At 28.8% G+C, this 129,620-nt stretch overlaps 3 protein-coding genes and 1 long non-coding RNA gene across 5 annotated transcripts; 1 reads left to right on the top strand and 3 right to left on the bottom strand.

Moving 5' to 3' along the window:
- Positions 1-68,980: 68,980 nt before the first annotated feature.
- Positions 68,981-95,989, bottom strand: LOC142320315 (uncharacterized). 2 transcript variants are annotated; one of them, XR_012755343.1, is made up of 4 exons: positions 95,623-95,989; positions 93,607-93,768; positions 91,229-91,284; positions 68,981-69,330 (listed from the first exon to the last, which is right to left on the bottom strand). It is a non-coding gene; the product is annotated as an uncharacterized LOC142320315 (long non-coding RNA). The 2 variants fall into 2 exon arrangements; XR_012755342.1 differs by lacking the exon at positions 68,981-69,330 and having other exon boundaries at positions 90,948-91,284.
- Positions 95,990-96,671: 682 nt separating this feature from the next.
- On the bottom strand, positions 96,672-101,012 carry LOC142320314 (dTTP/UTP pyrophosphatase). The gene is made up of 4 exons (XM_075358022.1): positions 100,737-101,012; positions 100,377-100,618; positions 99,189-99,335; positions 96,672-97,026 (listed from the first exon to the last, which is right to left on the bottom strand). The coding sequence occupies exons 1-4, from the start codon at positions 100,824-100,826 to the stop codon at positions 96,867-96,869; spliced, it is 639 nt and encodes a 212-aa protein (XP_075214137.1). The 5' UTR covers positions 100,827-101,012; the 3' UTR covers positions 96,672-96,866.
- A 240-nt stretch (positions 101,013-101,252) lies between these two features.
- LOC142320313 (oligosaccharyltransferase complex subunit ostc) lies at positions 101,253-106,660 on the top strand. Its single transcript, XM_075358021.1, has 4 exons — positions 101,253-101,471; positions 102,389-102,462; positions 104,173-104,390; positions 106,454-106,660. Exons 1-4 carry the CDS (start codon positions 101,333-101,335, stop codon positions 106,479-106,481), a joined length of 459 nt encoding a protein of 152 aa, XP_075214136.1. The 5' UTR covers positions 101,253-101,332; the 3' UTR covers positions 106,482-106,660.
- A 3,644-nt stretch (positions 106,661-110,304) lies between these two features.
- LOC142319417 (calcium and integrin-binding protein 1-like) lies at positions 110,305-127,307 on the bottom strand. The gene is made up of 5 exons (XM_075356679.1): positions 126,858-127,307; positions 124,229-124,263; positions 118,064-118,311; positions 117,024-117,222; positions 110,305-116,698 (listed from the first exon to the last, which is right to left on the bottom strand). Exons 1-5 carry the CDS (start codon positions 126,906-126,908, stop codon positions 116,677-116,679), a joined length of 555 nt encoding a protein of 184 aa, XP_075212794.1. The 5' UTR covers positions 126,909-127,307; the 3' UTR covers positions 110,305-116,676.
- Between the last annotated feature and the right edge of the window lie 2,313 nt (positions 127,308-129,620).

Raw genomic sequence — 129,620 nt, 5'->3', positions numbered from 1 at the left:
TCACGTACACTCATACATCTCATCCTCATTCATCCTCTTAAGTAATACTTGGCGGTGATTGCCGGAGGTTAAATAGGAAAAAAGTTATCTCCCTTTCTGTCACGTTTATTTACTTTAAATTTTCTTATTTATTCTAAAACTAATTTCTCTCCAAACAATAAATTTATGCCACTCATTTTTTTCTTATTATTCATTACTGATTTCTGCCAAAAAAAAATTAAGAACTGTATTTTTTTTCCTTTGATTGTTTCTTCGTTCTCAAATTTGTGGATTCCTGAATTTCTTCTTGAATATATAATGGGAAAAGACTGTAAATTCCCGTTTTACTTCTTTCGGAATTAAAGTTTACCTTCATCTTGTACTCTTACCGTAGCTACTTGATTGTCGTACTAATGATAAATTATTTTTATAGTTGTTCTTTCTTTACATTTCATTCAGATTTTTGTTACGATTTATGTAGATTTATTCCATTCTAAATACTGAATGGCTTCTCTAAATTTTCAAATACCAAGTAGACAACTTTTTATTTCAGGTTAATTTGAGAACTAAAATAACTGCCATTGTACACTGACAGTGTCTTAATGAAACTTCAGTTGTCTTATCAATTTCGATCTTTATGAAACTGAAGTTGTCTTCCTTTAGTACTCTGTTCAGCTGTATACTATCCTAGTAATCGACGCCACGAAAATAACAGCTTGTTATTGAAGAGTTGTATCTTACAAACTAACCACTCGGTGATAAATATAGAGATTTATACAATAAATGTTCTTCGTTATTTTTGATAATTCAATTTATTTAAAGAAAATATGTAAGAATCAGGAAAACTTATTTATAAAATTATCCCGTTTTAGCCTGTTTAAAAACGATTGTCACTGATGATGTATTAATTCATCACAAAAGCTTACAAAGAAGTTTGAACGCCGGATTGTGAAAATTAAAACTTGTAGCTATGAAAAATGTTATGCCTGATCGGGATTCGAACCCCGGACTTCCTAATGAAAGGCCGCGACGCTACCACTCCCTCACAGAGATCGGTTGTTTAATAATTATAATTCCATTATTTCGCTAGTAGATTACGTAAAAGTTCGTGTTTCAGTATATTTAAAAACAGATATTACTTGTCGTTTAGGAATTTTTAAAGATGGTCGGTTTTTCAATGTGGTAGTCGTATTAAAAAAAAAATTAAATAAAGATAGGATTTATTTTTCTCTTTGAACTATGTGTTTACTGAGCGACAATACATTACATATATTAGAAAAATTCAGTCGAGAATGTAGTGGAAAAACATTTATTGAGGATGGAAAAATAGTTGTGAAGGAAAGAAAAATTTATTTTAGTAAATACGTATATGCAGGTGTTCGGAAAGCCTGGAAACGGCTTAATTATAAAAAAAAAAACAGAGTACCACGCTACCAGAATAAATTTTGGTGATTATTATATAAAATAAATTATTCTGAGTTGCGTTAGAGATTATCGTCGGCCATTTTGGATCCGCCATATTGAATTCTATTTTTTTTTTTAAATGGCATATACTATATTTTTTAAATGGTCATATTGCATATGATTTCAATGTAGATTTGAACGGGAGAATCTTTAGTGAAAACCCCGCATAGATAGCTTCATCCATGCTTTATTTTAGATATTAACCGTTAACGTATCCAGATCGGGATAAAACGACCATCTACAAACTCCATTCAGAAATTAGATAACGAAATTTCTAATAAAATTAGGAACAGCTGATTCATCGTTATCGAATATCGCAATGATAAATTTCGAATAATTAAGTAACAAGAAGAGATTCTGGAAAAGGGTTCGCTGAATCGCAAAGTTACATGATGTTTGATTTACCTCCCTTTCTACCGAAAATATTTATTTTGAATGGTAGTTGGGGACGGCCGTTTTACTCCGACTTGAACACTTTAACGGCCAATATCTAAAACACGGATGAAGCTGTCGATAAGGGGTTTTCACTAACGTTTTTCCCGTTTAAATCTATATTGAGATAATGTACAATATAACCATCATACCGTTTAAAAATATAAAGTTGAATTCAATATGGCGAGTTCAAAATGTACAACAATAATTTTGAAAACAACTCAGAGTGATTTCTTTTATACGGTAATCAACTATATTTAATCTGATAGCGTAGTCACACTCAGTTTTCTATAATCAAGAAATTTCGAGATTTTCCGGACACTCGGTGTATAATTTTTGCATTACCCTTAGATTAATTTTACAGTAATTAATTAATTTTGCAATAATACATTACAATATTAGAAAAACTTTGTTGAAAGTTGCATAACTTTCACCACTTTAATACTATTTTTTGAAAATTGTTTTCGGTTGATTGTGAATGTGATTGACTAGTGCCAAAAATACGTCAAAGAAAGCTTTTTTTTTTGCTAAACTTTACGCACTGCGAGATACAACCCCCACCCACTCTTATCGCCTTCTTACAAAACAAATCATTAAATGAACAACAACAATTTTTTTTTATACGAAGGTCATAATGTTAAACTTAGAGCTTAAAGATTAATAAAGAAATTAAGTATGTATTAATTTTGTTATTCTTTTTCGATTTTATATTTAATTTCCATTGGAAAACGTTTATATATTATTTAATATAACTTAGCGATCGTTACACGTAATACAAAAGTAACATTCGAGATTTTTTATTTATTTTTAACCTAAAGCTCAGTATTATTACTTCCATAAAAAAATTTCATTACTTTCGTGCTTCGTCACATTTGGCATGCGGAGAGGTGACTGTCCCGGTGTGTACTTCGATGGTGTTTTGATCCCGCAAACGGAGACTGCGGTATCTGAAGCTTTTTATGAAAGCTGCTACGGAAGAACTCAGGCCTCACGTTATCAAACAAGATCTTAATTTACAAGACTATCCTGCGCCCAATCTGGAAGTACGTAGTGGAATTGTGGGGAACGGTTAGTACTAGTAATGTGGAAATTATACAACGATTTCAGAACAAAGTAGCGAGGGTAATTGCCGAAGCTCTGTTTTTACGCAAAATGACGAGATTCAGGATTATCTGGACCTCCCAACGGTTCGTGAGATTGCACGACAGCGCAATGTCAAATACCAGCAGAGGCTTGAGAATCATGTAAACCACTTTGCAATTAATCTACTCGATAACATCAGAGACGTCTGACGGTTGAAACGAACCCATGTACTCGACTTAGGGTCTGCGTAACAATTTGGAATCTAACACCGTCAAATTTAGTGGTGTCGTATATAATTTCTTGTTACTTCTCTTTCTTTTTATTTTTTGTTATTAATGTTTGTTTTGTGGACTATATGGTGCTGAAATTATTGGTTTGTGATTTATTACTGAGCTTGAAATTTCATATTTGACTTTAAGTTTGCTTACAACTGTTTATTGTGTATTATTTATTTTGGGGGTTCCTTAACAACCTTCTTATCACGTGCTTTTGTCAGGAAACTTACTTATGGCTCCACAGGAGAGCCGATTGTAATTATAATTGTTATTGAGCAAAAAAGAAAACTTTCGTGCTTATATTCTATTGGAAAATATGTTCCTATTGAACTGATCAATTTCAGTTAAACGATCATCATGATTTTTTCTCAATATAAATTTACTCATATTATATGTTTTAAATAAAAACAGCAAAACAAAGAAAAGAAATATATTATTTATTTTGCGGGTGCGGTTGGTTTTTTCTTAGGAAAACGTTTTTGATTAATTATGAATATTTTTATTAGAATAAAAAGTGTCTGCTCGCCGCTTCTCACCACGCATCCCATATAACAAGATATAACCTCATCCCACCCCGAAATAACAACTCTCCCGTTAAAATCATCATAAAATTTTAAGAGCAATTATGCCCAGAATATATAGAAGGCATCCTTTAATATTTTACTTTGCGATTAAGCTATTAGAGGGTGATGCAAATAAATATTTACATACGGGCATGCGGAATATGTTACTAAAAATTTTAAGCATGTCCTTGTTTTGAGGATACTCGAGCTCAAACATGCAAAAATATTTTGACCAAAATAAATACTTTTCTTCTATTATACTCGTAAATAGCATTCAAAAATGTAAAGGTAATATTTTTTTTATTTTCAATATGCCCAGGCTATTCAGCGATTTACTAGTGGAAGTTTATTGTACAAACTTTAAAATTTGTGAGAAATTGTAAGTAATCAAATGACCTTATATAGGCAAAAAATTGTTGAACATTATGCATAGTTTTTAATTGCGATAATCAAGCTGAATTTTATCATTAAATTTAATGAAGAAAGATTAAATTTTTGCTTTGAACAGTTACAATTTATTAATTCTAATGATAACCAAACATGACTTATAAGCTATTTTTTTCTTATGAAAATTATCAATAATTTAATCAGTAGATGTGAAGAAACAAGTATATTTATTTTATTTTTATCTTAAAATAATTATTATTGAACTAATTATAAAGTTATAGGGGGATAAATCTGAAAAATGCATTTACGTTACGCCATCTGTCTATTAATGTCTTTCCGGTTGATATTTTGTTGATTACGAATAGAATGAAAGAAGTTTTTTCATAAAGAATAATTTAGTTTTATGATTAAGAGAAAGACCTTATAATTAATTCATAGAAATATTGTGATATATAATAATCTATTTTATTAAAAGAGATGTCATTAAAATGTTCGAATTATGAAGAGTTTAATTTGACAGTATACATGCACGTGTGTACACACACACACACACACACACACACACACACACATTCACACTTGGATTCATATCTTCAGTATGTGATCATATTTAAATTCCAATGTTTCAATAGGTAATTTTTATTATTACGTATAATTTTTTTAAAAATATTGTACTTTATATAAATATATATAATGCAGATATTTATCTGCATTTAACCAAGAATAATCATCAAACAAAAAAAAAATGTATATATATATATATAGGTTGAATTAAGCCATTATCTAATTTCCTCAACTTCCGAACGGGTCCACAAATAACTTCCACAAGGTCGCATCAAACGTATAGCGACTTAATAGACTCCCGTCTCTTGGTCATGGATCTAGCGCAGTCTTGGCAACATCACACAACCTAAGATTGGGAAAAATGAATAAAAAATAAGGAATAAGGTTTGATAATGAAAAACTAGATCTACTTTTAATGGAATCTTAAAACAAGACATTCACACAACAGCTTTATGCTGACAACGGGACATCGGTTCTGCACATTAATTCGAAGGTATTTTATCTACGATGAATATCATGAATCTAAAAAAATTCTTTCAATTTTTCTTTAAGATTTATGGATATTTTAAACTAAATTTTAATAATTTACCTTAAAACAAGGCTGAATTTCGGGAATTTTTAAAACTATTTACTAAATAATTTTAATTAGTGTGGGAAAACGATTTTTTTTCTTTATATAAGGAAATAGTAAGTTCATATCTTAGATGAAAGTACAGTAACTTTAGAGTTCGTCACTGATTAATTTAAATGTTAAGCTCTATGGAAATACCGATAAAATTCAGCAGATTCGATGCCAGCTTTTTTTAAACGTATTGATTGATTCGTATCAAAAGGATTAAACGTCCTTTAATTGATTGATTCGTTCAAATTCTGAATACCTTAAATACTTAGCGTAGCTTTCTTGATTAGTGTCCAATTAGTAGCTGCGTCTCTTGTTTTTGTAACGAGTATACAAGTATGACTTATATATCCCCAGGCCAGCATGTGTTATTAATTAAAACCGACTACGGAATGGTTACCGGGAGAAAACATCGAGGATCAGTTAGCGTTAAGATATAAGTAGTACGGCTGAACCTTGAACTATCTACTTCCCTCACAGAAGGAGAAACCATAACCTTCTGCGCTATTCCAATACAAATTTATTTGCCCTTATCATTGAATAAAATTTTTCTTATTAAAAAAAAAAATTGTTTATATTTTGACTGAAAAATATTCCTGTTGCATTATTTGAAATTATTTGAGTACGTTACACTTATAAAACTAGTACATTCCCTGTACGTGCCAAATTACACCGTTATGTAATGGAGTTAATGATCATCAGTAAACAAAACATAATTAACATTCGTTGAAAACATAATTAACATACGTTGAAAACATAATTAAGAACTGTTAATAGCCATACTTAGGTTCATAAGGGTTAACATATATAATTTCGATAATTGTATATAAATTTAGCAAGTAAATCAACTTTTTGAATCCAGTTAAACAAAAAATTCAATTCACTGTTGTTATTGTCCAGCGATGCGTATTTTAATTAAAAATATGGGACTGTACATCAGAGTTCGTAGCAGAAATGTAATAAATATTTTTCACAATGATTGTACGATTTAAAAAACGATTAACGTTTTTTATATAAGCACATAAAGTTGCAGAATTTTCATTAAAAATAAAAAAAATCCATTGAAGCACAACCATTTTATTTGTTAATTATTAAAATACAATATTAACTGAAAATAAAATATTAACTTAAAATGAAAATATTAACTTAAAATGAAAATATTAACTGAAAGACCGGTTTGAATTTCAAAAATCTTATTAACATTAAACTAACGAAAGAATTGAAATAAAGTATGAATTAGATAAAAACTACAACAACAAGCTAAAAACTGGCAACGACATTCTTGTACTCTCCCATCATTTGAATATAACTTAAAATTTAACATTTTCTTTTATGATTAAATTAAAAATGATGTTATCTTACGACCTTATTTATTCAATGATTTATTTATTAATTTATGTAATTTTATTATAAGAAGGAAAAGTAATCAAATCGTTCTAGAATAATCAATCTTGTTTCTTAACTTATTAAATACTTAAAATATTCTAAGATATCTAACATATTTAATAATCAATCTTATTTTTCTTAATGTTTGATAAAACGAAGTTAAAACCATCTCAAATGACAATATTTTGGACTATTTCAGGGAAAAATTACCCTATAGTCTACGATTGCGATAAAAGTTGAAAATATAACAATCACATTTAGTAAAAATATCTTGATTTTACCTCATTTAGGTCTACAAAAATAGGTCTATTAAAAATTTAACAAAATTTTCAAGACGTTAGAAGATTCAAGTTATTAAAAGTTAGAAAAATTACTCCTTTTTAAGGATGGGGATTAATTATATTCGAGTAATAAGGAGTGAAAATGGTCCATTTCTAATACTTCTTCATTTAAAGTTATTAATAAAAAAATAATAATTCAAGTCAATAGATTTCTGTAGTAATTCAGTATATAAATATTTTTCGTTAAATATGTTATTACCCACATAGTCTTTTCATAAAGGTATAAAAAAGTGCTTCCGTTAAAAAGTGCTTTCGTTAAATTGATTTAACGCCTTATTTAGAGAAAACTAATAAAAAAATTCAAATCTGGCTGAAAGAGAAAAAAATTTAGAAAAAGTTAATAAAAATAAATCGTATGTTTCGCAGTCGGGGCACTTAATAAGAATTATTTTAAAGGCTAGTATTAATTTCGAAAGTATTTTTGGTAGTTAATTGTATTCTATTTCTTACATAAAGAAACAAATAAGTATGTATAAGACAAAACATAAAATTGAACCCCATCAAAAATCAATCTCCAAAATTCAAAATAAAATTTCATGACTAGTTAAAACATATTGAAATATATAAATCTCTCTCTCTCATCCCCTTTCTCACACGTTCACACTCACACCCACACGCGCGCAAGCGCGTAAAAATTTGTATCAAGAATTTCATATTTTTGAACTCAGGAAAACTAAAAAATGTCAGAAATAAAAATTATATTGGGGCCCTTTCTTGACTGATAGAAATATTTTGTCCTCTCTTACATACTATAACAGAAGGAACAAGAATAATTACTTTGCCGCTTGTTATCTATTAATGCTTCACATCTCAATTGATCAATTAAATATTTCCTTTTTTCCTAATTTATGGGTAAGTTTTTATTTACAGTTAAATGAGGAAGAAAACTTGAGGGAAAAAACGTGGTGGAAAGATACTATAACCAAATCTACAATCGTCTACTTAAGAATTAACCTGCTTTATGCCGCACATCTGATCTATCATGTTTCTAGGTACCAGGTTTTCCAGATATTCGAACCTTGTACATACCTATAAAATAGTAATAGTTAAACATAATCATTTTAATTATTTAATTTCTTTTTGAATCGAACTGAAACCTATTTAAGTGTTTGTAGGCAGCGAATTTTTCTCTTCATTTCTTTAAACCTTTAGGTTTTAAAATAATTGAAGCACTTAATGCCAGATTATTATTTTCAAAATGTTTTTCTCAAATTTCAATTTTGTTTATTTTTGATAAATAGCCTCTTTTACGGACATTTTCACGTGTGTTAATTTGCAGTTTATTTTACGTTAGTATATTGTTTGAAAGTAGAAATTTGTCATTTCATTAAAAATATGGCATCGTTTCAAATAAAATTGTATCAGACTGTATAATTTTTAAAAAAAATTATTTAAATGTTTTGTAATTTAAATAAATGCAAATCAATTTTAATGAAATTTCTATAATTTATACGTGTAATTATTACACAGGAACATATCAAATATTTCAAATAGTAATGTATTAATCTTCAAAAATAAATAAAATAGAATAATTAACTTTTTACTATCGATTTAAAATTTTCCTGTCTAAGCGAATTTTTAAAATGCATCATCTATATACATTATTTTAATAAAGTTTTATTTACATTAACAAAAAAAAATCCTTAGGATAGACTGTAGAAAAAAAAAAACATTGGTTTGTGTAATTACGTTTCGCACGAGATTTGAGCGTGACAACGTATTGCAAAGACCGACAACGTAAATCGACCCCAAAGAGCTGAAGGCATACTAGACGATTATCAATAAACTTCATCATAAACAGAACCTTATAGCAAACTTAAGGAGTTCGACAAAATACACAATAGCGAAATCATAAATTTATAATTTTTATTTACAAAAAATGTTCATTTATTATGTTTTTTAAATCATTCTTTTTAATAGTTTAATTTAAAATCTGTCAGCGCGTTAGTTTTAGAAATAATAATAGCTTTGATTGTTTACCATTTGATTTGACTCACGTGTTTTGCCTATATGTATGTTTAGTTGTAATTACAAGGCCGAAAAAAAATCATGTTTTCGATTCTAAATGAAAGCAAGAAGTCCTCATTATTTTTTTTTATTTCAAGTAATTGAATAATAATAAGTATAAATTATGAGGATTTTAAACCCTCATTATTTATACTTTTGTTATTTTCTATTGTGTTTTAATTATTATTATTATTATTAGGATATTAGTGAATCCATAGTATTTTTAGTATCGATTTATTTGTATCGAGAATAGTTGTTTTAAGATCTGCTACGATATTGAATGAATGAATTACGATAGTAAAATTTATTAATTTATTTTGCAATTATTATTACTGTTGTTATTTATTGTTTATAAATATTTAAGAAAAACTTTTGTGATTTTTTGACAGGCAGTATGTTCAACCATGTAAAAATGTTCTTTATTTTTTTCTCTTATTTGCTGGTGTTGCTTCTTCTTACTTATTGTTTATAAACATTTTAAAAAAACATGATTTTTTGACGGGCAGTATGTTTGATAATGAAAGCATGTTCTCAGCTTAAGAGGAACGCATACACAGACAGATACACATACAAGTGCCTTTAGTAGGGTAGGACTTAAATGCGATTTTAAGTAAAACTCAGTTTTTTTTATATTGTCCATTGTCCTTATGACAGATTACATGTGAAATTTTTAAAGAAAGTTAATAAATAATTAAAAAAGATATTCGTTGACTTTTGATTGTAATGTCGCAAAAAAAACTTGTTATCCTTATGAAGTAAACACTTGTTTTTTGAGAAACTGGCGTTGGGCCAGATGAAAATACCAATTAATTAAATATATCCGTGATTTGGATGTTTTAAAAAATTACTTGTTTAAACAAACAAATTGAATCGAAGTGATTGTTTAATTAGCTAATGCAACACTTTAATATTCCATTTTTCATTTCATTTAATAATAATAATAATAATAATTAATATTAATAATTTTTGCAAGTTTAAATTGAATGATTTGTTCAAAAATAATTATGAACAATTTGTTATAGAAATAAACTTTAATCAAATCAATGTTGATAAAGTGTCAATTTAAAATGATGAAATTGAAATCATAAATCAAATTCATGAAATTGCTGTTTTTGAAAAGCCCGCCAAAACCTGCTTGACATGATAGTATATTCCATTGGACGACGGTTCGGCTCGGCTCGGCTCGGCGGAACGGGACAATTTTTCGTGCGTGCTCCCGGCATTCATCGATTTATAAGACGTTGTCACGTCAAAAATTTGTAATTTTATAAGCTATAACAAACAAATTTCAGTAATTTTTGTATGAACCTTTGTTTTAATTGTTAACCAGGTCTTCGATTTATAGAAAAATGATGTATTCCTATGTCTATAGTTCAAAATTCACTTCAAAAAAGAAAAAATCGAAGATACAATTTAAAAAACATTTCTTAGAAAATTTTAATGAAATTTTAACTATAACTTTCCCCTTTGCCTCGGTAAGAATTTTTCTCACTTTACATACATTTTTAAGTTCAGAAGGTTAATATTATAATCTTTTTTTTATCATCAATTACTTTGATGATATTTTAACTTCAACATATTTATTACATTCTACTCTTTACTTATTTGATTTACGTATTCTAATTTTTATCCTTCATGATATTTTTTACCTTCTGCACTTCTATCAGTTAATAAATTAATCAATCCCTGTGGGTCGTGATATTATCTACCAATCTTCTACTAGAAAGAAGTTTTTACAGATTTAATTTTTTTCCGATTATGAGTAGATAGGTTTCATTCATTTAAAAAATCATCACCCATTTAACTTTCGACATTAAAAATAATAATAATAATAAAATCATACCTCAAAAGCCTTTATTGTTTGATTTTATGTCTTTTTATTCAACATATTGCAAAAATAATTTCGCTACCTTTACAAATATAAAAACATTTAGAAATAGATCGTCTTATATATATAATCCTTTGTTTGATAGTAGTAAATAAAAAATCATGTTTACATAAAAGTTAGTAATCTCTGTAGTTAATCTGCTTTAAATGTATTCCTTGAATCTTTCAACTTCAATAATAAATGGCTGCCTAAATAAAATAAATTCTTCGGCTTCTAATGTATAATATTTACATATCTCAATATTAAATATATCATTATGCTCTTTTGTCGTTATATTTTATTACCTTTGTTTTACTGTTACTTTATTTTAAGATTAAATAACTGTATTATAATCAATGAATTCTTATCATTCAGTTATTCTTTCAGCTCATTTTGTAGTGTCAGCTAAAAGAAAAATATCAAAGTAAACCTTAAAAATTTTTTTCCTTACGTTGGATTTTCCTTCGCCTCAAATTTTTCTTTTGATCTTTTACTGCTTCTTCTACTTATTACATAAGTTAAATGGCAACAGATAAATTATATATTTGTCTCATGCGTTTATATCCTTTTTACATAAGAAACTTTCTTATGTAAAACTTTTCTGGCTTTTCTTGATTTTTTTATTCTAATAAAAGCTGTTAGCTTTTGCAATTATTATAAATATAATATAATTCTTTCACTTCATCGCAACGCAATATTCCTTAAACAAAAAAAAAAGTTATTATATTTTACCTTAAGCGTGGAAAATATTCAGGTGAATTGTAAAAACTTCTAACAAATCCCTTACCATAGGAAAATATGTAATAAAATATTAAGTAAGTAAATAAAGTTTTAATATAAAATGATTTTGGGATGACTCGGAAATAAACTGTGAAAAATGATAATTTGTGATAAAAGTAGAGGTAGATCAGATATAAATAACCAGGAATATATAATTTAGTATCGGTAGAAAATGTAGTAGGTATAAAATGTAAGAAGATTAGAATACATTAAGTAAGTAAATTGGAATGTTGGATGTAAAACCTGGCTGAGATTCAAAAGATTAATGTAGACTAAAAAGGTACAGAAAAGTGCATTGAACCAATTGAGCAACTTATGAGTCGAAAAAACTATATACACTTACCTCTGTATATAATTATGTGTATATCATTACGGTATATATGTATACGAATACATACATATCTTACTGATCTTACTGAATCAAGACATTAATAATGCCCCCATTTGCCGGAGTATCTAGAGATCTACAAATTTAGTTTATTTATTTCTAAATAAAAAAGGTAAAAGGTAAAAAGATCTTTAGGTAAAGAAAATTATTTTGATTAACGACCTCTAAAGGATTAAATTAAAATTCATTGCCGAGGCTGAAATTTGAACTTTATGTCAGAGATAATCCCTTACGTAATAATATATCGAACACTAATATTTTTCCCTCATTTGCACGTAAGAAATAAAAAATATCGATATTTTAAATTCAGCACATCTCACTCCAGTTGAGATGCAACACAGAAATTTATCTTGAAAATTTACTTCAATAACAAGAATAATATTTATTCCAGGTTAAGGAATTTCCCTAAAAAATCATCAATAACTGGCTTAAACGGAATTTAAATTACATTCCCTAATATTCGTAATTATATATACCCTTACAAATATTTTAACCTGTTTCGGTAGAATTTTATAATTAATAGACGAAAAATTTCGACTACTATTAAGAACTCATCTAGAATATTTTCTGTAAATCTCTTTTGAAATGTGAAATTTTCTAATCAAATTAAAAAGCTGGAGTATAGTCTCAAAAGCTTATTTTTTTGTTTTTTAACACAAACTAGCATAGTTTTAATTATTAATAATTAAAAATAATAATATTTAACAATTAATCTAGTTGTGTTTAATTAACTAGCTTTTTTAATTTTTATGAATTCTCTAAATATATTTCCAATAACATCAAGAAAAAATTGGGATTTTTAACCTTTTAACTACCATTAACTGAATAAAATAAGAAAAGAACGGATTTTCTAAATCCTACCAATATTTACATTTTGAAGAGAAACTAAAGGTTTCTAATTATGAAATTCCCAAGAAAACATATTACGTGATTTCCGATTAAATTATCCTTAAGAGGGTTAAACTGGAAAAACGGGTTTTGTATTTCAAATTTATATCACTGGGAACATTTAAAAAAGTTATCATTTGAAGGACAAAATATCAGAGAGCAATTTTTAAATTTTTAGAACAGATTGAATTCGAAATTTGATCTATTTTTCTGAAATTAGACAAGAGGAAAACATACATAAGGAAAAGCTTAACAAATTAAAATATTAATATTTTATATTTTAAATATTAAATTTAATTCTCCGAGAACGAAGTGTAGTACTTAGTCGTTAACGTAATAATTGATTTAATAATTGATTTGAATAGAAGTAAAAAATGTATTGAGAGTTTTAACAAGAACATCTAGATATCGTAAATTAATACTATTTAGTCATTAAGCCTTAAAAGAAATAACATAGTTATACAATAAAAATCGGGTCAATAGTTTCAAAATAATTAACTCGTTACTAAATTTACTAATAATCTACATTTTAATAAATAAACTGTTGACCTATGAAATTATTTCTTCACACAAATCTACTTTTATCTGTGTTAAATTTTATTATGGGTATATTCCCCGACGTCTACTTTGTTACTTTCTACCTTTGTTTTAAATATAATTAGTTTTACTAATAAAGATAATTAAAAAAATAATAAGACATATCTCACAGAAAGAAGAAAGCGGTTGTAATAGTAACTATGCATTATAATGATACCACGATAACTTTGATTGAAAAAGGGTCGTGAGAGACACTGTTTAAGTATTCTTATGAGAAATGACATGATGCAAATTCAACAACAACGAACAAGAAGTTGTACGCTGATGATGTCGTGATGTAAAGGAAGGGGACAAGGGACTATTGTTTTACTATTTCTCAGGGAAGCTGAGATAAGGGCTTTCTGCAATACTCTCACTTCAAATTTTAACATATGAATATTTTTGAAACAAAAAGAGGATAAGAATAATGATATTTATATATATATATATATATATATATATATATATTTCATAAATTTAGAAAAACCTTTCAAAATCTGTTTTTTAATAAAGTGGAACGTTGTAAAAACGGAAAAAACATCTCAAGTCCCGATCCCTTCAAAACGTATAAAGAAGATCATTAAACTCTTCCTAACGTCGAAGCGTAAAACTTTTTTTCCCATATTTTTAATACGTAGCATAATATTACTGCTATTTAGTTTATGAAACTTTAATTTGGTGATTAATAATTTTTTTTATTTTATTAATAAATTTTTATTTTTTTATTTAATCAAAAATTTGAAATTTAATCTAAATTTCAAATTTAGTGCAAATTTTTTATTAAAAATGTTTAAATTAGGTTTTAATATTTTAAAAACGGTTTTGATTCCAACGGTCAGTAAATAAATAAAATACTTAATAATCTTTAGTTATTATATAATTATCTTAACATATAATTACATTATAATTATTTAAATCTTAATTCAATAAATTAAAAAAAAATTGTTAAAAAACCCGGCCAGTGAGTAGTATAATAATTAGGTTTTATTTTCTTTTCTATAAACACTTTAGTAAAGTAGTATTTATAAACAAATTTACAACTATATATATACTTTCTAATTTTGCAGAAAACGCTCTTGTTTTCAAAAACAAAATGAAAATTTTTCGACAACCTTGAACTTGGAAACCAAATTTTTTGATAAAATAAAAGAACAAAACGATAACGAAATTCTAAGGAAAAACAAAACAACTGATAAGGCATTATCCGATAAAAAATACTTCTTGAAAAAAATTTTTTCCAGAAAGAAAGAAAGAATAAAGATAAAAAAAAAAACATCCTTTACATGGATATGTCTTGGCAGGAGCCAAGATACACTTATATTAATACCATTGAAGATACGAAAAATAAAAAAAAAAACAGAAATGACTTTATTTAATCGAATGCTACAGGAATATAACTACAAAATAGAAAATAAAACGAATAATGATGATTTACTCAAACTAATGACAAAAACTGTAGCAGATCTACATAAAAAAAATAATAATGATAATGACAATGAAAATGAAAATGAAAATTTCTCATTTTTTAATGAAAACTTTTCTTTTTCACCCCCTGATTTTTAAAAAAAGCCAGACGTTTAAAAAATTTGGAAAGAAAAAAAGAAAAAAAAGCCCAATCCCCAATCCATTCCATTCCAGCTCAGATATGGCGAGTACTGTACAGTCCATTCCAATCCAATCCCATTTAATCCAGAAAAAACAAACTCAGTTCTATGTTCCAGATCGAGTCGGGTTAGGTTAGGTCAACGTTTAGGGTGTCCACTCCAGTCCAGTCCAGTACATGCGCAGGTCAGTCCATTATATTCCACCTCATTTCAGTCAACTCGATTCCATTCCAGTCTATTCCATTCCACCTCAGTTCAGACGTGTCCAGTTAAGGTGACTACAGTCCACACAAAAACAAACCAGTCATTCCAGTCCTGTACAGTACAATCCAATTTAGTCCAGTAAAGACAAACCCAGTTCTCTGTATTTAAGTCCAGTTCAACCCCCCTTCCAGAAGGAATGCTTCGTTAGTGGTTCCAGGAAGGGTGGAAGCCAGGGGTGGCGGTGTAGTCGGTAGTGCGCAGGTTTACATACGCATATTAATAACATCTTGCGGCACCTTTTAGCGAGCCCGACACTGCTTAGGCGTCCGTAAATGGGATTTCCCACCTCTTTAACAAAAAAAAAAAATAAATTAAATAAAGGGTTGGGTTAGGTTAAGTCAATTCTAATAAAGTTCATCCCAATCTTGTCCAGTCCTGTCCAACTCAGTTCAGTTTAGTGAATAAAGTCAAGTCCAATCCAGTCCACTCTTGTCTTGTTCAATCCAGTCTGTCGAAACGAGACCAGTCTAGTCCGAATCAGGTGGTTTTTGGGTAGATTCAGTTAAAGTAAAGAGAATTCGGTTGTTATTGACGTGAGTCAATAACAGTTCAGGCGAGTCCAGTCCATTCCAGTTCCAATCAAACAATTCTAATCTCCCACAAATTTAACCTGGGTACTGTCTGACCAATATCCCAAGGCTTGTACGTACCAGTAAGGGCTTCGATACTCTTAGCCATATTTATTTATTATTATTATTGTTTTATATGGCATTTTCACATTCCCTACCAAGAATAATTTGCCTTTTAAAACTTAATTCTCAGATGTAGATTACTTCTGACATTATCATCAATGCCTTTAACCAGTATATTTCCAGTCATACTACTCTTGATCTTCTACTATTACTTATGTCAATACATTTTGCACAAGTTTCATTTAGATTATTTCTACATTAATATCCATTTTCTTAAAATTAATTTTTTTATTTTATTAATTCTTAAACCACCTTACTAATGTTTATATTAGCTTCTTGACTTTTGAAGATATATTGTATACCCATCAAATGCATCGTAATTCTTAATTGTTCAATCAGTATTATTCTTAGAGTAACTTCTTAGTTCTCAGGGTATCAATTTAGAAAGCAATTTATCAATATTACAGATTTAAATTTAATATTCATTACTCATATTTACTGTAAATAGTATTAAATAATTTAATAAATGGCTTTATGTATTACTTTGTCTTGATAATATTTAATTATTAATATATTTACTAACTATTAGGTTAAAAAAATTATGTGTATTATCAGAAGATGTAAAATTGAATACATTGAAAGGGTAGTCTAAATCTTACAATTAATAGAAAACAATATTTCTTATTTTTTGCATCCTTTACGTTTAAATGTTGAATCGATTCCCCTGCAACCTTTCTGATTGATTTGTATTTCTCTATTTTGGATGTAAGCATTATTTTTGAGATACTTGGAATTTAAAAATATTTTTAAAAAATTGGAAAATAACAAGAATTTATATAAACAAAATCAATTTTGTTATTATTTTGTATTTATTAATCAAATAATATACAATTAATAACATATTAAAAATTTTAACAATTAGATACACATTTTATGAGTAAAATTTTATGTAAAATTTTTGTTTTATTATATTTTGATTTTTTTTCCTATTCATATTTTATAAAGATCTAAAGTAAAATACACTTTATTTGAATCACTTTTTTTTCATTGGTTTCAATAATGAAAAAATTTGCCAACAACAGATGACATCAGACCACAATGAATTATTATTTGTTAAATATTCTAAAACATTATGAATAAACATTTTTTGCTTGTATAATAGTAACTACAGTAGCTAACAGCTTAAACAGCTTACACCTTTGTGTTTTTGCTATAGTTTCATACAAGTAACAGTGTTCATTAGCAGTATCTTTTAAGTATAAAAGTTAGTCTTTTATATCTAGTAGTTACTGTTTAAAAAAAAAAAAACAAGATTACACACTTATATAGAGAATTTTTTAGTTGTAAATATATTTTTTTTAAAAGTCACTATGAATAGTTTATATTTTACATTAAACTAAAATAATATTTGTATGAATATATAATGTTTAATTAACAATTTCAATTTAGTTATGCATTCCATTACTTTTCTGTTTGATTTTATTCTGTACTTCACTTATTATCAGTCTTTTGATATATTGACAACAGATGAAATCTTCTATAGACTTCTACTCTTCATTAATATATATTTTCAAACACAACTTTTACCCAAAATCTGCTTTATATGTTCTTTAGTCTTCATTTCTGTTTCTTTACATCTTCTGTAATCCCAGTATCCACCCTATCCTTTCATTCCATCGGTTTCTGCCCTTTCTTGCAAAAACATAATCACTTGTAATAATGTTATCCACTCAGTGGACCTTAACATATTATAACAATTCAAAATAAACAAATTAGATTGAAAATCTATATTAAGAAAATTTTATGAAAATATAGTGAATTGAAAAAAAAAACAATAATGTAATATGTTTTAAATTCCAGTGATGGGAAAAGAAAACTGAATTATTACTGCGTTTTATTAGTAAAGAATATTTTAAGGAGATTAAAATGTGATATTTATAAATATATATTTCCTCCCTCTTTCCTTGTTAACAAATCATTAAATAAAAAGGAGTTGTCATTACAATTCTATAACCCTCTTTCAGATTTTCCATACCAGAATATAATTTAAATATTATGTATCACTGAAAAGAACAATATAAAATACAAGGACTTAAAAACAATTCACATTTCACATCAGAAATTCTTTTTTTAAACAATTACTTTAAAATTATAATTAACTCTTAATTGAAGTATTAAGAGATTGTACTTAATACCATAAATAAAAAATAAATAAATGAAATTTTTATTAATATCATTTTGATCTTTCCAAAAGCTACTTTGTGAACAATAAGTAATATTTTTAAATTTTTCAGGAAGGAGAACTGAAAAGTTCTGAAAAAAGTTAAATCAGATCAGCAAACCATATTTGTTCCTATTTATACTATATATAAGTAAAGTTTTTATTTAAGCTTAGAATGAAAATGTAATAATTGACTTCTTAGTGCATGTTTCCAGTTTGTTGTAAAATAAATTTCAATATCCAGAAATAAATTTAGTACCGTATTGAAGGAGGTAATTTGAGAATTCTTTGAAATGTAATACTTTTTTGAAAATGTATATTTATGTTAAATGTATACAAATATGTAGTAAAATGATTTTCATTATTATTTCAAAATTTTTATTTATTTATTTATTTTTTTTTAGTTATTTGTTTATCTTCTATTTTCTTGAATTTTATATTACATATTCATTATTTTTATATATTGATATGAAATTTAAGCATTTTTATTTTTTTTTATGATAATTAATTTTTACGTTAATTTTGTACTGTTACAATGTTACAACAATTTGATCAATGGTTTTACCATCATCTTTTTGGCAAATGTATTACGCAGCTCCTTTTTAATCCATAAAGTGGCATAACAACCCATTCAAAATGCGATGCAGTTTTAATAAAGAACCGGTTTTTTTTTTCAAATTGTATGTAAAATTCAACAAAAATTATTATAATTATAAATTTTGTTCGAATAGATTACATAACGTATGATGGTTGCTGAATTTCATAATTAATAATGTATGAAATTTCAGTTTCGTTCATATCAGGACACATGTAAGCTGTTTTTTAATTTGACAGATATCACTAACTGTTGTTTAAAGTTTTTGTTTTTTTTTTAACAATTATTTATTAAAATCATATGTTAAAATTTTGATTCCATTAAAAATGTATCATGGTAAATTTATTTCAAATATACCATGGTTTGAGGTATGTTGTCAATATCCCTCAAACCATCAAAATTTTGCAATTATGTAAATAGTCGATATTCTGTTTAATTTTATTTTCAGACTTATATTTTACTTCTATTACGGTAAGAATAGAAATAGATTTTCTATTAAAAATAGTATTTACGAAAAAGGGGAAGTTCCATCAGACTTCAAAAATTGTTATAGTCATGATACTAAAGAAAGCAGGAGCAGATAAATGTGAAGAATACAGAACAATTAGTTTAACTAGTCATGCATCAAAAATCTTAACTAGAATTCTATACAGAAGAATTGAGAGGAGAGTGGAAGAAGTGGTAGGAGAAGACCAATTTGGTTTCAGGAAAAGTATAGGGACAAGGGAAGCAATTTTAGGCCTCAAATTAATAGAAGAAGGAAGATTAAAGAAAAACAAACCAACATACTTGGCATTTATAGACCCAGAGAAGGCATTCGATAACGTAGACTGGAATAAAATGTTCAGCATTTTAAAATACTTAGGGTCCAAGTATAGAGATAGAAGAACAATTGCTAACATTTACAGGAACCAAACAGCAACAGTAATAATTGAAGAACATAAGAAAGAAGCCGTAATAAGAAAGGGAGTCCGACAAGGATGCTCCCTATCCCCGTTACGTTTTAATCTTTACATGGAACTAGCAGTTAATGATGTTAAAGAACAATTTAGATTCGGAGTACCAGTACAAGGTGAAAAGATAAAGATGCTACCTACGATTTGCTGATGATATAGTAATTCTAGCTGAGAGTAAAAAGGATTTAGAAGAAACAATGAATGGCATGGATGAAGTCCTACCAAGAATTATCACATGAAAATAAACAAGAAGAAAACAAAAGTAATGAAATGTAGTAAAAATAACAAAGATGGACCACTGAATGCGAAAATAGGAAGAGAAAAGATTATGGAGGTAGAAGAATTTTGTTATTTGGGAAGTAGAATTACTAAAGATGGACGAAGCAGGAGCGATATAAAATGCCGAATAGCACAGGCGAAACGAACCTTCAGTCAGAAATATAATTTGTTTACATCAAAAATTAATTTAAATGTCAGGAAAAGATTTTTGAAAGTATATGTTTTGAGTGTCGCTTTATATGGAAGTGAAACTAGGACAATCGGAGTATCTGAGAAGAAAAGATTAGAAGCTTTTGAAATGTAGTGCTATAGGAGAATTTTAAAAATCAGATGGGTGGATAAAGTGACAAGTGAAGAGGTGTTGCGGCAAATAGATGAAGAAAGAAGCATTTGGAAAAATATAGCTAAAAGAAGAGACAAACTTATAGGCCACATATTAAGGCATCTTGGAATAGTCGCTTTAATATTGGAAGAACAGGTAGAAGGAAAAAATTGTGTAGGCAGACCACGTTTGGAATATGTAGAACAAATTGTTAGGGATGTAGGATGTAGGGGTATACCGAAATGAAACGACTAGCACTAGATAGGACTAGACAGCTCTTGGAGAGCTGTATCAAACCAGTCAAATGACTGAAGACAAACAAAAAAAAAAATAAAAATAGATCTTCTATTGGCAATGACATTAAATTTAGTAAATAACATAACAACTGTATGAAGAAGTCGAAATTGACATATACAATGATCGATATAGATAATTACAATCTATATTTAAAGACAATATCTATCGATATTAACAAAGACATTAAATTTAGTAAAATAAGTTGTAGGTTATCCACGATGCTAGATCGTGGATACCAATGTTGTTTGGTGGTTGGGTTTCAATTAACTACACATCTCTCAGAAATGGTCCACGTTAATAGGATGGTAGACGGAAGGTTCCCCAAGGAAATAATGCACTTTCGATCGAAGGGCAGAATAAGTGTGGGTCGGCCAAGGAAGCGCTGGCAAACATTTGAAACCGGAACAGGTGAATCGCCTATACCGTGATGGAAGAGGAAGAAGGTCTCAGAAATGTTCGACCTTCGATCATTATAAATATCAAATAAATAGTACCTGGTACAAGACTACACTTCTCTTACACTCATACGTATTACCCTTATTCATCCTCTGAAGTAATAGCTGACGGCGATTCCCGGAGGCAAAACAAGAAAAAGAAGGTTATTTGTTTATACTTTTTTTTATTTATGATTTATATAGCAGTGAGATTGGTGTGGTTTAAATCTTGGGAAACGTTCTGGGGTTGATAATAAAGCAACATTTAAAGTTTTGTAACGTTTCGTTCAGTAGTTTTCGCTGTTTTCGGGCACAAACCAAAAGTATGTTTTGAGATCAATAAAAATTAAATCATTAATAGCAGTTTACAGAATAATTATGTTAAGTTAAAATCTACCTCTATTATATATATGTACGTACATATAACACATACATAGTTTCATATAACGTTAAGGCATATTAAACTTTATAAACAGATTAGAACGAACCCATACTAATATGACTTATCTACCCTATGCAGGTAGATAAAAAAATCCAGCCTAACTTGCTATTATCGTGTCACTGAACTCTATTCAAAAAATAATAATAATAAAAACTGTTAATATTCTTTGTAACTTTCACTTTTCATTTTCTCATAAAGATAAAAATTTAAAAAAAGTCCTGACATAAATTATCTTTTACTGGTATACATTTTTCCTATAAACACTAATAAGAGTCTTATTACTACAATGTTCTTATAACGTTGTAATTCACTTTCACTATAATTAATATTCATATAAGGAACGCTATATTCATTTAAGAATAATCTATGTATGCGAATAGAATATATGTATCGAAAAATATTTTACCGAACTATACCGGAGGGAAATATGTTTAAACCTAATTTTGAAACTAATTCACCGATTTTCATGAAAAAGGTACGGAAATATTCGCCTTTATCACACGAGTGACACTATTTTATTTTTTTTTTTGTAATAATTTGATTATGGATGAAAAATATTCGTAAAAGTTAAATAAATAAAAAACTTAATTATAAAATTTATTAAAAATAATCATTAATGTATTAACAAAAATACAGAAATAAAATAAATTTAAATGTGAATTAATATAGTGCCCAAAAGATCCTATATCAAATTTGAGATTTGAGATACAAATTCAAATTTGAGATTTTAAAAGTATTTAATGAATATAAAACTTAATTTTCTAAACTAAATTGTATTCTAATATAACCTTAAAAAGTCTAATTGTTGTTGAAATTTAAGCTTTTGATAAAGAACAGCGATTTACAAATACAGTATTTAATATATTGACAATTCCTTTAAAAAATATAAATCAGTCAGCATAACCTTTCATCTAATTTAAAGTTAATTACAATATTTCGTTAAAATATTACTTTCATTTTATTTTGGGATTTTAAATATTTGTGAAATATCAATTAAAAATATTTGTTCATTTATTTGGCTAGGAATTCGCAAAAAAAGATAAACATAATAATTTACGTAAAGGTTACTACTTATTACAATCGATCATTTAATTCTACGTAATAAAAATTGGCTAGGTATTGACAATACCAGTATAAGGAAATTATAATATAACTCGTAGTATTTAATCACCAAACTTTCCAGCAATCTTGCTTCGGAAAAAAATTAAATAAAGAAAAAAGGAAGGAATAAATGGAAAAGAAAATAAATAAATTTGGATAAGTTGCATTATTAGGACATTTTGATCGGTCACCGATCAAAATTAAGTTAAGGGTAAGTAAGGGTTAAGGGTAAGATAGCAGCAACCTCTAATTTTTAAATTTAAATTTTATTAAATAAGGACTTTAAAACGACACATTACTAATTATGGCTTTTAAAAATATATGTGCTGCCCTCTAAAAAACATTATATCCGAAGATATTTTACATTAGTAAACAGTTACAAAATCTTAATTTTCTGTCTTTAAAATGACTTAACTGTTCTGGAAATTTTTAAGACATTGTATGAAACATCTACATGGTCATGGAGTTAAAAGTAAATTTTATCGATACATAAAAATTTAAAAAAAATCCTTTGAAACGGTTCTGAAAAAAAGGTAAAACATAAAAGATTTTATTCTAAATGATATTATGAAAATCTAAAACAAAACGGGAGAGTAAAATTTTATTTAATTCCCTTCCAGATTGAAACTACACCTATTTAATATCACCCACCCACCTCATCAACGATTTAAAAAAATATAATGGAATAAATTTCTCTTATACGCATGTTCTAAGACAAAAATGTCATAAAAGTCAAAATAGAGAGCAAAATCCTTACACGCATAATTTTGAAACTTATTTTATTGTATTTTCAACTCGAGGACAAAGAAAAATCGATACACAAACAAAAGATCCGGGAGTTATTGTTTAAACGATAATAATACTTTCCCTTATAATATACTATTACAGTCTAGAAATTAAAATCAATATTAGGCGAGACGGAAACCGGATGTAGAAAATGTCGTTTGTTGAAAAACAAAAGGGATCGGACAAATATTGACACGCGCATTATTCAGGATGGTTTAAGACAGAGAGCGATTCGTTACGATCGTAGGAAATTTTTTTGTAACGGTACGATAGCTATGAAGGAAAAATATTTTTTTTAAATTAATAAGATATAAACTAATAAAATTATCATCAATCATACATTTTACGTCCATTCTAAGATGAATCGAGTATATTATAATTTTTAAAAAGAAATGACTCGTATTTATCTGAAGTAAATTAAAATCATAGAATTTAATTAAAAATTATCAAAAGATTTTTATAATTTACAGTACGCCTTATTTTACGATTAAATGTATAAAAATATACACCGGTAGCCTCTCAGCCCTTCATTCAGAGTTCCGGGTTTGAATTCCGGTCAGAAATAGCATTTTTCATACGCAACAAAATTCCATTTCCATGTTCCATGTACAAGATTCAAACTTATGTGGCGATAAGTAGTGTATAAATAGGGGAGCGGCGTCAGTTTTTCCCTCCGCTTCCGCGGGGAGCGCTAGTGTCGCCATCCGCCATGTTGGTTTTCCCTTTTTTCCTGTGGAAATTTCCCTTTTGCCTGAGCGGGATGTTTGAAATTCTGCAGGGGGTGCCAACTTTGGTAATATGTGTTCGCTTTGAATATTATTTATAATAATTAATTCAAAGGTTGGTACCGCTTTGGAGGAGCACAGCTGTTGTGCACAGCGGTCGGTTTGAATTAAATAAATAAATAATATTTAAAGTGAAAAAAAAAAAACAGGTTGGCTAGGCATCGAACCGAGTCACGGCGTGACGCGACTGACTGCGAAAATAAGTTGCATATAAGTCGTCGTCGACGACGGAGGCGGGCAGTCCAGCCGCCATCTTGTGACATCACACCTAACATATTATATATATCTGAATGTATTTGTGTTAAACAATTTTTTTTAAACGATAACGGCTTTCATTTCGATTTGTATTTGTTTTGTAATCTTAGATGATAGATAGTAGTAAGTAGCAAAAAAAAAATAAATAAAATATTAGTTAAAAAAAAAAATAATTATCATATTATTGCTGCATTTCCACACCACCCAAGAGGTAGCAACCGCGGCGCTTAGAGAGTTTTTTTTGATAGAGTGAAATCTCTTCCCGATAGGCCTACAAAACACTCGTACAAAAAAAAGCAAATGATTTAAAATATAAGCTAAAAATTAAGTTGGATACTATAAAAATTACTCCGAATAAAAATAAAGAGAGACTTGTATTCTGTGTATAAAAAAAATGGTCGCATTTCCACACCACCCAGGAGGTAGCAACCGCGGCGCATTGAGATTTTTTTTAGAGTGATATCTTTATTTAATATTTTTTAATATTTAAACACTCTCCTCACCATTTGCAACATAATCCGATAGTAGATAAATCTATTACCAGATCATTTCGCGGGCCTTGGAACCACTGCATTCAATAAACGTAAATAAATATCGTTTTCTTTCTTGTTTTCTTTAAAAGAAAACATTTAAAAAAAACAATAGTTAATTACAGTTTTTATTGAATGGGGGTTTAAAGTGTTTTTTGTTTTGTGTTTGAGTGTAATTTTTTTTATGTTCGTGTAATGTGTTGTAGTTCTTAAAAGGACTTTTTTTTAAAAATCGGTTAAATTAAAAAATTCGTTTTGATGAATGACGGTTTTCTTCTTCGTCGTCTTTTTCTTTGCGTTTCGTAGTCTTGAATAAAATAAAATAATGAGAAGCGATATGACGTCCTCTCATATATCAATTGGTTTTAACGTAATCGAATTCTGAATTTTCATCCGTGTCGTACGCGACCATCAGGGGATGGGTATCATCATCACCACCACGCCCGTCACAACGACCGTCAGAACAATCTACCTCATCGTGCGTCCTGAAGAAAAGTCCTCCGTCCGACGCCACATGAGCGGCTACTCTTCGTTTTTCGTTCGCGACAAAAATGTTTACAGCGAGTACGTTGTTTTTGCGATGCGACGTATTGAAATCTTTTAACACCGACGCGGCCACTGCAGCCGATGGGTTTAAGGCGTCAGTCAGTCGCGTCCCGCTGTGACTCGGTTCGATCCCTACCCGACCTGGTTTTTTTTCACTTTAAATATTATTTATTTATTTAATTCAAATCGACCGCCGTGCACAACAGCTGTGCTCCTCCAAAGCGGTACCAACCTTTGAATTAATTATAAATAATATTCAAAGCGAACACATATTACCAAAGTTGGCACCCCCTGCAGAATTTCAAACATCCCGCTCAGGCAAAAGGGAAATTCCCTCAGGGAAAAACCAACATGGCGGACGGCGACACTAGCGCTCCCCGCGGAAGCGGAGGGCAAAACTGACGCCGCTTCCCTATTTATACACTACTGCGATATAAAAAAGAATAAATTAAAAAAAATGATTTCCAGTAAGAAAAACAAAAAAAAAAAAATGTATATACTGATTAGCACCAGATGGTTGGCTCCATGTGCTGAATAGTCCATTACCCTAGTAAGTTTTAGTTCACACAGGTGGTCACGCTTCTGTAAACTGTTGGAATTCATTCATTATCTATATAAGTATAACGACGATGAACTAAAGGAAATGAATAGATGCCGCCAATTGGCAGAAAAGTGTCTATTAGTGGGAGAACTTTGCGTTAATTAATTAGATTAATTTTATTCACATTTACGTAATACATCGTAAATTCATTTTAAAATAACAAAGTTTATAGATATGTCAAAAACATACAAAAATCTTTTAGTAATCCGAAATATCTTTTATTTCTCAAATCAATTTTAATAAATTACAAAAAAAAAAAACAAAAATTAGAATTTTGATATTGTGTCGAATAGAAATAATACACTCTAATAATAAGATAGTAACAGTTAAAATATAGTATCGTATCTAAAATAAATAAATTAAAAGTTTAATGAATTCCAGCTTTTTAATATTTAACCACCAAAGAAAACCACCATTTTAATATTTCTTACTTAATTACACTAGCACGTATAAAAAAAAAATCTGATTTGGACACCACATGACTTCGTTGAACGCCTATTAAATTACATAGACACATTTTTTTTAAATGAAAAGAATGAATGAATAATAATTCATTCATTCTTTTATACAAAAATGTGTATAAAAGAATTAAATATACAAAAAATGTGTATATTTAATTTAATAGGCGTTCAACGAAGTCATGTGGTGTCCAATATTTCATTAATAATTTCATATATTTTTTATTTTTTTAAATTTTTATTATCGAATTATTATTTATCGTAAAACCTTTTTTTACAATCAGAGGTTAATAATTATTAATAAATCAATTATTTAAATAAAACAATGTTAAAAAAAAAATAGATGAAGTCTGATTTGAACCGATGTGCCTTCCCTTTAGTAAGATCCAAATATTTCCTTTTGCAAAATCCAAACTTTTTGGATTTTGGGCTTTTTGGACACTTTTACTCCAGTCGATTGCAATGAAATGGGCAGATGCACAACTAGATGTTACAGCAGTCCTAAATCCAAAATTTTAACATCCTACAGCTAATCGTTTTTGAGTTATACGAAATACATACGTATGTGCGTACGTACAGAAGTCACGCCTAAACTAGTCAAAGTGGATATTTCCGTTGAAATCTGGAAACCGAAATTTTTCGCGATCATATTACTTTACGTTGTACAAGGATGTAAAAATATGAAAAAATATCAGAAATTATTAATGAAATAACATTTTATGTACTTTTCATTTTTTTTTAAATGTATATATTTAATTTAATAGGCGTTCAACGAAGTCATGTGGTGTCCATATCAGATTTTTTTTCTATAATTGGTAGTATAATTTAGTTTTTATATTTTTTATATTTTACAGCTACTTATTTCGAAGATAAATTAAATGCGGTTAAATTAAAAAAATTCTCCAAAAAACTTAGCTACTTTTGTTGCTTTAACGGCTTATAACTTGTAAATAAAAAAAATCTTATTACGTAAAAAAAATTCTAAAATATATTGAGTTTGGAATCTTTAAATTCAAACATTAAAACTTAATTTTTGCCAAACCATCAGTTACTAAAAACTTCATAAATCTTTAAAGGTGCGCTTTCCGCTACCATTTTTCTCTCCTACTAAAAATAAAATAAAGATAATTTATATTTTCATCAACATAAATGTAATAAACCATTTGAAAATGCATAATCACATAAGCACTTTTGTTACCTCATTTCTAAGCAAAGATATCGCTTATATCGTAATAAAAATAAAGTTAAACGTTTTAGAAAAAAATATTTTTTTATATATGTAAAATTACCAACATTAAAGGGTAATTAAAAAAAATAATTATTTTATTTCGTGCGTCTTGTTGTTTTCCAGTTCAGATAACCGATATAAAAGTATCAGATCGTTTACTTACATTCTTTTGAAAAAAACAGCTGCTCCCAGATGTAATTTCATAATGATACATGAAATTTTGTACTTAAGAAAGATGCCAAGCCTAACCAGGATTTGAGCGTAGAACCTTCTGAATGAAAGACTTCTGGGCTGCGATGGAGATAGGCGAAATATAAAAATTATAATTATAAAAATAATTAAAAAATTTTACATTGTATAAGTTAATGAAACAATATAGAGTAATTAAAAAAATAATTTTCACAATCCATTATGTGACTTACCTTAATAAATTATATTGAGGTTTAAAGTTTAAAACCTGATTTCTTTTTCTTTTATTAATTTAAAGTGATTAAAAGTTCTATGTAGTATTTTTGATTGATTTCGTAAGAAAGCTACTTATTGTTAATAGGTACCATGATTCGACTTCTGGAAAATTTCGACGTATCTTCGCGTTTCACATCCTCCAGACACTGAAACCAAACCTCATACCAAATCATACCTCCCTTAATGGGCACAGTATCGAATCGATTTAAGGTGATCGTCAGCTTAACATTTTTGTATATAAATTTATATATATATATATTTCACTTTATTATGGACACGATAACTGCCGTAATTTTGCGCTAATCACTTTCAAATTGTTCCTTAAAAATAACTCTTTCCAAAATCTTGGTCGAGTTCATTAATGGTCAAAATCGGACCATGGGGGTGGAAATGGTTTTTTCGAAAAAAAAAATATCGCTATAACTTTCTTATTAAGTAAAATATCGAATTCGTTAAAGTTCTTACTATTCTTTGGATTAGGACGTAAAACTTATATACGTAAATTTTTTGTATATCATCAACCATTGGCCCGTGGAAAAAATGGGCTTTCGAAGACAAAAAAAATTATACCTCCCTTAATAGACACAGTATCGAATCGACCTAAAGTGATCGTTGGTCCTCTAAATAATACTTTTGTCTGAAACAATTTTTGTTATGACCAACCCTTATGGCAAGGGATGACCAAAATATTGCTGGAATTGTAAGTTGGGGCAACCATTATCGTATTGATTAAATTTGAAATTTTTCTTAACTTTAAGGTGGAAATATTTTTTATCCTCTACTCTTTTTTTTTTTTACCGTTACGTATTGCTTCAGAGGATGAGATGAATGACGGCAATTTTTGTAGCATGTGAAAATGGCATTCCTGACCGGGATTCAAACCCCGGTGACCTCCGGATGAAAGGCCGAGACGCTATCACTCGCGCCACGGAGGCCGGATTTTATCCCCTACTTAGCACCGGTGAAATCTACCTCCGCCTTCCGGCGTGCCAAAAGAGATTTTTTAAATGTTTATGTGCAATTCATTTCACGTGAAACTCATGTAAATGAACTGTTCCAACAAAAAGATTGGTCAAAAAACCATAGCCAGACTTCTGAATGTATTATCTACTTCTTGATATAACCAGGAGTTGTCAACAATAAGATAAAGAGTATCCAATTTATAAAATAAAATAATAACATTAATTAATAAAATATAATCCTTCTAGGCAATGAGGATGACCTTAAGAAAAAACGGCTACACGTTCTGGACCTAAGCAATTCTATAGTGTCTTAAGTATAACTGTAGCTGTGAGTGGCAGTGCATTATCTCTTCGATTTTTGTTTTCTAATTTATTGCATATTCTTTTTCTTATTCTTTCTCATTGATTCATCGTTTTTCTTACTGTTTATGACTTTTTTTTATTTTGCTTTCTCTTTTTCTAATGTTAATCATTACAATACATAATCATTACAATTACAATACATAGGTATTCATAATTACTTGTATGCACGTGTATGCGCTGCTTGCCACAAAAGTTCTTTGTAATTTTTTACGAGTTTCGCCGGGAACTTCTCATTATGTTATTGCGAATGCGATCCAATTAACTCAAGGTTTATATAAATGTAACCGATTGAAATAAATTTTGAAACTAAAAAAAAAAATAAAAAATAAAAAATATATAAATTACAAAAAAATCATGTTTTTATAGTTAATATTATAATATGAAAATATCAAAAACACATCAGTTTTGTTTTTTTTTTTCTTTTGTAAAGTCCTGTTAAAAGTACTTAATATCTAAGAAACTAACACCTGCTAATTTTTACGGAAAAATATACTGTTCCGTAAAAAGGAAAGGATTGTGTTTTATGTTTGCAATTCACTTGTAATATTCCAAGAAATGTCATGAATAGTCGTAATAACATTCAATGCAACTTTAATAATTTAGACAATAAATTTTAAGATAATTTTACTTTCATTATAGCAAATCATTAGTCTAATCCAAATATACTGTATTTTCTTACATTTATCGTAGATTTATTTTATTACTGTTGTATTTAATATATTTTCATTTTCATTGCAATGATAATCAATTTTTTTATAGTTTACTTCAAAAAAATGCAAAATTTTTAATTTTGGCTACTTGAAAACAAATTTATTTACAAAATGTTAAAAATATATATTATATGATAAAGATTAAAAACAATTCTATCTTGACGCCATGCCTCCCTTTAAAGTTATATTAAGTAAAAAGAAATATGTCGAAACAATAGAGGACTATACAAAAATTAATACAACTCCTACTTTTAGGGGTAAGTTGCTTATTGCCCATACTCTAAATATCTTCTTTTTTTCTGAATAAGGCTAATGCATTGAAATATTAAAGTGTTTTTACAATTCTAAATTTATACTTCTGATAACTATTACTATAAAATCATCTGAGTTCTATAAACGTTATAAAAAACAATTTTTATATATTTATTTCAATCTTATTACTTAAGATTAATTGCACTTCACGTTATCGGATGCTTTTTCAAGCATTACAAATTCATTATAGGTAGCCTATAATGCCTGCCTTCTAAAATTAATTTGAGAGTTAGAGTAGGTTTCCATGTTTACAATTATTTTCTGCTAAAACTAAAAATGGTTTTCAACTAATACACCATTAAATTCATGTTCTATTAATCTATAAATTTTAGTTCATCAGTTTGGACTCAAGGAATGTCAAATTAATAACAAATTGTTCTCGATTATTTGACAGGGGAATTTATGCAATTGTTATATTTTTATTAAAATTTTATATTACTTTCGATTATTTTTAATTATTTTTTTTACATTCAATTGTTTAGCTTACTAAGCTAGATTGTTTATAAATTGTGATGATATTTAATCTATCTCTATCAGATTAAATTAATTTTAATTATTTTAGAGTCTTTGTTAAAATCCTTTCTGAAATCATCATTAATTATTTTTTCTTTCTGTAAAATCCAATAATAAATTTTCCCCTTTAAAAGCTAAAAAGGTGGAAAAGTATTTATTTATCAAAACGGACATTTTCTAGTACACGCTTAATAATACCATAGGCTATACGGAAAAATTAGACGTGCTGCTAGGTAAGTCATGCACATTACATGATGTACAATCCGATCAAATCTAAAAGAGGATTTCTCCGGAATAACCTTACTCTCAAGTTGTACTAATATCGATCAACTATTAATAAGCACTTTAAACTGAACTACTGAGAACATGAGCAGTTACTGATGACAAGAAATACCTATCCCCTAAAAATCCATATCCTTAGGGGATAGGTTCCTGGCACCTAGTTAATGCCTGAAATATCTGTTAAATACCTATTAATACCTGTTAAATACCTATTAGGAGTACTCCTTTTTTTATGGCTGGCAAAATACTTATCCCTCTAGAATTCTTAAATTTATAATTATAACATTTTAGGGCTGGGTGTCAGGTACGATAATTATCAACTTTTTCCTTTATACAGGGTCATTCACGGACACCGGATGTTTTTAAAATAATCATAAAAAATTGAATATTTACTTTAAAAAAGTTTTATTAGTACTGAAACACTTATTAAATTAAAGCATTTGTTACTTACTTATGAACGAAAAATTATGTCCGGCAAGTGATGTCCATTTGGGCAATATATTGTTGTAGCCTTTCACGGTAACTGGCCTCAATTCTTTGCAGCATGTCTACATCAATCTGGGAGACGTGATGACGAATTGCGATCTTTAGGCCCTCCAATGTACGCGGTTTATTATCGTACATACGCGATTTCAGAAACCCCCACAGAAAAAAATCACAACTACTCAAGTCGGGGGACCGAGGGGGCCAAGGAATGTCGCCGAATCTGGAAACGATCCGTCTCGGAAACAAGTTACGGAGAACAGCCATCGTTGCCCTCGCTGTGTGCGCTGTAGCTCCATCCTGCTGGAATAACACATTTTGAAAATCGATTCCTCGGTTTCGTAACTCAGGGATGAAAAACGTATTCAACATCGCAATGTAACGATCAGCTGTTACAGTTACGGCAGCGTCATTTTCTTCAAAAAAATAACACCGACCTTTCCTTTGCACACCAGATAGTGGTGGGTTTCTTTCTGCCCAATACCGGCAATTCTGTTTGTTGACGAAGCCGTTCAGATGAAAATGGGCTTCGTCACTCATTAACAATAACAAATTTTCATTTCCTTCAAAAACGGTAAGCATTTGTCGACAAAATTGTAATCGCTGCGTGAAATCTTGCTCGTTTAACTGCTGCACGACGGCTATCTTGTAAGGATGGAAATGCAGGTCTGTATGCAGAATTCGTCTTACCGTACTTGTGCTCATTTGAAGCGCTGCTGAATGCCGCTGAATAGAGCGGCGTGGGCTTCTGACAATGGCTTCCCTTACTCGTTCGATGTTTTCCGGAGTGCTAGCAGTTCGTCGGGGACCCGGTGGTTTTTTCTTCAATATTGAACCACTTGTTCGAAGGTTGTTTACCCATCGCAATATTGTGTTACGAGAAGGGACACTTGCATTACGATGGATATTAAACTGACGGCGGAAATCTCGCTGGACAGCAGTTACGGATTCGTCATTTCGCACAAAACTGTCATACGCGTACAGGCGTTGGTCTAGCGTCCACGGCTCCATCTCAACGACTAAAATGTAAATGCTAAGAACAAAGGAAACGTCAGACACCAGGCACGTGCCCCTCCCAACACGAACGCCCGAGTACAACCCACTTCAAAAACATCCGGTTTCCGTGAATGACCCTGCAGTGGTGTTATTTCTGATGAATGATTTTCTAAGCTAAAATATAATCACGAATGGAATTTTCATAATTTTCAATCCTACTTTGAAATAAAACACTCCTAAATATCTCAATCCCTGATCCGATGTTTTAAAAAAATTCAGTAGAATCAGTTTTTCTTACAAGTACATACAACTGCAAAAATTTTATAACTATGTTTTTATAAAACCGTTCTTTAGATGTAAAAAATGAAATAAAATTAAAGAAGACGCCGCTTCTTACTTATACGAGATGTTACCTACTCGTACATATAGATGTTTTTTAATCCAGGAGTTATGTATTTTTGAACTCGGGGAATTTTAAAATGTCAAATACTTTAAAATCCGGGTTGGGACGACGTTTACCGATAGCTAGACGGCGTTATATTGCAGCGGCTTGGAAGTAAAATTACATTGACTAGAAATTAATAACTATTTAAATTATTAAGAAAAAACAATTATAGAAAGATATTCAAAAAATTACATTTTTTATTTTGAAGGTTACATTATACATACAGTTAAGAACGTTATAAACAAACATATTCATTAAAAGGAAGTGAAAGTAAATTGTAGTTTGGAATTGTCTTTTTATTTTTATAATACCTTCAATAATATTATTATAATATAAAATATTGTACAAATAAATTTATATATAAATTGCAATATTGTAATTATATATAAGTAATTTGTCACAATAAATAGAACTACACTTAATACGACTAGATATAAAAGTAGATAAACAAACTTTGGCACACTGTTTTTAATACCATATAATAAACATTAATATAATTTAATCAGTATTGAAATGTTTTGTGTAAATGCAGGTTAAATGATCATTTCGAAGGCTATTTTGTAAATTTACAATAAATATTAACTCATGTTTACAAATTTAAAAAGCTTTTTAAAGTATTTTTAATTTTCTACTTTTCTGGCTATTAAGAATGTAACATTAAGATGAATTATTATCTAAGAAATAACACCATCCCGCTTTTTATACTTATGTTTTGAAATCTCATGGGTTTAAAATACTAAAATTAAGGTGACAAAATTCTGTATTTATACATATGTATGTCCTGTGTTTCGGTTAATACCTGCTATAGGTGTAACCTAAATCCTGAAATTTTGTGCGGTAGCTTTCGCAGTCGGTGCTTGGTTCTGTAAAATTTTCTAAAAACAAAAAAAAACAATATTGGAGGAGGAAACAGGTTGGATTTCATGAAAATTTTACTTTTTTAGTAATCAAATATAATTATTTAATAATAAAAAAACAATATCATTACAGTTAATAAAATTGAATTGTTTCATATACAACGGTAAAAATCTATTTTCTATAAATTTTTCTTTTTACTCTTTTAACCTATCAATTATATCTTATCATTATTGTAGAGTTAGTCTATAAGAATAGGAAAAGTTTTCTTTTTTTATCATACGAGGAGATTTTTCTACCGCCCTTTAAAATGTTCTTTTACTAAAAAAGAGGAACGCTGCTAAACAGTTATTGAAGAAAATGAAAAAGAAAAAAAGCTCAAAACCGTCTTCTAAAAACAGACATTTAAAATTGTATGTGCATTTCAATCGTTAAAAAATCATCATCAATAGATGCAGCAGGATTGGATTACAAAATTAACCACAAAATTTAATAAAAAATAAATAAATTTTAAACAATTTACAATTCTTATCAAAAACCGAACTGAGATTAAAAACATAATAATACCAATGGTTTAAATACAATCTAATTTCTTAGATTTCTTTGCAAAAACCTACTTTTATCTTCAAATTGTAATGATAATGCAAAATTTTCTGATAAAGATTGTTTAACAATCGAAATCCGCTAGTTGTTTAAGATTTTTATATTCTGGAAGTAGGTTTTAAAAACATTTTCTGTTCAAACCGGTTATTGTTGTTCAATCGTCTTAAAACGTTTTTTTTTTTAATGAGTATTTTCTACTGGATGAAGCGCTGTTGATAGGAGGGTGGTTTAATTTTTTACTTAAGTTGAACGAACATTATAAAAATATTTAAGGTAATCTATTTTTTGTCAAAATAATCTAAAATATTGACATTTCTTTAATTATGTTTTATTTAAGTATAAATAAGAGATATACTTAAAAAAAAGTATATCTCTTATAATACCTTATGTGGGAGAACATGTATAATTTTGATTCATTTTTCAACCGGTTTATAAGTCATTACTGAAGATTTTTCTGTTGATCAGAAGATGAATAAAGAAATAAATTTAGATAAGAACGTAAGATAATAATTTTCAAATTAGAATTATTAATTCTTTGAGATCGAATACACCTGAGACAGTGCAGATAACTAACCCCAAATATCAATGTAATTAAGTAAAGTACATAATTATATAAAATTAACAGTAACTAAAAACTGCATCATGTAAATAGATTTGAAATAGACTCCTAAAACCTAAATTAACTCAGATCAGTTGGTTAAAAATAATTCTTTAAATTAAAAATAGTAAATATTAAAACACTTTTCCCGTTTCATTATGATTAAGTTTTGTTTAATAATTTTCAGTGAAGTATTGCTTAGGTATTACCTGTTATTTTGTTATTCTATTCCTTGATTAATCTATTTTTGAAGTTCAAACTTCTACATGAAAAAATTATTTAAAAAACTGAATTGTTAAAATGTTAAACATTAGGTATGTTTAAATACACTACTTTAACGTACATTAAAGGTTTTTTCATCCCGGTTAAGTAAAGTATTGCACATGAAAGCAATAACTGTTCAAAAAGGAGTACCTTAATTTATTTCGTTATTCTATCTGCGTCTTATTGCTATGACCCATGTAAAGCGATTGAAGTGTAAAAAAGGTAAGTAAAACGGAATTAAAAAAATGAATAAATTCTTATTATTTAAACAAAAATGACGACCAGAAATGTCATTATTACATTAATTAAAAATTGAAAAATTAATTAACATCTTTCAAATATTACTTTTAATTAAACTTACAGTCTTGAAGAATTTAATTTAATTTAAATAAATAACAGTTTGTAATTTAATTAATTTTTCACGTGCAATTAATTCTATTTTTTATTTGAAAAAGTCCTATAATTTCATGAATTTAAAAAAACCGCCTAATAAAATTATTTCAGTTAAAAAAGTTATTGCCTCTCCCCTCATATTAAATGTTGAAACTGCCCTCCCTGTTCGTCCTCGCAATAATACAGACGCTATTCGAAAGCTTCTCTCACATTGTGAAAAATTTCTGGTGAAATCTTCCTACATTCTATCTCAATGCATTCTCTTAATTCTTTAAAAGAAGTTGGCTGTGAGCTATAAACGGTTGATTTTAAAATGTCTCCGCAGTAAGAAACAAGGGGATTTAGGTGATTTGGTTGGCCATTACTATCACGTCAACTTATCAAACGATTTGGAAACTGCTGGTTTAACGCATCTCTCACGTTATGAGAGCGTAGTGCCGAGCATCTTCTAACTGGAGAAATATATCTCCCATTAATAAAGGTTGTCCGTTTCTACCTCAATCAAATTATTAAGAGCTCGAATTATCTGCTCATTCAGCAAGGTATAGTACTTACAGGAATACTGGAAAACTTAGAGAGAGTGTATAAGGATTTTGATATGAATATCATTGATAAGAAAACTAAATGTATGATGATTGGCAAAGATAAGAAAAGAATGTTAGTTAAGCTAGAAAGTGTGTGTGTGTGTGTATGTGTGTGTGTGTGTGTGTGTGTGTGTGTGTGTGTGTGTGTGTGTGTGTGTGTGTGTGTGTGTTGCAGTACAGGACACAAAGAATGTTCTATTTCATTTGAAGTTATATATATTTTTCAAATTGTGGCAATTTAAAGAGAGTTTCATTCCTGTTAATCAGAAATTATCATTTGCTATTAAAAGTTTTATAAAATAATAAGACTTATCATTTACATTTGTCACAATCTATTTCACATATTATATATATATATTTTTATTTTTTTTATATTCATTTTTCCTTCGCTTAAAATTCTTAGAAGTGAATAAGCAACGCAGTTAATAATAATGATATCAACTCTTAATTGGTTATTGATTAAAAAACAAATTTGATTCACAAATCGTCATTCTTTTGTTACTTATCTGCAGAGTACAGGCAAAAGGTTTGAAAAGACCGTTTTCAATAGCTTTCCAACTTCACTGTCTGTTTAAACACACTCACGCGCGCGTAGGCAGGTAGGCAGACAGAGAGAGAGATAGAGAATTCTATTTTCTATTAAATTTTATTCATTAAGCGGACGCTACAAATTGCCACCAGATTTTCTGTTGCTTTAAATGCACTCTGTATTTGTGTTTCTCCTCCCAATAAAGATATCGTGATCTAGTGTATTCAGTTTAAGCAACGTTGCGTTAACATAAAATGCATTAGTTAACTCCATCCTTTTTTAAACTGGTCGGTTAGTAAGAACAATTAAATACAGTAACTCTTATGAGAGTTACTGTATTATTAAAAAAAATATTTTTTTTTTTTGTCTAGTATGAACTGTAATTAACCTGATATCAGATACAAGTTATTCCCGAAAATTACTAAACCTTCTTCCAGAATAACATCATATGCCTACTTAACTAGGCCTAGATAATCGAAGTGAGGTGATCTCCCTTTTCATTCTTTACTAAGTTAATTATGCTGTTGCACACCAGTATCCCAAGCGTACCGAAATGCTAGTGGTATGCAGGCTTAAGACTCATCGGTATTTTTGGAATTTATCGGAATATTGATAATTTCCGATGTACCGAAGGTTCGATAGTTAGGTATTAATAAATAGTCGAATTTATTATATTATAAATATATATGAAACAATTTATTTTTATTCTCAATTATCTTGTCCAATTTCGGTTTTTTTTATTTATGGATTTCCGTTATTTGTTTTTCAAATAATAGCTATTTTAACCTGGAATAGTTTGTTTTAAAAAATATTCATTTTATAAGTTTTTTTTTGTTTGTTTAACCTCCGGGTCTACCGTTAGGTATTGCTTCAGAGGATGAAATGAATGATTTGTAGCGTGTGTGAAAATGCCATGCCTGACCGGGATACGAACCCAGGACCTCCAGATGAAAGGCCGGACGCTACCACTCGCCCCACGGCCACGGAGGCCGACCGACATTTTATAAGTTAAATTAGAAAATTTCTACTATGATTAAAAAACATTTTCTGATTTCGTTTTTTTTAACCGTTTATTACTGTAAAAAAAATGTCAATTCAATATGATACTAATTTCGGTTTAAAATGTAGATATCAAATTTTACAAAGGTCCTATCGTTGGCGAAATAAAAGACATGATGCCCCGAAATTTTATGAGGTTAGCACCTTTTAACATGTTTTAAATAAAATCCTTAAGAAATTTCTATTTGAATGAAACTATGAATAATAAATTTCTTGTTGTTTAAAAAAAAATCTTAATAAAATAACATAGAAAAGAAGGCTTTCACATCTTTTTTTTTACATAAATACGAGTAATAGTTCAAATATAGGTGTTTCCTTTTATTAATGCAACTATCAAATGTTTTCAAATTAACAAACGATAAGTTTGTTTTTCTACAGGAAATAAATATTGTAACAAATATGCCGTAATTATCTGTTATTAATACGTAAATTAAAACGTATTTTGATTTTAAATTGTTTTATCATGTTAGTTTTAAAATTCTAAATAGCGATAAAAAAACTCTTTTAATTCTATAAATTTAAAGAGCCTTACACTCTTCGTTGTGGGTCAAAGAACAATTGGCCTACCTACTTTAATGTTGAGTAACCTACAGTAGACGACTAAATTTTATTTGTTTTGTAATTGGGGTTAATTATTTACAATTCATTATAAAGTGCTACCTTACTTATTATCATCCTATTATTACTGTGTCGCATTGAAGCCGTTAGCGTTTCATAGTTTCACTGATAAATTAACTTTAAAGTTAAGTATTTAAGTTTTTGTTTTAATGTTTATTAATTTATTTTTTACGACAGTTTTAGATTCATTTTTCTAGAAGCTGATACGATTTTTTTAATGATAAGTTTAACTCGAACTATTGTCATTCACAGTAGTTATCTCGTTTTACAATAATCACACATGAAAAATTATTTATTAAAACGTGGAAATAATAAATAATTCGTTACGGTACTGCACTTTTCATTCGGGCCGCTGGGTGGAGAGCCGCTAATTGTTCCTTTTTTATGACGAGTTCCTTCCAAGATTTTTTCAATAGAGGTATTTTCAATAGAGATCTTATTAAAACTGAAGACAACAATATATCGTGAGTGATTCATAATCAACGCCAAGAAAAAACTACTGAAGAAAACTTGATTAAAAACTGTGTACGCGTTCTTCTTACGGTGTAAGAGAAAACTAAAAAAGAATTTTTTGAGATTCCGAGTTAGGGGGTAAAATGGAGTAACAATGAAATTTACTATTTTTTTAATTTCATGGTAACAAATTAAGAAATCAACTTGAACTTTGATGAGTGTAATCTCCATGTAAATTAACCAATTTCTCTATTTTTAAAATTCGAGCTTGAAAGAGGGTGAGGAAAGGTAAAAAAAACTTGAACGATGATTGCAAATTTTCCCAATCCTGACTATACTAAACGAGATACTCAGTAGATATGGGCTTGCAGATAGCCTATTCTTCAGATAAATATCTAAAAACTATTTTCTGGTTTTTTTATTTCCGATATTTTTAAGAGGTGCGACGGTATACGGCGCGGCGGTTCAACCAACACAGCCACTGCCACCGTGACATATGTGCGACTAATACGGAGCCTACTATAGGTAGTTACAGCAGTAGTTTAGTCAAGTAACTGGGGGCACCTGCCTCCGGTTACTTGACTAAAAATTATAAAATAAAAGAAACTGACCTCGACGGGAAACGCCCAGCTAGTTAATTATAAAATATCAACTGAAATCCTACAAACATAATTTTCTTTTCCAGGAATTTTACAGAAAATTCCTAGAAGTGGCATAAATATCGTAAATAACAATAAACATAATAAAATTTAACATATGTTATTGTTATTTTCGGTAGGATATAAAAAACTAAGGGTTTACGCTAAATTAAAATCAGAAACGGACGTCTACTTCGTTAAAAGATTAAATTTAAAACAAGCTCACTCATAAACAATCACTCGATTGCAATTAATTTCCATGCATACGTTTATACATTATTTTCTGTTATTGAAATATTTTTTAATTTTATTAATAATAATTGACGATTTAAAACAACATGAATAACTTAACTCTACTTTTCGCATCATGGCATAAGTTCATCCTTGTTGCAATATAAATTTCCAAAAATAGAAATGCCTGAAGAAGTGATATAATGATGCTTCTAATTAAACCTCTGTTATAAGAGCACGACTGTTTTCAAGTTAGTAAACTTCTTCAAGTTATATTCTAAACAATTCTTAAAATTTTCCTTTTTTTATTTACGAGAGACTGTAATTATTTTTTAAAGTTACGATAGCCATAACTATGTACCAAAGAAAATTTGCGTTCCTGCTTATTTATTTTTAGTAGACGCACGAAAAGCGTAATATTTAAATTAAACTTTTATTTGTCAATAAGTTAAGTGCAAACCAGACAAATTCCTTCACTTTACACCCAATGCTTAACAAAAGGTAATGTAGCTGCCGTCAAGTGTTACCATTAAGAATCGAAAATGTGTACCAAAATAAATATTTAATCATAAGATGATTTATCTTTGATAATATATCTCAAGTAGTTCACACATATTTAAAAAATGTAGAAAAGATGTTGACCTTACCCGAACTTTGTAAAATAATCTCTCTTCAGTGTTAAATCTATATTTTAAGGATTACGATTTAACTATTTTCTTGTTTAAAGAAAATTAATTATAAAAAAATCCTAAATTGATTTATAAAAAAAAAAAAAAAAAAAAATCTAAAGGTTGCATAAGTTCAATCAAGTTCATAATCCGTCTTTAATCAGTTATAAATTTTATTTAATACATTTTCAAATGACAATATTTTTCCCTATTTGAAAAAAATTACTTTTAAATTTTTTATTTTAATTTACTCTCTAACCCAATGATAAACCTTTTCGGATAGATTGAAAACTGTTCCCACCCAGCCTCACGCATTAAAATCACATCTCACGCATTAAAATATAATGACATATTTTAAGTTGATAGGTTAAAATAATAAAAAAATAGAAAAGATTTTAAAAACCTTAAAATTTTTAGTAGCGGAGTGCTTTTAAGAATTTTTTATTAAAATTTTAGTATTTTTAACTGGGGAACCTCAATATGACGAAATATACAAAAACCCGATAGGAATTATAGTTTATCCAATAGCAATATTTTTCCTCATTTACATATTCCCTTTATAATCTGTTCAACCAAATGGACCGATTTTGATGATTCTTTTTTTAGAGGTGGTTCCTTTTTTGATCCCGTTATAAGTAGTTCCTCATAAATACACGGTAGATTTTTTAAAAATAAAACATTATTTGGTCTACATCAAACATTTCATTTATTTTGTTTTCGTTATTATATATTTCATAGTATATTATATTCGTTATTATATATTGGTTTGTTGTTGGGTAAATTGGTTAGCTGGCATCTCTCCCGCCACCACCCCATTCGGTCGCCCTAGAGCATAGACCAAATGTTCCGTGCCAAATAACGGCTACTATGCCTCAAAAACAGATTTGCGACCTCGTTATTCCTAATGCTCCTAGTGAGCTCCTATCTTGCGTGAGCGGTTAAGCTGGGTGCCGTACAGCACCCGCTTTATGTGTCCCTACACATACTTGTTACACATCACTTGTTACATTAAAACTAGATCGGGGAGGCGCACCCCTTGTTACAATTTAAAACTAAAAAAGTTATAAGTTAAAAAGACGGCAATTTAAGCCGCCACGCCTCGGTCGCTGTTTGCCAGCTAGTCCCTGTCCACCATTTAAAGCGCTTGGAGCTTATTACTGGCTGATGGCAGCCATTATTTCAAGGAAGACTTCCCACAGACACGCTACAGGAATCAATAAATCCCATTTAAATTAAACAATCTAACGATGACGGTTGAACATCGCAACCTCATCGAGGAACTCCAACACGGTCCGACAATGCGGCTCACGCCACATTGAGTCGCCGTTTATGAGCGGCCAGTTTTCCCCCTGACCTCTAAGTTCCAGGGTGGCCCGGTCTCTGGCCCCCCCAAGAGCAGGGCAGTCGAACATTAGATGTTCGTTCGACTGGACCTCCCCGCAGACACACAACTCATCAGCCGCTAGGCGAAACCTGAACAGATATTGCATCAAATTCACATGGTTGGTGAGCACTTGGGCACCCGCCGCCCTTAAAAATGAACTCGAGGCATACCATCCCCCCAGATCCTGTGTAAATCTATTCAGAGATCTTCCCTTAGTCGTGGTGTGCCATTCATGCTGCCATGCCTCCATCGCATGGGAGCATGAATGGCACATTACCCATTTTTATTGGGTAATGATACTTAGTCTGATTCCATTTTATTATTTACGTGTTTTTACTCGACAAATTAAGAAAACCTTTGATAAAAAAATTTTACGTAGCATTTCAAAAAAACTTAGCTCAATCTCGGTAATAGTTACTTAACATAGTTTCTCTAGGTTTCTTGCCTTACTTTTATCAAGGAACAGTTGATGTATCAACTCAGTTTCTCCACCTTTTGCATTACTTACGAAGAGCTTTTTAAATACGGAAGTCGATTTTTGTAGACCTACACTTATTAAAAAAAAAAAAAATTAAGAAAGAATACTGAAATACATATATATGAAATCGACTTCAAAAAAGAAGGTACTAAAATATTTAAAATAATACTTTTCAATTTTTAAAATTCACCTTTCTCAAGTTGGTGACAATTGTTTGTTTTAATTTGGTGTCACTTTAATAAATCATTATTTAATTAGAGTTGAATACTCTGTTTTGTCTTTTAATGAGCTTTTGAAGCCGATTATACTATATTTATTTTATTGAAGTCAAATAAATATTTTTCTAGATGAATCGCGTATAATACTAAAAGGTTCTTTTTAAATATAATATTGATTATTCAAATTTAATTACAATTAAATTAAACGAACTCTATTTTATTTTTTTGTTTTTTACAATCAACAAGAGTCTAATAATAGATAGATATTAATAAATAGTTACGTAAATATTTATCGATTAAAACGATAAGTACTTATCTTAAAATATTTTGTTTAATCCAACTTAATGAAATGGTAATACCACCTTTCTTTCTCTTGTAAATAAACAAAAAATTGCTATTAATGATGTTTAATAACAAAAATATTTAATACAGATAATTTACTGAATATATAAACAGTAATAGAATTCAATAGGAAATAGACAAACAAACAAGAGTATTAATAAATAATTTTATGTTTATTTATGTATATATATATATATATATATATATATATAGAAATGATATAGAATAAATTTACATCAAATCTCTTTATTATTACGTAAAATAGAATATTGTAATTTAATAAGATTCATTTATTTTATTAAATCATGGATTAAATTATACGACTTCTGATTATTTATTCAATGATAAATCAATCACATCACATTTCACTCTAGTTAAACGTCATATTTTAATATTAATTAAAATATTTTTCTAATAAATCTTTGAAAAAATCAATTAATTTAAAATAGTAAATAAGGAAACTTTAAAAGCAATGTACAAAAACTTTTACTTAAAATCTAAAACTAGAGACCATTTCAAGTATTAAATAATCATAATCGTAAGATATTAATGAAATTTATAAAATAAATAAATGAAAAAGTAATGAAGAAATAGCAGTAAATATTAATTAACAAAAAAAAAAACAATAAAAAAAAGTACTTTTAACAGTATTTACAATTAAAAATAAATATTTAAACCAGTGGTTCTTATATTATCTTTTTGTTTTTTATCAAGTAGGAAAACTAAGAGATAGGAACACAAAAAAACGTTCAATTTGAAAAGGAAACACTCTGTATAAAAAGGGAATATTCGGGGAAATTTACATTTACGACGGGAAATTTTGCATTGAAAAGGGGATTTTTTTGCTACATAGAGAAAATAATTTTTTGTTAATTGGAAACACTACATTTCACACATATCACAATTTTATCAGTGATGAATTTTTTTCTTGTTCGTAATCGAGTTAGTAAACGTACAAGTTGCAGTGAATTCTTGTGATTTTTCTTGTTATGGCGTCTAATTTTGGAAAGAAGTGTAGCTATGAAGAGACGATCCTACAATTGGTGTTCACCAATCTTGTTAACAAAAATGTAGAAAACCCGCAGTGCGTTCTCTGTAATAAAGTACTTACGGCGGAAAGCATGAAACAGAGCAAACTGAAAGATCATTTGAGAAAATACATAAGGACCCACGGGTAAAAATATCGACTTCTCAAGAGAAAGGAAAACAGTCTCAAGATTTCTCGACTGGGTTCTACAGCATAAAGGATAAGCGAGTCTTCTTCGAAGTTTCATATTACATTGCATGTCGTATTGCTATGAATAAAAAGCCCCACATCATCGGAGAGGATCTTATCTCAAACCTTGTTTAATGGAAGCAGTAAAGCTTGCCATCGTAGAGGAGCAGACCGCAAAAAAGAATCAAATATCTCTTTCAGATTGCAGAGTTCAAAGTTCTATTAAAAAAATAAGGGATATTTTTGCCACAGAAATCGTTGAAATAAAACAGTTCTATGATTGCGTTGCAACTGGAAGAGTCAACGGACGTGAAATTTTTTGCTCAACCGCTTGTATTTGATTAATACTTTAAAGGTGACGGGTGAAAGAAGAATATTCGTTTTGTAAATCATTAGGCACTACCACCCGTGGAAAAGATGTATTTAAAACTGTAAAACAATTTATTGAGGAACATGAACTGGATTGGTCGAAATTACTACCGTTTGCACAGATGGCGCTTCTTCGATGATGGGAATCCGTTTTGGATTTTAAGCATTGATGAAGAAAGTAGCTCTACATTAAGCATTTCACTACTGTATCATACATCGTTACGCTTTGGCTGTTAAGACACACTCTGCAGATTTTCTGAGTGTGTTGCATGAGCTGTGAAGATTGTTAACCACAGTCGAAGCAATGTTACAAATTCTAGATTTTTAAAGTAATATGTAATGAAGTTCTATGCTAGACTCTATATTCTCTTACATCACACAGAATTACTTTGGTTTCAATAGAAAAGGTTTTGAGCAGAGTATTTGAGCTGCGGGAGTAAATAGCTTTGTTTTTGGAAAATTTCAATACAAAAAAGCAAAAGATTTTTGTCAAAAAATTAAAGATCGTTCATTTATCAAAAAGTTAGCGTATTTTCGGATTTTTTTTTTAGAGAAATTAATAATTATAATTTTTCACTCCCAGGAAACATGACAAATATCTTATCAGTGCAAGACAAAGAAACCTGTTTTCTACGTAACCTAGAAGTTTTCCAAGGCAGAGTAGAAGTTGGTGACATATCAATGTTCCCACAATTACTTGAGGTCAACCAAGAGGAGTGCACATTCCGCAGTTCAATCGTCTGGCATCTCACTACCTTACACGACTCATTAAATACCTTTTTTCCTGATTTAAACAATCGTCAAGTCAATTCCTGGGTACTGAAACCATTCTTTACAGATGATGGTATCTTTAAACATGATCACGTCTCTGCTAAAGTCGAATTTCCTTAACTACGTGAAAGTGGACTTTCAGAATTGCGACCTTCCTATGTTTTGACAAAAGTACTACCGATAATCCAACGATTGCTGAGAGGGCTCTTCGGACTTTAATTCCATTTGCTTCCATCTACAAATGTGAAAGTAGACTTTCTACTTTGGTGGCAATAAAAAAAGGCCAGAACTCGGCTCAATGTTGAGTACGATTTAAGATGACCAGACAACCAGACATTTAAAAATTAGTGAGTTTTGAACAGTACCACCTTTTTTTTTCGTTTTAGTATTTTGCTACTGTAGAAGTCTTTTTTCTTAATAAATTAATATTACCTAGATCTAGTTGCGTGCAACTGCTTTTCTTCTTTTTTTTTTACTAACCAACTTTTTTTTTTTTTAAGGGGGATAACGAGCGAATCCGAGAAATGTCAAACAAGTAATAAATCTGAAAAGGTTAAGAACCACTGTTTTAAACTATTGTCTTCATATAAAGTCAATCGAAAGGATAAAATTAATTCAAAATCATATAAATCACTAAAACCTTAACTTAAATTGACTTCCACTACGACCTGCATTAGATCATGATGGAAAGGTCTTACAATCGAATAGTTAAGATAAAGATTTACCTTAAGAAAGACAAATATAACATGAATCTTAAACAAATCAAACAAATATGCCCTCGTATAAATAAAGTTTAAGGAAGATGAAAAATTGTTTATAATCTTATGTAAAAAACTTTCATAAAAAGTAACTTTAATAAAATGAAAATTCTAAAAGATTTATTAGATACTGGACCCTTGTTATTAATCAGGAATAAAGTTTCTACAACATTACTGATAAATTTCAAGCTGTCCTTATTAATTCCTTCTTATTATTTTGAATACTAGTATTTTTAAAACTTTAACTCTGATAAACTAATTTTATTATCAGTTTCACCCAATATTAGGCTACTGCCGATTTCTCAGGTCTTCTAAATTATTTTAACCAAATGCTCTTTTATTCTAATTCAAGTCTTTCTTTTAGTTTGTCCTGCGATTCTTAAATTGTAGTTATTATCTTTAAAAATCTATTTCTAAATATCCGCTCGTTCGACGAGTTTAAATTTACTTCAAGCGTATTCGAGGAGGAGACCGGTTTCTGCACGTAATCACGATAACGTAGTTGAGGGTTTAAAAATATTTTAATTTGCATCTGTAAGGTGTGCAATATGCAAATTTTGTCTATCCTCTCTGTGATTATTTTTTTCTATTATTTTAGAGTAAGAGTGTTTTGTTACCTTTGCCGTATTTTCTGTCAATCATTTTCTTTCTGTTATCAATGGTTTCTGTTTTAAAACATTGAACTTAGTTTACATCTTTAATAAAATTAATTTTTCTGGAGTAAGTTTCCGGATCAAGCTGATTTCTGAAGTAGTTTCCGGAATACCAACCACTGTCTTATCATATATTACGTAGGATGAAAATAATCGTTGGTGATATACCTATCAGTTTACGTACTATTTCAGCATACATCAAAAGTGACATTATTATATTTACGTATTAGTCTAAAATTAAATTAAAACATGATAAAACTGGTTTTAAAAACAAAATTAATAAAGATAAGTTTTTTTAGTGTTAGGGGTTTTATAAATTTTTTTAACATTTTTTTATTTTTAATTATAGTTCTTTTATTCTTTTTTACGGAGAGTTCATACACCTTTAGAGGGTTCAACCTTATAATTTTCCTATTTGTGAAGTCCTCCTTATGTAAACCCCTTCTGTTCATAAAATTCTCAACTTCATCTTTTCACATCAATCTAGAATTGTTCTATGCCTGGAAGGAACTCAGTTCCACACCCTCAACGAGAGTTTCTCCTCATTCATAATTTTCACGTCCCCATTACTGAAGTTGTCTCATTTCAAACACATACAAGTAACTCGCACGGTGACATCCATCTTTCTTCTCATTCCAAAAATTATCTATTCTTGACATCTCGCAACACCTCCTCACCACCATCATTATCTATAATCATTAATGATTATATACATTCATAATTATGAGAAAAAATATATATCTTTAAATATATATATATCTTAAATAAACTAAAAAAAGTACAAGAATAAAACATTTTAAATTCCAATCGAAATATAGCAGTACTTGATCCAATCTTTTCAGAATTATATATAATAAATTCCTGTATATACATAATAGTATTATGATAAATCTCATGACTGTAGATAAAATTATAAGTTTAATACGTAGATATAATACGTAGAATAAGTTTCACTACGTAGAGGCCAACAAGAACGCACACGTACGTACAAATATTGACTTATTTTATCCAGATTTTAATATTTTTCAACTCTGAGATTAACAAATACTAAAAGTAAAATATCGTGCCGGGTCATATTTTGACCGACAGCAATAATTTTTCTCGTTATGTTAATTATAGGACTGAATGAAGTAAATAATTAAAATAGCAGTAAAGTAAAACAGATATTTAATTGCAGTTAGATCTTTATCAAACCTTATCTCTACGGCTTTCTGTTGAGTCGATTTTCAACAAAACAACGTTTTGTTAATATATATAAATATATATATATATACACATTTTAATTCGATACTGGTATTATAATCTCTAATAATTATGTAATCAAACGCAGTTGTACGTCAAGTTAAAAAAGTTAAATTTTATTTTTTACAAAGACAAATTTTACTAAGGAATAATACATATTTTTGCTGTTTGTCAGTGACGATTGGCGATGATAATCAATCACCCGGAAGTCCCGGACTCGAATCCCGGTTAAATATTTTCAATTTAAAACTTATTCTGGCCATTAATATTTTTTTAATTTTCTTTCCACCTGTGTAGAAGACAAAAGTCTAACTTTTTTTGTGCCGATAGAGAATAACAGGACAGAATTCCGGTTATTCATAAGCTATAAAATTTTCATTCTCATATTCCCACGCACAAATTTTGAGCGTGGAAGTAAACTTCTAAGTTTGAGCTGATGAATAGTTTCATAAAAAAATCTTTCAATCTTTACAAGAAAAATCTAATAAAATTTATTAAGTATCGAGTTATATTTTTAATATAATAATATGACGAATTAGATATATCTTATTATTATATGCTTTCAATCGCTCAAAAAGGAATCTTCAGCTTGTATTATTGGAGGAATTTCTTTTTCTTTAATTAGACTAACACGTGCTCATTCAGAATGTGGTGAAACGATTGTTCGATTTGAATTGTATTTGTTCTTTTAGTATACCGTTTTGTGATTATGTAGTTACTGTTCTGCATTGTTACAATATTTTGTGTACCTATCGAATATCAAGGTTAATATCCATTTACACTTACAACAACCTTGCTAGCTTAACTACAAAAGAACAAAAATAACACCAAAAATAATAACACCAGCAGAGTTATTACCTACCTTTCAGTCAGTAATACCAGTTGCTGAAGACGGCCGTAAAAGCAATGAAAATGTTACATCGACAAATATATATATATATATATATATATATATATATATATATGTATATGTAACTATTTTTTACCCGCGCTAAAAGCAAAATAATATTTCTGCATGTTGCTTCCGCGTTTACTTTCCTGTCTAGGTAGCGTTATAGCAGAGCTATACCTCTAGAAGAGTATTATAATCGGTCCAATTTGGGCATATGCAGTTTCCAAAACGGGATGGACATTTTTTTAAGGGAAAAGAATCTTCTTTTTTCTTCTTGAATCATTATATTTATAATATATTTATCTTGAATCAGTAGGTTACACAATGTATTGGCTGCATAATAAAATAAACGGTAATTTTTTAATATTTTTTGTCTATTTTCAAAAAAACTAAATTTTTTAATACTTCATTCAAATATTATGTTGACAAAAATATGTGGCCTAGATTAAATAACCCAAACCAAAAGATTACACACTTGTACGTTTTCTAATAGGGGTTAAAAATCATTACCTTGCTTTTACGATTCAGCAAAAATGTGCTTTAAAAATATTTTAATCTTTTTACGTATAGTTATTTATGCATTACTTTAATAAAGAATATAAAAGTGAATTAGATAAAAGTGATTAGTATTCTTTTAGTTAAGCATTTTAATCACAATTATTTTTTAATTATTTGAAAGAAAAATCTTTAATTCGTGAAAGAATTATTAAGTGTTATTCAAATGATATCAAATTATATGTGAGAATAATCTGCTAATTTGATAAAAGAAATGGTAAATAATATTAACCAATAAATAACAATCGGTTTTTTATTAAAAAATTAACTGTTAGTTTTTTTCTTGTTGACTTATTTCTATTTTTACAAATTAGAGTATGAGAAATAAAATATAGCCTATCCTTATTACAAACCTAAATTGGCTGTTAATATTTTATTCAAAAATATCTTAAAACCATTAATTTTTCGATTTTTTATATTTACTTTATTTTTTCAAATGAAGATTTTTTATTTTTATCAACTATTAAAGTACAAATTTTACAAGAACTTAATTTGCCCATTAATATTTTTTTTAATTTTCTTTCCACCTGTATAGAAGACAAAAGTCTAATAAATATTTTACTTCTTTTTTGTGCCGATATAGAATAACAGGACAGACTGATGACAATGAAAATTATTTACCTATAAGATCACATCCAGCCACTAAAGAAAAAACTATTAATCCATAAAATAAATATTTTATTCAGATCAATAATAATATGTACATTAAATGTGACTTACCAGGAACGGGTAAGTGTATTATTTCACGGATAAAAATAGGAACTGTCACAGCAATTTCCAGATATGCTCAAGGAATATTTAGGTAATTTTGACCCCAGCTTAGTCAAAAAATTGATAATAATAAAATTTTTGTATAATAGATATATTAATTAATTAATAGCAATTTTTTTTCTTTACAGAGATTCGCTGTAATAAAGTAAGTAAAAATAAAGTAAAGGATTGTAAAATAAGAAAAATAAAGTAACTCTTCTAAAATATTTCTGTCCCTTTCTCTTCTATTCACTTATATTTAAAATTTATCGGTAAGTAGAAAAAAATATTGTCGGTATTGACAGATAATAAGAACCATCACAAAATTGTCAAAGTTGTTATAAAATTTAGCCCGCAATTTAAAAATGTTGACTTAATGTAATTGTTTGGACCTCAACGAGATAATCTTGGTTATCGATCATTTAGGAGGAAATGGTAATTAGTTTATGAATTTGAATATTTAAATATTCAGCAGAATCAGAGGATCAATTAATTATGTAAGAACAAAGAAAAGAGCAGCCCTTGGGTTCTTAATAAGTTTTACAAAAGAAAGGCGACTACAGGACAAGGCAGTATCGACCGGTTTAAGCACTACTTGCACCGAAAGTAGTGCTTCTGCTGTGAGCTACAGCAAATTGAAATAAATATTGTGATAAGTGTAATAATAATTAAAACATTGGTTATATTAATAGAATTTAAAGTAAATTTTGGTGAATTATTAATAGAATGGACACCGAATCAAATTTTATAATATAACATATTTTAAAAACTTACTTCAGAGCTTTTCAGTCGTCCTCAATTATTGGTGCTGATGTTTTCATACTGGTATCAGCTGATGTTTCTGCTGGTGATTGATTTGAATTGTGAGGGCACGTATTACGAGTAGGCCTACATAATATTTGAGTTGTGTCCATTTTCTCTCAATATGGAATTTTGAATTATGTAAGTATACCTTTTGTGTTTTTTTGTGTGTTTACATATTTTATAACGTTCATGTGTATTAAGATTAAAAACATAAAATAGGAAAACAAACTAAATAAATATACAAAAAAGTAAAACGAAGATATACTAAATGATCAGACACAGTTCAAATCACACACACTTTTCAACTATATTCTTGACACCTGTCTGCTTAATTAAAAAAAGGATCGCCATCAGTTGATGTCAGCGTGAAAATATCAGCTTAAGTCATTGAGGATGGTCAAAAAGACAACTGAAGATATTTTTAAATTACTTTTTAAAAAAAAAATGTTTTATTATATTAACTTTGGTTCTGTGTATAGTTACAAACATTTTAATTTCAAATTAATATCACTGCCAACCGTCACAGATAACACCGCAGCAAAAAAGAACGGATGAAATATGTGTTTATTATTAAATTAAGTTATTCACAAAATGTTTTGTGTATTTTACACTTTAAGACGTAAATTTATTATAGGCGTTGTGAATATCCATAAATAACTACTTTATTGCATTTTTTAAGAGTTAAAACAGTTTAATCATCGCATTAAAAAAATATTTAGTCATAATTATCGTTAGTCATCTGTGAAATATTCAATCTATAACTGATTATATATAGACCGTACGATGTAAAAATTGTATAAATAAAAAGAAATACACATAATGAACCACATTATTTTGACTAAATAGCACAATCAATATAATATGCAATTATTTACAAGATAGGTAAACAAATATTCCGTAAGCAACGACTTATAATTTTTTCCTTCCGGGCATCATATCTCTAGCCTATGTTATGGTAATCAGACAAAAAACGGGTATGGGTGTTTTGAATTTCTCGACGTTTCATAACCCAGGGATCCGAAAAACAAATATAAGTGGGGGGTAATGTCCGTATGGGGCGTAAGAATATGAATATACGTATGTGTGTGTGTGTGTATATATATATATATATATATATATATATATATATATATATATATATATACAGTGTGTTGGCGCGTTTAAAGCTTCTTAACGTTTGACTGGATAAACCGATGTTGATCAAATTTGGCACAGATACTTGTGCATGTGGGGCAGTTTGTTGGCAAATGATTAGGGCCAATATCTCCAGGGGATAGAGTAGATAATTTCTTTGGGATCAATTTCAAAAATTTTCAAACGTAACCCCACATTATATTAGGCTCAGTACATGTACTGACCATTTAAAAAAAAATTGCCCCCAAATTCTTCCTCTTCCTAACAATCAAAAAAATGTTATCTTTTTATTTATTCATATTTTTTAACCGATTTTTTTAAAAATCTTTCTGAGCATAATAGGAGGTGCAGTTAGCCCCCTAAAAAATACTTTGGGAGCAATATTGGGTGTGGGGGGACCCGATCAAACTTTAAAAAATATCGATTTTTTTTAATTTTTCAAAACTTTTTTTGGGTTTATTTAAACTTTTTATATTAAAGATTGTATTATTAAAACCCAAAAAATTTTAATAAAAGTTAAATTAATACTATTTATCCATCCAGTTCACAGTAGTTACAACTGTGAACTTTTTACTTGTGTTTAATTAGATTTTATAGTTCGTGAATAAATATTATAAACAATCTCTTCCGAATCGATTATTCACAAGAGGATATATAATGTTTTTATTGCAATGTATTATGAAGGACTTCCTGATCTTTTCTGGTATCCAAAGTCAAATAATAAGAAGTCAAGCAAGAACAAATATATTAGGCGTATCAAATCTTCAATGTTGTTTCCTATGACTAGTCTGGACTTCTGTCCATCTACTATCCGGCACTCCAATATAGTTGGTTGATGTCTTTCTGCATTCTGAGGTTTGTGTCCAGCTTTTGGCAATGAACAATGTGTTCCCATCCATTCTTGAGTTGCCTTCATGACAGATGGTAAGCTCTTCGGAAATATATATATATATATATATATATATATCCATTCTGTTGCGATTAACAGCAAGATAATCATGTCCCATGTTGAAGGGAAAGTGGGCGAATGCCTTCCTAAAAACTCCAACATGTAAGGGAAACCATTGTTGTACAATATTTTTATTCAGGTTCTATAATATATTAAAATATTCAACAAATATTCGATGTAATAATACTATACTATTCGATGTAATACTATGCTATATAAATATTCGACGTAATAATAATAATAATAATAATATATAAATATTGGATGTATTATACCAATCCGTTGTTAATGTTAAATCTGTTCCCACCCTGGTATCGACTTATTTAGTTAAAATTACACAACTTGATACTTTAGAACGGTAAATACTTGATAGAAGTATTCTTTTTAAACGTGGGGGTTGCATTAACTCCAGCCCTTTGATACGGGTTGAAAACTGTTCGCGTCCTGACAATATTTTTTTTGGAGAAAAATAATTTAAAAAAAGCTTATTCCATAGATTCAAACAATCAAAAATTAATTAAGGAAGTGAGTTTTTTGAGATTTTTTCTAAAAAATAAAAATTATATAGAAATCTATTAATACCATCATTTGTAATGGTGTTTTAATAATATTATTACTTTGAAGAATACAGGCGGGTAACATTTTGATAAAGTCCAACCCTCTTCTCCTTCTTCGAGTTATACTCTCCTACATACTCTCTCTATGTACTCTGTGTATAAACACGTTAAGTTATGTAAGAGTATATCTCTTACATACCTCCAATCAATCATCTTATTTATTAAAACGTTTTTGTAAACGCAGCCCTAATTAACAAGCTATAACACCAAACATTACGATTATAACTTACGTCAAATACACCCAACACATGTGATGAATATAGTTACACGAATAAATACAGAAATTTATAACCACGATTTCGATATCTTTGAACTTTAAGGATCTCAAAACATCAAAAATTAAAAACTCCAACGAGGATGTCACACAATATTTTGACTGATACCAATACTTTCTGTCTATTGTACTCTATATCTGTTACAACTCCGTAACGGAGTTTTGCGTGTCTACATTTCATCTGGAAGGCCTTGGCTTCGAATCCTGGTAGGGCTAGGCATTTTTTATACAATAAAATGTTTATCTAACATCAGAAACTATACTTGGCCATCAGATTGTTATTTTAGAAATAATAAATAAATAATTTTCTACAAGTAATGATGATTGAATTCATATTTAGTTATTAAAAACGCCAATATAAGTTTCTTTTAATTTTACATATACATTTCTATTTAATTAGAAGAATATAAATTTTAAATGTTAAAACTCGTTTAAATGAATATGCTGAATGTCTTTAAAGATAAAAATGAACGAAAATACATAATTAGCAAAATGTAAAATATATTTTTAATTAAATAACATTGCATAACAAATAATAATGCTTAATTAAAAAATAATAATTATTATTATATGTTGTATAATGGCGTCAACTTGTACCACTATTGTTCCATATTTGTAAGCATATAGCCTTTACGGTACATAGTCAGTTTGTACAACTATTTTAATAATAATTTCCTGAAACAGATCTATTTATATGTCTAAATAAAACGCAAAACAAAATATACAATGATTTATCAGGAATTTAATTTCTACAATAGAGTACTAAAAAAGATATAGGCTTGAGACATTTATGGACGAACAACTAAATAGGTTATTATGGTTCTAACATAAAACAGGAAATATTACTTCAAAGGTTAACTTAAAACTACCCGTTAATACTACGTTAAGATATACATAAGATATTTCAGTTACATTTAAGTATATCTCTTTTAGCATATTATAATGTCAATGTTGTATAATGCAGTAGTTACATACATAGGTCATCATACATAGGTCATCAGGGTAAAACTAACACTACTACTGAAGTACTGGTGTTGAATGAAACCCACAGCTTACATAAAAACGAAGTTTATACGAAAAATGCAAAAAATATAGGATGTACATATAGGCTTCCTCATAATTTTCAAAGTACTCGCAATTTTTTCCATTGTTGGAACGCTTCATGAAATTCCATACGTGAAATTTTTTTATAATCTTTTCTATTTTTTGAAGATAGCGGACTTTCAAGGTCGATTTTATTTTATTTATTTATTCTTTTTTAAGAAGAAAAGTTCGCAGAAACCAAATCGAGAGAATACAAAACTGTAGAAAATTTTCATAACATGATCTACCAAAAAAATTTTGATAAGGTCACTCACTACATGTAATCGTAACTCAAAATGTAATATTAATTTTCAGACTGAAATATTCTATACGTAGATATAAGTAGTATTTAAATCGCCACGTACTTATATTTTATTAAGATAGTTCAAAGTTGAACGGTATTGTTCGATTTTGTTGAAGAAGATGAGACTAATTTGATCGTCCTATGAGAATTTATCATCTAAAAAGATAACCAATCATTTCACAATATGGACAGGAGAAATGGTAATATTGTCACTGATGACAATAAGCGAATTGAAATGACATGTTCTGATTGTTGGTTTAAGTTACAGAAATATTTGAATATAACAGTTAACAATGCCTTATATTTCTTCTGAGAACGAACGATTTTGGCGAAGAGTCTATAACAGTATATTGTATACTACAATTATAGAGATGTGTGTTTTAGTTATGATTTTGCGAGTTTGTGTGAATTGAATCATGAAATATGTATATTACTGCTAATGCAACTTAAGTTAATTTAAGTTAAGCGAAAAGGAAGTTTAAAAAAAAAACAATTTCACATTTATTCGAATAAATACGTACTTATAAATTTGTTTATAAATGTCTAATTTCAACACATTTCCTAACATTATTAACTTTGAAAAAAAAGGATGTTTGAAATAAAATTAAAGAAAGAAAGGGTTAATTGCCGTCGTTTCAAGATATAGAAAAAAAAAATAAAAGGAAGGACTGAAGATGTTTGGTAGTTACACCGTGAAGAGAGAAGAGAAAAGGGTTATTCAGGAAGTGTCTTTTCTGTTTGATACAATGCACCACTCTAAAGCGTATACGTATAATAAAAGCATGAACCCCTTGTTCCGGGTTGTAAAAACCAGCAACGCATCATACAACAGATGAGGGCTTCAGGTTGTGGACCACCTTAGAGAATATGAAACATTTACTCCCCTCGTAATAATGCTTGCCTAGGCCTACTACATGCGTAGTAAGTAGTCTACATGCGTAAAACTACTTTTTATTTAGCACCCTTTCTTTTTTTTTAAAAAAGGAAAAAAATTTACACTGTCGTAAAATATCATTTTATTGTTTTATGTAGTGCATACCTTTATATTCATTCTTTAATCATTAAAAAAAAAAATTATAAGGATGTTCCCGGACGTAGACAAAAATTTAACGCTTTGCCAATGATTAAATAAAAATGTCTGATGTATTTTATTATTTAATTACTAATTCTTTTAAGTAAGAAAAAGGTTCTATTATTTTTTGTTTAAAAATAAGAGGTATAAGAACACAACAAATTCAATCCTGTTCTCTAGTAGCCATACTTTATTTTTATATTTATTACATTTCAGTGTATCACCAAGCATTTAACTTCTATTTTATTAGCCAGTTATTAATTTTATTAATATTATTTTCTTTTTTCTTTTTAATTGTTTTAATTGCTTATTCTTACATAAAAAAAACTGATGTGGACATCACATGACTTCCTTGTACGCCTATTAAATTATATATAAACATTTTTACTGTACTTCATTTAAATTTATTTAATTTGAAAGTGAAATACGTTCCTCCAATTCTTTAATAAAGTGAACAGTTACGCAATTGTTGAAATATTAAATTTGATTAACATCAAATATTTATACAATTATTAATTCAACAATCATACATGAAATATCAGGATAGAGTAAAAGTTCTTTATTACTAGATCAGAAAATGTTAAAACCAAAGAAAGAATAAAAAGGAAGAAAATGCTGGAAACAAAAAAAAAATAATAAACAGGAAGAAAACGTTGCAAAAAAATAAAGAACAAAAAGATTTAGTGAAGATGATAAATATAAAAAGAAATAAACGTTAAGACCAAGGAAAGAATAAAAAGATTAAGAGAGGATGATGAATATAAAGAGAGAGAAAATTTGAAATCTACGTGTACACAAATTAAAATCAGAAGAATTATATCAAACCAAATAGCGATTTAATGATTGGCAACAAAAAACTAACGAAATGATCAACTCCAACTTAGGAAGAATATTGTCCGACAATATCAGAGGAATAATGAACTAAAAGATAAGAATAGAATTTTTTCAATTTATTAAAGATCGGGCATGTATGCCTCAGTGTATATGTTGTTATTGTGAGGGTATATTTTTTCAGCCCCTCTGTAGTTAACTTTAATGTAGATAAAATTAAACAGAAATTCCAGATTAATTAAATAAATAAAACAGAAATTAAATTAGAAAATTCAAAAATAATACAATTCTAAATTATAATTTTATATTAATATTAAATAATCAGATGTTTCACCAAATCTATTACATACACACAAAAGTAATAATACCTTTTAAATTACTTATACACATTTTTAAAAGTACATAAAATTTTATTTCACTAATAACTTCTGATTTTTTTTCATAATTTTTTTTTATTGTTATTATTTAATTATTAGTTATTGTAAAACTTTTTTTACAATCACGGGTTAATAATTATTAATAAATCAATATACTTAAATTAAAAAAAGAGGAGATACGTCTTACTCAAACCGATGTGCCTTCCCCTTCTAAGATCCAAATATTTCATTAATTAAACTTTCATTTGGCTATAACTCTGGAACCAATGAAAATAAGTACCACTTATGATATATAGTTGAAAAGCTCTCAATTAGGGCTTATTACTGCAGTTTATAAAAGTAAATAAATAAGAATTGCTTAATTCTTTCTTCTATCGTTTTAATTGATTGATTTTTGGAAAAAAAACTTCCATTTCTTTATAAATTAAATCTTTTTTACTTCCTTTTACGAAGTAAAGGAAGGATTGTGGTTTTTTTTTCTTAAAAAAAAAAATCTTTTTGGATTTTGGGCTTTTTTGGACACTTTTGGTTCAGTCGATTGCAATCAAAAAGGGAGGTGCACAACTAGATGTTACAACTGCCCTAAATAGAAAATTTCAACATCCTACGGCTAATCGTTTTTGAGTTATGCGAAATATGTACATACATATGTACCTACAGACGTCACGCCGAAACTAGTCAAGATGAATTCAGGAATGGTCAAAATGAATATTTCCGTTGAAATCTAAAAACTGAAATTTTTTGCGATCACAATACTTCCTTTACAAACAGGACAAAAAGGAAGTAAAGAAGATTTAATTTATAAAGAAATGGGAGTTTTTCCAAACATCAATAAATTAAAACGATAGAAGAAAGAATTAAACAATTCTTATTTATTTACTTTTATAATAATTTACTAATTCTTTATTTATGGTTTCGAGATTTATATGGAATAGATTAATGGTATTTATCAGAAAAATTATTTGCATAATTATTTACTTTATTTAATAATTTCTAGATTTTAAAAGGGAAAATAAGTAAAATAGAAATAAATAAATTACGTTTTGAAGCACGGAAAAACGTACTTAAACTCTTCAGATTGCAATTCTGACATATTTATACAAAAAAATTCTACGATAAATATAACTATTTCTACCTTGAAAAGTCCAATTTATAAAAATATTCGGTAAAAAAAATTTAACTTGAAACGTCAAATTATTTTTAATTAATAGAACTATTATTTTTAAGACTAAGAAATTTATTACAAGTGATAAAATTTGAATACTGTTCATACATAATGACTAGTATTCATTTCGATAAAAATGATTGAATTCGATTTTTAAATGTGGGAGCTTTTTAAGTTTATATATTGAAAAAGACAATATTTATTAAAAACCATAAGATTAAGAAGCTTTAATAATTTTTTTTCAAACATGTTCATAGTTATTATTTCCAGTGATATTTCTGACGAATCTACACTTGCTAAAAGACTTAATTTATAAGAAAACGTTCCATTCAATCAATCCCTTTCGAAATACAAATCTCCAGTTCTCTCCCTAACCTCTTTTCTGATTTAAGAAAAAAATTAATATAATCAGTCCTTAATATACACAAGTTATCGTTATAAATTTCATGATTGTAGGTTAAACCGTTTTTGAGATATGACAACAAAAATACACACACTCTCTCATAAAACGAATTTTGTCAGATTTTAGATTGTTCGAAATTAGTTTCATCAATACCTCGAGTTAGAGAAATACTCGGATTGTCGTTTTTTTGTCAACAGCAATAGTTTCCCTCTGCTATATTCCTCATTACAGGCGGGAAATTAAAAATTAGATTGAAATTAAAAATCATAATATGAATAGTACCTATTTTTTCTACAATTTTTCGTTGTGTTCCATAAAAAACATTATTATAACAGGACCAGTGTAACAGATTTCTTCCAATTAAGAAGAAAGAGAAAATAATAATGAATACTAGAATCTAGAAAGAACTAAACGGGATTCATTTCTTAGAACAACGAATTCGCTTAACAATATGTTATTTATAATACAAACACAATGGCACCTTCAAAAGCTCTTGTTCGAACAGAAGGGACACCGGACCGAAGTAGAACTTGTTGAAAAACGTAGAGGAGCGAACAATTAAAATTATTACGATTCTACAATTAAAGAAACGAGTCGGGTACTGGTCTGTAGGCCAGAGCATATAAACACTGCCAGGGACCAGCAAAGAGAGTAGCAGTTTTGTGAGGCCTTGTTAGAAACATTCGTGATAACGATATCACTAAGCGTGTGGTAACAACGAGTGAAGAGTGTGTCACGAGTATTCCAGTGTGTGAACAGTAGGTGATTGATTACAAGTTATTCGGGGAGTTATTGGTAAACATTAGTGAAATTGATGGTATTCTAAAACGAATTGTATGAACTATTCTATTGTTACCTTGTTGTTAATGCAATACTAGTTTCTATTAGTCATTATAACGTTTTCAGTAAACAGAACTGTATTCTGGAATTTATAACTTAACCACCGGGTTGGTCTAATGGCGAACTCGTCATGGCAAATCAGCTGATTTCGAAGTCGAGAGTTCTACGGTTCAAAACCTAGTAAAGGCAATTACTTTTATACGGATTTGAATAATAGATCGTAGATAGCGGTGTTCTTTTGTAGTTGGGATTCAATTAACCACACGTCACAGGAATGGTCGACCTGAGACTGTACAAGACTACACCCACTTATATTCATACATATCATCCTCATTCATCCTTGGAAGTAATATTTTACGGTCGTTCCAGAGGCTAAACAGAAAAAGAAAGTGATATTTATAATCTAACTGTCATTAAATAAATCTTGGCTTTTTATTTGAATTAATATTCTGTATGTTATATCTATTTATTGTGATTTTTATTATTATTTATTTTATATGTTTTTAGAGTAATAAATGTATTTACAAGAAATTTTTACATTTATTAGTCTCTCAATATCCTTGTTGAACCGCAAACACGCGACAATATAAAGAAATGTGTATACATTTAAGTTGTTTATGTATATAAGTATGTATAATAAGTTGTTTTATGTTAAGATTTCAGTAAAGAATTGTTTCAAGTGCAATCCGTCAGTTTAATACTTTTAGAGTATATACTGTATATCCTAAACGACTCAAAGAAAAATAATATGCAAAATTAATACGAATTGAAAAGTGTATACCATTAGAATGTGACGATATGGAACGACAAATGTGTCCCTAAAATTTATGTAATGTTTTGTAATAATCGATCACGACTTTGTTTTGTAATTTTGAGATTTATTTAATTTTGTTCTTAGTTAACGCAGAATCAGGAAAATGATGTTTCTCTCCACTGGTTTCTGTTCTAGGTTAATATTTTAACGACAAAAATGTACATCACAAATCTTGAAATATCTGTCTTATAAAATTCAAGTTTTTATCTTCCTCTGCGGTTTTTATCCTCTAACTAAACCTAAGACTTTTAATTGATTCCTTATAAGTTTTCTCACACGCCTTATACGTTTCGTTATAAGATCTTACAACAAATCTTTCTCATCTATTCAGTTTTTTCATTATGAACTTACATTTTATTTTCAACATCTTCCAGCAACATAATTCCAAAGTCAAAGAAAAGCTTATAATTATAGGCCTATAAACATTCATTCTATTTACATGCGAAAAAGAAAGTTTAAAAGCCTTTATGTTAAAGTAAAATCATCTATTATCACAATTTATTTTTGTGATCTTTGGATTATAAGCTTCAAAAGCTAAAATAAAAAAATAAAAAAATAATAAAATAAAAAGTAAAGTTAAATATTTATTAATTTTTTCATACGGCATTCAACATAGCGATTTTGATTTAATCTTTAGCAGCACAAAACAGATTTTTAATGGTCGATCCGAACCAGTTTTTGAAATGTTTAATCGTGATTATTGGGGTTTAACAGAACCCTCATTTCAATCACCATCTATCCTTGGACAACTAACGGTTGGGTTTTTTAGTTCATAATGTTTCTCACATCGGACTGTTTTTGAATTATTCCAATTTCCTACTCAAAGATTTCACTTAAATGTAAATTTATTCAAGTTAAATTTATATCTATCATATACAATATACAAGTGAAACCTGGAGTTCATGAGTTTGAAAAAACAGTATGCAAGAAAAAGATTCGTTTAGATTTGAATAATTCTTAATTTATAATCATATAGATAATGGATTAACGTAGTCATAAAAATATAAATTTAAAATATGTTTTATTGAAATAAATGAAACGAAACTTTGACTTTTTTTAAAAATACGTACCTATAATTTAAGTGACCTTTTCGGCAATCGCCGCAGTTGTTTTTATAATGTTAATAAGGCACACGACAATTTAATGTATAATACCAATTTAAACTATTTAAAGTGGAATAAAATAGACTCAGGATAAAAATTCTCGTATTTTAAGTGGTGTCGCACGCCGGTTACAGTCATCAGAAGAACGCATTTTTGAGGTCAACAAATGACATCAACAGTGATCTATAACCTCTGACGTCATAAATGTTTCATCATTACGTCCACCAAATGAATATTATGTTGAGGGCTATTTGCTGATATTAACAACGCATCTGTAATATAGTAATATTACAGATGCGTTGTTAAGGAGCAGTAATTCCTTATCTAAACATAAAGTATACAAATTAGTTCTACAACATTAAATTTGATAATAAATGGCGGCTTCTTATTCTATTTAAATGAATTTCACATACTACCATTGATATACTTTCATTAAAAACATTACAACTTTAGTATAAAAGAATAATTTGTTAGTTAGAAAATAAAATCCTTATACTTAAGCTAAATCTTAAGACTAAAATTCGAATTGATGTCACAGTACTAAAATAACAAACAAAACTGCAGTTATTCGAGAAGTTTCAGTTCTAAAACAGGAACAAATACATCTTTACATAAAAGAAAAACAGACACTGTGTTCTTCTCCTTTACTACTCTCCATCATACCATCATACAAAATTATCAGGAATTAATATCTACACGCTTAATTCAACATAGCTTCAAGAAGAAAGTAATGTAAAATTAATAATGATAACTTCATTTCTGATCATATGTCAAAGCACCAAAAAGTTTCATAAACAGAAGTTTAAAAATAATATATCAGTGGAATAATTAATAATCGTGCAGTACTTAAAATGTGATTTACGTAAAATTTACTTTTTAGATCGTTTTAAACCATTTTCTTAATGTGCAAAGGTAAGTAAAGAGATACTTTTTCCTCGATCTGAAAGTTATTTAAGACAGAGTTTCTTGTTGTAGCTTCACAGACTGTATGTATTCAAAAATTATTTTTGCTTTTTTTTCTGTCATATCAACATAATTTACGATTTCTATGACGTTTGTCTACATTAACGAAAAACTGATAACAGTAATATATTTCCATCGTTCAGAGATGAACTGTAGAATTATTTGCAGAATTAAACATACTTTTTTGGACAAAACAAGAACTACAGGTGGATGAATCGTTTTAAAAATGAATAATTTTTTACCACTACTTCCGCTTGAAAGACTAGTTGAGCGCACTTTACAGATTTTTCTGAGGCTATATGTCGCACGATAAGTCCTGATTACAGGACCACAGGCCACCAACCTAACGCTGAGTACGAACTTCTATATCCCCTGATAGTACCAAACCTTTTATACGAATAAACTTTCACTTTGTTAAGTCACAGACTATTCTTCTGAAATTCAAATGTCGCCGTGAACCGCGCTCCGGTGATCCATTTAGCGTTCAATGTATTTTCTACAATAAGACATTTATCAGTTTCAATTTCAATTGCTTTGCCAGCATGAATAATAGTTACAATTTATGAATCAATAAATTTTACAAACAAATATTTAAACATTTATTATCAAAAGGAACGCCAATAATAATCTTTACTGAAACAACAGGTAATATTATTCGACAATTTCATTATAAGTGCAACTAACAGCTAACATAATTGCAGGACATCTACTAATAAGCTTAGGGATAGATGTTCAACTGAGGCAAATATAATAATTTTACCAATTTAAATCACTTTAACCACATTTGAAATAGTAATTTCAGTTATTCAAGCAAATGTATTTTCAACATTAGTAACATTTTAGTTTTAAGGTGACCAGGGGTTTGAAGGAGATATAAACGTTAAAGATATTCAGAAGAAAGTGCAGAGGGATGGAAATAGACACGGGAAACGATTGCCTGTATAAACTGTTCTTTGGGGACGATCAGATGGTATTGGCTAATAATGCTGAGGATATCTCGTATATGGTAAGGAAATTAAGAGAAGAATGGGGCATGAATATTAATTTAAGGAAAACGGGATACATTGTAGTAGGGGAGAAAGGAGAGGATTTAGTTCAGCCACCGGGTTGGTTTAGTGGTAAACTCGTCATTGCAAATCAGCTGATTTCGAAATGGAGAGTTCTAAGGCTCAAATCCTACTGCAGGCAGTTTACTTTCATATGGATTTAAATACTACATCGTGGATACCGGTGTTCTTTGGTTGACCATACATCTCAGGAATGTTCGACCTGTGACTGTACAAGACTGTACACTTCATTTATATTCATACATATCATTCTCATTCATCCTCTGAAGTAACACCTTAGGGTGGTTCCGGAGGCTAAGCAGAAAAAAAGGATTTAGTTGCGGATGCAAAGGGGGTGTAAATTATAACAAGATTAAATATCTGGGAATACTTACTTTTGAGGATGGTGGGTGTGGGTTAATATCAGAGCCAGGATTGGTCAGGGAAGAGCAGCGATCAGAAATTGAATAGCTTACTCTTGTCATCAAAGAAAACAGTCAGAACTAAACAGATGTTATATAGTGTTATAGTGTAACCTTTCGTGACTTATGGCTCGGAGTGCTGGCAGGTAAGCAAACAAAATAGGGAGCGTTTGGAGGTTCTGAAAATGGATTTTTTTCGTAGAGTTTGACGACTTTAAAAGCTGGACCGAATAAGGAATAAGGTAATTAGAGACAGGACAAAAAGGACAAATTCCGTAATTAAAAGAATCCAAGAAAAACAATTACTTTGGTATGAACATGTTCAACGGATGAATGAGGAAAGGTGGTCAAAAAGGGTGTTAGATTATTGTCCGTCCTGTCGCAAGAAGGAAGAGAGGTAGACCCAGAAAGACGTGGAGAGAAGGATGCAGAGGGCAATGGAAAAGAGAGGAATGTTGGAGGATGACATGATGGACAGGATCGTAAGGATATCGAGATGTGGAATACGAAGCAATCTGTAGAAACCCCACTTAAAGAAAAAAGTAATATTTTATTCTAGAAAAATCATTATGAAAAAAAATCTATTTCACATAGTAACAAAAAAGCCACAACCAGCAATTTTATCAATTAATGTTATACTAGGAATAGATGTTGAATCATTCTTGTACCAACAGGTATATCGGGTGGAAATGGGGTGGCTTTTTCGAAAAAACAAAATTAAGTAAAATATCAAATTCGTTTAAAGCTCCTACTTACTACTCTTTGGATAAGGGCCTAAAACTTATGTAAGTAAAGTGTTTTTATATCAACAACCATTGGCCCAGGGGATGGAAAAAATGGGGTTTCGAAGACAAAAACATCATACCTCCCTTAATAGACAAGTATCGCATCGGTTTAAAGTGGTCGTTAGTCCTCTAAACATTACCTAAAACTTTTGTCTGAAACAATTTTTGATACAACCAACCCTTATGGCAAGGGATAACCAAAATGTTGCTGAAATTGTAAGATGGGGCTTGTTCCATACTAAACATGTGAAGCTTTTTTCACGTGTAACCATTGTCGTATTGAGTAAATTTGTAATTTTTTTTTTTAAATTTAAAGTTAGAAACTTTTTTATTCCCTCCTTAGCACCGGTGAAATCATTTTTCAACTTTTTTTAAAATTTAATTATATTGATTTATTAATAATTATCAACCTCTGATTATAAAAAAAGTTTTACAATAAATAATAATTCAATAACAATAAAAAAAATATTAAAAAATATCAGAAGTTACAGTGAAATATAATTTTATGTACTTTCCATTTAAAAAAAAAAAAGGATATGAAGTCGGATTCGAACCGATATACCTTCCCCTTGTAAGAAGCCAAATATTTCATTAATTAAAATTTTATTTGGCTATAGCTCTGGAACTAATGAAAATAAGTACCACATAATATATCGTTAAAAAGTTCTCACTGAGGGCTTATTACTGCAGTTAAGAAAAACTCCAAAATCCAAATGTTTTGGGTTTTGGGCTTTTTTGGTAAAGTCAATTGCAATCAAAAGGGGAGGTACACAATTAGATGTGACAAAAATCATAAATCCAAAATTTCAACATTCATTGCCTAAACGTTGTTGAGTTATGCGAGATACATACGCACATATAGACGTCACGCTGAAAATAGTCAAAATGGATTCAGGGAAGGTCAAATGGAAATTTCCGTTGAAGTGTGAAAACCGACATTTTTGCGATCACAATACTTCCTTTAACACATACAAGGATATAAAATTCGAGATTTATAAATAACAGTTAATAATTTTAATTTGTCCCAATTTATTTTTGTTGGTAACTGGTCCCTGGTTATTGAATTCACTGCTGTAACAATTCGATTTCACAGGTCTTGAAGACTAGCAGGCTTAGTTGGTAAACCCACCGGGTTAGTCTAATGGTTAACTCGTCATAGCATATCGGCTGATTTCGAAGTCGAGAGTTCTAAGGTTCAAATCCTAGCAAAGGCAAGAATAACGTTTTTTACGGATTTGAATACTAGATAGTGGATACGAGTGTTCTTTATTGGTTGGGATTCAATTAACCACATACTTCAGGAATGGTCGACCTGAGACTGTACAAGACTACACTTCATTTACATTCAAACATATCATCTTCATTCATCCTGTGAAGTAATACCTTACAGCACATCCAGAGGCTAAACAGAAAAAAAAGATAACCCCGAAGTAAAAGGTTACACACACACACACACACACACACACACACACACACACACACATATATATATATATATATATATATATATATTTGTTGTTTATATTCTAATGTCTCGACATATTACAAAATAGAATTATAAACGAGTTTTCCGGTCTAAATTAATAAAAAATATTTTTTCAGTTGATATTTAAAAATTTAAGATAAAACATTTCATTTAATAGAACGCAATAATATTAAAAATGCCTATCTTATAAAAAGAAAATTTATAAAAAAAAATACTAATAATACACGTGTAATGACACTTTTATAATAAATTTTAATGTGAAAACAAGTTTAAATTTAATATTATATTACATTACAATAGGATAGGGCAGCTTACACTTTAATATTAACGCATCCTTTTATATTTAAATGACCTGAAAATAATGACGTGTATTTAATAATTAAAGGTCCGATGTTTACTCTAATATAAACGGTCATGAATTTAAATGGATTTTTATTCAAAATCAGTAAAAGATCTTTCACAAATAAAAATAAATTATTGTTTTTATTTTTAAGTAAAATATCTATTTTTCAAACCGAATGAATTATCCAATTTTAAGGGGTTGTAAGTGGGCAAACCCCTCCAAATTATAAAATAGTTTATTTCATTATATTTTTGGACAATCTAATCTTTTAGGTAGATCTCATAAGAAAGCTACCTATCTATCGTAATGGGTACCATGATTCGACTTCCGGAAAATTTCGACTTATCTTCGCGTTTTACAGTCCCCAGGCCCCAAAACCACCGTTAGCTCAATAGTTTATTTATACATTTAAATATAAATTTCTCTTTCTTGTGAGCACGATAACTGCCGTAATTTTGCGCCAATCACTTTCAAATTGTTCCTTAAAAATAACTCGTCCGAAAATCTCGGTCCAAAATCGGACCATGGGAATGAAAATGAGGAGGCTTTTTCGAAAAATGAAAATGTCGCTATAACTTTCTTATTAAGTAAAATATCGAATTTGTTTAAAGTTCTTACTATTCTTTGGAAAAGGGTCTAAAACTTATGTAAGTAAAGTTTTTTGATATCATCAACCATTGGCCAGGGGGTGGAAAAAATGAGGTTTTGAAGACAAAAACATCATACCTCCCTTAATAGGCACAATATCGAATCGGTTTAAAGTAGTTGTTAGTCCTCTAAACATTACCAAAAAACTTTGTCTGAAACAATTTTTGATATGACCAACCCTTACGGAAAGGGATGACCTAAATGTTGCTGGAATTGTAAGAAGATAGGCTTGTAAAACGTGAAATTTTTCTGGCATGCAACCAACCATTATTGAGTATTGAGTAATTTGAAGTTTTTCTTAATTTTTAGGTGGAAATATTTTTTATCCCCTACTTAGCACCGGTGAAATCTACCTCCGTCTTTCGACGTGTTGAAATTTTATTTTATTTACAAAAGATAGATTGATAGGTATAATTTCAGCAAATTTATCAATCGTTGTAATTTTACATGATACATATTTTGTAGCTGCCCATTTACACTACGTTTTATCAATAAAATCATTTTTTTTTAAAAAGGAACATCAATAAACAAAAATGACATTATATTTATAGGAGTAAACTTAACTTTCTTTCCACAACATTTTTTAGATTTAGCAGAAATACCACGACGATACTCCGACAACCCAAATACATATATATCATGAAACTCAACTTCACCAATTGCGTCTGTAATTTCAATGATCAGAATATAATATTTATCATAAGAGAAAAATTAATTTTTAAACGATTAACAATTTAAAAAAAAAATCAACCATCATCAATTGAATGATTGTCACCACCACCAGAACATTTATATAATGAATTACCAATAATAATAAAATTCTAAGTGTGACAAAAACGATGAACTTAAAATTTATTTATTTACTAGCTAGACCAACTACAGAACAACTTTTAATACTTCACAACCACACAATTTTATTGTCAATTTCCGTTACAGTACTGATTATTAAAGCATTTATACTGAAAAAATAAGCTGTACTAACAAAAAGTCAATAGAAACAATCTTGTTGAGCCGTGGCACAAGATTAAGTGTTCACAATTTCAGATCAAACCAAAGTCCAGCATCCTGAAAGAGGGATCCGCAAATCAACCTCTCATCGCATTTAACTGGACTTAGCTGAGAAATAAAATTTTATGGGGATAGATCTGATCTGGACCCCACGTAGATGTCAGGAGTAGCCGAACTCGGTGGGGCCCTACTCCAGTCGGGATTCACCGCAAATCAGACAAAACCATTCTACTGATTAACAACCAGCCAAAAGCACTCAGCAGTTTTTTTTTCTGGAACAAAGATCTAGATTGTGAATTAATTTTTTGCCTAAAATATTATATGAGTAGTTTTTAATTATGTTTTTTCATATCACAAAACACACAAATCCAAACTAAGGATAAAATATGTGATAACTTTTGTATTCTTTTAATGGTTTAACAAATAATTTTATAATATTTTAATTATTTTTTATGTCGATAAGAAAATATAAGTGAATAAAAATAAGAAATTAAGAAAAGTGGTAAGGATAAAAATAATTTTTAAATTCATTATTACAGAAAAGTTTAAATTTTATGCTCGATACCAATTCCAGAAAAGTGGAGAAACTACCTTTTTTATTTAATTATTACTTTAATCACAGTTAAAAAGATTGAAGAAATAAAACGCAAAATTCATTGACAATTATAAAGTATGTAATCCATAATATTACAGTTTCTCAACTTGTTCTTAATAAATTCAAAAGTAATCATTCAAAGAGATTAATTTCAACAAACAGAAGATCTATCAGGGAGTTGTTATTATCGCTAATCTATTTAATGTGCTTAAAGAGTAAATAACATATCTCAATAACAGTTTATAAGAATGTGTACCACGTTTCAAGGATAATGTTTATTATTCCATGGGCTATCCCATGTTACGAGTACTTATGTATATGGTTTTTTTTTGTTGCTATTGCGTCAATAACTTGGACATTATCCAAAACAGAAATCCTACAATTATGGGTTTTACCTAGTTTTGTAATATAATTCGGTGTATATTTGTTACAAAAATTCTTGAATTGTAGTAGTCGCTTACTTAAAATTAAATTTTTAAAAAGTCGTAAAAACAGACCGACTATTTATGAATGCATAATTTAATAGATAAATAAATAATAGCTGCTGTCTGTAGTGAAAAAAAATTAATGAATATTAAGAAAACTTCTATCGATAAAATTGTTGCTTTTAGAATATTAAGATTTTTTACTAACAGTAATGGTTCGTATCCATGATAATTTTATATATAGGTTGATTTTTACTTCCTTGTCCGAAGTAAAGGAAGTTTTGCGATTGCGAAAAATAACGGATTTCAGATTTCAACGGAAATATCCATTTTTACCATCCCTGAATCCATTTTGAGTAGTTTGAGCGTAACGTTTGTATGCACGTACGTACTTAATATTTCGTATATAACTCAAAAACGATTAGCCGTAGGAAGTTGAAATTTTGGATTTAGGAGTGTTGTAACATCTAGTTGTGCACCTCCCCTTTTGATTGCAATCGACTGGACCAAAAGTTCCAAAATAAAAAAAAAAATGGATTTTGGATGTTTTTAACTGTAGTAATAAGCCCTCTTTGAGAGCTTTTCAACGATATGTCATAAGTGGTACTTATTTTCATTGGTTCCAGAGTTATAGCCAAATGAAATTTTAATTAATGAAATATTTGGATCTTACATGGGGAAGGCAGATCGGTTTGAATCAGACTTCATCTCTTTTTTTTTAAATTTAAATATATTAATTTATTAATAATTATTAACCTCCGATTGTAAAAAATGTACAATAAATAATAATTCAATAACAATAAAAAAAAAAAAAAATGAAAAAATACCAGACGTTTTTAATGAAATAAAATTTTATGTACTTTTCATTTAAAAAAAAGTGTATATGTAATTTAATAGGTGTACAAGGAAGTAATGTGGTGTCCGCATCAGATTCTTTTTCTACTTTACGAGATCCATATTACAATCAGAGTAATCTACATGCGTACACACACACACACACACACACACACACACTCATTCTATATAATAAAGTTACACAAATCTTACATAACTTTCTGTTCTAATCTTTTTAAGAATTTCAGTTTAGAAACGCATGAGAAGGTTTACGCATAAATATTTTATATTTACCCGTTATCTTGTACATGTAAACCTACATTTAGACTTTTTCTAAGTCGCTCAAAATAAAAGGAGTTTCTGTTAAAATTTTCTAATGATACTCAAGTTCAAACCAAGTCTATCATAAATTCTCTCCCTCAGTATGTTTTATAGAAATTTAATATTTCATTCAAACTTAAATAGATTCGAGAAAGAAAAACGATTGAACGCGTTACTTATACGATCATTCATAATTCGTATTAACATGCTACACTAGTGGTATAATAGTCTCGTCCCATTTGTTTGGCTGTTTTTTTTTTAAGCCTGTATGTAAATCGTTGTAACTGCGACTCCAAAGTGGCTGCCTTGATTTTTAAGAAATAGATAGCAAATTATCTATCTAGATTGTTCAAGTGAAGTTAGGTGTGAAAAGAGTTGAGATAATACGATGGACGGTTGGTAAGAAATGGAACCATATGACGCTATATTTTCCAAACTAAATATAGTTTGATATTCATCGCATGAAGAACAAAATCTAAATGCTGAAAAACAAAGTATGAAGCTTTTCAAAAAGGTACGTATGATAAAAATACTATTATACGTACGAGTATATTACGGTTTCTGAAAAAATGTTATGCGCTTATAATAGTTTTAATGAATTTATAAATTAATAGGTCTGAAAATTACCATTAAAATATATGATATAAATTCATAACCCTGGAAATTTAAAAAAAATTGAGTGTCGAGAAAAAATATTATAATAAAAAAAAAGATTTCATATTTCATTAGTTTTACCAAAATTAAAAAAAAAATGTATATATTATTGAATAAAATATTAAATTACGTTTTTCTAAATCGATGCTAAATAGCGTTTTAAAAAATTTGCAAAACGTTCTAAAAATTGTTTATTTAATATTGTAATAGATTTCAGTAATACTGAATAATTTCCAAGACAAAATTTATTTACAATGAAGTTCTTTCTTTATAAAGTGTTTTTACTAAAAGACATTTCAGGAACTAAATGATAAAAAAACTGTTCATAAGCAAGGGATGACCTCAGGTAAATTTTGAAATTTTATACATCATAAGTTTGAATAAAGATAATACTCAATTCATCCAATAATTCTTATTAAAAACGATAAGCGTGTAGGAGTGATAAGACTGATAAAATTTAATTTTTATTATAGTTAAGCTCGGTTACTTTATGAACGTTTTGAATTAGTTTAGATTTATTTATAAAATAATATTAATTAAATATTTGCATAGAGATTATCACCAATTAATTCACAGCCAAATAAATTATGAGGCAGCTGCAAACTGGAACACTTCAAGAGAGTGATTACAGTACGGAAGTACAAATTCGATTCGTAGGCAAAGATATGCTTACATTGAAACCAAAACAGTTTCGGATCTTCGTATAAATCCTTAAAAATCATTTTTAAAAACGTAGTATAGAGTTTTTTTTTTCACAAAATCACAATGAGATGTATAAACCGAAAATATCGATTTGAAAACAAACTAAAATGTAATCAGTTACACGATTTTACCAGATTCAATTAGAGTTGATTTAATTCCCTTTTTACAATCTGTTAGAATGTAAAAAATATTTTCAAATTTTCATAATAATTATGTATTTACTTGCAATATATTTTTAAGCTTATTAAAAGTAAATCGGAAAATGAAACTGATCGTTTTAAATCGTTAGTAAAGTATGTTAAAATGAAAACGCTCTGATATGGACACATATGACTTCTTTGTACGCCTATTAAATTATACATTCAAAGATTTTTCAAACTACATAAAATTTTATTTCACTAATAACTTCTGATTTTTTCTATTGTTATTGAATTATTATTTATTGTAAATTATTTTACAATCAGATATTAATAATTATTAATAAATCAATATATTTAAATTTAAAAAAAAATGTAGAAAAAGGAGATGAAGTCGGATTCCGAACCGATGTGCCTTCCCGTTGTAAGATCCAAATATTTCATTAATTAAAATTTTATTTGGCTATAACACTGGAACCAATGAAAATAAGTACCACTTATGATTTATCGTTGAAAAGCTCTCAATGAGGGCTTATTGCTGTAGTTAAGAAAAAGTCGAATTTTCTTGGGTAGGCTTTTTTGGACACTTTTGGTCCAGTCGATTGCAATCAAATGGAGAGGTGCATAACAAGATGTTACAACAGTCCTAAATCCAAAATTTCAACATCCTATGGATAATCATTTTTGAGTTCGAGATACGTACATACGTCACACCAAAACTAGTCAAAATGAATTCAGGGATGGTCAAAATGGAAATTTCCGTTGAAATCTGAAAATCGAAATTTTCCGCGATCACAATACTTCCTTTACTTCGTGCAAGGAAATAAAAAGAATCTTATGACTATTAATAATTATTATCTTACAAAAATAATATATTTATATAACCTAATTAATGGTTAAAAAATTAATTTGTTTAATTTTTTAACCATTAATTAGGTTATACATGTTCTCATGTATAACCTAATACATGAGATGATTATCAATCATTATCATATTATCAATCATAATACATGATTGTTCTGAACATTAAACATGTTCTCGGTTATATAAAAATGAAAATTCATATTTTCGTTGTTACTCCTGGATGTTAATCCGTTTTCAGTTGAACTTGTAAGGCTGAGTAGTCCCATTCAAATTACGGCTAGTATATAACACTTTCACTGGATGTTGGTGAACCCATCTTGGTCAAAAACAGATTTTTTTTCATTTTCTCGCTTTAATTTTGCGCTAGTAAAAATTAATTAGAACATAATTTTAATCTTCATAAAATGTTGAAAAACATTTCTTCACAAAATCTGCGTAAAATATATTTTAGTAAATTTTATCATTGGTATTCTACTACGTCAGAAGATACACATAGGCCTACATCAATGCCGTTGTAATTATGTTAACACATCTAAAAGTAAAGAGAAGAAAATAAAATATCAAAAATAATTTCATGAAATGAAGAGAAAATGGAGAACCGTTTGATTATTTTTTTTTTACAGCAGGATTTCTCATACAGGTAATGCCAGAAAGAACTTTGCGAATATTAAACTAAATTTAAACGTCTGCAAGTTTTCTTCAAAATCATGTCTTACCATTTTCATCCAAAGAGTTCAGAAAATAATTACATAACTTTTTCATGAAAATTCAATTAATTTTATAAAATCTGCACTTTCTCAAAACCATATCAAATTTATTATTGTAGATTTTAGCATGTCTTTTCTTTGTGCTGATTCGACGTATTTCTTTAAAGAATGTTCAGCATTTAATTTTTAATTAGTCTGTATAAATTTGAGATTTATTAAATTTATTTTTTTTAGCCTCCGGAACCACAGCTAGGTATTGCTTCAGAGGATGAAATGATATGGCATGGAAATAATACTGTAGCATGTGAAAATGCCATGTCCCGGGTTCGAATGTGCGATTCGAACCCGGGACCTCCGGATGAAAGGCCGAGACGTTACCATTCGTGCCACGGAGGCCGGCTGATAATAATTTTCATGCTTTATTAAAGCTAAATTAAAACTTACTACAAAAGTAATTTTTATGAACATAGAAACTGGTACATTTTTATTACGCGGGGGAAAAAGTAAATTATTAATAAATCTGTCACCGCTCATAATATTACCTACGTGTAAACTGCATTACCATCAATTTAAAAAGAATTTGTTATGCATGCGTGTTTAAGTACACATAAATTATTCTAAAAAAAATGTTAATGCTGTAATAAGAGAAAAATAAACATTAATAACAACCGATTCAATATTGATAAATGAAACCGATTTTGTAACGCATGCATATATATACGCATACATAACATCTGTATCTACATACATAAAAGAACAACAGCAAAAACTACTGAAGATAAATTGGTAAAAAATTGTACATACGTTTTTCTTACGGTGTAACTGGACAATAAGAAAGGAATTTTTGAAATTCCGAGTTTAAATGGTTAAAATGGAGTATCAATGAAATTTACTATTTTTTTTTTTTTTTTAATTTCTTAGTAACAAATAAATATATCAAATTGAATTTTGTTGTGTTCATGTGAATATCTAAAAAAAATTCTAGATTTTCGAAATTCGACCTTGAAAGGGCTGAAGAAAGATAAAACATTTTGATCAATGATTGCAAATTTTCCCCATTTCCGAATATACTGAACGATATTCACTAGATTTGGGCCTGCAAATACTCTTCAGATAAATATTTAAAAACAATTTTCAGGTTTTTTGGATTTCGATTTTTTAAGAGGTGCTGGTTGCTCTTGCCTCCGGTTACTTGACTAAAAAACATAATAACAAAAAAATGATCGCGACGGTTAACGCAAGTAACCATATAGCGCAGGCGAAGCCGTGGCGGGGGTTCTAGTGTGTGTGTGTGTATATATACACACACACACACAAATATAATCGTACAATAACTTCGGCGATGAGTTTTTTAAAAACAGCTTCATAATAAAGTAAAAAAATAAATGAAAGATAATGTTCTTATTTTATTCTCTTACCACTTCTGTTAAACGATGAGATTTCACCTTATTAATAAAATTTTTATAAAAACCTACAGAAAATTCCGCTATTTTGATTACTTTTAGATCGAAATTAACTTTAAATCCGTGTAAAATGTAATAACTGCAGCACTGTTAACATAAAAAAACCGGATGTGAGAAAAAATTACTTATTAGGCAATTATTACATTATATTTTTAGAATTATCTTTATGCTCTGCGAATAAAATTAAAGAAATTAAATAAAATATCGTAATCAATAAGAAAGGAAAAAAATGATGGAGATATAACAAGAAAGTTTTCCATGTTCTACTGTAATTATGAAGAAACTTAAGCTTCAAACATATCGGTAGAAGTCAGTATAACGCGACTGATATAATCGGACCAAAAGTATCATAACCTTTACATAAGCTACAGGTAATCTCAAAAGAACACCAAAAGAAATCTAATAGGAAAGCAAAAAAATTTAATAAAAATTTAATTTAATCAAGGTAAAAAATTAAAGGTATTAGCTCTTACTTTCAGACTGATATCCTCAACCAAACTATAAGGGGAAAAAACAGGAAACAAATTTCATTCAAAAAAAATTGAAAGAAATCGCTAACAAACTAATCAATAAAAAAAAAGCGTAAGAAAATAATAATCAAAAAAGTCTCGATCAATTATATTCTAAAATTATTTCCCAATTCCACAATTTAAAAAAACCCTGAAATTTTACTGAATCTTATTTGAAATCAGAAAAAACTGAAGCATATTTACTTAAATACGGACAAAGAAAAGTAACTAAAATTTTTAATTTTTTGAAAAAAATATGAAACTGGAATAATGGTTTTCGACCATTGGATACTTACATGTGTTCCTAAGAATAAATACCATAACGTTTAGCGATCTGAAAAAATGAATTGAAAATCTTAACTAGAAAAAAAGTCAAAGTCTTGTAATTAATTTAATTCTTTGACAAGGTTAAGTAAACTTTTATTTCTTCGGTAATGTTGCATTAAAAATGTTGCATTTAAAATTGCAATAGAAAGATTACAGAATAGTACTGCGGGAATAATCTAAACATTGCTCATTAATCAATGGTAGCAACATAGAAGATACGTTCTGTCGTAATTAGGTGTTGTGATGTCACGAAACTCCTGCAACCATTATATTTTATTTCATCACAGTTTATTGTAATACGTATGTAATTATACTTTGTATATTTGCTGATGAAATTGAAACTTAATAACTCGCTTCATAATAATAGTAAAAATTCGAGTGTGGTTTTATTTTACACCCCGATCATTTCTGTATTAATCTAAACGATTTCTCTTTAATATACTGAAGAAATGAACCCGTTTTTACTAATTTTTAAACTAACTGGAATTTACTCTCAATTTAAATGCCCATAAATATTCGAAAAATATTTCATATTAATTACATAATAGATAATCTTTTAACACTTTCTTCGCTTGTAGGTAAAACCTACATTGTAGTCGGTCTTTATTATTTTTTTTTCACAGAAATTGAAAAGGTAAAAAAAAAATTATAAAAGAAGACAAACATATAAGCTATTATTTGAATTGTAGTGGAGGAAGTCTCTAAACCGGAAATGATTGTAGGAATTTCAAGAATATAAAATAATAATATTTATTTCAAACTGGCATCTACCCAGCCCACAAGATTGGGATGAAGTGTATATGATTATTCATGAAAATTTAACATTTTGAAACTACGGTATGTACAATCAGTAGCATTTCTTATAATATTTATTTTTTTAAATAAAATAAATAAGTAGTTGCCTCTCAAAGGGGAGGTTGTGATTTCAATTCTTTTTTGAATCAATCTTGGCGAAAGTTTAATCAAAGTTACAGTACTGATTGAAAATCCAAAAATAATTTGCTGTAAATCGGTTGTCAAATACCTGACTCAAAATAAAAGTCATTCCTTAAGCGTCACAACCACTTTCCAGAAAAAAAAATTATTCCATTACTATGCATTTTTTGTTTTATTCTAAGTAGAGATTATCCTTAAATAAAATTTCTTAAAATGATCAGAAGAATTCACTTCATTATTTGAAAAACACTAAAATGTAATTTAAAAAAAATTTAGAAAAATGGTTTTAAAAACTCCTAATATACAATCTACTTAAAAATATCAAAATTAAAAGTGAATTGAAATACTATGATTTGTCTTTTATTATTTTTTAAGGGTTTTTTTTCTATAAAAAAGGTTTATCTTTATGTTTTACTTAAAATAATTCCAACAAAATAAAACTAAAACTGCATGAAAAAATGTAAAAAGAAATGCAAAAAGTACATATAAACTTGTGTCTGGAAATGCATTGTTTTGAAGTTATGGTATCGAAAAATGTTGTCCTTATTTCTGTTTCAAACACGAAGTATGCTGTATTAGAATTCTTGGGACTCAAATTATAAGATAAGATGAATGGTTTTATATTTTATTTAACACCCTTAAAAAAAAATAGTTCCAGAATTATATTCAATATTTCTGAGAAAATTGTGGACCATTAAAAAAGTAATCATGAAGTACTTTTTCGGTTTAAACAAATAAACAATAAACAAATAAAAATTTGTAGAAAATTTAATTTAATAAAAAAATAAATAATAGAAAATTTTCTTTTTAAAATACAAGACCACTAAAACACGCAAACAAATATTACAACTTGATATTCAAGAACATCAGATTCGGTTGATTATTTCAGCTATCCTTGGGTAGAATTTAAATAATTAACAATTAGGACAAATATAATAAAACTACACTAACTGGCTATTAAATAAATAGAAAACAAGATTACGCTCAAAAGCTGCTGCTTAAAAATGTTCGTAGTAAAATTTTTACAACAAATTTGACAATAAAATGTTTTTGAAAACAACTATATTACATACAAGTTACATTTGTGAGTTGTATATTGAACTAGGTTTAGCATAAATACTCATGTAAATCTCATTCTAAACTGTACCTTAGATAAGACAAATTATTTATATTTAGTTGGTTTAATATTAGTAATGTTGCTTCGTGGTTGAGTGAAAAATCAAATGACTTTATAGTAACAAAGTAGTAATAATAATAATATTAAGTACTTTATCTATCGGTTTCTTTTGTTTTAAGTAGGAGTTGAGTTCTAACAATTGTATTTGTTTTGATTGACTTAGATACAGTTTTTTAATATTAAATTGTCTATTAGTTAAAAAGAGGGTTTTAGAGCCAAAAAAAAAAAACATTTTTTGGCTCTATTTTTTTTTTAATTTACAATCTTTTTTATTTTTTTTTTCATTTAAAAAATAATATCTAAAACCAATAATTTTACCCTGAAAATTGTATCCTAAATATTTTAGTATAGCATTATTTTATTAAAATAATTCAAGTTTTTGCTAACTCTCTAACTCCAATGCGTTTCCAAATAGATGTTTATATGCATTTGGTTTTAATCATTTTTGCTATAAAGAGATTATTCACTTTATAAGAGGAATACCATCTCCTTCCACAGTTTGGTAAAATAGTGTACTCAGAGCATCTGATATTTATTTTCATAATGTAAATAAAGAATATTGTAATATATAATTACACAATACAGAATTAAAATACGAACTTTAATTTAATACTAAATAAATGTAAAAAAAAAAAAATATAAGAAAAATAAACAAGTTATACAGATAAAAGAAGTATATAATTAGGCCTCCCATACAGACATAATGTTAACATCCATTGACAAGGAACTTCCTTCATTCAATTTTGATAAGGATATAAAGGATTATGAGGGTGAATGGTTGATATTCCTGTCAATCTTACTGTTTTCATATGTCCTCTCCCCTAACTCATGTTTCTCTCATCTCCTACACTCATTGATACACTCCACACAACATAACTCCTGGCGCCATTACTTCAATCAAATGATAAAGAGCTTCCTCATTTCTAACAATGAAAGTTACTTTATTGAGTAGAGTTCTATTAATAACACTCAATAAATTAAAGAATACATTTATGTTCTCTCTTCTTTTGTTTAATAATTTATTTTTAAAAAAAACAAAAAAAAAACAATGTTTAGTTATTGAACTTACTTCCCAGACGTTGAAGTGCTGACTTTTTTTTATAATTCATAAAAAACTTAATTAAATTATCCAGCAGTCTACTTGGATAGATCAAGAAGAATGAAATTAAAACATTATTTTTGGATGCTGGAGCAACATCCAAAACTACATAATTATAAAATGGACATAAGAGTAGGTTTAGTTAAAGGCTCTAAATTAATAATAAGAACAGACACAGTTAGTACATGAAGATACTAAATAACCATAAAATAAATCACATTTCAGAAAATGTTAACAAAAATTATTTGGGTATATATTTAAGTATAAGTGATGCTAATTATGAATAATATGGGACAGTATTAAATAAAATAGAAATTCTAATATTTACATATGTTTATATAATTAGAATATGTTACCTAGAGTTATGATTTATTCTCTCTTAAAGTTACAATTCTATAAACTACAGAACATAACTATCATGTAAAAATACTTAACTACTAACTATAATTGAACATATCATTTTTTGAATTATGAGAAAGGATCTTATTATGCTTTTCTGATATTTTTATTTTTAATGAATATCTGATTATGTAAAAGAAAGACTTTTGGATCAAAATTAAATGATCTTCTTTATTAAAATATATACATATTTATCTGTCAAATTAAAAAAAAAAATAAAAAATACTAATTAAGTAAACTTGAATTTTATGTTTTCTTTTTTTATCATGCATTCTTTTAAAATAAATACTAAAATATTTTTCAATTAAAACCTTAACAATTATCTTTTTTAAACAGACTTCAAAAAAATAAGATTCTTAATTTGATCCATGTATACATATATATTTTTTATTTTCAAGAGCTCTCTTCACTGAATGAACTGATGATTATCTTCTACTATGGTAGTTAGCTTGATGTCATTTTGATATCCAAAGTATTATCATGTGAAAATTAGTTGGAAACATGAAGTTAAAAAAGAAAAAAACTCCGCACTTCACAGAGACTTGACTTATTTTCACTACTAGTCTCTCTATATTGTTTCTTTGCATTTCTTTTTAGCCGCAAAACATAGGCAAAGGACCTGTTATGGTCCTCGCCATGTAAGTAACCAACCTTACGGTGGTTTCTTTTTAACAAATTTTTTTATATTGGCAATGTTTCCTTGTAATCTTAATCATATTTTTATAGAATAATAAAATTAAAAATTGTAAAATAAGATAAACTTAAAAAATAGATTCAGAACTACAAAGTAAAAAATTATGCTATTCCCAACATTTTCCTTTAAATTTCAACTTTTTGAAGACAGCACCAAATTAAGGGTTATGAAGTTGTATACTGTCGTTTTTAATTTGGTTGGCACTCTAACTTAAACATTTAAAAAACATGGCGCTAACTGATTTTCCTACACGCATCCTGGGAAATAACAAAGCACCTCTCATTAACTACAGAATAGCACACATATCCTTTCCTGATGATATTAGTGTAACATGTTATGGGCTAAATAAACATCTATTAACCCTTAAAATAAACATATCTTAACCCTTTTTTACTGCATAGGGAGCATGTGCTCTTGGTTTATCTGTGATGTTACATAGTCACAATCCGATAGCTGGTGAGACAGTTGCTTTTTGATTACGTAGTGCATCTTTCTGATCTTTTTGTTTAAGAACTCATTTTCCTACTTACTGGTTACAAAAGAAAGCCAAACTTGGTGGTCATTTACTAAGGATACTATATTAAGTCGGGCCTGTTAAATTTAAAGTTTTAAGGATTACATTATTTTTTTAGCTTTATTACCACTCCTTCCAGTTGTTTCTGAGCTCAAGTTTGAACGGTCAGGAAGAATTTACAGTTAGAACAGTTAGATACCTTGCCTGACAATATAACTGATATTAGCAGAGACATTTTTTGTAACCAAAGTAATTTTTTATAACAATTTTTTTACACCTTAATTCTTAAATGTAAAATTACAAAATATACCAAAGATTTTGCCAGATCTAGGTTACCAGACATCATTATTCTAACTACAGCTTCTCAGCTGGATCAGTAGTCAAGAGGGATTTAGTAAATATCCTAATGATCAGAGTTTAAAAATAAGTATTCAAATAAATAGTACCAATACTTAAGATTTAAACCATGGTTCATCAACAGGACAAAACAGTTTCACAATAGATGAGCCAACATGGTTACTTACTGCTAGAAAGGTTAGGTTTTAGTTTCACAAACAAATTTTGATATTTTGTATTTATCTTATTTTTTTAATAAAAAATAAAAAAAAAGCTAGTGCTGATGTGTCTGACATTTGTATATTAATTTAAAATTAAAATTATACCCTTCCTCTGGAGGTAAATTTCAAATTTATTTTACTTTGTAAAAATTCTTAAATTAGAAATTTTGTGCGATTTAAAATAAAAGTATATGGAAATATAGACAAGTAATTTTTTCATAAAAACTGACTGTGTAACTTAGAAATTAAATAATTATTTAAAATGTTTAAATAATATAAATAATAATAATGTTTACATAATATAAAATGTTTTAATAACTAGCACTTTCTATGCATTTACTAGTCTTGTTTATTAAATGTAATAAGAGTATTAATAATAATAATAATAATAAGTTTATAATAGAGTAATAACGGTGGTCCCGGAGGTTAAAAAAAAAAGGGGACACACACAGACAGACACACATACAAATGCCCTTTATTAGGGTAGGATTTGGTGCTGATTTCGGTGTTGCAAGCTAAAGAATTTTAAAAAGATATTGTTCTTTTGGCATTTATTTTGAAGTCAGTTTTATTTTGTTTAATTTAATTAATAAATTATCTAACAATCTAAAGTATCTTTGGAACAATTGATTTAAAATTAAAACTATACCGTACTTACAAAAATAATAGTCATCTGTTGAAGAGTTTTAGGTAACTAAATAAAATTTGAATTTTTTTCAGACTTGTTTAAAATGTATCGAAACAGTTTTCAATTAACTTACGTCTTAAGATTATTTTATTTTGTAATGGTTCTACATAATGACCATCATTAGACAATTGCATCACTAATTATTGTTACTAATGATGCAGCTTATGTAATTATTTATTTTTATACATTTACTATATAAGTTTTTAATTTTTTTAAATTTGGACTGTAATCACTTGTATCTTTTATTTATAAACTTTGTATTTATGATTCTGCTCTGCTCATATTTTCTATGATCCTGCCTGTGCAAAGACTGAAGCAGCTTTTTTTTATACATGTAATAGCATACTTATCAATTCTAACACGATCAATATAATATGAATTTATTTATTTACTTCAGAAAATCATTCATTTTCTCCTATTTATTTACTTTTTTCCAGTCTTCCAATTTTACTAACAAATATTGCACACATGGAAAAAAGCTAACACATGGACTACATTGAAAAGAAATACAACTTTAGGATTTAAAATTTGATAAAATATAGTAACAGCTTTTTACTCTTTTAATAGGTTTTTTAGACTAACAATAATTCAACTTATTATTAAATATTTTAATATAGTGAATATTTAACGACTTCTTAAAGATTACTGTCTGATAAAAAAGAATGATAATAATTGAAAACTACAACTCAATACATTAAAAAATAAAAAAAGTCTCTCAAATCATAAACAGATTCAAATAATCATAAATAATTGGATAATTTAAATAATCATATGATAAATAATTATAAAATCATTCAATATTACACACACGTTTATATATTTTTAAACTGAAATTATTCATACATAAGAAAACCCGAAAATGTTGATCAATGTTCTACGTGTGATCAGAGCTAACTTCTTTTGTAGAGTTATTTTGGTACAAATCAGGAAGTAAGTAGCATAGTAAAGCTTTAAGAGACATTATTACAGTATACAGGATGTGATTCATCAGAACAAATGTGTATGTTGATCTCTATATTCCTTATACCACACTAGCAGATCATAAACAATGATTAGGGCTTATGTATCTTAATATTTCTTATTTACTTAACCCCCTCCATTTATTCTGTTTTGAATCCTTAATTCTATTCTATATCATCTTATTGTTGATACAGCTGTGTACAACAGTTTTTACATTTTTAAATAAAAAGTGAATTTATTGTTAAAAGAATGATCTTATATAAATAATACTGAAATACAAGAAATATTCATTCAGAAACAAAGACAGATCAAACATAAATACGGACTTCCAAAATACACTATGAAGAATTATTTATTTTGTATACAGGTTGCACGTGTCCATTAATACAAAGTGGACTGAACCTCAATTTTTTATTGAGGTGAGTACATATATATGGATCAAGTCTGAGTTGGACTTGTTTGAAATTATTTTCTGTTCATTTTTATTTTTAACAGTTTGTAGACTATAAAACAGACATTAATTTGCTAATCATTAATAAAATAGCCAAAGTTTGACCTCAGAAGGACAGGATAACAAAAAATTTAATTTGGCTATTGGGTAGGGGGTAAAAAAATATTCCTTTTTTTTTACCCTCAAAAAACAAAAAACTATAACAAAAAGAAAAAATTATAAAAATCAGAGACTCTAGGTTCTTCTATATTAAGCATCACAGTTCTATAAAAGAGGTATAAAAAATATGAGTTTTATTTATTTCCTCCAGGAACAACATAATGACGTTCAATAACAGTTTACTGATGATAGGTTAATTTTGTAGCATATGAAAATGCCAAGCATGACCATTATTTAAATCTTAATTTTAAAGATTAAATCTATTCTTCTACAAGTTTATGAAAACAATAACATTGTCAAACCATAAAATATTAATATTTAAAACCATATGTCACGAACTGCAAAAATAGGTTTTTCTTATTTATTTATTTTTTTAAATTATACAAACTTGTCTAAAATAATTATTTTTATGTTGAGTACTGTTTACCTTTTTTAGCTTCATTTTATCACATGCTGATGTGTTTAGGAACCACTCCATTGTCGATGGACAATAAGTTTTGATAATGGACAATGGGGTTCAATAATTTTGACAATCGAGAGTTCCAAAACACGTCAACATGTGATAAAAGAATGAAACTAAGAAAGGTAAACAGTACTCAATATAGAAATTATAGTGATCTTAGCAGAAAAAATAATAGTAATTATTACTTTAATAACCAAAAAATTGTTGAACATTGAGAATTTTTGTTTTCTTTTTATGGTTATAAATTTCAAAGCAGTTCTCAAAGTTTACAGATATATAACTGGAGTACAGAAAAAACAATTATTGTGGTTCACTGGATTATGTAGTGCAAAAAGGAAGAGAATTGGCTGAACTGACATAGAATTGTCACATAAAGAATCCATGCATTACACTAAACAAAATCAGGCATAACATTCAAAACATCAACAGATTAGGATGATTGCAGGTTTTTTAAATTATTAGAAAACCCATCTTTATTTGATCAGCACTTCTACTAATCAAATTGCACGACTACACTGAAAAACTACTGGACAGAAAACAGTCACTGTTGTTAAAAGACAGGTTTCTAAAGTGTTAGTGATGTTCTAGCTTTTCAGGTCCTAACATCCTTAGCGCAAGGAACATAACAAATTCAGACATGTACTGATAGAACCAATAATAGGGAAAAAGAGATAACTATGGATAGTGTGGTGGCATAGTTAAGGAAAATGGGTGGGTAGTATGGTGAGAAAGAATCTATCCTATCAGTGTAGGTTGCAATAGTTTAGAGCAGTGCTGCCCAACCTTTTTACGACTAGGGGTGCATCTGAATGATTACAAAGGTTGCGCAGGCGCCTGAATTCATTTCAACTATCTCCACACTACTGCTGTTACTAACAAAATCAATAATTATAAAATTATAATGATGAAAACATTTGAAACAAAAATCAATTACATTTACTCACCACATAATTAATATGAAATCTGACACTGCATGCTTGCTGCAAGTTGAGGAAAATTTGGTGTGATGCTGGAATAAGCTGCTCTTAACGTGTCATCAAGATGGGAGTCTGTCAGGTAGGATTGGTACTTGTTTTTGATGATGTTTATTGATGAAAATGCAACTTCACAAAGATACGTTGAACCAAAGAATGAATACATTTTCAGTGCAACACTAAGGAGAATGGGCTATTCTTCTCTCTCCACCAGAGTCCATATATTGCTGCACATTGCATATTAGAATTTTAAAGAAAGGTCTTGAAAATTTAAAATTTCCATTTCTAATTCTTCAATTTTATACTTTCCAAATATTTCAAACACCCAATTTCCAAGTTCACTAGTGTCACGAAAGCAAATGGATTATTGACAAAATATCATTGGTTCAAGTACTGAAAACTGGCTAAATCTATTGTCAAATTCAAACACAAGAGTTTCACAAGATGCTTGGCATAAGAGGAAAGATCAGACTTGCCGTCATTTACTGTTTTTATAATGATTTGAAACTTGGAAAGTGTGAAAGGGAATTTCTGTTTAAATGTGTAATCCATAACTTCACTTTCTTTATAAACACATTTATAACACTTATCATATATAAAATACTATGATATTTCCCTTGCAATTCGAGAATTAACGCATTTAATTTTGAGGTGATATCTGCCAGAAAGTGTAAATCTCAAAGCCATGATATATCATCAAGTTCATGATAATATGGTTTGGGAGATGATTTAAAAGTCTCTTATTTCATCAGACAGCAAAATCGTTCCAATGTTTTACCCTTACTAAGCCAGCCTATATCTGCATGAAGAATTATGTCACCATATTGAGTATCTGATGTATTCGAAATATTTCAAAACAATCAATGACATGTAGAAGACAATCTGATATAGTTCACCAGACGAGTTAAAACTTTCATGACATGATCAAACTTTTAATCTTTTGCGCATAAAACTTCCTGGTGGATAATGTAATGATAAGAAATAAATTTTGGAAATGATTCATCCTTAGCACAAAGAGATAGAAATCCATTCATTATTCCTACTAGTCATAGAAGGCTCCCCATCTGTTGTTATAGCAACAAGCTTTGAAAGTGGAAAGTTACTATCTTTGTCAAGTTTAAGGAATGCATTAAGTATGTTTACTCCCCTCGTTTGTTCATGAAGTGGCAACAGTTTGACAAACTTTTCCTTTACTGTGTGTGAAATCATAGAACCCCATTCTAATAAATTCATACAACTTGGCAACAACAGACATGTCAGTACTTTCATCAAACTGGAGTGAAAACTATTCACATAATTGTAAATCCTGATGTAACTAAGATTCAAAATTATTAGAAATATATTCCACCTGCCTAGCAAAAGTTTGGTGAGATAATTGTAGACCTTTGAAGGAAGACATAAGTGCAGATTTATCTTTGTGACCTTCGAGCAGAGATTCAGTGACACTGATCATTGCTTCTCTTACTACTTCCCAATTGCTAAATGATTTTTTCCTTTTAGTTAGTACATAACAGATTTTGTAAGAAGCTTCTGTCAAGTTACAGGTATCCTGAACAGGTTTCGTAAACATGAATTTTGCAATTGTAATTCGGATTTAAGGGCTCTTTGTGTTTTCTCAGTTCAGAATACACAGGAAATTCGTTATTTAACTGTTTGTGATTAGTTGCTCAGCATTACTTCTTTTTGAAACAGACACACTAGCATTACACAATAAATACACAGATTTTGCCTTGTACTCAATAAAACAATATTGGTTCTCCCATTCACTGTTAAAGTTATAAGTTCTTTGCCTTTTACCCATGTTAAGACTACACTAGATATTATGTTAAAATAATATATAATAATTTAAAGAACTTCAATTTACATGTGGAATGTATAACATATCACAACAAGAGACAACGTAATAAATTGTACGAGCAGAACATAGGCCTACTTCACTTCACGATTATCAAGTCATACCGAAGTTAAAATACAAGAATTGGATGGCACTCAGTCAGAATAGTCAAAATGTGTCAAATTCATCTCCTTATTGGCTGAAGACTTAATTATGTTGAAAGATAGAAGCTCATTGGTTTTTCTAAATAACATAAAATTCACTGGTCACACCCACATACAAATTAATTCAAAAATTCTATCTCACAAGAAACATCTGCTTCTATTTTAGGATCAAGTTAAAATTTATTAAAATAGCTGTTAGGAAATACAAATAAAAAAGGGACTCAGTTTTACCAAAGAATGTCAGTTTGAAATTTATTAAGAAGAATGCTAATAGCTTGAGTGGAGAGCAGACCACCAAATGAGTGATAATTAGGTAGTTTGTTCTGTCGATCTAGACCCCCTGCTTGGAGGGTCTTATATCTACTTACACCATTACAAATAAAATGAATTTGACAACAGCAATGACAGAAATTAACACGTGTTACAAATGCCGACAGAATTACTTCTGTTGAACTACTGGAAAATATAATGGCTAAAATGTATTTTTTATATCCTTTTTAAGATGTAAAATATAACGTTATTCTGAAACGTGATTTAGTATTAAAAATTGGCAAATGGGCATGAGCGCCAAAAGACAAAATGAAGGGCATCATGGTGTCCACGGGTCCAGGGTTAGACAGCGCTGGTTTAGAGTTTTGTTCAGCAACCATGTGTGTAGTTACTCAATGAAATACTCCATTACCATTTGTTTGTTGCAGCCAACTGGTTCATTACTATGGACTCCATAATTTGTCCACAAATCTAATGCATGCAAATGCATGTACTGTATGTACATGCAATTATTGATTACAATTCTAGATGAGCGAAAAAAATTGCATGATTATTGTCTTAGAATTTATGTGAGAGTAGACATGCTTAAGGAAGTATGGTAGGATTTAATTGTATCCGGATATTTTGTAAAGCTAAGCTACCTAGATCACTAATAGGTGGGATAAATAATTCTAATAATAATTCTTTATATAACTACAATCACTTTGAATTCATCATTCTGAATTCCCTGTATATCTAGACAAACAAGAAGAAATTGATTATATTCAACAATCTACTTTAACATGAATGAATAATATAAAAGAAATTTTAATGACTAAAAATCTAATATATTAAATCAGTAAAAAAAAATAATTTCATGATTTCTTTCTCATAATATTTTAAAGCACTGTCATTTAATGTAGCTATCAAAAATAAATTTTATTTTAAATGTTTGCACATTGCAAAATAATATTACAGGAAATTTGTAAATATTTTTTATACCTAGATGATGATGCAATGGAATTGTACAAAACTCACAAATTGTCTGGAATACTGATTACAGAATTCGTGGTTTTTAAAAAAGTAATTTAAAATCTAATAACATCAGTGATGTTTAAATAATTAAATTATCAAATATGAAAAAAATAATAAAATAAAAAAACCTAATTTCTCTGCCAAATTGCAAAAAGCAGGTACAAAAATTAATACTTTGAGTCACAAAAACATTTTCATGCACATGTTCCAACAAGTGGCAACCTTCAAAAAGACAACGTGTTTAACATACCACATTATTGTACAAGATATAACAGTTGGAATACACACACTGGAATACAAACTTCTCATTGGAATAGAGTGAAAAAGAAAGAACTTTAAAAACATATTTGTGTTAAAAATTTTGCATCATATTCTATACAAGTTTGAGAAATTTTAAATGTTTCAGCATGATTCAAGAAGAATATTTGAGCAGCTTGCAGTCATTTTAAAAGGAAAGAATATTGATTGATGAAGATTTCACAACTGGATGATTTTACACTTTAGTAGACAGTTATAACATTATTGTTGTTCATGACGATCTTCACTTAACTGTCTGAGAAATTGCTGAGGCAATCAGTAATAGACCACGCCATGCATTTTTAATAGAAAAACTCATGGCATCACATATTCACAAAATTTGTGCCACTTTTGTTGGCTGATGATCAGAAAGAGAACATGATACAATCAGTGTAGACCTTCTTGATCATGTCAATGCCACTGAAAACTTTCTGATAAATAATGTGACAGGAGATCAGATTTGGTTTACGGCTACGATGTAGAAACCGAGATGCAAAACTTGCAGTGGGTGGTGAAAGGATAATCCCAACCAAAATAAGTCTGCATGAGTTGGTGAAACATGTAATACTGATGTTTTTTAACTGGAACAGGTTGGTCCATTATGAATTCATTCTACTGGGTCAGACAGTTAACAAGTAATTCTACATGGAAAGTTTATGATGTTTGAAAAATACTGAACACAAAGAGCTCTGAGCTGTGGAAAAACTAGTGTTGGATTTTTCACCAATTACAATGTGCCAGCTCACGTCACCTCTTATCAACCAACCATTAACTGGAAAAATATGGGACAACTACTGTGCCTCACCACTTTATTCTCTAGACTTACTGGTTCCAGCAGACGTTTTCTGATCGATTTGAAAGGATATAATTTCAAATCGTAAACAAAAAATTAGATACAAGAGCTGCACATCATTTCTAAGGAAACCTTCCAAAAAAGGAAGAAATGTTAAGAGGGTTCACTGCCATAGGAAAGTTACATTAATAACATTTTTATTACACAAGTTGGTATTTTTTTGAACACACTTTGTACTTTTTAAATAAAATTATTTTTAGATTTAGCAATCAATAAGCAATAATAAATGGCTTGAATGATGAATCTATTTAATACTATACATTTATAAATAATGCGGAATCAGATTAGTTTATATACAAATACCTAAAATACCATACAAGTCCATAAATTTGGATAGAACACATCCAGATCCACATTCAGACCAGTTGCAGGAAATTTAAAAGAACTCTGAAGAAAATTAATGAATAGAAATAAAAACCTCACTTGGGAATGATATATACTCAATTAATTTATTATAAAACCACTGCTACTGTTTTTAAATTAAAGAAGAGTGAATGCATTTTCTGAAAATTCCTTATTAAATTAAATGTAAACGTTCCATAATGGTACTTGAAGCTAGATTTGGATCTGCACACAGAGTTATTCAAAAGAAATGGAACTGGTTAGTGATTCAAATTTATAACTAATTACTAACAGTTTTGCACATGCAACAATTTAATAATGATGGAAACTGTATCAGTCAAGTATGTGCAAAACAGTGTTTTTTATTGTGCAGTCATGATGTCCAGTGATGATAAAAATGTGATTTTAGGAGGGAAACAACAAACATGATTTGGGTTTTATCTGTAATTTGATAAAAACATCCACACTTAACTACTCATAATAGCAAAAGGCTCCAATACACAGAATCTAAACTTAGAAACAGTGCAATTTGTATTTATTGCAAGCTCTTGCCATACAACAAAACGTAAACATAAGAGAAAGTGTGAGTGCTAAGAGTAAGGCAAGAGATATTTTTATTCAAAAAATAAAAGATAAATTATGATGTTAAAAAAATTTTACAAAACTATTTAACATTTGAAGGATATCAGGGAACTTATAAATCTGTTTTTAACATTATGCACGCTAATTATTGGACAGCAAAACTAGGATTTGGTTTAGTATTGGTAACTTAAATTTTGTTACATACTTTGCTGTGAATTATACATCTCGGCAACTGCTTGTCAAATGCTTCATAATAGTCATCTGCAACAAAAGGAAAATTGTTAGATTCAGTAATCCTTGACATGAACAGTGAATATTGCAGTGTTTGAGCAACAAGTTTAACATCAACTACATAACACTACACTGTAGATGAATGTAAACTATAAAAGCACAAATGGGAAATGAGTGAATTAAGGGATACTGAAATGGGATAAGAATAGTGGAACAATGTGTCATCACTTGTTTGAAGGATCTTATGGTTGAATTATTGAACCTGATCACGTCATTAACTCCAGATTTGGCAACGCATTCAAGAGAAACAATTTCAAAGCTTTGCTCATTTGATTCTGGCTAAAATTGTTGCCTGGTATACCCACAATTCTGGCTTTCTTGGCTTAAAAATATTCAACAAAAGTTTTGTCAACATCATTTCTGAAACTATGCTTTCTTCTTAGATGAAGTGCAGACATTGACTAGCACTGTCATTCAGTTCGTGAGTTTTCAAATTGTTTAGGTATCACAGACACATTGAAACTAATGGAGTGGATGTTGGTATAGTGAGTAGTATTCAGTAATTTAAGTTTGTACAAAGACACATTCTTCAGTATCTTTATCGCTAAACTGCTAATTTTTTTCTTTTCAGGGTATGTTAACCAGACCTTTTGTGCTTAATGCTTTAGTATTTAAAATGGTGAATTGTATCACATCTGCATGCAAATGTGACTTTTTCTTTTTTCATTTGAAACCACTTTGAGCAGATTTCATTTATTGAATACACAGCATGAAAATTCTTCCACCTTTAGTTGACAAGTTGGGAATACACTTCTCCTGTAACCATTTTATGAACTTTTCGGAATCCATCAATTTGTGATAATCTCCTTTCTTGTTTGACTTATACATACGAAAAGCATTGTTAATGAATCCTTTATAACAGCTGGCATGAATAATTATTAACAGCAAGCCCTTGGATACTGGTGTTTTCAGCCTGTAATGAAGAAGGTTTGTTGTGTGTACACACCATTTTGGTGTCAGATGACTACTGTGAATGTAGGTTTCCTTTGTATACAAAAATGAAACCTACATTCAACAATCGATCTTCCTTCTTTGCGAAACAGGGAAATTTGTCATAGAAATTTCATTCTTTGGATTTTAATATCATGCCATTCTATGAATATTTTCCAGATGTCTTTTCCCATCTAAATACCATTCTATGTAATACTCTCCTTAAAGATTTTTCACTCCCTTTGAAATTAATTTCACTTTCGCAGGCTTTTTGCATAATTCTCTTCACAGTAGAAACACATTTTTCAGTTACAGAAAATTTATTTAAACACCGTTTTTAAAATTTTATTAAACACCATGTCAAACAAATCTAAATTGCACACAGTACTGGGCCAATTTACACGTTTTCTCAACAAAACAGAGATAGCTTCTCAATCTCATTTGATTTCCTTTCAGTTATAATTCTTTAGACCATTCATTTTGATACTTCTGTCGCTTGAACAACTGTATTCAGCACCTCAGTTTTCCAGTTCCAGCATTGTTTTGTAAAAAGAAATTGTAAACATTGAATGCAATTTTCCTCTCCTGACTATGAACTACTGTAACTTTTCCTCTTAACATGGATATTTTAAAAGAAAATAACTGTATTGAAATATTAAAGATTTATATGACTGAATTTATGACAGAGCCTTAATTAAAAACAACACGAGAAATAGTAAAAATAAATCACCAACAGCTATTCACATTATTACATAAAATATACACCGCAATAAATGTTTCCATAATAATCATTTCTAGAACATAATTACAAGCGATGTGTGGCAAATGATTCTTCACAGTGCAATGATTAGAGTAGATTAAAAATATGTAGATGAAATTCTTAGAATTGCATGATGTGTTTACAAAAATTCATAAATAGCACATTAATCATGAATGATTCTATTATAATTAGTTGCTATACTACAGGAAGCAGGCCTAATCACATCAATATATAATTTAAAATTATGAATGCTGTTTTTTATATATTACTATACCACAAAAGATTTATAGAAAATAAGAATGTTTTTAGTTTGCTTGTCACAGAAGCCAACGCATGCAAAATGCTAGTATATAGGCTTTCAGTCTCTGTACCAACATATGCGCCAGCAAGTCTATATAACTGTAAGGGTATTATCAGCAAAACTGATGAAAATTTGCTTTTTCTTTTAGTAAAAAGTAGTTCAGTAACTACTTTGTTATATAACTGGTTTTGAACTGACTGGGTAGGGTTTTATAGTGATAATAATTAATAGCAATATTTAATTTTATTCTATGGATATTACTTTAAAAGAAGTAATTAGAACACAATATTCAAAAAATCACCATGCTTTGTCTTTTTAATTTTGTTCTCTGCCATGTTTGGTTTATATTGATGTCTCTCTCTTGATTTTTCTTTTGATAAAGCAGGCTGCACTCCATTATTTTAAATTATATTTACAATAAAATATAATTATTAAAGAAAGGATAGTGACTCAACTCACATTCCTGCCAACATTAGTGAACATAATATATTAATTAATTATTAAATAAATTAGCATATATAAATGAATTAAAAAAAATTAAATATTTATATGTAGATATCCCAGCCATGATTGAATTTGATGTGAAAACAAAATCTGTTGTAACATTTTTTATTTTAAAAATAAGTCTACAAATACAACTGAACACCCCACAGTATGACAGCAATAAAATAGAATATAATCACATACTTGATGCATTAGAATTTCCCATCACTAGCCAATGACAGTAACTTACCTCATTTAAAATTCAAATAATCGCTGTTTACAGTACTTTATAGTAACAACAATTTGTTGTTACAAATTATAGTACCTCCTCCAGCATACCAGTTAAATCTTCTGCATCTTTGTTTCAATTCATTCCTAATATTAACCACATGAGGAATATCAACCCAGCAATGAATGTACATACCTAAATTCAATAACCAACATTTAGCATCATTCCTACCCTCTCTTTATTAATGCATCACGTACCATTCTCTTTTAACACGAGTAGAATACAAACTGAGTTGTCTATGTTTTTAACAATTTATTTAATGGTAAAAACATTAGCAGCAATATCCTGTCTCATTCTTCTCATGTTGGTCTTGATGACTGCCGAGTATTTGGTTCCATTCTTCAGCAATTTGCTCTCATTCTTCAGCTTTCTGCCTGTCTTCTTTGAAAAGCTTTCATTCTTCTTTTGCCTTGTGATATTTATCATCCACTTCTTTTTTTTTACAGTCAACATGAAAGATTTTAATCATTTATCAATCCTAAAAATTGATTATTTTGGTCATAACAATTGAGTAGAATAATTTGAGTTTGTATAATTTTTCATATCAACAATAGCTAACAACAATAAGTTTCATAAAAGAGAATAATTCTCATAATTCCACGATCTTATGTGTATGTATTTGCATAAAAAATCTTCAAAATCCAGTTCATCTAACATGTAATAATAATAATTCATATGAGGGTCTTTTTTGACACAGTTTACATAAAATTGTACAAGAAGATTCTTTCTCTCTAATTTACAGATTAATTATTTTTCATGATTATATTTCTCTACAGAATATCCTAACCTACTTAGCAATGCTTCTGTTTTGACCAGTTGACTGACTGAATATTTCTGAAAAACTTGCTTTATGTTCATTTATAATATCAATACTCAAACAAATTTAATTCACATTTATTTTTGACCAAACTAATAGACTAATGATATGAAAAATCAGCGTTGAGAATGGCTACTCCTTTATGCGATAACATTTTTTGACAGAGATCAAATCACACATGTGGTGATCTCTATGGAAATGGACCTTGATGAAATGAAAGCATTTCCATTATTCAACAGAAAGCAATGTTAGACACGTTGAATTATAAGTAATAAGACAACCACATTAGCGCAGTCAAAAGATGCTGCTGTAGGTGTCATGCACCTTTTGTAGTTGTATCTTATCTTACATTAATATTTTTTATTTCTTATCACTTTTTTAATTATTGTTATTTGTTAATTAATTATTGTTATTAAAATTTAATTATTGTTATTTGGCAGCAGGTGAAATCATTGCATCGCTTTCATTTTATTTCACTAGTAAAAAGAGGTCATCTTAAGAAGTTTCCAGTTTTAAATGGTCTTGTATGCTGGCGAGTTCCAGAGGTAAATGACAGGTAAAAACCATTACAATAAAATGCAATTCTCCAGCAACTGCTCTAAGAAATTATTGACTATTTTGTTACTCTACAGGCATCACTACTCTGATAATGTTGTTAAATTTAGTTTATATTCTATATATTTTAATATACATCAATAATTTGCTATTAATAAATAAATCCTACAAACCTGTTGTTAGATCTTTTCTTCCCACTTCTTTCTGTGCTTTCTCTATGATGTCCTTCTAATAGTAATCTGGAAGCTTATAATTAAATATAATAGGGTATTTTTCAACCTCTCCTGCAAATTTAATATTTAGAGTTTGTTAATTTATTCTTGATAATCTATGCCAGATGCATACTACTAGGATACTAAAGTAGCTAGGTGACTGGGAGGTCTACTTCCTTTGATGAAGTGATTTTTGATGAATTACTAATAGGTATGTGGTATTCTATTAAATTATTCCACTGACTTATTGATAGTATGATTAACCTATCAATTTATTTTTAGTAGGTCCATGCACTGATGGCATTGGTGGTGAGAATAAACAAATTAAATTTTTTTCTGTTAAAACAAGTGAAAATTCAATTAAATAAAACACTAATGTTAAACTGTAAATGTAAACATAAATAAAAGCTAAGACATTAAAGATAACTTTTGGATAATTTGAATTTTTGTTGATGTGGAACAAATGTAGTTCCATAAAATCCAGAATATTAGATTTGTACAGTGAATATCAGAACTACATCAACAAAATAGTAAAATCTTATATCAATTTCAAAATAATTAGACATGGTAATATTCATTAAACAATTTAAAACTATTGTTATGTGTATAATTATATATATAACAGCAGAAGTCTGTTCTGTAAGGGAACTATCATAAACTGATTTAATATTTAAGTTTATTTTACAATTAAAAATGCAAATATTAGGCATGCAAATGCAATATAGACTCTTAGAACCTAGTTACACTGAAAATGCTTTTAATCATTAATTGGTATAGTTTATAGTTTAATTTATTGGTATAGTTATGATTTATTGGTATAGTTTGGTACAGTTAATTGGTAACACATTAACTTTATCAACTAATGGTAACTAAATAAGTTTCCAACATTTTTACAATCCAATAAGAATAAAACTCCACCTATGATGTATAAAATTATAGGATAAAATAGAAAATGTTTAAATAAGAGATGGAATGCGAGAGAATAATCAACTCAAAAAAATAAACACTGATTTTCATTACATCAACATTTACTTTCTTGATGTGCAATTTCATTCTGTCAAAAAGTAAAAAAAAAATTTTAATGTATTTCTGTACTGTAAGAGAGAATTAATATTGTATCATTAACCATTAAAAAAAAAAAAATTAATTAATTTAACCTTAAATTATAAGGTAAAATCTAAAAACTGGTTAACATTTTTAAATGTTTAGTTCAATTCATTTTGTTGTTTTAATCTTTTACAAACTTCTACCAAGTGTTTACAGGTCTCGTGTACAGGTAATCCCATTACTGTGAAGTAGTCACCATTTACTTTCTCGATCAGACTACCACCAATACCTTGAATTCCATAAGCTCCTGCTTTATCCCTAAAAAGAAAAATAATACAATCAGTCCATAATAAATCATAGTAGATTTTCCTGTAAAAAATTTTCTTAAAAACGGGTTGCCAAAATAATATGATTATGAGTCTACTAAAAAGAAAATCATCAGATCTTAAAACAATGAAATAAAAATATTTTATGTATTTGTTTCTGACTCTTATACCTTGCGAAGTTTGATCCTTTTAATTTAACAGTCTGTTCAACACTTTACCCATTGTTCAAAATATTCCTGATATATTTTTTTTTGGAATGAAATTCAGCTGATTCTTTATGTTTGAGCGTAATGTGTTTACTTAACTGCAACACATTAATAAGATTTTCATGCAAGTAATAACCAGACGTTGCAGGAAGCCATATTTTTTGTAGAGTATGAAATTTAGCATATTCTTTCTTTTCAATCAGAAGCAAGGAATGAATGAGAAATTTTATAATGTAGTTTCCAGTTTTTGAAATTTTAATAAATCTGATCTTTAGTGATAAACAGCATCATTAAAATAATAAAAACTTCTTGATAATATTTATTAACTATGATGATTCACATCTTCTGCTATGATGTTAAGCCTTAGTTTCTGGACTGCCTCATACATGAAATTTTCATTATTTGTTATTAATAATTCTTTTAAGGAAGTGAAAAATAGTGTTAACATAAGCCAGCATTTTAGAAAGTGGTCTGGAGTTTGGAGACTGCACAAGAGAACTGATCTGAATAGTCTGAGATTATCTGGACCTTTAAATAAAATATCTGAAACAATCAGGTTTATTTCATATAATAAAAATCCCTTCTGGTATGTCGGAAGGCAGAGGTAGATTTCACCAGTTCTAAGTATGGGGATAAAAAAGATTTCCACCTTAAAGTTAAGAAAAAATTCAAATTTATTCAATATGACATTGGTTGCATGCGAAAAAGGTTTTACAAATTTAGCATATAATTCTATTCATTTAGCATTCATTCTATTGTAGCCCCCATCTTCTTACAATTCCAGCAAGATTTTGGTCATCCTTTGCCGTAAGGGTTGGTCATAACAAAAATTGTTTCAGACAAAAGTTTTAGGTAATATTTAGAGGACTAATGACCACTTTAAACCGATTCAATACTGTGCCTATTAAGGGAGGTATGATTCTTTTTTGTCTTCGAAACCCTATTTTTTCAACTCCCTGGGCCAATGGTTGGTGATATCAAAAACCTTTAGTTACATACGTTTTAGGCCCTTATCCAAAGAATAGTAGGAACTTTAAACGAATTCGATATCTTACTTAATAAGAAAATTATAGCAATATTCTATTTTTTTTAAAAAGTCCCCATTACCACCCCCATGGTCCAATTTTGGCCATTAACAAACTCGACCGAGATTTTGGGACTAGTTATTTTTAAGGAACAATATGAAAGTGAATGGCGCAAAATTATGGCAGTTAACATATCCACAAGAAAGTGAAATATATAAATATACACTTTATAAATAAATATATATACATACAAATGTATAAATAAAATTTTGAGCTGACTGTGGTTTTGGGGTCCAGGGGATGTGAAACGCGAAGATATGCCAAAATTTTCTGGAAGTCATATCAGGGTACCCATTACAGTAGGTAGCTTTCTTATGAAATCTACCTAAAATGAGGGAAGAAATGAACAAAACAGTAGGAATGTATTTTATAAAACTATAAACAATAAACTTGTTGATTAAAATTTTATAAATATAATTTTTCATTGACAAATGCCACGGACAAAACCACAACAGAGTTAATTATATTCACATGTAGATGAATTCAAATTAATATATAGCTGTTAACCACACAGTCCATATAATAAAACAAATTCTACTACAGACATAATACAAGGAAAGAAAAAGACTTAAGAAATATCTAAATATCTTAAGAAAGACTTAAGTAAATCTAATCAAGAACTTACACACTGAATTTTGAAGAAACTTTAATTTTATGTAAAATCACTAGTCTTAAAGGGGTAAAAATATATATTACTCAAGGTTCCCTTAAACTGAACCTTAAATAATCAGTTTACATCTAGTAATTTTTATTAATTAATTACTGAAATGACAAAATCTCACAACTTAATTAAAAGTAAAATACTTATTGCTTTATTGAAATAAATGTAATGAAGAAAAATACCTTGTCCTTAGGAAACTTACAAAGGCTCCTTTGTTTCAATATAAGCCTCGATAACATCTTTTTCTAAATGTGCCATCTTTACATCAGTAGAGGTGTAAAACTGAGTTACTTCAAAAGGACTTTTGATTACCACACCAGTATATACAGTATGCACCTTACCACTTAATCTATAAATAAAAATAGTAATATCATTAAGCAATAAGCAGTGGAGAGGAAAGCATACAAAATATTGGAAAGTAAATTTAAGTGAATTCAGTAACTTGACTAAATAGGATTACATAAACGTAAAAATACTTCCCTTACTCTAGATTTAGATTAAAAATAAATCTTTTAATAAACCATCAAATTTAAAAAAAAAATCAAATTTAGCCATTCAGTCGTGTTTGACCCTTGGTGGTTCCACATGGAATTTTCCTGGCAGGTTTTACATGTGGTTTGCCATTGCCTTCCCAAAGTGGATAATAAACCCAACCACCAAAGAACAAAGGTATTCACAGTCTAGCATTCAAATCCATATAAAAGCAATTGTCTTTACAAGGACTTGAACCTTAGAACTCTAGATTTTTTTATGATGAGTTTAACCACTAGACTAACCCGGTGGATTAGTCAAATTTACAAGATTAAAATGATACATGTACAGCAAATCAGACATCATATAAATAAAACTCAAGCTTCTGATCTATGATGTCATTTTAGATAAACTGACTGACTACTTTTAATTTAAATTACATTAAACAAAACACTCTGCATATTGATTTTATAATTTTTTATAATCTAATCTGCTTTTTATCAATCATACAGCAATATGGGGAATATAAATTTAATCAACTGCACCAGTTATTTCTTATTAGTAATGTAAGAATTAATTTCTTCTAAACTAATACAACTTTTACCAAAATACAAATGGCCTTAAGAAACTCAAGGTTCATTTTGGTGCAACACAGATTTTATGCAGCTTTTAATATGTTTAACAGAACAAAAAAATTCTGAGCAAAAATACAGAACTTCAAAGACGGACATAAAAATTCTAAGTTTGGACAATATTCTTTTCATTACATTTTCAAGGCCACAAAGTACAACTTAATATAAATATCAATCTTTCACAGTATTCATGCTTATTAATTTAAACAATGTACTGAGAACTAATAAAGAAAAGAAAAAAGTAATAAGTCTAGGTATGTAATATAAATGGGTTACTCTGCACTTACTCATTCAAGAAAGTAAATGCTTCTCCTTTATCTTTAGGTTTTCCATATATTTTTCCATTGAATGAGACAACAGTATCTGAACCGATGATAACTGTTGATAAAGAATTGTTATCTGGAACTCTTTCAGCAACTTCTATCACTTTATTGTAAGCTGTTTTCATAACAAAATCACCGTAATCTGAAAAATCTTTAGGATTTAAGTTTTCTTCATACTTCGATGGAATTACATCAAATTTTAAACCCTGTAATAAAACATAAAGTTAAGTTAACAGCAAATACTATACAGTTATTAAAGAAAGTAGTCTCCCTAATGTTTAATATACAGTTGGATTTAAATTTAATGAAAAAACAAAGCAATACCAAACTATGTAGAATTTCACTTCTCCTAGGCGAAGAACTAGCTAGAATAATCTTTACTTCATCTAATATGTGTCTAACTGGCTGTAACATATCGATGTTGCAGTTATATATTATACTATGAATGAAACTGAAACAAACTCTCAACCAATAAGAAGGAATACATAAACTTATTTTTACTTTATGTAAAGATAGAATATCTTATGATAGAACAGTATATTATGCAACACTGTTTTCTAACCTCAATTATTATAACTGCTCTAAGCCGGCATACAGAAGAGCTGATAACAGCAACGAGTAAAGAAAAAAGTAAGAATTTCCTTCGTTGTTTCTGTTAAATTATTTTTTCATGAAATTCATTTTAAAAATAACGATAAAATAAATTTCAGTAGTAAATTAATAATACAAAATCATCGGTAAAATTAACTGCTCAAACGCAATTTGCTAACCATCAAACTTTTATTTAAATATTATTTAGTTTCACATTACGTGTCTAACTGTTGTAGATTTTTCGTAATTAAGTTGCATCACTGTTACAAAGGGAATGTGGAATTTGTGTACACGTAAACGTATTTATTTGTAGGTTAAAAAGTTTTGCGATGGAATATTTATACAGTTTACCATTTTTAGTTTTAGAAGTACCAAATCTTAAAATAAAAAAGCCGTCATGGTTCCAACAACCTTCTGCAATGGTTATGTATGCATTAGTTCTGTTCTCATACTTTTTAGTCACTGGAGGTTAGTCACAAACAACAAAATGTTATCATTCATTTTGGGTTTAGATGCGATGTTTACTTGTTTGATAAATATTGGAGCTTCCCAATATTTCTTTTCTTAAAAAAAGTCAATCTATGCAGGATTCTGTTGATATTATTATTTTTTATTTGTTGCTTGAGACTGAACCGGTTTTATAGGAGTTGCATGATGGTTTGTTTTTACCTCTGCATCAAAGTCATTTAACCCATGTTCAAGTATGATTATAGTTTGTGTACCCATATACACCGGATGTAGCAAGTGCAAACATTCTACAGTGCCCTTCACTTTCTTTGTAATAAATTTTTTTTTGTGAATTTTAAATTCATTTTTAAGTTGCCACTATTATGCTTTGTTATACTGAAATTTCTTTATTCACGCTAACAATTAAAAATTATTTATATATCTTTAGTTGCTGTGTAACTTAATCAAGCAGAAATAAGCAATTAGGTAAATAGTTTTATTAGAAAATTTCATGTTTACTGATACAGTCTCTTAATGTGGTAGGCAGACTTTGTTTTTAAAACTAGATTAAACAGAGTTGAAGAAGTACTTTACTTAAGCCACCCATTTGTAATTGTTCACCATTGACTGTAAAATTAAAGCAGAATATATATATGATCTTAGTCACATTACCTTTTGAGTACTGTTGGGTGTTAATTGAGATGCTGGTACTAGTTTCATTCTTTAATCTACATGGGTTCTTTATTTTAGGGAAGTAAAGCATTTATTTAAATGAAAAAATTATTTTATATTCATAATTATGAATGTAAACGTTACTTGTTATATGGAAATATCTAATTTAACCCCAATTTTTACTATTTTGGGGTATCTTTGTTTCCTGAAATAGGTAATATTGTAAATAGATATGGATTGAACAAATGTACACTATTTTTTTTCAGGCATTATATATGATGTAATTCTTGAGCCTCCCAGTGTTGGTTCCACTACTGATGAACATGGTCATTCTAGACCAGTAAGTTTACAGCCTTATTCATTTTTAATTGTAGTTTAATGTTTCTGAAGTAATTAAAATATTTATTGTATAAATTTTGTTTTCTTAGGCTTTGTTATTTAACCATAGATTGTTCTTTAAAGATGAAATTATTATTATGATAAATTGAATGAAGAAATGATAAATTGATAAGTTACAAAGATTTTGATAAGGTTTTCCAGAAAATGCTTTCTTTTGTAAAATCTGTTAAGAAAAATTATTTACTTACCAAAGTAGGTGTGCAGTTTACTTTTAGAAGTGCCTATGCACTGTTTCAGGCATTTGTTTTATATAGATTCAGATTTTTTGTGATGGTTTCAACTTATTTGATAGCTAAATTTGTCTTTTTTATATTGTTTTATATAATTACTGAATAATTTATTATTTTTCTATCTTTTATTGCATTTGATAAGAATATTACCTTATTTTTGTATCATTGCTTAATATGCAAATAAAAAAAAAAAAAAACCTATAATGTGCATCTATCTAGTGTTACTGTGACTAAAGATTTGAAATAAAAACTATTCACAACTTTAAATATATGGCAAACTTTGGTCATTGTAGTCAGTCACAATTACAGATAACAGTGTATAAATGCAATTTTATGATAGTAGTTGGCATATTTCTTCCTAATGGTAATTTTTTTTTGATATTGATATGTTTGGAATAATTATTTTTTGAAACTTGAATAAACGTTTTTGGGAAGATTTAAATTATTTATTTCATATTTTTCAACTAGAAAGAATTATTCCTATTAAATCATTTACTAATTTTTTGAAAACTGTAGACAATTTCCTCATAATAAAATTCCAGACTAATTTTTTGTCTGTAGAAAAATGACAACAATCAATTTATTTTTACTGGAAAGGATTTTAAAACTACATTTTTAAAAATATTCATTTACTCAGTTTATGCTAGTATATCTGATGTAAACATGCTATTAAAGCAGCCTGTCAATAAACCTTTTGTAGAATCAGATTTTAAAGATTGTTTAAAACAATCAGAAACTTTAAGACAAATTAAATAAGGTTGTGCACAGCATTTAAAATGCTTGGTTGACTATTGTGTAATGATATATGGTATTATTTTTCGTACCAGTAGTTTCTGTTTTAATTATTACTGTACTTTGTAGTTTTATATTATAGATTTCTAATTAAGTTGGGTAATAATCAACAGTACTATATAATTCTGCAAACAAATACAAATTATATTTCTTTGCAGTTAAGTTATGGTTAATAATGCAGAAAATGTTCCAGTCCTATAATACATTTAAAATATATATGGCAAGTAAAGTATAGACTACTCTACTAGGAATCACTTTCTCTAACAGTAATGATGTTCACTATATGGCCAATTCCTGTGACATATACATCAGTAAAAGTTTATTTTGTAGAACATTGTATCAAATATATTTTAGTGGACTTGTCACACTGACATGCAACATTATATTCAGCTTGAAAAGGGCAGTGAGAAAACAATTTTAAGCTTTGGGATGGAATGTTTATTTTTGAGAAAGACTGCCATTTTCAGAAATTCCTTGCATCTTTTATTACATCACCAAACACATAAACAATTTTTAGTTTTTCTGTATGTGCTTCCAAAGCATTATGTGTTACAGTATTGTAAAATTTTTATCTGTACAAAACGTATATATATTTTTGTTTAATTTAGTTTAAATTGCAATGATTTCAGGTAGCATTTATGCCACATCGTGTGAATGGACAATATATAATGGAAGGTTTGGCTTCGGCATTCTTATTTTCTCTTGGTGGTTTAGGGTTTGTAGTTCTTGATCGTACTCATAACCCAACTACACCTAAGTTAAATAGAGTTCTTTTGATCGCTGTTGGATTCATTTCTATTCTTATATCTTTCTTCACATGCTGGATTTTTATGAAAATGAAGTTGCCGTATGTATTTTTAATTTTTTACTTAATGATAAGGAAACTCATCCTGAAAAAATATTTAAGTCGAGATAACAAATTTATTATTAAAGGAAATATCTGGGGAAAATTTCTTTTAAAAATGTTGCTGATCTCCATGGCAGAGTGGTAACATCTTGGCCTTTCATCTGAAGGTCCCAGGTTTTAATTTCCGTCAGGCATGATATTTTTCATGTACTAAAAAATTCCATTTCCATATTTCACATACAAGCTTTAAAGTATCTGTAATTTCATCAACAAAAAATAAATAAATTTCAACATTTGCTTGCACTAACACTAATCTTGAATTCTAGCTGTGAAATTGTGATTTAAGATTGTCCTTACATCAACATCAGAACTAAAAACGATTTTAAAATTAAAAATTTTCATTTTAGTTAGTAACCTATGTAGTACAAGAAATATCTTACTGAGGCAAGTATGAAATTAACAAGCCTGACAAATAGCTGATACATCAGACAAACAACTATTTACATATATTTCATATAGTTTGTTGGGGTGTAGGTAAGAAACTTCCCATCTGTTTTTTTCCCCATGATTTCTCATTATTTTCTCCGATCTTCATTTGTATTTTCTAATGAATTTATCATCTTACATTAGGTATGATTCTTTTCTTTTTGTGCTTTCTTCAATATTCTGAACTTTGCATATGAAAAATGTATTTTAATATGACATATATATTTTATCTGCTAATCCTTAAACTTCAACATATTTTTATTTCCTCATTTATATATTTATAATTTAAATTGTTGAATTCCTTTTTAGTTTTTACTTTCTTTAGGTTTTTGTATTACCTGATGCGTTGAAATCTTGCACAAAAATGATTTAGTGCACATTATCTATGTGGAAGAAATGAATATAAATATGAATGGATTACATACTTTTGTGTAAATTCTAGGATTTTAGCATTTACTAAATCTGAAGCGCTTTGTCCTAAGCATATCCTATGAGGGTGAATCAAACATAAACAGTAATTTTTTTAAATAAATTTATTGATTAATAATATATGCAATTCATATGTTTATTTCTCTACGTAGTCTCCTGCATGATCTACACATGTTTGCCAATGATTTGGAAACTTGAATATTCCTTGTTCATAAAAAGTTTGAGGACAAGTCATCAACCAATTGTGCAGATTCTCCTTGATGTTTTCATTGTTTTCAAATTGTTCTCCGTCCAAGTGATTCTTTCAAGGGTGCAAATAAAAAATAGTCACAGGGGGAACAAATCTGGACTATAGGGTGGTCGAGGGTTTCCCAATACATTTTTCCAATTTATCCCTTGTCAAAATCATGGTGTGATTTTTGATGTGTTATCTGACAGTGTCCTGGAGAAGGATGACATCTCTAATGGGCATGTACTAACAACTGAACAGAGCGGAGGAGCTAAACAAGCTGGTTCCCCTTCTGTAACACATCGAACATTAATCCCTCACGCTGCCATCCATCTTGAAACTGCTTGCCGAGTAGAATAGCAAAATTACCGTTTAAATTTGATTCACCCTCGTAAAAAATGTTTTTAAAGAATTTCATGCCTAGAGGTTGAGTTCTACTGATAGTGAGGTGCTTCTGTAATGAGAATAATGATTGGTCAACATAGTTTATTTAAATGTTTTAGGATCTCAGGAATTGGGTTTTACATAGTTATGTTTTTTCTTTTTAAAATATAAATTTATTGTGTTCTAAGATCTTGTGAAGTATCATTAATTTCCATTATTAAATATTTTTTTTAAATACTAATTATTTCTGTGTTAAAAAATGAAGGCTGAAAAGCTGCTATTTAAAACAAACAAAACAAATTGTTTTGCAAATGAAATGCTTTGCCATTTATAACAGCAGTTTCATTTTAAAATTTGAAATTGCAAATACTTTTTTTAGAATATAAAATGAATAACTAGAAAAACTACCGTTAAAAAATAAAAACAATACAAATTAGTATATCATGCTTGACACTTGTTGAGGTTTTTACAGTTTTTATTTTTATTGAATGATCTTTTAACTTTTTTGAAATTAATTAATGTTTATATTTTTCAGTGGCTATTTAAGAAATATTATTTCATAAAAAAGGAGCCGTTACTGTATGCTCTCTTTCAAGAACAACATGAGCTGAATGAACATAAAAATTATTTATATGTATAAAATTAATTAAAGAACAAATTTGAACAAAAACTATTTGTAATAATTTTTTAGGGAGATATTTTGTAAAAATTTATTTTGCAATAAAAGAACATAAATGTATAATTAATGTGTTTATAAATTATTTTTACCTTTTACTTTACCCTGATATCTGTGTTCATCAAGTTGCATACTGGTGATTTATTTATTTTTTATTCTATATAGTACAGTTTGTTAATATAAGTTTAGAGTTATGCTAAAATATGTGAAAAAATTATGAGTGGCAGTAAATAAATTTATGTAGCAGGTAAGCTAAAAAAACAATTTCAAATGTTATTGCTATCGGTGTCAAATGTTTGTATATCTTAGTTTAATAACTAATCTGTGGAGAATGGTTTGCTGGTCATTACATAATTTTTAAAAAAAATTAGTTTATTTGAATTATTTTGTTGAATACATATTACACATCATTAACACATACAGAAATTAATTTTGTATGATGTTTATAAATTTAATTTATTTTAAGAGAATTAAATCACATGTTTTTAAATTTCATATGAAATTTATAATCTATAGTTTAAAAATTTAACTGCTCATCTTGTAAACAATTCTACATCGCATACAGCTGCATCTGCAGGGGTAGTTGCTTATTCATCATTTTTTCATCTTTGTTTGACCATTATTCATTCTGTATTTGACTTTGTCCTTAATATTTTGCTGAATGATTTGTTCCCAGATGACACTATGGTGGGTGAGGTTTCATACCACCGGCATGTCAGGCGGGAAGTCGTGATTTTAGAGACCGACATACAATCTTCTGAGATCACTGAGGCGGAAGTGTGCCAGGTGATCTGTAGCATGGCACGACACAAGGCTCCTGGATATGATTGTATCACAGTGCAGCTGGAGCTGCACTGTGATACAATCCCATGGATCTCGGACAAGGGTCCGAGCGCTTCCAATGGTCCTTAGTCCTCTAACTAGAATGTATAGTAGGTTGCTCTTTGCCAGCATGTTGGAAGCGTGTAGACTTGGTGTTGTTGTTCAAAGGTGGCGACAAAGATCCTACTGTTTGTTCTTCTTACCATCCACTAATGTTCTCGCCTGTGATTGGCAAGGTTTTTGAGAAGGTCCTATATTTGCGTATTAATGTTAGACTGGCCACTGATCATTTGCTAATGGACAACCAGCATGGTTTTTGACCAGGCAAGAGCACTGAGGATGCCATACCAAAGGTGATGGATATAGCTTCCAACAATCCATGTAAATATGTATTAGGGATTTTTCTGCACATATCCGGGGCAAATTATGGTGGCCTTCTGCCCTGTTTCAGATGCAGAAGTGTAAATGTACACAAAATGAACTAGAAGTGCTCTCAAGTTATTTCAGCCATCGAACTGTTTCCCTGCGTGATGGCGGCTCGGAGGATCATAAGACTTAACTAAAGGATGCCCTCAGAGCAGTGTTCTGAGTCCCCTTTTTTGGATCATAAAATTCGATTTGATGTTGCATTTAAGGTTGCCATGTGACTGTCGTGTCATCTCTTATGCTGATAATGTGCTGCTACTGACTGAAGGGGATTCGCATAACGAGGTAGAATTCTGAGCTGCTCATGCTTGTGAGACACTCCGACTGTGGAGTCTCCAACATAAGCTGATTTTCAGCCCAGAATAAACCACAGTGACGTTGCTTAAAGGCCGATTGGGTACTTCCTGGGTTCTGGGTTCGGATGGCTGGTCTCCCCATTCGGTAAGTTACGACTCAAAAATACTTATGTGTTATCCTTGATGAGAATTTTCGGTTCAAGGAACATCTACAGTATATAGCAGAAAAGGGCGCTTATGCTTTTTATGGAATCCATACTCATTCATCCTGATTGGGGGTTGAATTATCATACCATGTGTATCCTTTACAAAGGGTCAGCGAAGCTATTATGCTGACCATTATTCATCCAGAAATTTTTTAAAAAATCAGATGCATTTTCAACCTTTTTAAAAAGTTCTGTAAAATCTTTCAAAAGTACAAAGGTAAATCAAATATAAACGGGATTTTTGTTCCTGAGCGTCTATAGTTCTGTGCATCTGTGCAGTGGAGGCCCACCTCCACTGCACAATGGAAAACTATAAAATTTCTAGTTTGTGAAGGAGTTCAAGCGACGGAAATTTTCCGGAGATTGCTGCATAAGTCAGGGACCAAACATTGGCAAGGACTCTTGTATTTGCTTGGCATAAAGTTCAAGGAAGGACAAGAACGAATGGAACATCAGAATCATGATCGCTGTCCTTGGACCAGCATTCAGATGAAGGACCCCATACTGCAGCTTTTAACGGTCTCAAAACTAGAAGAAATGCACCAGACTCGACCAGATATTATTTTGAATGCAAGGATAAATTGATTATCCTCCCAACAGCCCGGACCTATCGCCCTGTGATTTTCATTTGTTTGGGGCACTTAAAGAAGCTCTAGGAGGGCAACGATTTGAAGATGACAAGGGTGTGGAGGGATTTGTGCACAATTGAGTCCTGATGCACCCAGCTTCATTCTACAATGCTGCGATAAAAAAACCTTCCTCTTCACTGGGAAAAATGTATTTCTAAAGAAGGAAACTATATAGAAAAATTATATTTGCCTTTTATTGTTCAATAAATAATTTTTTTTAAAAATAAAATCCAATTTATATTTGATTTACGCTTGTATAATTTTGTAGTTGCCTAGCTTCTCAGTAATTAAACGACAAAACTTTTATCTGTATGAAGTATTAAATATAATTTGTATTATAATTATAAACTAAAAAAAAAAAAAAAAAAAAAAAAAAAAAAAAAAATGCTGTCAGACAAAATATCACATGTATTTCACAATTGTTACAATTTGTTTTTGCTTTTTATCAGAACTTTTCAAACAGTTATTACTGTAAAATAAATAAGCTGTACACTTATTAAATAATTTAATCCTATCAGTCAACCTGATTTAGGTTGTTACATTCAGTAACCCTATGAAGTACTTTTCATCATGTTTGTTTCAAAATCCTTCTTTTTTTTGCAACAATTAACTTATCTAACAGTACTTGTGAATTTTCAAAAATAACGTAGTTTTTAGTTGTAAATGTAAGTAGTTTCTAATTTAAGGATGAAAAATACAGGTTGTAAAGACACTAGCTCTTGATATTTGTGTCAGCTAGACAGAACAAATTGGTTTATCTGCTCAATTATTTAACTTGACATGAAAAATTATATTTTTGTATATTATGTGTTTTCATGTCCTTCATTAAACATTCTGTTCCATTACACTGTACTCCTAGCATTTAAAAAAAATTAATTGTGAACTTCTGAAATATAATCATTTCTGTTGACTACAAAAACACTCGATAACAACTACAGATATAAATAAACTTTACTGTAATGGTGTCACGGCTTCCCAATGAATAAAGTAAGACAGTTCGTGCATATAAACTGGCAACTGTTGAGTTATGCAAGACATCTTTAAAAGAACTTATTTTCTAGATAATGCTAGGATTTTTAGTTTCTTTTAAATACGAGGGACATTCAGTAATTAAGGAGACAAACTGATGTAGAAATGACACAATTTGTAGGAGTTTTGTACTTTCATGACTTCAGGTTGGCATCACCAGGATGAGCTGAGAAACAGCTCTGACAGATAAAAATTGTTTTGTTTATAACATAAACATTGCATTTAACAATGGCGTGTCGGCTTGAAGTTTCCATATCAGTTGAACGTTGTTCAACTGATATGGAAACTTGAAACTGATAGGGAAAAGTGAAAAACCAGTTAAAATCTTTTCTTGAATGATTTTACAGTATGGTGAAAGTTGTATGAACCATCAAAATTTTTAAAGTGGGTAGAACAGTTCAAAAATGGTCGAACCTCAGTGACTGATGAGTAACATCCTGGCCAGCCAGTTGAAGTGTCAACTCCTTTGCTTGAAATCCGCATTGACGACATTATTTGTGAAGATTGACGTATTACAGTTGAACATATAGCAAAAACAATTGCAGTAAGTGTTGGCACAGTTCATAATGTTATCAGTAACAAGTTTCAAGTACAGCAAAACAAGTGCAAGTTGGGTCCCAAAAAAGTTAACACAACACAAGGAAACTCAAAGTGTACAGACTTGAAAGAACGCTATTAAAGGGAAGGTGACCATTTTCTAAACATGATTTTAACGTGTGATGAAACTTGGGTTCACCATTTTAAACCAGAGTCCAAAAGATAAAGCATGGAATGGAAGCACAACAGCTCACCTCTCTGAAAGAAATTCAGAATGCAATTATCAGAAGGGAAAAGTCATGTTGACTGTCTTTTGTGATTATTTGGAAAATCAGCATACAATATAGAACGTCTACTACTCAGACATGCTGATGAAAAAAGTAAAGCCAGCAATGAGAGAAAAAAGTCGCGGATCTCACAGAAAAGGTGTCATATTGTTACACGACAATGATCGCCCTCATACCGCACAGCTGACCCAAGAAACCATTGGAAAAATGGGTTGGGAGATACTACCACATCCTTGCTATAGTCCAGATTTGGCTCACTCGGATTTTCATTGTTTTGTTCCACTCAAGGAGGCATTACATGGAAAAATGTTCAGCATCAACAAGGAGGTCAAATAATTGGTGGGAAGTGACTCAAAAACAAGACAATGGCTTCTTTGTATCAGGTATAAAAAACTAGTTCATAGTTGGGACAAGTGTTTTAATATTGGTGGGGATTAAGTTGAGAAGTAGTAAGTCTCATTTTGTAAAAATACACAGTTTTTTCTATATCAATTTGTCTCTTTAATTATTGAATGTCTCTCGTTCAAACAGCAAGATGAAGCCTCAATTAAAATTCAAGCAGCAGAAGTAGAGTCTAGCATTGCCATTACAATTAATACAAAAAGAAAAAAATGACTACCCAGGAAACAAGAATTATTAGCTTAAATATGCAATACCTTATATAATGGATTAAAAAATGAATGAGTTTCACATTTAAAAATCGAATTAAAGCTATTATTATTGAAGAACTCACTAACATATGTCTTCAACAGACATGTTTAAGAATTCAAAGAAAGTTTTCTTCTTCTTCCATGGTTTAGACTTCATTAGCCTGTTCAGGCGCCCACTGATATCACAGTCTGCCTACATCTCTTCTTCCATCTGGCTTATAGTACCACGCACACAGTGTCAGCCTAGGTTGAGCATTAGTAACAGGTGACAAATCCATTTTTCTCGATATTGTCTAATAGTTTTGTTGATTGGTTGTATATTATTTTCTTATTATTCTCTTCATGAATGCCCTCATTCATAATATAATACTTTCTTGTACAACTCTCCATGCTCACAGGAACCTCATCTCTGCTGCTTGTGTATGGGAATCATCTGATTTTCTGTTGGTCTACACTTCACTACAATTAGTAGTAGAAAGAGAGATAGGTAAATAAACCACTGGATCAATCTTTTATCTTGAGAAAATATGATGAAATTTCTTCTTTTTTTTCATCCTTCCAGGACCAATAGTTTTTGTTATGATTTTTTCTCTAAACCCTTACAATCACAAAAAATTGGTGTATGCACCATAACAAAAATGGCCACCACAGGTAAACTGCTTAAATAAAAAATTAAAAAAAAAAATAGTTTTAATGTCCTGAAACATGTAGGAAACAAGTGGGTAAGTTTGAATTTTTTTTGAATTGGTCAAGCAACCAGCAAATGTTTTTTTGGGACACGTCAAATGGATTGACCCCATTTGTGAATGAAATTCTATTAATGTTCAAATCAAAGAAAATGAACGACTACCACGAGGAGGTGCATAATGAAACATTCACAAAACTGTTTAACTTTTGAATAAAGTTAAACTGAGTTGCATTATAGTAATGGATAATGCTTTATATCACTCTGTGCAATTAGATAAAGTACCAACTAACGCTAATTCAAAATATGAGTTGGTTGATTGACTAGTTTCACGTGGGGTCAATACAGACCATTCAATGACCGAAGGACAACTTTTGGAAATTATTCAGGGAAAAAATCTTCAAGCCCTATCTATCAAATAGCAAAAGAAGCAGGCCACAAAATCCCCTATTGCCTCCCTATCATTGTCACTTGAATGCTACTAAAATTGTGTGGAGTCACATCAAAAGATACGCAAAAAAAATAATAAAAAGTTTGCAATGATGGAAATAGAAGAAATTTCATTGCAAGCAATAAATATTGTAACCCCTCAAGAAAGGAGAAAAGTAATATAACACGTTAGATGAGTTATACGTTACTGAAGCTGTAGAAATTCCCTTGGATGTAGACATAGACAATTTAATTATAAATTTAGAAGAATCATCTGGTTCTCTTCCACTTCCAATAGCAGCTTGATGAAATGGACAGAATCAACCACTTTCTGATGCATAACACCACAGTATTTATTTATAATTATTTTTATTGTATGGTAGTTATTTAAAATAATATAATGCGGTGAATATAATATTAATAACTATTGTAGATTGTTAATGTAAAAATAAAATAAATACATTGTAACTTACTGTAAATAATTATAAAAAAATATAACAGACCTACAATAAAAAAAAAATACCAAAAAAATTAAATTAATGATATTTCGGGAAACTGCTGACATTTATCTTAAAAGAAAAAAGTTACTAGGTCGATGGTAGTGTGTGATTGAGAGAGATGTGAAAGGTAATAAGAAAAAGAAGGTCACATATGTTTCGCAACTTTTAACACCTCGTTTTCTACTGAGAGCTGCATATGGCTATGATACATTAACCGCCAGAACCAAACTCTCAGTATACATCAGCATAGTATTCATTTTTCAGTTTACAAAGTTCCTGCATAATTGTTAAATATTTTAATGCACATAATCCTGGTCATGGCATATTTAACAACAGCAGGAATGGCAACACATTTCAGAAGGCAGATGTTGCCTTCTGGATTAGTTGATCTAAGTCTCTACTAGGTAAGGATCTGAAATCCTTTTACCAACAATTTCATCCACCTTACAGTATTTATTAAAAGTGTGCAGCATATCTAAAGGTACTCATTTTATGAGAAAAACTCTGTAGTAGTAGAGAAAATAGGTTTCCATATCTAGTGTGGTTGCAGCATTTAAAAAAAAAAATGTACATGAATTTCAATTGGTTCTGACAAATTAAAATACTGTAATTTATTAAAATAAAACTTCACTGATCAAGACTTTAAAGAGGAGTAGAGCCAATCTGTATTAATTGAGATATTTAAAAATTCACAAGAATTTATTATTTAACAAAAATACAAATAAACAGTAATCACTCAAAATAAATAAAAATAATAACAGTTAAACATTAAAAATAGGTAACATTAAAATTGGTTAAAAATATGATAAATTGTAAATAGGATAATAGATAAGATATAAATTCCAGATAATTAGTACAATTAAGTAAGTAAAAATTAAGAAAACAGTACTAAAAAACAACCAGTTTACAAAAAACAAAATCTTAAAAAATTCTTTCATAGAAAAAAAAGCAAAGAAAAATTCCCAGAGACATTTGTCAACAGCAGAAATAATTATAATAACGACCAAATTAATTATGATTAGTGGATAACTTCTCGTTATAATTATCCAAAACCCCCATTTATCAAAATTAAAACTTAATAAATATATTTTAATTCATAATTTACATTGCCAATTGAATGGCTATGGTAGTTATAATTACTTCTTAAGAATTTAGAACTTACAAAATGACTTTTAAGTGAACTATTATTGAGCTTTCTGGCAAATTTTAACAATCCTTGGAACAGGCCAGAATTGCACTTGGATCAGTCCTTGGACTTTACTTTCATTACATTAACAAACACAAATTTTGCATTTGGCTTAGAATTAATTAAATTATTATTTATAAATGTATTCATGATTTTTTGTGACCTCTTCATTGTGAAATGATGTTAAATGGTCGCAAAAATATCAATTACACTTATTAGATGTTTTCCAGAATTTTAAGCTTCTTTAGTTTTCCTTTAAATGTTTTAAATCATTCTGTTCTCTCCACACTGACCTCTCACAATAAACAAGAAAAGTAAAATATTAAACATTTTTCATTACAACCACAAACCACTAATCTGGCTTGAAAAGAATAAGTAAATTTATAAATAAAGTTTCTACATTTTGATTTGATTTTTACTTGAATCATAGAATGATTCATGAACTAAATATGGATCACTGATTAATTTAGCAATATTCAACTGTGAAATGCAGATGCTTTATAAATCTGTTATGCTATTTTTATTCATCTTTAGAGAAAATAACAAAAATAATAAAATTTGATACCAATCAAATAAAACAGATAGAGAAAAATAGATTAAAGTTAGATAATCACAAGTGAATGCTTAAAACTGCTTATTACTGACTAGGTTAAAATAGATTTTAAAAAGCAATAATTCTTTGAAAATCGATAGGCCCCTTTTAGCCATTACAAACAAGAAATTACTCCTTCCTTCCTTTCTTTTTCCTGTTTAGCCTCCGGTAACTACCGTTCAGATAATACTTTCAGAGGATGAATGAGGATGATATGTATGAGTGTAAATGAAGTGTAGTCTTGTACATTCTCAGTTCCACCATTCCTGAGATGTGTGGTTAATTGAAACCCAACCACAAGAACACTATATCTACGATCTAGTAACAAGAAATTACTGATATCGATAAACATTACTTTTTTAAATTTTTGGCAAGAGTAGAGGTTGACAGCTGCTAGTCATATAAGTGTGTTAATAATAACTGATTAGTACAATCATTTCTAATTTTAAGTTAATTTAGTTGTAAAAGAATAATTCTGTTTTATGGATTAAGCTAATAATATTGTCACTAAGGCTTGTTTGTTAAACGGTTTTCACCCATTAAGTTATTTTTGACTGAGTGAAGCAACATCCTGCTTTAATTTGAACTTGCGGCATTTCATTTGTCTCTGAAGCAGCTATAACCAAAAACCATGTTCCAATTTTTATGAAATTTTATGTTTCAACATGATGACCAGGATAATTACTAGGAATCAATGCCAATTATTCTCCCCTTAATCACAGAATATGGGTGCTTTTTATAAATATTAAATATTTATTATATAAACAAAAATAAAAACAGTTGAAAATATTTTAAAAAAAATAATCATGAAAAAGCAACTCACTTTTGGGGAGTAACTCCTTGACATTCATCAGTCAGGTGTGTTTGATGTCCCTAGAAACAATTCTTATGATACTGCTAATAGGATAAGATTAATTAATTTTGAAGATTAATTATGCAATCTGTTACAATCAACAATTCCATCTAGTATTTTATTCTAATTTTCACTTTATTAATTCAATTTTGATTTAGAACTAATTAAACGCAATAGAAAATGGGAGGTTGACTGTTCACTGAACAGTCTAAATAAACTAGTTATAATATTAATTCGTGGTATAAAATTTGTTACAATATTCAGTCTATAATACTTGTTCTTAAAAAATTATGAATTGTAAATTTAATTCATTGCATGAGATTTAATTTTATTTACAAACTAATTAATCATTTTCATTAGATTTTAATTTTTTATTTTTACTACATAGTTTAAATTTTTATAAACGCAACCACTATTTTTACAGCAGAAGTTACTATTATAAATTTCAACGATAGAATAAAAGTTAAGTGAACTAAAAAAATTAATTAATTTGATTTTATGCTTTTTAATTATTTCTTTATTATAAATAAATTTTACTACCATACTTATTTATTCACATTTAGTCTTTAGTCCCATTTGCCAATAAATTTGTGTTTCAGTTTTTATAAACATGCTAACATTTTGTTTAGAATTGAATACGTTCTAATGAATGTAGCGGTATAAGGGCTAATAAGCTACATATTAGAACTGTATGTAAAATGAAGAAATGTTCAGAAGTACCAATGTATCTTGTTCTTTTTCAATGTTGGACAGAATTAAATTCATTTATGTATAAAAACAAGCATCTTAACAAGAAACTAACAAAAATGATCAACAAATCTAACCCCATACAAATAAACCTCTAGTTTTCTAAATGCAAAACTTTTTATAATATTCACAAAATTGCATACAAATATGCAAAAACTTCATAATGACAAAAAATTAAATATTAATAAATGCGAAAATCTTCTACACTTCAGAGCCTGATCCGGAAAACGCTGAAAAAAAAAACAGGAAATAAAAAAGATTGTTACAACATAAAGCATTTATTAAAAATTTATGTGATTATTTTATACAATATGAAATAAATAAAATGGAGTTATAAAGTATTAACCTGAAAGATTAATAATCAATAACAGCAGTTAGATAGCTATATTTTATTTACTGATAATTATCCAAAATGTAATTATGACTATTTTTAAAGATATTTATTTGAATACTTTTAAAGACTGTATTATATTAGCCACACAGAATACCTTAAGTACAACTATTATTGATATACCAAACACTAAATACATTAGTTGGACAGGTATGAAAACTTACTTTGCAAAATCAGGTGATTTATCAACAATATGCTCAAATTCAGCAAATGACAAAGCACCATCATCATCTAAATCTGCCTCATCTAGTATGTTCTGCAGTAGATGCTGCATGTCTTGCTCACCAAGTCTTTGTGGTCCTGTCAGTCTATCAACAACTTGACGAAGATCTCCCACACCTAACATGTCATCACCATCAAAATCTATAGTAAAAATAAAATAAACATTTAAATTAAACACCAAAATCATATTCTAATAAACAATACAGACAACAAAGAAAAAAAATTAAATATTGTCATAAAATTTAATAAGTATAAATTTTACTAATTTACAGAGAATTCCTTCCAGACACATAAACTAGCTTTTATCCACATACAGTGATTACAAGTGGAACAAATTATTTAGATAAAATATGAAATATTAAATTCATTAATTTACTTTTAAAATCATCATAATGTAAGAAAAACATTAATGAGTTTTAAATTTCGCGAATTTCTAAAATTGAAGTCTATTAAAATTCTTTAAATTTACAATAAAAGTTAATATTCTAACTCCATAAAAGTATTATGATAAAACATGTTTAAATGGAGCTTAAAACAAATTACAGTTAAAAACAAAGGAAGCTAAATCTGAAATGTTTTATTATCAAAATGGCCAATTTAACCTACAATGACAACCACTAAGATTTTAGTAATATGTGTACTGATTAATACAATCACCCAAATCTAACTTAGTCATTGTAAGGCTGTTTTAAGAAGAAATTTGAATGTAGAATTCTTGTAAACAACATTCTTTAAATTACATAAAAATTTCATTAGAAATCACTGCCCAATATATTTGTTTTCACAGCAGTTTTCTTTGGTCATGAAAAGAAAATGTAATGAATTTTCATTTCATATCATTATAAGAAATATCATCATCCTACATGTTTCCTGACCTATAATACTTCAGAATAAGTTCTTAAATCAGTAAGTTAATAAATCATATATAACAGAATTAATAATTGCATGTATAATATGTATTTCAGGTTTTACTCGTACATACCAAATATACGAAAGGCATGTTCAGCCTTGACTGGTTTCGGAGCTGCATCACTGAAAACTGACATCATATCTAGAAAATCTTCAAATGTACAATCTCCATCATGGCTTGAACTGAACACTTTGCAAATTCTGTCACCGAATGGATTAACTCGTAGTTCTGGAAACTGGAGTACTTTATTCAAAGGAAGTTTGGCATTTCTATTGTGACCAACTTTTTCTGGTGCCAGAGCTTTAAATTTCTGATGAGCACTAAAATCACATCATTATCAAACAACAAAAATTTTAATGGTTAATGCTATAACTAGTTGGAAATAGTTCTCTAATTTTTAAAAGTACCAATCCAATTTTTGTAAACTCATGCTCTTAAACAAAAAGACACTTACATCTTAAAAAACATACTCAACTAAATGAAAATGTTAAAAAGAAATCAAATCAATATCGGTAAAACCCATTTATAATGATGAAAATCTCTCAAGAGATTTTTTATAAAATAAATGAAAGGATAAAGACAATATAACAGTATATGGAACCATTTTAAATTTGATTGTTTTGAGCTTGTGGTCAATTGAGTAAAACCACAAAACTGATCCTTAATAAAATATCAATGAGTTAATTTATAAAATTATATTCATAACATAACACAATTTTACACCTACTTTCTAACTTAATTTGGAGACTAGAGATAAAAAAATGAGTATCAATATCTGCACTGTTCAATACATTTTGTCAGTTTTTTCACATAGTAATGTGTAAAGCATTTTAAGTCAAAAAATCAGTTTTTATGACAACTGTCCCATAACACAAAACATAATTAACAATTTTATACAACCATCCAGTCATGTGAATCACATAACTGAGTTCAAACCTAGTACCTTCCTATTAACTTAAAAATAATGGTATATAAGAAATAAAATGGCCTGACTGTAATTTATGCTATACAGATTAATCCAAACCAAATTTATATATATATGGACTGTTCAGAAGTCAATCAGTGTAAGTCAGTAAATCTGAAATTTCTTGATCTTTTTTCCAAACTTACCTCCATATGCTATATTTTCAGAGGCACAAACAAGTAAGTCAGTATTTACATTTATATCCTGAAGATAGCAGCAATTGTTTTGTTTATGGAATAATTTTACAAAAAGTTCAATGGCCATTCTAAGTAAGTCAGTGAATGATTGATTTGTGTCGGACGTTCTCTCCCAGTATTGCAACAAATATAGTTATATTAATTTACAAAATGGATAATAGTGATATTGAAGATGTTTTGTTTCATAGTGAATCTGAATATTTACCTAGCTCTAAAGATGACAGTTCAAGTTCAGGTAAAATATTTTTATTTCTTATTTTTAACCTATAAAAGTTTATATCCTTACTTTTATTTTAACCTTTAATTTTCCAGTAAAGTTTATTGTATTACAGTTCAGTTCTAAAATTTTTAAATTGTTAAATCTATACAATTTATATAAGCTGCAATTGTATCCTTATATTCTTAAAATGCAATCCTTTCTTGGTAATAATATAAAGTAGGAATAAAATTTCTGTTGTGTTATTATTGTTGACTGCTTTTTTTGTGATCTTTCCTGTGATTATGGTATTGTAAGAGCTTTAAGTTTCCCTATTAATTTGCCTTGTAAAATTTAGAATTTTTCTTCTAAAATGTAAGTTTAATTTACAGAAATTTTGAAAGTAATACCAGATTTTTGTGCATACTAATGACTCTTTTGAATTAACTTTTATTAATAATTTTATTCAAGTCGTACTTTATAATTTTTAATTTATTACTATTGTAATCTATTAAGTATTAATGCTGGGTTTGTTTGTATGTCTTCAGATGATAATGCAACCACAGGTGCTGTAGCCAGCGAAAGTGAAAATCAATCATCTACATCAGAGCTGCAGGCTGATAATGACAATGTTGATCACGAAACTAGAGGAAGGAACAGGCAAAGGAATGAAGGTAACTGGAAAAGGTTGAAAAACAGAAGTTAAGGTACAGTGGAAAATCTTACATCTTACACAAATTGGAGTGGCAAAGAAAAACCAGAAAAGGTTTTTAATAATATTCCATGTAACTGTAGAAAGAAGTGTAACGAATCTGTAACCTCTATTGACAGAGAGAAAATGTTTGTATCATTCTATAAATTAGGGAACAATGAGAAACAAAACATTTACATCTGTGGTCTTATTCAAAATGCTGAAGTGAAACAATGACGGTCCAGGGATTCATCTAGAGGCCCAAAAAATAAATCCTTGAAATACTTTTTGCCTGTTACAAATAAAACTGTTCAAGTTTGTAAAAATGTTTTTAGATACAATTCAAATAGGCGATTTTCATTTATATAAATGCACACTAACATCAAGCTGCTGCTGTATCATCTTTGTTTAACACATTATTACGTTTTAATTTATATAACCCAAAATTTTCCTTAACTTTCCTGTATGCTCCGTCTATTTTACCAATGTTCATTTCTCTTTCCACTTCTGAATATTTTTCTTTAATTCACTCTTCTTTTGCTAGTTTGCACTTAATTGTCGATAGTTCCTTTTACTTTTTTCATCACTAGTATTCTTACATTTTCTATGTTCATCCATCAGCTGCAATATATCATCTGAAATCCAAGGTTTTCTATCAGTTTTCTTTGTTCTGCCTAAGTTCGCTTCTGCTGATTTAGGAAATCAGCATTTGTAGGAAATATATACTATAAAAAAAAATTACCTCTTAGATGGCAAAAATATATTTTGTACCACATTGATTTCTTTCTCTTTTTATATCCAGCATATTTATGAAAAAAACTTTTCAACATAGTGTCTTTTTACAGTTATTGGTTCAAATCCGACTTCATCTCCTTTTTTTAACTTTTGTTTTTAAATTTAAATATATTGATTTACCAATAATTATTAACCTCCAATTGTAAAAAAAAATTTACAATAAATAATAATTAAAAATAACAATAAAAAAATATATATGAAAAACTATCAGAAGTTATTAATGAATAAAATGTTACTTACTTTTAACATTTAAAAAAATGTGAATATGTAATTTAAAAAGCGTACAAGGAAGTCATGTGATGTCCAAATCAGATTTTTACATCCTTGTATGAAGTAAAGGAGGTATTGTGAATGCGAAAAATTTTGGTTTTCAGATTTCAACGGAAATATCTATTTTCACCATCCCTGAATTCATTTTGGTGTGACATCTGTATGTATTTATATATGTATGCAAGTATGTATCTCGAATAACTCAAAAACAATTAACCATAGGTTGTTGAAACTTTGGATTTAGGACTGTTGTAACATCTAGTTGTGCACCTCCCCTTTTGATTGCAATCCACTGAACCAAAACAGCCCAAACTCCAAAACAAAATTTGGATTTTTGGCTTTATCTTAACTGCAGTAATAATCCCTCATTGACAGCTTTTCAATGACATATCATAAGTGGTACTTATTTTCATTGGTTACAGGGTTATGACCAAATGAAATTTTAATTAATGAAATATTTGGATCTTACAAGGGAAGGCACATCAGTCCGAATCAGATTTCATTTCCTTTCTTTAACATTTCTTTTTAATTTAAATATACTGATTTATTAATAATTATTAACCTGTGATTGTAAAAAGTTTTTACAATATATAATTATTTATAAAAAAAATATATATATATATATATATATATATATATGAAAGAAAATCAGAAGTCATTAATGATATAAAATTTTATGAACTTTTAAAACTGTGTCTATGCAATTTAATAGTCACTATTACATATGTGTATATGTAATAGATTTGGTGAAACATCTGATTACTTTAATTGAAAATTATAATTTACAATTTTCTAGTTTAAGTTCTGTTTAATTTTATTTAATTATTCTGGAATTTCTGTTTAATTTTATCTACAGTAAAATTAACTACAGAGTGACTGAAAAAATGTAAATTACAAGAACAACATATACACTGAGGTATACATACCCAATCTTTAATCAACTGCAAAAAAAATTACCTTTTAGTTCATTACTCCTCTGATATTGTTGAACAATATTCTCCCTAAGTCGGAGTTGATCATAATTTCATTTATTTGTTTTTTGTTGCCAATCATTTAATCGCTCTATGGTTTGATATAATTCTTCTGATCTTAATTTGTGTACAAGTTCTTTTCAAATTTTCTCTCTCTTTATATTCATCATCCTCTTTTAATCTTTTTATTTCTTCCTTGGTCTTTATCTTCATCTTTATATTTATCATATTCTCTTAATATTTTTATTCTTCCCTTGTTCTTAACATTTTCTTCCTCTTCATATTCATCTGTTGTTTTTTTTTTAGCTATATTTCTTCGTGTTATCTTTGTTTTTCCTGTATGATATTTTTTTTTTTCATTTTTGATTATTCACCAAATAATGCAATAACAAAAACTGAATATTTTACACCGCAAGGTCGAAATTAACATCTGTAACTAGTATACAGGAGTTCACTAAATGGAATATGTTTTTTTTCTTGTTTAATCTCCAGGACACCATTAGGTATTGCTTCAAAGGATCAGATGAATGATTTGAAGCGTGTGTGAAAAATGCCATGCCTGACTGGGATTTGAACACAGGATCTCTGGATAAAAGGCCATGATGTTACCAGTTGTACCATGGAGGCCGGCAAACGGAATAGTTTAATTATTATTAACTTTTATTTATATGACAAACCAGAAATCTAAAACTTTTGTTAATCAGCAACTCAAGAAGATACAAATAATACTAATCTAGTAATACAAGTAATAAACGGATGTTTACTCTATAAGATAGTTTTTGTGCGGCATTTGTATTAGTGTGTGAATGAATATAAGCCTGTATGTATTTACTGCAATCACTACAGTTTTGTATATACGGGAAGTGCTTTAGATACAGGAAAAGTTATATTAGTAGTTTTTTAGATCTAAAAATGCTACAGAAAAAATTATTGATAAAATTAAAATATGTAGAGTTTAGATATAATAGCTTTCTACCTTTAATATGAAAATTAATTTTTTTTTAGGTGATCTACCTGAAAAGTTTTAAAAACAAATGGTGGTTCAAGTCTCAGATGACCCATGCTTCAAGTTTTTTTCTTTCTCTCTTATGGGCTGCGCAGTTTTAATATGTTGGATCACTTCTATAATTTTTGTTAATTCTGAAAAAATTACACCCTGAGTAATTAAATTTCCATTTTTCTTGGACTAAAATGTATTAAATTTAACTGGAATGTAAAATTTATTTTTTATCATTATATTGTGATGCCAGAGTAAAATGAAACATATAAAAGAAGAGATGTTATCATTGCAACCGACTTTTTTCTTTATTTTTAATGTAACTGTTAAGAAACTAAATATTTAAAAAAATAATTCTTTTATGTTTCTTCTTTTACTTTTTGTATAATAACTTTTTAATTATTTTCAGCCACCTCATCCCCTTTTCTTAAATTACTACTGGAGATTGAACCTACACACAATACCTTTAACTTCTGCCATTTATGTAACTTTAAAAGTAAATATTGAATTCAATATTTAACACTTACAGTTAGATTTAAGATTATCATCTTTTGTGCCAACTTCTGAATTTTTACTTATCATTTGATTTAATATATGTTCACATCAATCTTTTGTCTTGTTTGTTTTTTTAATATACATATTTAATTCATTCGATACAAATGTGGGACTATTTTTTCACTTCTTTTAAAAGTCTCAAATTGTTTTATGTAACACATAGTGTTTTATGTATGCATCTAGTGGATAAGGATTACAAAATACTATTTCTGAATATACTAGTAATTTGAATATTAGTAAGAACTGATACCTGTTTTGACTGTTACAATAATACTGCATATCTATTTGAGTATCACAGCATTATGTGAATGCTAAAATTATTCTCATCTGTATAATTTTTTTTCGGCAAGTGTACTAAAAGGTACTGTAAAAATGTACAAACCTTGATATAGCATGTAACTAGGAGAATATATCAACCAATAAAATTTATTAGTGATATGGGCAATCCCCAGATTGCAATGATACCTAGCAGTGTGCTCTGTGAGCTGACAATATCTCCCAGAATAACTTTCAAAACACATGCACATGCGCGCACACACACACACACATAAAGAAAAGCTTATTTTTATATAACTACGAAGTTATAAATTAAAATACTTACTACAAAACTTCCTTTTTTGTAAAGTATGTCAGATCCTATAAAATAAAAGCAACAATATTATAATTAAGAATTAATTAGTCATGGTAAAAAATAGATTAGTGAATATTTTGCTACTTTTAAGAAGGAATGTTAATAAAAATCAGAGTTTAGCTGGAAAACTTACTTAACATATATTTTTAGGAAATTAAAAATATTACCTATAATACAATTGTACAAGTTTAGATTAATGGATAACTTCTATTTAAGAACGGGGAACGTATTGAAGGAGATCAAAATATTGTACAATCTGGTAGCAATATGGGAAAATTTTTTGTTCCCTCTCCAAAACGCATATATTTTATAAGATCATATTGATTATATGGCTCCTAACATTTATAACTTATTATTTGATGATACCAGGAAAGCGGTAACTTATTCTGTGAGAAACAGATCCCTTTTGAATAAAATATTTATTTGAGATAAATGATCCACAGCGTTTCTTCCTGCAAACGGACCAACAATCATCCTTATGAGGTTTCATTGGTTGGTGACTTTATTACAGAATTACTTAAGTTGTTTGACAAATATGTTAATTGTTCTGGCCTTTCAAGTTTTTCAATGTGTGTAATATAAAAACTAATGTGATGATACAGATCATGATTTTATATTTGTCTTCTACATTTGAATAGTTTGAATCTGATTACAGTAATATGGGCCAAAATGCCAATTGAGTGGAATTCTGTTTCGTTAACGGAAAACACATTATGTGATAAGTTTATGGTGAATACAACAGGTCGCCTCTTATAAGCTAGTATTAAATTGATGTTTTATTTTAGCTCTTATTTTATTAATACATTATATTGCTGGAAATCTCTGAAACAGGATTACCTCTAGAGATACATAATTTCCAATAATTTAAAGTGTTATCTAAACTATATTATTAGGTAATTTAAATTTATTTTAATTTTAAAATAGAATAATAATTAATTTGTAATTTTACTTAATTGTAAATAGAATTATTATTATCAATATTACTATTATTACAGTTACATTCTCTGTACTCTTAACTTGATCTTTTATCAGAAAACATAAGGGTAATATGTGAATTCAGGAAGAAAGATAATATTAGGACTTAAAAATCAATAGATATCACAGCTTATAACTATTTTATACCAACTACTATTGGTATAAAAAGAAATAACCCTTATCAGAACTACAGACTAAAGTAGAGATAAAATTTTTTGTGTAAGATAGTTATGTTTAAACATTTTTAGGCTTCACAATCCATTTCAACATCCAATTTTACTAACAATGAGATTTCCCCCTATTTTTAACATTTTATTCAATCTGTACTGTGAGTAATGAAGAATGTGAAATGAAAATCATTAAAAATATTTTGTTAATTATCATTTTGTATAAAATTCTTAAATGATTTGTAAGATTATTAAATATGCAGTAATTAAGTGAGACATTGTTGAACTGTATGCAATAGAAAAAATTTAATTTTACAGGCCTGTGAAATCACATTCTGCTAATATAATACCTAATATTAATATTAGTCGCTTGCCTTAAAAAAAATTTAAAAAACCAATAACTGTAATAAATATATAAGATCTTCGTTTTTGTTAAATTTAGCAAGTTAGTAAATTTTTTATTATTAAAATGAGTTAATATTTTAACTGATTGAGTGCTACATTTAAAATTTGCATGTAGTGATTAATCTCATGTATATATTCTGCAAAAAAAGAAGAAAACTCCATTGAAGATCCAGCTCAGAAAAATCCTCTGAAAGTAGTAATTTCAAGTAATTTGAAAACAAATAGTTTATAACCAAGATTAAAAGTAATTTTAATCACAAATAACTATGTAAAATTAATTAATAAATCATAAGGATTCAGTAGAACATTCTGTAATATTCAAAACATAATTAATGTGTTAGATATCATCTGCATTTAAAACTTGTCATTTTCTTGACACTCCTTTGGATGACATTGAGTTGCCTTAGTTCAGGTAGAAATCTCATCTCCAAATCATTTACTAATTTGGGGAAAAGGGAGCACAACAGTCGAGATGCTATTTATTCCCACTTCTGAGTTTGTCATATGGAAATAAGTATTTAAGTGTAACAACAGCATTAAGTTTTAATATCAGTAAATTAAACTTTTAACTTTAAACAGTGTTCAATTTTTTTCTATTAAGTATAACAGTGATGTGATATGCAGACCTAAAACTGTTAAAACATTATAACCAAATTAAATCAACAACACCAACTGAATACAACACTGATTCCCGAAGCTAGCTGTCAGTCCATAAACTCTCAAAACGTTAGTACAATAATATTTAATTTCTTTAATCTTTAACTGTACAGAACAATAATTTTCAATACTGAAATGAATATTTATATAATAAAACTGCCAATCTTTTTTCACATGGAATGCACTACTCAAATATCTAAACAAAATAGACAAATAAAAATTTCGAGATGGCATGTGAAAGCTGCTATTTAATCCCTTAACTCATTGAACGAGAAAACGTTTGAGTATATAAGCAAAATAATGAGTAGGGAAACAAGTAACTTTCTTCATATGACATGTTAATATGAAGTGTTTAATAAATAATGGATTTCGTGTCAAATATTATATTTACGAACCTGATAATCTTGCAACTCTTGCTCTGTGAACTGACTTACTCCTTGACCCATAATGAACAGATCAAAAGTACTTTTAGGTTACGTATACACATTTAGCTTTGAAAGTTTTCTCTAACCTTCTTAAACAACATAACGGGAAGTAACATGACACTTCGAGCACCTACTACCGTCGTATAACGAACAAATCCTAATATGAGAACAATTACTAAACTTACTTATCAATGAAAATACACAGACTGTCACTTGAACAAATTTGTAGTAATTATAAAAAAAGATCGTATAACACAAATTTTACATTAGCCAAAGCAAAAAACAATTTAGGAAACTGATTTCTTACTAACAAAATCCAACAACACAATCAACAGATCGTTTAATAGCAAAACAAACTGATTCTATCAGGGATTTAGATTGCAACCAGTGCTACCAGATAGCGTTTAACTGGCGCATAACAGCTGATGAGAATGTTACTTCCATGATGAAAGTAACAAGGTGTTGCACTCCCAGCGTTGCGCAGTGGCTCGTCCCAAAATCCTTTTCCCGCCATGATGTTTAAATTCGTTTATGCGGTTGGCGCACAAACAGAAGCAAGACGTCAATGTGATTAAAGGCAGAATTATCAAGGGGGAGGAGACAATTCATCTATACAAACATTTAATTTGTATAAATCATATAATTTTTTAGATTAATTAATTTTAGAACTTAAAATTTAATAATAATTGAAGATGAAGTCAATAAGTTCAGAGAAAATTTCATTCCATTGATCGATTAGCCGGCAATATATTCTTTTCATTTTTCCTATACAGGCATTTGAATTCGAAATTTAATCATATTTATTTCATCAAAATTTAAATTCAGATAAAAAACACACTTTTGAACTTACCATGTTCAATTTTTATATTATCACGCTATTTTCCGCATTTTTGTAGCCACACACTATGTAATGCTTCATTCTCCGGGAACGGAAAATATTTCACGTTCTTTTTCGCTGGCAAATCAGTTCTGCTCAAACAATTGGGGAAATAACATGACGACATATTTACATTTGTATCAGAATAAATTTGTATTAAAAAAAAACACTGTTTAAAAGCGAGTAGTTATAAAATCGAGAAAATTCAGAGACAAACTATCCGTGTAAAAGCTAAAACAGAATTGTGTCTTCAGAGAGAAAATTCTTTTCTGCTTTGTCCAGGTAAAAAAATGAGTCAGAGTTGTAAAACAAAACGGATTAAGATATCAAACCTGAATGGAGAACAATTGTTCTCTTTATTGCACGCGGTTTAGAATGGTTTACCTAGAAAATCCCTTGCATTTCATTTGACTCATTAGAAAAATATGTTTATTGAATATAACATTTTTTTTCACTAAACAACAACTTTTTATTTTATTTTTATTTCAGTATTATAAAGTAATATTCATTTTGGTATCTGTAAAAAAATAAGTAACATCTCATTTTCTCGTGTAAATTAGATTATTAAAAGCAATATAAGAATATAGAATAATAGTAAGCATATAAGAATATGCTTACTTTGTAACTAATATTAGACACTTTTTATTATGCCTCCCAATGTACTCAACGTATTATGCCTCCAATGTATTATGCCTACTAGGCGTATTATGCCTACAATGTATTATGCCTCAACCATTTCTTATGTACAAATTATGAAATTAAAATGATATACTTGCTGAAGTAGCCAGAACGCACTAGTGTGTCGTTCACTCAAATCAGATAATTTTTGATGAGAAAAGTTCGCGTATTCAAAAAAAATTATATAGGTGAAAGTTATGAATTTATTGTGTCAAATAACTTTAAATTTTATTTAAATAGATTAATTTTGGTAGGTTGACCTATAACGATACACAAAGAGAAGTTCGTTTTTCTTGTGGTACAATATTTTAATTCTTTCTGTTTGAATTCTTTGCAGTTGTTCACATTGATCTAATTAGTCAGTAGAGATTGAAAAGCGGCACATGAATACTTATGGATCTTATAAGGGACATTTAGTAAATCGGCTGCCAAGGTGGTCAGTAATATCAACCTTCTTTAGTTGGCTCTGTAACCCCAACAATTAACCATGCAGCACTCTGCCATCAGGAAGACTGATCCAGTTCGAGAATTTTAACCTCAAAGTGGCTTAAAATTGTAATGTCTTAAACAGTACGCTTTTAAAATAATGGAATGTTCTTCCATCACTCTGAATAGCAGAAGCAGACAATTTTTTATACATGTTCAATTGATTCAAGCATCCTTATCAGCTGACATTACTCTAAGGAACTCAATACACTGAAATATATATGAGAAGATACCCAAAATCAGAAACATACCTACTGACAGAATATATATAATATCAACATATATCAGATAATAGCAATACAAAATTTACATTTTCAAAAGTCTCTCACAAAACAAACAATATCACGCAGAATACTAACAAAACATACATTGACAAAGTTAACTCTGGTGTGTATAAATTAAATTTTATTGTTTACACTAAATACTAAATTGGACCCACATTCACCAACATACACAAGAAGCAAATATAGATAGTACACACAACAGAATAAGAATCTGAAATTATTTCATAAAAAACAGAATGCTTAAACAGAAAAACTGAGTGTTTTTACACTTAAACAATATAAATTAGTAAACAAATAAAGCTAAAAAAAAATACACAAATTAAATGAAAACACCACAACAGATCAAAATACATTATTCGATTATATTCTCAAAGCGAGTTTTTTGACCTTTTAAGACAGGCTTCATTA

Source organism: Lycorma delicatula, chromosome 2 (assembly GCF_047948215.1).
Source record: "Lycorma delicatula isolate Av1 chromosome 2, ASM4794821v1, whole genome shotgun sequence".
Lineage (NCBI taxonomy): Eukaryota > Metazoa > Arthropoda > Insecta > Hemiptera > Fulgoridae > Lycorma > Lycorma delicatula.
Note: the sequence above shows the minus strand (reverse complement) of the source record. Positions and strands in the feature narration are given on the sequence as shown.

Excerpts from the sequence above, each read along its gene's own strand:
- LOC142320314 (XM_075358022.1), bottom strand. The coding sequence starts at position 100,826 with ATGTTACAGCCAGTTAGACACATATTAGATGAAGTAAAGATTATTCTA. Across the intron at positions 100,619-100,736 it reads GTGAAATTCTACATAGTTTG|GGTTTAAAATTTGATGTAAT; the intron begins GTATTGCTTTGT and ends GTTTTATTACAG. Across the intron at positions 97,027-99,188 it reads ATTGAAACAAAGGAGCCTTT|GGATAAAGCAGGAGCTTATG; the intron begins GTAAGTTTCCTA and ends TTTTCTTTTTAG.
- LOC142320313 (XM_075358021.1), top strand. The coding sequence starts at position 101,333 with ATGGAATATTTATACAGTTTACCATTTTTAGTTTTAGAAGTACCAAAT. Across the intron at positions 101,472-102,388 it reads ATACTTTTTAGTCACTGGAG|GCATTATATATGATGTAATT; the intron begins GTTAGTCACAAA and ends ATTTTTTTTCAG. Across the intron at positions 104,391-106,453 it reads TTTATGAAAATGAAGTTGCC|TGGCTATTTAAGAAATATTA; the intron begins GTATGTATTTTT and ends TATATTTTTCAG.
- LOC142319417 (XM_075356679.1), bottom strand. The coding sequence starts at position 126,908 with ATGGGTCAAGGAGTAAGTCAGTTCACAGAGCAAGAGTTGCAAGATTAT. Across the intron at positions 117,223-118,063 it reads ACATGCCTTTCGTATATTTG|ATTTTGATGGTGATGACATG; the intron begins GTATGTACGAGT and ends TTTTTACTATAG. Across the intron at positions 116,699-117,023 it reads AAATCACCTGATTTTGCAAA|CGTTTTCCGGATCAGGCTCT; the intron begins GTAAGTTTTCAT and ends TTTTTTTTTCAG.